The sequence below is a fragment of the Castor canadensis genome, chromosome 7 (genome assembly GCF_047511655.1).
Source record: "Castor canadensis chromosome 7, mCasCan1.hap1v2, whole genome shotgun sequence".
In the NCBI taxonomy this organism is placed as follows: domain Eukaryota; kingdom Metazoa; phylum Chordata; class Mammalia; order Rodentia; family Castoridae; genus Castor; species Castor canadensis.
Genome location: NC_133392.1, coordinates 146,557,385 through 146,701,563, shown reverse-complemented (window position 1 = coordinate 146,701,563; position 144,179 = coordinate 146,557,385). Strand labels below are relative to the sequence as shown.

Genomic DNA, 144,179 nt, shown 5'->3' with positions numbered 1-144,179 from the left:
TTTAAAATGAACTTGAATGTCAACTATAACAGTTTTCTGGCCTCCAGGGCAGTCCCTGCCCGGCCAGTCCGCTCTTTACTTCAGCCAGTCTTGTCTTCCATAGGAGGAGAAAGCTGGCACCATGGGCCTATGCTAACCCTGTACAAAAACAACGGTTACTCTCTAACTAAGCCCGCTTGCTCGTGCATCCCTCGTCCTGCCGACGGGGACAATAAAGTGGACAAGCTTGGTTTCAGCAATTAAAGATGCTTTTCCTTATTTGGGTCCCCTTGGTCTGCTGGGAGGCCATGGTCTGTCTTCAAGGCAGCCCCCTGCACTCCATCTTTCCTTCTTAAGACATTCAGGGGCTGTGTATGTGTTCTGTTGGTGGCAGGGGAACTGGCCGCTCAGCCACATGTGTCCTCCAGCCACCTCTTTGGCCTCAGGTGTCCTGACTCACTTATCTCTGAGCTTTGCCTCTGTCTTGGCAAACCCTGCAGGGGCTGGCCCAGGTTCCTCCTGGCCTGTGGGTGTCTGTCTGCCCACATCCTGTGCTGCGGACGGTGGCCTCCCTGTCCTGATCCTCTGTAACCTCAGAACCCCTCCCCGGGAGGCCCACGGGGGCTCAGGAGCCTTGTGAGCATCACTCACAGGACCCCAGGAGCAGTAGGGCTTCTGAGGCTCGCTGATCTAGACTTTGGTGTCTGTCTAACTGGCCGGCAGGAGCACAGTCACCTCCCTGGGTGTCCAAAGAGCCTCTGCCTTCCCCCCTCCCCTCAACAAGCCCAGGAGTGTCTGCACTGCTGACCTCCTCCTGTGCCTCCCTTCTCAGGGAAGGACACGGGTTCTGTCCTCCCTAGGGTGGGTACTTCTCTGGCACCCTACCTGGCCCCTCTGTCTAAGGCTCACATTAAAGCTTCTCAGGCCTGGCCAATGAATGCACTTTGGACATTAGAGGGGGAAAAAGCCAGGCATGGTGATACACTCTTTTAATCTCAGCTACTTAGGAAGGGGAGACAGGGGGATCAAGGTCTGAAGCTGGCCCTGGACAAAACCTTGAGACTCAGCCTGAAAAATAACTAAAGTAAAAAGATGGGAGAATGGCTCAAGAAATATGGCCTTCGACTACCAAGTGCAAAGCCTTGAATTCAAATCCTACTACCAATAAATAAATGAAAGAAAGTCGTCCAGTTCTCTTTGCTTTCAAGACTGCTGATCAGCTTTCTGTCACAGTGACACAATGCCTGAGAAAACCCATTTAAAGGAGGAGAGATTTATGTTGGTTCATGGTTTCCGAGGGCTCAGTCCCTGCCTGCTCCACCCTGCTGCTTCTTAGGCCTGAGGTGAGGAAGAACATCGTGGCAGAAGCATATGGCGGGGCAAAGCCGCTTACCTCCGGGTGGCCAGGAAGCAAAGAGAGACAGGGACAAAGACACCTTGTGTCTATAACAAATTTCCTCTCCAGACCCATTAAACTAGGACTCCATCAATGGATGAACCCATCCCTGAGGTCAGAGCCCTTAGATTCAATCACCTCCCCAAAGCCCCACCTCGGAACATGGCTGCCTTGGGGATGGAGCCGTCAACGAGTGAGCTTTGGGGACTTTTCAGTTCCAGAGCATAACAGAGACCTTTCTCCACACACTTAAGAAAGCCAGCTTGGCCTCCCCTGAGCAATGAGCCTCCTGGACTCTTCTAGGAGGCAGAAAGGCTGAAGGCCACATGTTTTATGGTAGGAGCAGCCTTCTCACGCTAAATATCCACTAGCTGGTGAAAGGATAACCAACCCACAGTATAGCCACACCAGGGAGTATTACTCAGCAGTGAAGAGGGAACTTGCCCTGATGCACATCACGGAAGAATCTCCAAAGCATTGTGCCAGGAGAAGGAAGCCAGGTCCAGAAAGCAGCAGGCCATGTGGGTCAGTTTATTGAAGAGTCCAGACAAATCCATGGGGTCCGAAGCTGCCCCGGGGGGATTGCCAAGGGCGCGTGAAACACGACCTCACACCCATCAAGAGCAACTGAATTGTGCATTTGAAGTTGGTGAATTTTACTAAATATAAAATATACATCTCAGGGTGAGGGGTTCCATCCCCAGCACTGCAAAAATAAAAATTAAATTAAATTATAGCTCTGTATAACTCATTTAAAAAAAAAACTAAAAATTTCCAGGTTCATATTTTAAAATAACAACCCCATTTCATGCCCGATGCCATCTTCCCCTCACCTTGGCATTGGGTCTGAAGTTGCCCTTGCTGTCTCTCTCCATCTCCTGCAAGTGCAGGTCTGTTCCTTCCCACAGCCATTCCTGACCCCCAAGGCCTGTCGTGGCCTGTGTTCTGTGGTTCCACCACAGCCTCCACCTGCTTCACATACTTGTTTAATTAATTACTTTCCATTTCCCCTAGACTGTAAATTTGGGGTCCTCTGGTCTCATCACGGTATCTAACACACAGTAGAGTGTCAAGGAGAGTTTGTTGAGTGACTATGTAGGGTCTCAGTGAATGTTTGTTGAATGAATGCATGAAAGGTCAGTGAGCAGTTTGGTGGCGCCAGGGTGTGGTTTGCATGGAAGGGAAGGGGTTGAAGGAAAACTACACAGAAATCTAGGGAAAAGACATATGAACAAAGCTGGACCGGGAGTGCAGAGGGAATTTAGAAAAAAGTAAGGAACACATCGAGATCACTAGGCCATGGGATTCACCCAGGCAGAGGCCCTGGAGTTGACACAACCCATGCCCACAGCCGTGGGGAGTTGGGAGAGGTGCAGAGTGTTCCTGCTGTGCCCCCATCCCTCTGCCCGCCCCTCAGTCCTGCCTCACAAAGATCAGTTCTGCATTGACAGTTTCTGTCTACACCCCAACAGGGAGAAAGCACCAGCTCTGCCGGGACACCTGCCAGCCGTGGGATTAACGACCGCGTCTCCAGGAACCCAAGCCGCCAAAACACCCAGGCTCCCTGAGACCCCCAGGCTCACGGCTCCTGGTCAGAAAATCACAGATGGCTCAGGCAGCTCCCAGCATCCACTAAGGCCTCCAAGGCCCCATGCCAGCCGCTGAGGACATAGTGGGGAGTGAGATGTCACCCCTTCCGTGTGCAGCCCTCAGTCCAGCCAACAAACATTACCAAATACCTTCCATGTGCGTGCAGGCGTGTTTGTTGAGTGTTTGGTATCGACCGAACCCTTGCACTGTGCTTACTGTGTGCCAGGAAATGTCTAAGTACTTCACAAAATTTAACTTAGTGAATCCTATAAACCACTGTGGAGACTGAGGCAGAGAAAGAGCCAGAAACCACCTGAGCTCACGTAGCTGCTAAGTAGCAAAGGCAGAATCCTCCAGGTTCACGCTCACACCGCACGACTGCATGACCTTATTTTGGGAGTTCTAGAGCTTTGCTGATTCACTCAACAAACATCTAGAGAGCTCCTCGGGCTGCAGAGAGAAACACGTTCTCATCACCAGCCTCAGGGACGGGCCCATGTCCTGCTCACCTCTGCCCTGGACAAAGGGTGCAACATACAGCACCCTTTGTTTGTTGAGTGACTGACCAAAGGGCCAGGATCAGAAAGAGTACTGAACTTGGAGCCTGAGAACTTGGATCCCTCCCGCTGGGAAGGAAAATGTTTTGACGTGCTCATCCGTATTCAGGTATGCGATGTGTCCCTGGGGGCTTGTATTTAAAGAGTGGAACTGAGATAAGGCAAAATATCCTCCAAAAAGAATGAAGTAGTAATGGTGGAATCCCAGGCATCTGAGGAGATAATTGGGTGGGTGGGTGGCCCCCTGATCACACCCGGTGTCCTTGATGGCCTCCTCCAAGGGCCTGGGAATGCTGCAAGCCCTGTCCACCCAGCAGTGCCAAGCATTCTGCCTGGGGCCGTGAGTCAGCAGCTGGTCAAACGGCAGCCTGGAGGGAAGGCCAAGAAGCACATCCACACTGCACACAGGAGGCCATGGGGACAAGGCAGGGTCTCATCTTGGGATGAGAGGGAAGGCCTGGGCCTCCATGCAAGCAGAGCAGGAGGCCACCAGCACCTGTCCTTGTGCCTAGGCTGGGACAGGAGTGGCTTCTCCCAGCTGGCCTAAGCTAGAAAGGAAGGCAGTTGAAGAGCCCTGAGGTCACCTGCTGGGCCACCAAATGAGTTCCCCACCCCAGCTCTGCCCCTGGCAGGACCAGGGTCTATCTCCCAGTGGCAGAGATGACCACCCTGCATGGGGTTTCTTGGGAGGCACCTGTTAGGGGCACATGTTAGTGCAGATTCCTGCCCACACCCCCTCCCCAGCCTGCCCAGGGCTGGACTCTACATCACCGATAATCTCTCTGAGAATTTGAATGCTGGTCGGAGGCTCCCACAGAGTCCAGTTTTATGGCTTTGTCCCTTGACCTCAAGGCACCATGGGACCTGGCAGTGGTAGGATCTTCCCAAGTTAAGTTGGTCTAGTCAGAGGCAGAGGAGAGCTGTCCTGGTCAAAGTGCCCATATCTGTGCCCAGGTGGATCTTATGTAATCCTTACTCCAGCTCTGTGAGGTGGGATATCCTATTTCAGCTAAGGAAATGAGGCCCAGAGAGGCAAAGCCAGCAGCCCAGGGTGCTCAGCAGCAGTGTGGGCAGACTGAAGACCTGCTTCTTCCATGCCTGCAACCCAGGAGCAGAGCCCTGGCACCTGGGGACAGAGCCCAACTTTCACTTCCTGGTGGCCCACCCTTTACCCCAAGTCTGGACCTTGGCATTAGTGACAACCATCTTCACCAACCTGTGCTTCGGTCATCACGTCTAACATGGAAAACTCGCCCAGGACCCACCTCTTAGCAGAAGTCAGTCAATCCTCCCATGTACACACTCTGCTTTCCTGGAGTCTCTCTAGCCTCCCTGAGCCACTCGTGCTCTCTTCACCTGCTCCCCTCCCTGTTTCCCAGGAATTCCCCACCAGCTGCCTGGGACAGGGCAAACAGGCCCCAACCTGCTCTAGAAGGAGAGATGGAGCTTGTGGCATGGCCTCTTCGGTTAAGTACCGCCCTCCTCTGCACTCCTGGTGTGGTACAGGGCGATGGTGTCAGACACAGAGGACAGCTTCTGCTCTGCACAGCTGAGCAGATCCTATACCAGCCAGGGAACCCGGAAAGGCCATTGCAACCAACACTTCCATTAACAGGTGAAGAACTGATGGCCCAGCCAGGGTAGGGGACTCCCCCAAGCCGCACAGTGACATCCAGCTGAGACCAGGATCCAGCTCCTTCCAACCCCAGCTGGAGCTCAGCTCCAAAGTCAAGTCTCCAGAAGCACAGACCACAGGTCTGATGTCCAGACCCCCCCACTAGCTAGGACCCCCACCCTGTGCCCAGTGGAGGGTGGCCTGGATGGGTGGTCCCTCTTCCTGCCCATCCAAGATGGCTGGTGCTCCTAAATGCCTCCCACACCCTCTTCTCAGCCCTGAAGCCACAACAAACGCTGTCCCCTGCTTCATTTCACCACCAAGCAAGACAAGCAGACTTGCCCCATGGAAGTGTCGACTGCTCTCTATCATGCAGGCCAGCTAGGCTGATGGCCAAGTCGTGCCCAGAAGGACAGGCTGGTCCTGACTGCCCAGAGCCAGGGTGCTTTAGCCTCTGTTGTGGTCAGAGGGCAGGAAAAAACCTTTTGCACTGCTTCCCCACCTGGCCAGAGCCAGCAGGCCCCATCCTGAAAGTCCCCTGGCTGGATGGCCTGTCCCAAGGCGCCAAATTAAGAAAGAAAAAACTCGAGGTTGGGGGGAGAACTTCCAGCCCACCTGCCCAGCCAGCTGATCAGCATACAGCCTCGATGGCCAGACCCCAGGGCTGGTGTCCCCCAATCTGCTGGACACTGCCAGGCTGGGCTCCCACCTCTGCCTCCAGTCTCTCTCCACATGACCCGTCCCCATCCCAGGACGCAGATCAGCACCACCTCTGACCTTCAAGCACAGTTCAGTGCCTGACTCGTCCGCACATCGTGTATGGCAGGAGGAGAAAGACGGGGCTAGCTGTCCCTTCCCTTGGGCTGAGCTGCAGCGGGGAGGCCCAGGATACAGCGCTCCTGAGGCTTTGTAGAAGTCAGCTGCCATGTAACCACAGTGTTCTGATGTGACGTGAGATGGGGTAACACAGTGGTCCTGAGCTGGATGTGCTGTCAGCCCCAGCACTTCCCTGCTGTGTGACTTAACTGGGAGTGACTTAGCCTCTCTCGTCCCCCAGTTCCTCAGGCGGTACCCTGAGGCGGTACCCGGGGGGGCGAGGATGACGCCTTCCTCCTTCAGAGAGTTGCAGCTCTAAATATGAAAGATAGAGATACACGCGGGCCCCGGTGGCTCACACCTATAATCCTAGCGACGGGAGGCTGAAATCACAAGGATCACCGTTCAAGGGCAGCCTGGGCAAAAAGTCCCTGGGACCCCATCTCAACCAATAGGTGGGTGCAGTGGCACTCACCTGTCATCCCAAACTATACAGGAGGTTGACATTGGGAGGATCGTGGTTCCGAGCCAGCCTGAGGAAAAAAAAATTTGTGAAATCCCACCTCAACGGAAAAAAGTTGGGTGTGGTGTCGTGCACCTGCCATTCCAGGGACGGTGAGGAGGGTGACATGGGAGGATCGTGGTCCAGAGCAGCCTGGGCAAAAAGCAAGACCCTATCTCCAAAATAGCCAGAGCGAAGAGGGCTGAGGGTGCGGCTCAGTGGTAGAGCATCTGCCTGGTAAGTAAAGTGTGACGCTGTGAGTTCAAACCCCAGTCCCACCAAAATAATAACAATAATAATAAGATGCTGAAGTCATCACTTAGAATGCTTAACCTGATGCCTGGCGCACAGTCAGCCAAGCCGTGAGGACTTCTGTGGTGAATGCATAAGCAGAATTTGGGAGGAGGCCCATTCACAGGGCCGGGGGCAGGCATAGCCCCCGGAGGATCAGCTGGGCTTGTGCAGAGCCATGGGCCCAGAGCAAGGCGGGAGAGCTAGAGAGGAGAGGCTGCCGGCAGCCAGGAGCGAGCTGAAGTTTGGGGAGTTAGGAAGGAGGGCTGAGCGATCAGACCCCCAGGGGTGGGGGCCAGAAGTCCAGAGAACTCACCCACGTGTGACCTCTGAGCAGAGCTATTACCTTTGGCTCTGTTTTAAGCCTCCTGGTCCAAGGGAGGTTCTTGGAGTAGGCCATGGTCATGGCTAATTTACAGTGGTCACTGTGGTTACTTCCCCTCCCCCACTACAGCTGCCCAGTGCTTTGGTGGGGCAGATCCCATGCCTGCCTCCAGGGTAAGCGATCAATGGCTGCCCATCAGAGGTGGTCTTTACAGAGCACTGCTCAGAATACCTTTTCTGTGAGTATGGGAAAAGTTGTTTCTTTCCTAAAAGGGAAAAGGAGTTGCCTCACACTGGTTTCTGCTAGCAGCCTTCCTTTTAGTGACTATGAAATAAGCCCTTTTAAAAAGACGGTAGAGACTGGGGAAAAAAGGTTGAGTCCTGATCAAACTGTGCCTGAAACCCACAGTACCTTGCTGTACACTCCAGTAAATCTCAAAGCTAGTTTGAGTTGGCCCGGTAAGCAGAGTAATGCCCCGCAAGGACATCTATGCATAGCCCTAGAAGCTGTGACTGTATTGGTTTACCGGGCAAAAGGGACTTTTTCAGACTAAGGCTGAAGATCTTGGTATGGGCAGATTAACCTGGATTATCTGGGAGGGTTCAATCTAATCAGGTAAGTTTTCATACTTGGAGAACCTTTCCAAACACTGTGAGTAGGGAAGATCAGGCAGAGAGATCCAGATCTGCTGGCTTTGCTGGCAGAAGAAGGGGACCACAAGCCAAGGACTGTGGATGCCTCTAGAAACAGACAGAGAAACGGCTTCTCTCACAGAAGCTCCAGAACGGAACACAGCTCCGCCCATGCCTGATTTTAGCCCCGTGAGGTGATGTTGGGCTTCTGCCCCACAGGACTGCAAGGTCATAAATCTGTGCCATTTGAAGTCACCCAGTTTGTACCACAGCAGCAGAAAGTTAAGGCAGGTTTCAGTTACTTGCAGCCCAAAGCATCCTGGTTGCCTCCTACCACGCTGGTCACCATAGCAACAGCCAGTGAGTTGCCCTTCTCCCTCAGACTCCGGTTAATCCTGCCGAATTTAATCGCCATGATAATTCTGTACTGTTGAAGCTATGTGTCCCGTTTCACAGATGAGGAAACTGAGGCCCAGAGAAGTGAAATCATAAACTAGTAAGTGGAGAGCCTGGATTCAAATCGAAGTCTGCTTTACTCCAAAGCCTGTGCACTTTTCTCCATACTTTGCTCTCTCAGGCCAGCCGGTGGGTGGAGGCGAGGTCTTCCGCACCCCCCCCAGGAAAGGAAGTGACCAAAGGGCAGTAGGGCACCTTAACCTTGAGGTCTGCCCTCCCCAACACTCTCCTCTTGTCCGTTACACTGGCAGTGCTGCCGTTTAAAGGCCACCTTCCTCATGGAAGAGGTTTCACCGCATTCGCAAACCCCAAAATACTCAGAGGATCCGGACGTCTGCCCTTCCGCATGTACACCCCGCCTGGGCGCTCTGTAAACCCCCACGGTACACGTGTCGCCTGGTGGGCCCGAGACCCAGCAGTTCCCACGAGACAGCATGTCACCACATCTGAGAGGCGAGTCCACCCCACGGCGCACAGGAGATGGGGGACGTGGGGATGTGGGGACAGCCAGGTGGCTGCTGGCTGAGCGCCCATCACACAGGGGTGGGCCGTGGGACACATGGATCACAGATCCGGCAGAGGACACTCACGGGCTCCCAAGGCGTGACCATTCTCTGTTCCCTTTTCCCTCACCCTGGCCCCACAGGCACTCGATCCTTCAGCACACTCACCAGCCCTGACTCCAAAATAAGTCTGTTATCTGTGCACTTCCTGACTTCTGCACGGCCACTTACGGTGCGTGAGCCACTGCCACCTCTCCCTGGCTGTCCCGCTGTCCATCTGCCACACAGCAGCCCAAAGAACGGCTTGTTGAATGGACAGGAGGTCTCTCTTGTACCCGTGCCAACTGTCGTCGGTGGCTCAAGACTCCTCTGTGATGTTGCCAGCTGTCACTTTCCCTTTTCCTTCCTGTCCCACCTTCCATGTCGACCTCTTTGCTGTTCTTCATGCTTGCCTCAGGGCCTTTGCACCTGCTACTCTCCCAGGCAGACATTCCTGGGGTGTGGATCCCTCTAAATTACCCCCTCTTCAGAAAACCCATCTCAGACCACACTGTCTAAAGTAGCACTCCCCGCCCTGCCACTGTCCCTGTCCCCAGTGAATCACTTCTCCACATTGTGTTTTACGTAATTCATGTGACTCTGCCCCCTGTAGAAAGTCAGGAGGATGAAGGCAGAGTTCCTGGGTTCTTTGCTCTCTGCGTCCATGGTGCCTGGAACAGTGCCGGCACACGCGGGGCTCAGAAGTACCCGTGGAACGAGGGAACTGGCTGTCAGCGGGCAGGTGGCCCGCCATTGAGAAAAGGCCACCGTGCTCAGGACGCCTGGAGATCAGTGCTGTGCTGTGGGCACTTGGTTCACTTTCCCACAACAACACTCAACTTCTGCTAAACACAACCTGCCTCTCAGCAAACCCAGCGTTTTCACTTGCTCACCCCACAGAGCTCCCGTTTTCCCCAGCGAGGGTTTGGCATCCTGGACAGGAGGTTGGAAGGGCAGCACCGATCGCAAACGCCCTGGCCAGGAAAGCTGGCCGACATGACCCGCAGCTGGGAGGCCACCGCAAACGTGGCAGAGGACAGACGCCCAGAGGGGTGGACCGCCTGCAGAACCGGGCAAAACAAAGCTCAGGCAAGGTCAATGCCCTCCTGCACTTAACTGAGGAGTGGAGCCTGCGACTGACCCGGAGGAAGCAATACGAATGTGGCAGAGACGCAGCCGAAACTGTTTGCCACCCCACATTGTGACAACCAAACCTGTCTCCTGACATTGAGAATGATCCCCTGGGGGGCAAAATCACCCTCAGTTAAGAACAATTATTGTTCATTCAAGATAAATAATTATTTCTGCCAAGCACAGTAGCTCACACCTGTATCCCAGCTATTCAGAAGAGATCAGGAGGATCATGGTTGGTTAGAGATCAGACTGGACAAAAAGTGAGAGAGACCCCATCTCAACCACTGAACTAGGAGGGAGAGGTGTCATCCCAGCTATGTAGGAGGCATAAATAGCAGGTGTGTGGTCTCAGGCAGCAAGGTCCTATTAAAAATGTAATTAGAGTAAAAATTCTTTTAATTTTTACTTTAAAAATAACTCAAATTAAATTCTTTTAATTTTCACTTTAAAAATTGGCTCAATTTTTAAATTGAGCACCTGCCTAGCAAATGCGAGGTCCAGAGTTCAAATCCCCAGTAATAATAACAAAAACTAATGCTTCTCGATACCTTGGGAAATGCTTATGATATTAAATGAACTGTGTTCCCAACTGCACTTATAATATAGAGAAAAGTTGAGACAGAAAGATACCAGGATGTAACAGTGATCTCTAGGCACTGCAGTTATTTCCTTAACTTCTTTATTTTTGCTTGCATGCAATCATTTATTCACTCAATGCATGCATGTCAGGCCTGGTTTAGGACACAGGGAGAGAGGCTGTGCCCAGGACAGAAATGCCACAAGAAGACAGGCATTATTCAGAGCTCTGCCCTCCCTGGGTGTAGCGATGCATGCCTGTAATCTCAGCCCTCGGAAGGCAGAGGTAGGAGGATCATGAGTTCAGCCTGGGCTGTGTAGCCAGGCCCTGTCTCAAACAAATAAACAAACAAACTCACAGATTTTATGTTCTGTGCAGGGACAGACATTAAACTCCTAGCTCAGAGATCCCGGCGGGAGCCATAAGGACCACAGGGCCAGGGGAGGAGGGAGGCCGGCTGGGCGTTCAGACGCCACTCGGTGAGTATTCCTTGAGTGAATGAAGAACCCACCGAGCGTTTTAAATGGGGGCTGAATTATCTGATTTCCATTTTAAGATGATGATCATTAAGATTTATTTTCAAAAAAAGATAGTGTGCATTTGTCATAAAAACTCAGACAGCATGAAGGGGACAATGCAAGGAGAGTGAAGAACTCCCGAGCCCCTGTCCAGTGGCCCCCGGGCCTGTCCACGCTGCCCCCTAAATCTACAAAAGCATTTTACGCAAGCGGACTCCAAGCAATCAGGCTGATTTGTAACCTGCTTTTTCCTGCCTTTGTAATTTTATGCTCCCTGTAAACTCTCCACGCTGGGCATATATTACTTTTATAATCCGCAACATAAAAAAAGCAAAGCCCACAAGAAATAAAGTGAAGCCCACGGATTCAGGAAGAGGGATCCCTGGCTGAGCAAGAAGGCTGCGAAGACAGGCTTTGGGGTTTGACCAGTGTGGACTCGGCTCGAGGTGACTGCACAGCGTGGGTTCAGATTTCTCGTCAGTGTGACCGGGATTTTCCTCGGCTCCTGGGATGGGGAGAGTGAAAGGGTCAGGCCGAGGTGACTCTGTCCGCTCAATCCCCTGCTTTCCAGCTTTTAAAGCTCCTACTAGGTGTAAAACTAGGATGACAATACCACGATAACTACTGCCTCTTGAGCCGGTGTTCTAAGAACTTTACGTGCCTTCACTCATTTAATTCTCTCAATATCCTGTGACATGGGCACATTCTTAGTCTCATTTTACAGATGAAGAAACTGAAGCCCAGAGAGGTTAAGCAACTTGCCTGAAGTCACACAGCTTATTAAAGCATCATGACAAATACTGAGAGGAGCAAGCAATACAACAATCTCACATCAATTCCTTCAACAAGAATTCACTGTGCTCAAAGTCCAATCCCCTTGTTGTGTTTGCCCTTGATCTAACGTCCACATATGAGGGAGAACATACGATTTTTGGTCTTTTGGGCCAGGCTAACCTCACTCAGAATGATGTTCTCCAATTCCATCCATTTACCAGCGAATGATAACATTTCGTTCTTCTTCATGGCTGCATAGAATTCCATTGTGTATAGATACCACATTTTCTTGATCCATTCGTCAGTGGTGGGGCATCTTGGCTGTTTCCATAAGTTTTGGCTCCCATGAGTCCATTTTCTCAGTCCAGCCTCAATAGTCACTCATTTATTCATTCATCCAACCGATTTTTATTGAGCACCAGGGAACCAGTGATGAACAAGACTAAGTCCCCACAGTTCAGATTGTGATCAAGAGGAAGAGAGAAGCACCAACAGAGCCAACCAGTGCAGAACGGCATTGAACATGGAAGTCAGGCTGTGGAGAAGGATGAAGCCGGGTGAGGCCTGGACAGACTGGATAGAGGCCTGGTGGGTCACAGGGAAGGACCTTGGAAAAGTGACCTGAGCGAAGGGAGGGAGCTAGTCTTGGGAACGGTGAGGAGTGTAAACCAGGCATGACGAATGGCAAACGCAAAGGCCCTGGAGCCTGGACACGCTGTCTGGACCTGAGTGAGGAGGCGGGAAGAGGTGGCAACACAACCAGGATTTGGGCACCAGATGCACCTGTGTGGCACAGGTGTACAGGCACTGAGAGCTTTAAGCAGAGGAGCCACAGATCCGGTGTCCACTTTTGAGAGCTCCCTGGACGGGTGGGTGGGGCAGGAGGACAGGACTTCAAGCCCTCTCAGTAACAGGGGCAGCGGCAGCCCTGGGATGCCCGGGAGTCAGGACTCATTCTTATACCCGCTGCAGGAAGTGAGGGGAAGGGGGAAGGCAGGACAGCTCCGGGGACCTGGCCTGAGCAGCCAGAGGGCAAGGGCCTGGAGGCCAAATCCAGCAGGAGCAGGGGCGGGAGCATGGTCCAGCTGGAGGAGCAACAGGGCTTTGCCAACCAGGAGAGATGTATAAGAAAGAATCCATAACTAAGGGACAGTAGTAGCCTGGGACAGACACTGGGACCACCAACTGCAGAGGATATGAACCACCCTGGAGGGAGTGCGGCAGAGCACAGGAGGCAGTGAAGAGTCTAGGATACTCTACCATTTGTCCCTTTGGAAAAGGAGACAGAATCCAAAAGGGAACCTCAAAAGAAAAGAGCCTGGTGTCCTAGCTCCATCGGAAACTGCTGCGAGGGCTGGGCGTAGTGGTGCATGCCTGTAATCCCAGCTACACAAGGAGACAGAGGTAGGAAGATCACCATCTTTGACCCTATCTATAAAACAAACTAAAGCAAAAATGGGTGTGTGGGCATGGCTCAAGGGGTGGATTACTTGTCCAGCAGCAGGAGGTCCTGGGTTCAAATCCCAGTACTTCTTTAAAAGAAAGAAAGAAAGAAAAAGTGCTGGGGGGAGGAGGGGACTGAGGAGCAGAATGTTGGGTGGTAGCCGCTTGATGGGCAGCATCGTCCCCCTCATCCCCAAGGCCACAGGCTCCCAATGCAGGCTCCTTCCACAGATCCACCAGCAGCCTCCGACCTCCCTACGTGCACCCAGGTCCCAGGATCCCCAGCCGGCACCTCCCACACCTGCCAGGCTCACCAGCCACAAGCCATCTTGGCCTGGCCAAGCTGACATGGGTTTGGGTGACTTCCCAAGGGCCCTGCTGCAATATCTCCACCATGCACTGACACCTAAGGTGACAGCTCTAGCCAGGAGTGTTAGGGCCCCGAGAAGAATCCACAGCCCCAACACATGGAGCCGGGCAAGTCAATGACCCTGGTCAGAAATGGACTCCCCCCCACCCCCCGCACCCCTCTCCGCTCCCCCACCCGCCACCTAGCCCACCTCTTTCTCAGGGACCTCTGTGTCACCGCCGTTCCCCGAGTCCAGTCACTCTCCTCACTGTGCCATCTCCCGCTCTCCCCGAGGACATGCAGGGGAAGGGTGACAAGCTGTAGTGAAAGATGACAATGATGAGGACAACGATGGCCACAACAAGTGGTGGCAATGATCATGGTGACATTGACGACGACGAAGAACGCAGAGCCTCCTGACCAGGTAAGTGTCTGTCCATGCCTCATCTAGCACAACTTTTTGGCTATTCTGGCCAGCAGCCACTGAGGCTGGTGTCACTAAGGGGTGGTGGCCGCCCAACTCAGAGGAACAGTAACCACACCTGCTATTTATCCGGCGCTTAGCCTGGGCCAGGTTTGGGGTCTCTGTACCTTCAGCTGCCCCTTTCCTTCCAGTCTGTCACCAACAGTAGGTGACAAACGCTCTTATTACATCCATGCCACTGGTGGGAAAAGGTTGAGCTTTAAACAAAAGAATAAAGCGTAGGTCGGATTCAAAACCGAGTCAGGAGGAGAAGCAAGCAAGAGTGCCACCTGTGTCCCCGGAGAAAGGCAGGTGAAGCTCGGTCCTGCACGTGCGGTGGGCCCACGGCCCCAGCTGTGTTGGCACCCGGTGTGAACTGCTGGGGACCCTGAGCATGTCCCCGCAGGAATGTGGCAGCCTTTGCATTCTTGTGGCATGGGGCGGAAATTTGAGGTAAAGAAAGAGGAGAAAAGAGACGGAAATAAGAGAGAGAAAGAAAAGGCAAGGAAACGCTAAAATGCCACCATCTCGCAGGCGCCAGGCTGGGCGATGGAACCGCGACAGAGCCCAGGGTTCCCGGAGCGCAGCGTCTAATTCAAACCAGACCAGAGCCGCGCCCGCCTGGAGCGCAGGCACCCAGAGCCCGGGCCGGGTGCTGCCCGCCGCGCGGCCCCTGGCACCCCCATTTCCCCCACTTCAGACATTTTAGCTTTTTTTATGTAAATGCACTTGTCGCTTCAATAGCCAACTCCACTTACATTTTGCTCATTATATTCTGAGTTTAACCCACTCCGAGGACTTTTATTTCCCTGTAGTTATCACAGAAGCAGGATAGTGTAGGGGTGCTGGAGTAAGGGGACCTGGGTTTGAATCCCAGCTTCATCAGTACTAGCTGTGGGATCTCAGGCAAGGAATTACCCTCTCTGTGCCTCAGTTTCCCATCCTTCCTTGAAAGTGGAGACAATAGTTTCTTTTTTGGCAGCATTGGGGTTTGAACTCAGGGCCTTGCGCTTTCTAGGCAGGGAGATAATGACGGTTTCTGAGGTTGTCGTCGGAATTAAATGAGATGATACCTATCTCCACTTGGCCCCGGGCCACCGTGTGTGACATCTCAGCTTTGACTGATTTAAAGTATTTTATTTCTTTGTTTAGCCAGGCATTAACTGAGCATCCCTGGCGGGTCAGGTGCGGGTAACAGAATGGTGCACATGACAAGCAGGTCCCTGCATTCGTGGCCCCCCGCCCCAGTTCCTGACAGGAAGGCAGCCCAGCAAGGGCGATCATGACACCATGTACTGCAGGTGAGGGAACGCAAGAGTACCAGGCCCAGTTGTAGTCAATCAGAAGGGGCGACACTCCAGTTGAGGCTTGAAGAACGAGTAGGCAGCAGGACTGGGTGTCCCGGGGAGAGGGAACAGAGTGTGCAAAGGCTCAGAGGCACTCATGGCAAGGTGCTCCCAGAGACCTGAGGACAGTGCTGAGAAGCTGAGCGAGAGCGACACAAGGCAGCTGATTGGGTCCTGGAAGGGGGCAGGAGCCAGCCATGATGGCCACCGTAGCCTCAAGTCCGGGTGCAGAACGTAGACCCTACCCCGAGGTTGCCTTGAGCTTCTATTTTCTGGTTCTTAAAAGCTGGGTATCTCACAGAGTTGTGGGTTCTACTTCCAGCACAGGTCAGCTGCCAGCCAAAGCGCCACACCACAATGTTGCTTAGTAAACGCTGGGTCTAGAAGATTCTGAGACTGAACGCATGACAGGCAAAGTTCTCCACGAGGTGGTTAAGAATTTGAGGATCTGAACACTGGTCAGGCGTGGTAGAGTATGTCTGTAATTCCAGCACCCGGGTAGGCCAAGGCAGGAGGAGTTCCAGTGAGACCCCGTCTCAAAAATATGAAAGAAAAAACCAAAACCTTTTTGCATTCTAGTGATAGTGTCTGCCTAGCACGCACAAGGCCCTGGTTCCAGCCCCAGCGACACTCACACACACTCACACTCACACCGACACTCACACACCCACACCCACACCTACACTCACACTCACACTCACAAACCCACACTCACACCCACACTCACACTCACACACCCACACTCACATTCACACACCCACACTCACACCCACACTCACACACCCACACTCACATTCACACACTCACACCCACACCCACACTCACACACCCACACCCACACTCACACCCACACTCACACTCACACACCCACACTCACAATCACACCCACACACTCACACTCACACCCACACTCATATCCACACACACCCACCCACACCCACATACTCACACTCACACCCACACACATTCACATCCACACTCACACTCACACACCCACACTCACACCCACACACTCACACCTACACTCACACTCACACACCAACACTTACACCCACACTCACACTCCCACACCCACACACCCACACTCACACCCACACACTCACACTCACACCCACACTCATACCCACACACACTCACACTCACCCACATTCACACCCACACCCACACCCACACCCACACTCACACCCACACCCACACCCACACTCACACCCACACACCCACACTCACACTCACACCCACACTCACACTCACACCCACACTCACACACCCACCCACCCACACACACCCACACTCACACCCACCCACATTCACACCCTCACACTCACACACCCACACTCACACCCACACCCACACTCACACCCACACACTTACACACCCACACCCACACTCACACCCACCCACATTCACACCCACACTCACACTCATACACCCACACCCACACCCACACTCACACTCACACCCACACCCACACACTCACACTCACACACCCACACCCACACTCACAATCACACCCACACCCACATTCACACACCCACACTCACACACCCACACCCACACTCACATTCACACACCCACACTCACACCCACACTCACACACCCACACTCTCACACCCACACTCTCACACCCACACTCACACCCACACTCTCACACCCACACTCACACCCACACTCTCACACCCACACTCACACACCCACACTCACACCCACTCACAACCTCACACTCTCACACCCACATGCACTCGTGCGTGCACACACATAGCACACACACACACACACACACACACACACACACACGACATTCTGCAGCCAGACTGCTTGAGTCACACCCAGCCCAGAGTGGATAAGTCGCCTCACACTTCTGAGCCTCAGTTTCCTAGATGGTACAATGGGGACGTGCTACATCTTGGATTTGAGATTGTCCCCAGAGACCCATGTGTTTGAAGGCCTGGTTGCCAGCCTATGGAGTATGGGGAGGTGGTTCAACCTCTAGGAGGGAGGGCCTAGTGGAAGGAAGATAGGTCACTGGGGGTGTGCCCTTGAAGAGGGTATTGGGACCCCAAACCCTTCCTTCCTCTCTTTGCTTCCTCACTGCTGTGAGATGAACAGGTGTGTTTCACTGTGCTCCCCCACCAGGATAATTGAAACATCTGAAGCTGAGAGCCAAAATAACCCTTTCCTCTTTTTAAGTTGATTAGCTCGAGTATTTTGTCACAGCAACAGGAGGCTGACCAGCACAGGACATTAATCCCACAATGTGTGAGGATAACCACACGTAAAGGGCCAGACAGCTCCTGTAGGATGAGAGGCACTCAGTGAAATAACGAAGCTGCCATTGTCAGAGCTTCCTCAAGGACTTAGCCACACCTCTAGTCCATTTTGCTCTGGTTATTTGGGAGACAGTGTCTCTTGAACTACTTGCCTGGTCTGGCCTCGAACCACAGCCCTCCCAATCAAAACCTCCCCCCCAATCAAAACCTCCCAGTAGCTAGGATTATAGGTGTGAGCCACCGGGGCCCAGCCACATTGGGTTTTTAAAATTATTTTTTAATCAGCAAACAAAACATTGTATCTATGGTATACTGAAGCTTTGATATGTGTGCACGTGGCGTGGTTACATCACGCTAACGAGCACACCTGTCACCTCACACACTTACTGTTTTTTGTGATGAGAACATTTAAAATCTCTCTTAGCAAATTCCAAATAGCCCCTCCTCTCTAACTGAACTTTGCCCTTCAGTCAACATCTCCAGCCCCAGCCCGGCTGCCACTGTCTACTCTGCTTCTATGAGTTTGATGTTTTTAGGTTCCACATGTAAGTTAGACCAGTGGCATTTGTCCTTCTGTGCCTCAGGCTGGTCCGTGTTGTCACTAAGGGTGGCGTTTCCTGCTTTTTAAAGGCTGAGAAGCATTGCGTCGCGCACATATACCGTCATGCCCTGGTGGACACACAGGTTAATCGCGAGTCTTGACCACTGTGAGTACACTGCAGTGTCCTCAGGATGGCAGAAGTCTGTGACACCCTCATTTCATTTCCTCTGGCTGTGTACCCAGCAGTGGGGTTGCTGGGTCATACGGTGGTTCTAGTTTTAATCTTTTGCGGAAACTCCACACTGATTTCCATCATGGGTGTCCTCATTCCCATTCCCATCAACAGTGCATAAATGTCCCATCTGCACCCTTGCCACCATGTGACCCAGGGGGAGAGAGGACATTGGTTAATGGGCACAAAAGTGTGGTTAGCTTGGAGGATTACATTCTGGTGTTCTGCACCACAGTACGGGGACTGTCGCTCCCAGCAATTTATTGTATAGTCAAATAGCTAGAAGAGAGGATGCCCCCCCACACAGAGAAGTGAGAAATGATCGCTTGGTGGACATGCTGGTTACTGTGACTTGATCATCACACACCCTGCTCCTATATGGAATCGTCACTATATCACATGACTGGGTACAATTATTATGTCAATCAAAAAATTTAAGAGCCGGACGTGGTGGTGTGACCCTATAATCCCAGCTACTTGGGAGTCACAGTCAGGAAGGTCACAAATTTGAGGCCAGCCCAGGCAAAGTTAAGGAGACTCTATAACAAAAGTTTTGGCTCAAGTGGTACTTGCCTAACATGGGCGAAACCCTGGGTCCAATCCCCAATATAGAAATTAAAGTTCAAAACTACAAACTTGAAAAACGGAGTGTGACGAAGGGGGTGAAGGAAAGCACTGGCCTCAGAGTCAGCTTCTTTGCAGCTGTGAGAGGTCACAGCCCCACTGGGAGCATGAGTTTCCCCATCTGGGAAACGGGGGCATCAGTGCCTGCCCTGCATGCCTGCCTGCAGGATGGCTAGGTGGACCAGGTGGGGCTACCTGCCTATCACAAACCTCAAGGCCCAATGTGCTAAGGGCTGCTGGGGAGAGAGAGAGCAATGATCAGATGGTGGGGGACAGAGGATGGAGGGAAAGACAGCGGCCAGTGAAAGCTGACAGCTAAAAGCAGAAACACGTGGAGAGAACACGGGGAGGGCAGATGGAAGGGACAGACTCATGGGGCAGAAGACTGGGAGGCCAGGAGTGGAGCGCTGGGGCTCAGGGGCGTCAGAACCCAAGTAGGACCGGGTTCAAGCACTTGGGCTGACCCTGGACAAAGGGGCTGGGGAGAAGAACGGCCATGGGCCTGGGCTTAGTGACCTCTTGGCTTCATGCTTTCTGGTTGGTGGAGGAGTCTGTGCTCTCTACAGAAGAAGACACTTTGATTGGCTCCTGGTGCCAGTGCCTCCTTCCCCTCCATGGTCCCTTACGAAAGCCCAGCGTCCTCTCCCCACTTCACACTGGCTTCTGTTCACAGGCCAGTGGTTCTAGAAGGTCACCTGTAGGTGGAAGCTCTTGGCCCAGGCTGTCAATGCTTCCTTTCCCTGCCTGTGAGGAAGGTGGGATTCGGGACTTAGAAGGTGGAGACTGTCCCGGTGACAAAGAGAAATGGTGGCTGTGAGAGTGCAGCCCCAGCCTCCTGCCACAGAGCAGAGGGACAGAGAATATAGATAGGGAGGCAGGGGGGCCTGAGGACTGGGGCAAGAGGGAGGCCTCCCTGCCACAGGTGATGTCAGTGCTGTCAGGATGACATGGCACAGGGGACAGTTTTAACAAATACGTGTTAAATATGGTAAAGGAAACTATTCAGATCCTGAGGCAAAGGAAAGCCATCTGGTAATTCTACCCTTGCCCAGAGTGGGCTACCAGCTGGCTCTGGGCCTCAGAGGAGAGCTGGGTTGAGATGGGCACAGGTGTGACAGAGCTGAGAGCAGGATCCGGGTCTGGGTTGGGGATGACTTTCAGTGCTGCAGCTACCGTGGATTGAGCTGAGGGTCTGGCAGGGCTGAAGCTGAGATGAACTTGGAATTGAGCTGCCATGGACAGGGCTGGGTTAGGGCAGTTGCACACTGGTACCAAGGGCCAGCCGGGGTGAGGTCCAGGAAGGCTGGGCTGGTTGCCAATGGCCACCCTGACTCAAAGCTGGTTTGGGAATGGGCTTGGGATTTGGGCAAAGGCTGGCTGAGGGCTATTGAGCCCCATGCCCTCTGGATGGAGATGCTCCATCGACCCTGCACGTAGGTCCCTCCCAGAGTCCTTCCTGCAGCCCAGAAGACCCCAGGTAAACCCAGCTGACCTGGAGCCACAGCCCGCAACACAGAGACAGGTGGGACCTACAGAGGCAGGTGGGGACCCAGAACCAGCTCACAGGTCTGCCAGCCTGGCCAGGAGAGATGGGCCTGTCATTCAGTGCCCTCTCACAAATGAAATCGATCAAGGCCTTTTTTTTTTTTTTGAGGCAGAGCCATGCTCTGGCTTCATGGGCTCCTGATTTCTGGGGACCTGGGTTGGGGGCAGGATTTCTCCTCCCAGTGCTACTGTAGCCCTAAGCTGTCATGTTAATGGAGAAAGTCAGATCTCCACCCCTTGTGGGTAGGAAGGGAGGCGCTGATGGAGCCAAGACCAGGGTCAGAATTTCTGGCCACTGGGAAGAGGGGACTCCCCATCCAGCTCTCTGTGCCAGCTGTGTACAGTGGGCGTGGATTCTGAGTCAGGTGACCCTGTTCCCACATCCTGCTGAACTTCAGTTCTGACAGCTGTGACACAGGGACAACTGCCTGAATTCAGCTGTCCAGAGGAGACGCCCAGGCACCCCGTTGCTTTCTGGCACCTATAGGGCGACTGGCTCTTTTGTCTCTGTAGAGGATGAGAGGTGGGGCTCTGGAGTCACACTGGAGTCTTGGCTTTGCCTTTATCTGTGGGGTCATGAGAAGTCTGTCCTTCTAAGCCTCAGTTCCCCCATCTATAAAGTGGGCAAATAAGATACTTCCTGTCCCATACGAATGCAGGGGTCAGAGCAGCAGCACCTGACCCCACCTAGCAAGATGACAGTAGCGAATTTACAAGAAGGATATTGGGAGCTCATAGGATCTACAGGAAACCAGAAGACCAGGCCAGCAAGTGGATAGCACACAAGGCATGATGGGGCAGGGCGGCAGTGTCCAGTGGAAGCCGCCCAGGGCACAGGTGAGTGTGGTCACAGTGATGGCCAGGGCCCTAGAGGTCCCCAAGCCTTCATGTCACTTCTCGGTGCTTAAGGTCCAATTCTGTGCCTGCCCTGCCTGTTCCTTTGGAGCGTGTGAGCGTGTGCGTGTGTGCGCGTGTGCTCGTGTGCGTGTGCGTGTGTGCGTGTGCGCGTGTGCGTGTGTAGGGGTAACATGGCCTCCCCCCGACTCTGTGCCCCCTGGGGACCCCTGGGAAGAGGCGTGGGGCCGTCACTAACGTTCATGTCGGGGTCTTGGAGAAGGATGTGAGACAACACTGACCAATGCCCCCTCCCCAGGCCTGGCATCGAGCGCCAACTCTTCAATGGCAGCCATTAGCCATGGTTGTGGCCTTGTCCAGCACCCACTCAGTCTGCAGGGAACTTGGGCTGCAGGTGGCAGATGGGGACAGAGCTGGGATCAACTCAGGAGGTACCATCTGCTTTCCAGGCAACCCAACATGAAACAAAGAGCACTGGGCCAGAGGCTGACACCCCCCTTCTTGTCCCATCTCCCCACTAACCAGCAGGGCCATCCTGACAGTGCCCAGAATGCTGAGCAAGGGCGTGAATAAATAACACACGGGAATATTATTTTCTAATCTGTAATGTGTTCTAATAAATTTCAAGTCATTTAAAAATAACTCACGTACCATAAAATTCACCCCATCTGAGTACACAGTCCAGTGGTTTTTATTTTATTCCAAGGTGTGCAACCATTCACCATCTAATTCCAGAACATCCTATCCCCTACTGTCACTCCTCATTCTTTCCATCCTTGGCCCTGGCAACTAGGAGTATCCTTTTTGTCCCTATGAATTTGCTTATTCTTGCATCTCATGTACCTGGAATCACGCAATATGTGGTCTTTTGCATGTAACCTTTACACTTAGCACAGTGTTGGCAAGTTTTGTACATATGGCAGCATACATGAATACTCTGTTCCTTTTCCTGGTCATATAATACTCCATCATGGTTGTATCACAGTTTGTTTATCCATTTACATAGGATAAACAAACTGTCTTGAGTTTACACAGGCCCAGGGCTGGCACCTCAGGTGTTCTCAGAGTCTAGAACAGAACAGGAAAAGGAGCTGCATCTGGACAGGGGAGGTGTGAACAGACTGAGGGGATCAGTCTCTGCCCCTTTTCACTCTCAAAGTGCCTGAAAATATCTCCTGGATTCTGATCATTGAGAATGATTGCTACCTACTTTTGTAATTGTCCATCTCTTCTGATTCAAACCTTAGTTACTGTGCACCCTGAGGGACTTCTGGTGATGGGCCAATGGACGGTGTTGGGCCAGGCATGGCAGAAGTGCTCTACAAATACTTGCATGAATAAGTAGATAGAGATAATGGATGGTTGGATGGGGGTGTGGGTGGATAGAAAGATGAATGGGAGGGTGGAAGCATGGATAGACTAATGGACAGATGGGAAGAAGGAAGGAAGAAAGGTGGGTGAAAAGGTGGATGGATGGGTGGATGGATGGATGGATGGATGGATGGGCGGATGGATGGATGGGTGGATGGATGGATGGATAGATGGTTGGGCAGGTGTAGGGATGGGTGGGTGGGTGGATGAATGGATGGGTAGGTGGGTGGGTAGATGGATGGGTGGATGGGTGGATGGGTGGGTGGATGGATGGATGGACGGATGGATGGGGGATGGATAGATGGATGAGTGGGCAGGTAGGTGAGTGGATAAGTGGGTGGTGTTTGGGTGTTTGGATGGGAAGATGAATGGATACATGGATGACTGAACTGATGAGTGGTGGATGGAGTTGGTGCTGCACTCTCGCCAAGGTCCTCTTCATGCATGGGAGAAAAGAAAAACTGTACTAGAGAGAAATCCTAGCATGAGGAACAAGGGCCAAACCACCTATCATTTGTGTGCTAACTCCCAAACTAAGTGGGAAGGACTGGATCTGAAATCTTTGGGATTCAGAGTTAAATGGTCTGCCTGTACTTAACATAGTAAGTGCTTACCACACATGGTTTTCCTTACTTTTCTTTTTTAACTGCAGTCCTGGAGTTTGAACGCCCCCAGCCCTTTGTGCTTTTTTAGGTTATTTTTCAGATAGTGTTGCTTTTTGCCAGGGCTAGCCTGGGACTACTCTCCTCCTACATATGCCTCCCAAGCAACTGGGATCACAGGCACATGACATCATGCTTGGCTTGTTGGTTGAGATGGGGATCTAGAACTTTTTGCCCAGGCTGACTTCAAACCGCAATCTTCCCTTTCTCTCCTCTCAAATAGCTGGGATTACAGGTGTGCACTACTGTGCTTGGCTTTAACCACACAGTTTTGAGTGGATGGTGAGTGAATGAGTAGCTTAAACAAGTGAGCAAGCCTATTCTCCACCCAATGTAAGAATTTGGGAAGTGACACCCATTTGTAAATAAGCAAAGTGACACCTGAAGTCACCCAGCTGCCCCAGGGCACAGGGTGGTGTGGAATCTCAGCCAACTGGAAATCCAGCATTCTTTGTCCCACACCAGGAACTGCTGACCTCAATGAAGAGGAGAATCTGTGCAAAGCAGATGAGTCATTTCCAGCCCTTGAGTTTTGTGTTCTCCCATTGAGGACATGGAGGTCACCATGTGTGTGCTTGGTGTTTGTTTGAAAGTGGTGTGTGTGTGCGTGTGTGTGTGTGTGTGAGAGAGAGAGAGAGAGAGAGAGAGAGAGAGAGAGACCACACAGTCTCACGAATAAAAAAGACGATATGTCTTGTCAGCCTCTTCCCCTTCCCTTGGTCCAGCTGTAACATGTCAGGTGTGCGGGCACCAGAGATAAGCTGGTTTTGACATGTCGCAGATGCCTTCCTACCTCCCAGGAAGGTTGTGACTGCCCTGTGTGACAAAGACAATGACATTCACCATCTGGGTAGCAGCTCACATTCGGGAACAACTCTGCCTGGCACACAGAGGTGCTCCACAATTGGCGGCCACTTTCATTAAACAACAGCAACCCCCACCTCCAGTCCAGGCATCCTTACCAGCTTCCAGACTTCTCAGCACTACTGGATGGGGAGTCAGGAGGTCTGTGCTCACCCCACCCCTGCCATGCCTTTCTTGTGCCACCCTGGACCTCAGTCTCCTTATCTGCAGAATGGAGATAATCCACCCTCTTCAACAGGCTGCTGGACGACAGCAAGAGGGAGAGGCTGTGAGGGTCTTGGCATGCTATAGACTAAGCAAAGGCTTGCAAACCACTGTGGGCCACTTTGTAAATAAAGTTTTATTGGAACACAGCCACATTCTCTCATGAATGTGTTATCTGGAGCTGCTTTTGTGGAATAGTTGCAACAGAAGTGATAAGGCCTGCACAGCCTGAGTTATTTACTAGACAGCTAGCTCCTGGCGTGGATCAGTTTCTCCCAGGTCTTGGCAGCACGTCTCCTTCCTCTTCCTTGAGAGCCACTCCCAGGCCTCCACAGAGGGTCTGATTCCACAGATCTGGGGTGAGGCCTGGACATCTCCTTTTCAACAAAGGGATTCTGAAGCAGGAACGTCCCTAGACCAGACTTTGAAACCAACCAGAGTAGTAGACTCAGACAGACCTGGGATCGAATACCTGCTCCACCACTTCCCATGTGTGACTGTGGGCAAGTTGCTAGAACTCTCTGAGCCTTAGAGTCCTCATCTACAACATGCGCAGGCGCAGGCATACTGATGCCCGAGAGCTACAGGGCAGATAGGATGAGATAGTTGCCACTACTAAGTGCTCAGTGGGGCCAGGTATGGAATGGGTGTCGGAAATGGACAGCCGTCTTTCCTTCCTGCACCCTAGACATTCTTCTCCAGCTCCTGGGCATGCTAGGCCTCCCCAGTCCTCCCAGAACCCTTCTAGCTTCCCCCACCCTTCAGCCCCATTGCAGACTCTGGGAGACACTGTCCCCATCTGTGCCAGAGCCCAGCTCCCCAGCAGGGAGGGGTGCCTAGCCAAGAGGCTGCATGGACAGGTCTGGCAGAGCCTGGAACTCTGCTGCTTGGACACTGCAGCCCCAACGTGGTGTTTACACATTTGCTGTCCTAATATTTGCTTTCTGTGGCCACTATTTGCCTAGGGGCTGACGTCAGATGAGGACAATCAACTCCCCACTAGTGCTTTCAAAGAGCAAGGTCAGCCCTCCCTGTCCCCTCCACGGTCCCCTCCCCTCCCTTGTGCCTGGTCTGAGTTTTCTAAACTAACCACACTCCAGGCAGCAGTGGGTGACTTAGCAAAACGTGCTGGCGGGAGACCAGGACGAAGGCGGGTTCTGGTTCCAGCCTGTCATTAACTTGGCTGGCTGACCTTGGGTCGATCAGGTCCTCTCCTGGGGCCTCAGTTGCTTCCTTTCTGCCCTGGAGCGTGGAGTACCCGATTTCTGAAGCCCCCATCCCAAACCACGACTCCATGCCTCTGAGACCACCCCAAAAAAGCCCCAGGCTGTGGGACTTCAGAGTGTACCTGGCTGTCACTCCGTCACTTCCATCCATCTCAAGTTCCGGAAGGATAGGGGAAGGCAAACAAAAAGTTCAGAAGCTAAGCCACCTTTCCCTCCTTGAGATAGAAAACAAACATGGAGAGACATTGCAAGTCCTTCACTCCAAGTGCATCTTGCATGGATGCGTTCCTCTGCCACAGCAAATAGTCTGCACCCCAAAAGGCTGTGGAGGGACCCACATCTGAGCTTCTTTCACCGGCTGCCATTGACTCCTGTGAAAGCTCGGCCAAGTGACATCAGAAGCCACTTCTGCCTAGGGTCAGCTCTGCTTCCCAGGGAAGAGGAAGGTCATGTCCAAGTCCAAGGCCAGAGAACACTGCACAATCTCAGGAAGCACTGGCCTGTGGACAGGTGCGTTGGGCACGAAGCCCACACTTCCACAGGACCCAGTGAAGGGCATACCTGAAACCTGGGCCCCAGAGGTTTGGGTCAGGTGTGCTGACCCTTCCTGCCTTGGCACAAGGTAGTGGGGCAGTGACATGGTTCAGGGCAAGTTTGTGGAGCTGGACAGAGGGGGTTCGATTCCTGTAAGACCACACAGTGGCTGGGGGACAAGGAAGTCAGGCACATCTCCGAGCCTGGGTTTTCTCAGCTGTGGGGTAGGGATGTAACACTGGGTCGTATGGGACGACGTATGGAGACGGTCTCCTGCCTAAAGTGGTCCTAAGGTCCTGGAGTCCCTTACCAAATGTTAGTCTCCTCCTTGGAAAAGGGTCATTAGAGTATCCGTCCCGGATAACAACACTAAGTACTTACTCTGGCTTAGAGATCTGAGTTCCTCAGAGCACTCGTTTCTAGTGTTCTGACATTTATGGTGCTTCTGACAGCCCCACGGGCAGACACCACTGTCTCCATTTTACAGAGATGAGGCTTAAAGAGGTGAAATGACTTGCCCGAGCTCACGATGAGCCCACACCTTGAACCCCAGGGCTTCCTTCCACTCCTGGCTGAGGCTCTGACACATCTTTTCACGGTGCAGATCCTACTTGCTCCACATGGTCCAGAGGTGCATGATCCTACTTGCTCCAGAGGGTCCAGCTGCGTCCAGAGGCGTCCCAGGTACTGACTCTAGGCCTCCCAAGTGCTCTGCAGCCCCAGTGGGAGACCAAACTGGCCCAGGCAAAGTCAGCCAGAACTGTGAACAGATGGCGCCCCCCAGTGGCCTCTGCACAGCAGCAAGGGGCACGGGCTGAACCAGGAGAAAGGGACACAGACCAGGTGCACATTCCACTCCCGCCACCTCTCATGGGTCACTGGCTTCTTGACACCTCAGATTGTCCCCTTTCCCAGGACTCTTGGATAATTACATCATTTCAGTTTGGAGAGAAACTGAAGCACCATTTAACAAACATTCTCACTACACAGACTTGACATCTCTGAACCTGTTTGTCAAGTGAATATGAGGATGGGGTGTTCAGAGTCATTGAGTCTGGAATGAAGTGAGTTCCTGGCATGTGACTTGCTTATTGAACATCAAGTTCCAAAAAAAAATCCTTTTCCTCTCTCTCTCTCTCTGATTCCCTGGCCTGTTAAGGTGGCACCATCCACGGGGCCATCCAAATTGGAGGTGGCTCAGCTCTCCCTCTTCTGTCAACTCAGCCAGCAAGGAGGTCAATCCTGACACACTGGCCCTGCCAGGCTGCTCTTCTCCATCCTCTTCATCCATTGCTCTCGGCCTAGGACGAGGTTTCAGCAAATTCCCCTCCTTGCTTCCTCCTTCCAGCCCCCACACTGCTGCTAGGGTGGTCGCCTCACCCCCTCTGCACACTTCCCTCTGAAATGTGCACCCCACAGCATGGGGTTGAAACAGCTCCACAGTGCCAGGACACCAAGATCCCCCTGACCTGGGCTCCCTCCCAGCATCCACTGTCCCACCCTCCCTTCCCCCACCAGCCCTGCTAATGCACCTGGTATCTGCCTGCCTCCCTCAGGCCTGCAGGACAGTCCCTCCCACCTGTGCCTGCCATGCTACCTGGCCAGCAGATCCAGGAGACAGGACAGAGCAACGGTTGAGAGCAAGGCCTCTGGGACCATTTTCCAAGAACTGTGGAAAATCAGCATAGCCTCTGCTGCAGCTCAATCCATGGAAGTGGTTTTTTTTTTTGGGTTTTTTTTGGTGGTATGGGGGTTTGAACTCAGAACCTCCTGCTTTCAGGGCAGGCACTCTACTACTTGAGCCACATCTCCAACCCTTTTTACTTTGGTTATTTTTGAGATAGGATTTTACATTTTTGTCCAGATTAGCCTAAACCACAATTCTCTTGCTTATGCTTGCTGGTAGCTGGGATGAAAGGGCATGCCACCACACTCAGCTACTGGTTGAGATGGGGTCTCACTAACTTGTTTTACCTGGGCTGACCTTGAACCATGATTCTCCCAATCTCCACCTCCCAAGTAGCTTGGATTACAGGCAAGAGCTGGGATTACAGGATAACCTGGCCCTGTAAATGATTCTTTTTATTATTATTCCTACAAGACTGAAAATTCCCAGAGTGAGACTCATGTCTTATTTATCATCGCATCCTCAGCAGCGAGGCTGGTAGCAGCTTACTAGAAGCTTTGAAATGGATGGTTGGGTAGATGGATGGATGGATGGATGATGTGGCTAGAGAGGAGGAAGGAAGATGTAAGAACCGCCATTTATTCAGTAATTAAGTAGTGACAGAAACATACAGAGCACTTTATAAAGTGATGTCATCTAACCTCAAGCAGGAAGATGATTCTATTTTTATTTCATGGAGGGAAGTGCCTAAGAGACATGAAGACACCTGCCAAAGTCCCATGGCGATGGCATCAGTGACAGAGCTGATCTTCAAAGTAGCTTCCGTCTGCCTGAAAACCCCAGGCAGTTCCATTTCTCCTCGTGCTGCTCCCTAAAAGGAAGAGGTCAGAGTAACAGCCGACGCCCGAAGGAACTAAAAACCAGAATTCAGGTAGCATCTGCCCAGGTTGTCAGCCGCTTCACACTTATTTAATTCTCACAAGTAGGGAGGCTATTGTCTATCATCTCCATTAAATAGATGAGGAAACTGAGGCCCGGGGAGTTTGGGGAAGTGCAGGTAGATTCAGGGCCCAGCCTGTGCGTGGGCCATTCTGCCGCACAGAGGCTACAAGTTTCTAACGAGGTCCAGAGGGCAGGCCTGGAGGGAGGAGATTTGGATCTGAATGTTCCAGGCACACAGGAGGGCAGGGAGGAGGAGGCATTGCCAGGTGTTCATTGGTAACAGCTGGGTCCTGGGTAGCCAGGGAAGGTCACCACTGTCACTCTTGATTATGGCTGCGTGACGGTACGCTATACGATTAGAATGCTTGTGGGGCATTCCAGTTTTTGGAGCACTTTCACACATATGCCTCATGTTTTCCTCCCCAAAGTCCGTGAAGCTATCAAGGTAGAGGTGACTACCATCTTGGGACGCAAATAGCCTCAAGGAATTCCCCCAATTCTCTCAGGGCAAGTTAGTAAGTGGCCTGGTACTGATTCTCACACACCCAAGGCCTATCTGAACCCACTGTGGTGTGGTACTGCGTTGTTTGGCGATTTGGTGATGGCAGAGATGGGAAAAGAAAAAGCAGAGTGCCTGGGGACAAGGGAGGAAGCACTTTGGTGGCCAGGGGAGACCCGCTGAATCCCAACCTGTGCTAGAGCCACACGCACAGCTGACAAGCCTGATGTTGCCACAAGGTGGCGCCCTTGGCTGGAAAACTGACTGCCACAAACCTGGAAGGGAACTGAGTGACCTTGGGGCTTGGGGATGGGTTGTCCCTGGACAGCAGGTGCACCTGCACTCATGGGGTTGGGTATCAGAATGATCCTTTTGAGACTCTTCAGTTAAAATCCTGGGTTTGTCCACTTAAATCCACAGACCACACAGTTGCAGGATGACTCAGGGCTCACAGTCACCCATATGCAAGTTGAGTCCTTATGAATGAATTCGCCGTGGTCCATGCTCCTGTGTGAGTTCAGGGATGTACAAGGTGTGAGGCTCAGAGCGGATCTTTCTAAAGTTCCTGATTACTTTCCAAGGACATATGCCTTCCACAGCACGTCCTCTGCATGCAAGGCTGTCCCACCAAACACAGGACACCCTGTTAAATTTGAATTCCAGATCAACAATTTACTAGCATAAGTACATTCCAAATATTACATGGAACATACTCATACCATGAAGTTATTCCTTGTTGATCTGGAATCCAAACTGATTCTGACTTGCTAAATCTGGTGGCCACTAAGGTGAGAGTCTACATCCCCACGTTATGGGAGAGGTGAAGGGTGTATCTACCCTGTTCAGCAGGGGAGCAATGGGCCTGTGATTCCAACCCAGGTCTGCCCAGCACCTCAGCCTGTACCCGAGCCTGTACCCTTACCAGACCCCTCTCCAACCAACATGACCGGCGGAGGGAAAAGGCTGAATTCCTCTGCCTTTTGGAGAGGTGGCCAGTTGGAAACTGATTCTGAGGGCATCCAATGGATACACCCTCTGTATGAGAATGCTGGAGCTGGGGCGGGGTGGGGGGAGGGCGGGTAGGTCAGTGGTAAGGCACTTGCTTGGTATGCAGGAGTCCTGGGTTCCATCCCCAGCACAACAACAAAAAAATCAATATGCTAGCTGGGCGTGGTGGCACACAGCTGTCATCCCAGTTACTCAGGAGGCTGCTAAGTCATCCAGCCAAGAAGCATCCAGCTCAGGGCTTAAGAGGTGGGCTCTGAGAACAGATTTCTGGGTAAAAGTCCCAGCTCTCTGCATGAGTAGCTCTGCGATTTTGAGTGGGTTAGTCAAGCCTTCTGTTCCTCCACTAAGAATCCCTTTAAGAATATGGGTGGATGTTTATTGCGGCACTATTCACAATAGCCAAGTTATGGAAACAGCCAAGATGCCCCAGCACTGACGAATGGATTAAGAAAATGTGGTATCTATACACAATGGAATTCTATGCAGCCATGAAGAAGAACGAAATGTTATCATTCGCTGGTAAATGGATGGAATTGGAGAACATCATTCTGAGTGAGGTTAGCCTGGCCCAAAAGACCAAAAATCGTATGTTCTCCCTCATATGTGGACATTAGATCAAGGGCAAACACAACAAGGGGATTGGACTTTGAGCACATGATAAAAGCGAGAGCACACAAGGGAGGGGTGAGGATAGGTAAGACACCTAAAAAACTAGCTAGCATTGGTTGCCCTTAACGCAGAGAAACTAAAGCAGATACCTTAAAGCAACTGAGGCCAATAGGAAAAGGGGACCAGGAACTAGAGAAAAGGTTAGATTAAAAAGAATTAACCTAGAAGGTAACACCCACACACAGGAAATCAATGTGAGTCAATGCCCTGTATAGCTATCCTTACCTCAACCAGCAAAACCCCTTGTTCCTTCCTATTATTGCTTATACTCTCTCTACAACAAAATTAGAAATAAGGGCAAAATAGTTTCTGCTGGGTATTGAGGGGGTGTGGGGAGAGGGAGGGGGTGGAGTGGGTGGTAAGGGAGGGGGTGGGGGCAGGGGGGAGAAATGACCCAAGCCTTGTATGCACATATGAATAATAAAAGAAAAAAAAAAGAATATGGGTGGAGCTGGGCCTGTAATCCTAGCTACTTGGGAGGCTGAAACTGGGAGGATCGTGGTTTGAGGCTAGCCCAAGCAAATAGTTCCCAAGAACCCCATCTCCAAAATAGCCAGAGCAAAAGTGAACTGGAGGTGCAGCTCAAGTGATAGAGCACCTGCTTTGCAAGCATGAAGCTCTGAGTTTGAACCCCTGTCCCATCAAAAAAGAAAAAAAAGAATCTGGGTGTAGTAATATCACCAAGGTCTTGGGGCTGTGAGGGTGAGTGAGGAAATACAGATAAAGCATTTGGAAAAGTGCCTTACCGGTTCTAAGTATGTAGCCTAACCCTGTACCCCAAAGGACAACACTGGAACCCAGAGGAGGACAGCCCTTGCTCGGGACCACACAGTAGACAGCGGGGCAGGTGTGGGGGGAGCTGAGCAGTCTTAATTCCAGGTCTCCCAGCTGAATTTCCAAAGAGAGAAGCCAGCATTGAATAGCAACACAGCCTGATTTCTGGTTTCCCTCATCCAGATTTGTCCCGCACCGGCAGGCGAAGGAGTCCTTCCCTCTGAGACCGCTTACAGGTCGTAAACCCTCCAGTTCTCTTTCACCAATACAATACTGAAAGTTAATTCCGCTTCTCCATAAACCTTGACTGAGGGCTTGCCACAAGCCGTGTTAGGCACGCCGGGTATGGAAGAAGATTGGCACACTGTCCCTGCCGTCACTTGGGACACCAGTATGGTTAGCACTAGGAGTGGGGGGGTTGGAGCCTAGGGAGCCTGGGAAAAGCCTTCTAGGCTAAAGGAACAGCATATGCCAAAGCCTGGAGGCCAGGCCGGGCCACAGCAAGGTGAACCCAATGCTCCCTGGGACACACCTGACCCGTGTGGGGCCGCAAGTCCCCTCCAGTGGGAAGGCCACCCCTGTGGTTAAGGAGCAGTCGGGCCAAGGGAGTTTGCATGTCACCACTGCTCACCAACACCGCTCAGCAAAACTCAGATCCATGGCACCTCCTGGGGGACTCTGTGTCAGAGTCCAGCTTGGGCTGTCCTGTGGCTGTGAATTCATCATCCACCGGGGACCTGAGCCTGGAATGGAAGCCAGGTGTCATACTGTGTCCTGAAAGTCACTAGCATAAAAGGTGGGTGCCTCCAGGACAGCGCACTATTTCATCTCAGTGCATTTGATGCAGAAGAAGAATTCTAAATGCTACCAAGCCAAAGAGCCAGGCAGCTGTGCCCTGTGAAGTCCCTGGGGCTACCACTCCTGGAGTGGAGGACTTTGCCCATCTGGTTCTGTGCTCGCTTGGATTTTCCTCTGAAGGTCATTAAAACCAAGGTCATTAGCAACACTGCATCTCTGGAAGGCCAGAGATACTTGCTGGTTATTGGCTGATATTCCTTCCAGGGTCCTAAGGGATGCTGACTTGCGAGCTGCCAGGAAGTCTGGAATGCCTGCATCCCCGAACCGCTGATGTAGCTGCTACAGTGGCCCCTCCACACCAGCACTCCCTCCTTTGACTGGGAGTCATCCCTGCACTCCCCAGGAAAGGTGGAGGTGGGTTGGAAGGGGCCCTGGGCCTTTGGTTAGTGTTTTCTAGAGTCACCTGGGTAGTTCCCACATCATCCTCACCTGCTGGACACAAATTGCAGCCACAAGCTTAAATGGTATGGGAACCATTACTTCCTGGCTCCCACCTGACCCCCAGGTCCCTGGCCTTCCAGTTCTGCAGCTATTACCTTACAAGTCTCTCTCCATCTTCCTTCTTTTCCTTTTCCTTTTTAGAAAGGATCTGACTATGTAGCCCAGACTGGCCTCAAAACTCACGATCCTTCTCCTTCAGCCTCCCGAGTGCCAGGATTACAGGCATGTGTCACCCCACCAGGCTTTTTCTGTCTACTTTCTCCACCACCCCTCTCCCACCCTGCTCTGAATCTGTATACCAGGTTGTCCTCCCAGCAGCCTCCCTATTATTGCCTGCCAGCCTGCCATTCTGTTGTAATTTGTTGTCCATCCTACAACTAGAGCAATCATGGTGTTATTAGAATATAACCAGTTTCACCGTGCAAAACCCGCCGTTCACTCATTCAGTCATTCACTTCTTCAGTGCTCCCCAATTATTTATTTAATAATGATTCATCAGTTATTTATTGGGTGCTCCCCATGTCCCAATCATTATTATAACACTAGGAATACATCAGGAACGGGTACCTGCCCTCATGCCTTTCCCTTCTAGTGCATGTATATGGAGAAATATACAAATAAGCATATGCTGTGTGTCAGGTAGTGATAAGTGCTAGGGAAGAAAATGAAGTAGTCATGGAGCTGGATAGTGACGGAGGGGACGGCCCGTCTCCACACGGTGCTGAGGTGCTGGCCTTTCTGAGGAAAACAGAGTGGGATCCCGAATGAAGGAAAAGACACAGAGTCTCACAAAAGAACGAGGTGGAAACACTTGCTTCCCCGCACATCCACACTTGTTATGAAGTTCCAGAAACAGAGAGTGAAGCGTGGACAGAAGGGTGGACAGAGGGAAACCTAGAATGCGGACAGCTCAGAAACAGACCCTTGCCCGGGTGGAGATGAGATTGTGATAACGCAGGATGGTCTTTTTTATAAATGGTGTCAGAAAATCCATCGTCTACAGGGAGCACGGTGCGTCTGCTACCGTGCCTTTCAACACACTCACAGCATCGCGTCCAAGTGGATTGCATGTCCTGATGTGAGAGGCAGAGCGATAACTCTTTTAGGAGATGACGTAGGAGGTGGTCTCACGCTGTAGTGACAGAGAAGACCTCCAGTCAGTAGCCTGCCTCCTGTGAGGTGTTGTTTTGCATCAACTCAAGTTGCCACACTCATGAACTGGGCCTTACCCAGCACACGTCCGGTGTAGCTTGGGTCTCTCTTGGGCTGTCCTGTGTCACTGCTGCCTGGGTAGGTTTTTCAAAAGTGGGTCTGGGGCCTCCCCATGGGATCACCTCTGAAATGAGTCAGGGTCTCTGGGGTGTGTGTGTGTATGTGTTTCACAAACAGAGGGCGAAGAGGTCAGTCTATGAGATCGCACTGCCTGCTCCCTGGGCAGGGAAGCCTTCACAGAAAGGATGTGTGGATGAAAGGGGAGGCACAGAGCTACTGTCATCTGCCACATGTCAACCTCTGGGCTACACACTGTCTTGGCTGTTTTGTCTAACCTGCACAACCTGGGGACTTGGTGGAGGTGTCAAGGGGGAGTAATGTCCTGCCGCTCAGTGAATGACAGCAGAGGTTTGGGAGACAGGTCTGGGTCTGAACCTTTCCATTGTCAACTTCTCTGTCTCTAACATGATGCAAAGATTCCAAGTCCTTGTGACGCCCCAGCTCTGAGCCGTTGTGGGAGGTGATTGTACGTACACCTTTGGTGTCTGTGCTGGAGAGAGGTCCTGAGTGCAGAGATGGCACAGCCTGTGAGGGTGGAGGGGACAGGTGGTGAGAGGAGCGCAGGGACTCTGCACCTGTCACCTGTGGCTGTACCCTCTGTGCCATTATAGCAGCATGTATTCGTACTTGACCAGTCACTGGCTGTGCGTTACAAGATAATCCTGTTGTCTATTTATTGCCAACAAACTGCATACTTACAGGAAAGAAATTCTGAGACACTCTCACAATACCAACTTGCTAGGACTGTTTGAGGACTGAAACATGGATGGAAGGAGATAGACTCTGTGCTTGGCACAGACTGAGCTTTTAATAAGTGTAGGCCAATTTCAGAAAGCTGAGGTCACAGTCATCACTGAACCAAAACGAAAAGTAATCAGGTATGCTCTGCCTCACTGGCTCCCAGCAGGTAGCACAGTACCTGGCCCACGGTAGGGGCTTGATAAATATTGGATGAATAAATGAACAGGCCAGGTGGAAAGATGAACAGCAAAGGAGGAAAATGCATATTAGGTTGACTATAAGAAATCGCGTGGCTCAAGTGGTAGAGTACCTGTCTACCAAGCGCGAGGCTCTGAGTTCAAACCCTGGTACCACAAGAAAAGAAAAAAATATATAGTGAGCAGAAGAAATGGAGAGGTTTTCACAGAACTCTCCAGGAAATGTCACTTACGTGCTTGGCAGGTGCTCAGTGGATGCCTCTGTGCCTCTGTGCCCACGTGGGGACAGAGAAGCGAACAGAGTGGACTTCTCACGAAGCTTATGTCCTAGTGTGAGGACACGGGTCATAAACCAGTCATCATATAAAATGATATAACGAGCGCCAGGAAGAAAAGTACAGCAGGGTCGTGGAGACGCCATTGTCAAGGGTTAAAAGCCTCTCAGAAAGATGACTTTGGGGTTGGGGCTGTCGCTCAGTGGTAGAGCACTCGCCCAGCACATGCAAGGCACTGGGCTCCATCCCCAGCACCCACCCCTCCAAAAAAAGATGACATTGCACAGAGACATGAAGGAAGCCATGTGGATATCTGAGGCGAGAGATTTGCACACTTGAAAGGAGACCAAATGCATTTCATCCCGGTACGCAGGCCTTGGTTTCAATCGACTGAAACAAAATAAAGACCCTTTGTAGCACAGACTGGAAAGTGGAACAGAAATACACTCCACATGAAAGGCCAACCTTTGCTTAATCTGGTTGTGATGTTATTGAAATTGTAAGTGCCTCCTTTATCGCAGATGGTTCAAAACCTGTCGGGAAAGAGCTGCTTTAGAAATACAATTCCAAATGAAAAACAACAAAACAAGCAAAACACCAGCAACGTTAATGGCCTCGAAAGACACAACGTGAAACTGGGAGTGCTCTGTTTGAGGAGATTGAACAGAGGCAAATGATGCGAGTGCCAAAGAGGAAAATATTCGGAAAAATCACTGCACAAACCCCATGTTCTAGTTCATGCTTCAGACTCAGTGACACTCTGCTTGGGGAACAGTCATCCATTCGTTCAAGAAATACTAGCTGACCTGGGTGTGATGGTGCACACCTGTAACCCCAGCACTCAGGAGGCCGAGGTGGGAGAATCAAGAGCTCAAGGCCCATCTGGGATGCATAAGGAGGCCCTGTAATGCCTCAAAAAATAATAAATAAGTATCATTGAGGAACCAATTATATGTAATGCTGGGGGTTTGGTGACTTGAAATATCAATCTCAGATCTATATTTAATGGGTTTAGATCTGATCCCACATGTGCTATTTGGTTTCTTATTTACTATTTTATTTATTTTAATTTCTCACTGGTGCTAGGGTTGGAACTCAGGGGCTCATGCTTGTTAGACAGGGCCTCTACCACTTGAGCCATGCCCCTATCCCTTTTTTGCTTTGGTCATTTTTGAGCTGGGGTCTCACTTTATGCTGGGGACCGGCCTGGACACGATCCTCCTATTTGTGCTTCCCTGCATAGCTGGGATGACAGGCGTGCACCACTGTGTCCAGACATTAGTTGAGATGGAGTTCAAGAGTTTTTTTCCGGGGCTGTCCTGGAACCGCAATCCTCCTGACCTCTGCCTCCTGAGTGACTAGGATAACAGGTGGGAGCCACTACTAAGCCCCGCTATTGTTTCCCTTTTTAATGTCATTTTTTCTGTTCATCTTCTATTTTCAGTCCTATTTTCCTTCACGGTGGGGATGGCTCTCAGGTACTCTGTGCACTTTACACACTCTTATGAATGCATTTACATTTTAAATGCATGTGTTTGCATTTATATAAACGACTTGTGGTGTTGGTGTCTATGTATGTTTAAGGACATAAGTGATAATGTTGCTACTCGAATCTTCTATTTAAGATCTGTTGGTGTTGATTCGTGTGGATCTAGTCCTCTTTGACTGTTGCATTGTACTCCGTCAATTACATATACTTTATTTAATAAGTTCCCTATTGAAGAACTTTAAGTTACTTTCATCTCGGTTATTGTAAACAATAAAACATCTTGAACATATCTCTTTGTGTACTTCAGCAAGAATTTCTCTGAAGTTTTTATACAAGTTGAGATTTGCAGTATAAAGTGACATGCAGCTGGGTGTGGTGGCTCACGCCTGTAATCCTAGCTACTTGGGAAGCTGAGATCGGGAAGATCACAGGCAAATAGTTCTTGAGAACCTGTCTCCAAAATAGCCAGAGCAAAATGGACTGGAGATGTGGCTCAAGTGTTAGAGCACCTGCTTTGCAAGACTGAAGCCCTGAGTTCAAACCCCAGTCCCACCAGAAAACAAAAAGTGATATGCACTTTGTCCATGTCACTAAACACCATGTCACTGAACACTGTGTCACTAAATTGCTCTCAAGTGGCTGCACCAATTTTTACTGCCCCTGCCGGTGCCTAGGGTTACATCTCCAACACATACTTGGCAGTTAGATATTATCTGTATTTTTATCTTTGGGTGTGAAGTAGTATCCACTTCTCACGTTATTCTGCATTAATCACTTCTCTGATTATTAATAAGGTGAAGCATCTCCTTATGTGTGTATTAGCCATTATGGTCTCTTCATCTGGGAATTGCTTGCTCACAGTCTTTCCACATTTTTATGTGAGCTCCCTTCCTTGATTTTTTTCCTTTTTCTGATTTGCTGTGCATTTCAGTTACTAATGTCAGTCACACATATTGAAAATAGATCCTCCCACTCTGTCAATTAACTCTCCCTATGGTGTCTCTTTGATGTATTGCTCTAGCTAGCCCCAACAACTGCTCACCTGTTCTTAGTTACAACACACACACACACACACACACACACTGATTTGTAACTGGACACAGGCTTCCCAGCATAAAGACTACATTTCTCGGTATACTTTCCATGTGTGGTCATGTGACTACATTCTGGCCAATGGGATGTAAGAAAAAGTATATGAGAAATTTGCAATCTGTGTGTGTTTGTGTACGTGTATGTGTGCACACAGGGAACTGAATCCAGAGCGCCATGTATTATAAGCATGCACTCTACCACCAAACTGTATCTCCAGCTCCTGCAGAAGATATGCTTTTATTTATTTATTTATTTATTTACTTATTTTTGGTGAAACTGGGGTTTGAATTCAGGACCCTCACCTTGAGCCACTCCACCAACCCTTTTTTATGATAGGTATTTTCAGGACAGTGTCTCTCAAACTATTTGCCCTGGCTGGCTTTGAACCACAATCCTCCTGATCTCAGCCTCCGGAGTAGCTAGGATTACAGGCGTAAGCCACCTGGCTCAGGAGATATTCCTAAAGAGAAAGAGCTCCCTCCGTTCCTCTTTCTTCCTCCTCACTTGCTGGAGCACTGGATCAAGAGGCAGGAACCATGTGCCGATGCTCAACCTGGACTGTGTCGTTTCCTCCAGCTAAGCCTACATCTAACTCACCCAAGCAAAAGCCTTTCACTTGGAAGCACTCAGATTCATCTATTTTCTTTAAGAAATTCTTAGTGATCCCAAAGTCACAGTGACCTTTTCCTACATTTTTCTTCTAATAGTTTAATAGCTTTGCTTTTTCTCATTGGGTTTTTGATCTTTCTAGAGGTGTTTTGATTTTTCTAACATGTCATGGAGGCTTCCGCTTTCACTTTCTCTACACCAGTTTCTTTCCAATTCTCCCACCGCCATTCAAAAAGAATTCATTCTTTCCTTCCTGAATTTTGAATGTCATCTTTCTTTTACAGAAGGTTCCAGTACTACACTGAACACTGGTGGGATTGAAAATAGACTCTGTGCTTTCCCTATTAATGGGAAATTACATTTTTTTTTCATTTAGAATGATGTCTTCCATAGGTTTTTCATAGAGAAATTTTATCAGGTTAAGAAACCTACTTTAATCACAAATGTTTGTCTATATCTATTGAAATCTTACACCTTTTTTCCCTTAATCTGAAACAGATTTATCTGATTTAAAATCAAATGTCTATCCCTAAAATAAGATGGGAGGTTTGCATCTGCAGTAGTAAGTAAAACTGGCCTGTGTATATAATGACCTTTCCTTATGCCATCCATATCCGGTTACAACATCAGCGTTTAACTTTATTCATGAGTTGTTTGGGATTATTTCCCTCTTCTCTTCTCTGGAACAATTTCTTAAGAGGCAGGAGCTAGCCATTCTCTTAAAGTTTGGCAGAATTTACCTCCCAAACCAACCTGGCCTGGTGAGTTTTGGTTGGTGGTGGGGATGGGAGGGAGTGGTTGGTTATCAGTCATGTTTTCACTAGTGCCTACTGCTTAATAGACACTCAACAGTTCATTACTGAATGAACTATATTCTTATAGTAATTTTGGCATTTCCTATTTTCCCAGGAAATTTATCCATTTTCTTAGATTTCCACAAAATTTTGGCATAGTTTTTATAACAATAGGAGACACTGTCAACTACCTCTCCAAAGTCATTTCTCTAGGACTCCATTTTTCTTCACTCAGCATGCTTCAGGGGAGAGTAGGGCCCGCCCAGCCTTGGAAAGCAATCAGACTCTTGAGTAGCTGGCCATAGGTGGAGCTGGTTGTTTTTGAGATAGAGTCTCATGCTTTATGCTGGGGCATGACCCACCTACTTGTGCTTCCCTACTTAGTTGGGATGACAGGCACACACCACCGTGCCCAGCCATTGGTCAAGATGGGGGTCTTTTTTTTCCCCTAGGCTGGCCTTAAACTGCAATCCTTCTGATCTCCACCTCCCAAGTAGCCAGGATTACAGGCATGAACCACTGCACTTGGCTCATCTTATTTTTAAAGTGTTGAGTAAGTAATATGCTTGCATGACTGTACTCAAAATAACAGGGGTAAACTAGGATGGGAGGAATACTTCCAGTGTTCTATAGCACAATCAGAGAACTAGGGCTGATAACAGTTAATTGAATATTTCCAGATAGTTAATAGAGAATGAATGCTCCCAATACAAAGAAATGACATGTGTTGGAGGTGACAAACATGCCAATTACCTGGTTCTAATCATTACACATTGTTTACACATACTGAAATACAAGAAAGAGAAAGCAAAATAATATTAAAACTTATGTGGGTAAGACTTTTCTCCCACCCAGGTTCCATCCACACTGTGCCATTTATTGATTTATTGCCTCTGGGCTCCAAATTCACTCTTCTTCGTGTTGCCCCATGACGCTGGAGCTGGACTACGCCTTTCTCCTCTGGCAAATGGTGTGATGCTCCTTTGTCCATAGAGGGTGCTGAGGGGAAAGGTGTCAGGTCCTGTCCTCTGGTTTCCACAGTGCAGCTGCTTCTCTGGGTACAGGAAACCCAGGGGTACACGCACTGCACACCCAGGGCTATGGCCACAGGTCTTCAACCAGCTGTGTACCACAGCCTTGGGGGAGGAGGGGGTGGCTGCTCTCAGCCTCAGAGCGGGGAGCTACTCCCACGTCTACCATCCTTCAAGTGACTCTGTCTAATGTGGCAGCCACTAGCTAGATGTGCTACTTTGATTTCATTATTAATCAAATGAAATTAAAGCTTTGATTTCTCGGTCACACTAGCTACATTTCGAGTGTCCTATGGCCTCATGGGCTAACGCCCACTGCACTGGGCAGTGCAGCTGTGGACACGCCCATCATGGCGTGTCCCTCCATCTGTTGCCTTGGAGGTCCCTCTGCTCCTCTGAGTCCAGGCACACCTCATCTTTTTGCAACTCATGGTCACTGCACGTCACGGACACTGCCTTCTTCACAAATCAAATGCTTTGCCTGGAGCAAATCATGCACCCTCTTGGTGTCTCTGTGCCACATTTGGTTATTCTCAAAATACTCCAAACTTTTCCATCATTATTGGATGTGGCATGGTGACCTGTGACCAGTGATCTTCAATATTACTATTGTGATTGCTGTTGTTCTGAACCACACCCAAAAAACACAACGCACTCAATCCGTGTGTGTGTGTGTGTGTGTGTGTGTGTGTGTGTGTGTGTGTGTGTGTGTGTTCCAACCGCTCCACTGTCCTGCCTGTCCCCATCTCTCCCCTCCTCTTCAGCCCTCCCTATTTCTTGGGACAATAATATTGAAACCAGGCCACTTAATAACCCTACAAGGGGAAGGGAAGAGCCACACACATCTCTCATGTTGAATTGCAAGCTGAAAGTGATGGAGGTTAGTGAGGAAGGCATATGGAAAGCTGACATAGCCCAAAAACAAGGCCTCTTGCACCAGCTAGACCATTTGTGATGCAAAGGAGAAATCTTGGAAACATGTTACTCCTGCAAACACACGAACGATAAGAAAGTGAAACAACCTTATTGCTGATGGAGAGAAATTTTAGTGGTCTGGATGGAGCCAACCATCCCCAACCTTCCCTAAAGTCAAAGCCTAATCCAGAGCAAGGCCCTAACTGTCTTCAGTTCTCTGAAGGCTGAGAGGGGGAGTTACAGGAGAAAATGTGAAGCTTGCAGGGTTGGTTCATGATGTTTTAGGAGAGAGGCCATCTCTCTAACACACAAGTGCAAGGTCAAGCAGCAAGTGCCCAGACAGGATTTGCAGCAGAAACCAATGAACGAGGAGACACCAAAGAGTGGACTTCTGTGTCAGCAACGCAGACTTAGACCAGGAGGAGATGCTACCTAGGACTTTCATACCTAGAGAGAAGTCAACGCCTGCCTTCAAAGCTGTGACGCACAGGCTGACTCCTCAGGGGTTAATGTGGCCAGTGACCTGAAGTTGACCCCAAGGCTCGACTACCATTCTGCAGATCCTAGGACCCTGAAGGTTCACACTGAACCTCCCCTGCCTGTGCTCTGTGAGCGGACAGCCAAGCCTGGCTGCCAGCACAGCTGCTTCCAGCATGGCTTACCAAACAAATATTGTCAGCCCACCATTGAGATCCACTGCCCAGAAAGAGATTCCTTCCCAAGTACTACTCCCCACGGACGGTGCACCTGGTCACCCAAGGGCCCTGCGGGAGATGTGCAATGAGATGAATGTTGTTTTCAGCCCTATGACACAGCATCCATTCTGCAGCTCAGGACTCAAGTCTAATGACAAAATTCAGTTTTTAAGACTATAGCTGCTGGGGGATAGTGAGTCTGTTGGTAGATCTGGGCAGAATTAAATTGAAAACCTTTGGAAAGGCTTCGCGATTCGAATGCCATAAAGACAGGCAGGATTCAGGCAAGGAGGTCAAGAACATCAACATTTTGATGTTTGGAAGAAGTGGATTCCAAACCTTGTGGGTGACGCTGAGGAACTGCCTCAGTGGAGGAGAAACTACAGATGGCATGGGAACAGCCAGCCGAGAGGAAGCTGTGCCTGACGCTGTCACTGAATTACTTCGACCTTTAATGGATGAGGAGTTAGTTGCCTCTTAGGGATGAGTAAAGTAAGTGGTTTCTGCAGATGGAATCCACTCCAGTAAAGATGCTGTGAAATGACATCAAAGGATATAAAATATGACATAAACTTGATTGATAAAGCAGCAGCAGGATTTGAGCGGATTGACTCTTATTTATTTATTTATTTATTTTGGTGGGACTGGCATTTGAACTCAGAGCTTTGTGCTTGCAAAGCAGGGGCTCTACCTCTACCACTCGAGTCACATCTTCAGTCCATTTAGCTCTGGTTATTTTCGTTATAAGGGTCTCTCACAGTATTTGCCTGGGCTGACCTGGAACCACGATCCTCCTGATCTCAGCCTCCCAAGTAGCTAGGATTATAGACATGAGACACCAGCACCTGGCTGGGCTTTTACTCTCATTTTGGAAGAAGTTTTGTTGTGGGTAAAATGCTCTCAGCCAGCATCACATGCTGCAGAGCAACCTTTTGGGAAACAAAGAGTCAATCAACGCAGCAGACATCATTGTTGTCTTATCATGAAAAACTGTAGCAGCCCACAGCCTGATGGATCAGCAGCCACCTGCACTGAAGGAGAATCTAAAAGCTCATCCTCTGGGGTGGGGTTGAGCTTGCCTAACATTGTGAGGCGTTGGGTTTGATCCTCAGCACTGCATCACTATTTTGACATAACCCTCTTGCACTCTCACTACAACACAGTAGAGTGTAAACACGACTTTTCTGTGCACTGATTTTTTTTAAGTTGTATGATTTGTTTTATTGTGATATTCCCTTTACTCTTTGGGCTGGAACTGACCTGCAGTATCTCTGAGCAATGCCTGTGGCTAATCTCCTTTATTAAGTGATAATTCTTTACACTGTACTCCTTGATGTTATACTAGCTTTATTACTGGTTAATTATTATTTGCATTCAAGTTTCCCTGTTCAGATTTCCCTGGTATCTGCTTCTTGGCTGATACACATTCAATTTATTCATGTGGATCTTTCTTTTGGGGGGAGGAGGTACTGGGGTTTGAACCTAGGGCCTCACGCTTGCTAGGGACTCACTCTACCACTTGAGCCACACTCCCAGTTCTTTTGCTTTCAGTTTGTTTTTCAGATAGGATCTCCTCCTAACTTTGCCTGGGCTGGCCTCACATGGTGATCCTCCTGCCTCTGCCTCCTGAGTATCTGGGACCACAGGTGTGTGTCACACTTTGATCCTTATACAAATATAAGTATACTTATATGTATCATGTAACTTATGTAAGTACATATTCTTATTCCTCCAACATATACTTTTTTTTTTTTTACAAAACAATAGCAAGCCACAGCCTCAGTGCAGAAGTCTGACAAACTCCTGCCACCAGGCCAAATCCAGCCAATTGTGGCCACACCCACTTGGATATTGTCTAGGTGCATTCACACTACAGCGTAAGGCAAGTTGTATGATTCCAACAGAGACTGCATGGTGGGCAAAGCTGAAAATATTTATTATCTGGCCCTTTGCAGAGAAACTTTGATTCTTGCCATTCTATATCTTGTGCTTTTAAGTTAGCATTATGCATTGAAGTGACTTCTCTATAAGAATGTTTAGAGCTTCCTCACTCCTTTTTAAAGCTATATAGTATTCCAATGTACCGATCAATCACAATCTACTTAAGCTAGTCTTTTGGTTTAAATTCCTTTTTCCCTATTTCAAGACTAATTTCAGGGAATAATCTTATCTATGGATTATTTTGCACACATGCAGTTATGAATAAAACAAATTCCCAGATGTAGAATTATTGGGTCACAGGGAGAATGAATTTTTAAGTTTTGGCATTGTTAATTTGCACAAGAGTTGTACTCATTTACCCCACCGACCAGCAATGTATGAGGTCGCCTGATTCCCATCACGCTGTCAGACTTCCAGAATTATTCCCAATTTGATAGGTGAAAAAAAGACATTTCAGGATTCTTCAAGTCTTTGTCCATTTTTCTAACTTTCAAGAGATATTTCATCTTTTTGTGACTTTCTAAAGCCCTTTATGCTTCAGTGAAAGCAATCCTTTGTAATTTGAGTTTCAAGTATATTTTCTGAGGTTGTCATTTATAGTTAGACTTTATGGTTTTTTGTTAAATTTGGTAGAATTTATCAATCCTTCCTTTTATAGTTTTTGGGATTTTGAGTCAATTAGAAAGGCCCCCACCAACTCAAGGTTATAAATAAATCTGCCCATTTTTTTCTTAGTACTTGAACACTTCTAATTTTTAACTGTAAATCTTTGATCTATTTTAGCACATCCTAGCATTAAATGTGAAGTATACATAGAATTCGTTCTTCAAATAATTACCCAGTGATCCCTAAACCATTACTTACAAAGTTTATTTTCACTCTCACACCTTTAGTGTATACTAGGAAGATCATTACAGAATGAATAAGAGAAACAAAATAAAAACTTTCATTTTTCTTATTCTTAGTTGGTCTAGACAGCAAGATGATAATATCAACAATGTATTCAATTATCTATGTTTACACCTAATACAGATGTAATACAGAATGTATTATGCGTGTATATATTATGTACGCTGGATAATGCTGAAATTAATGGCATTACTGATACAAGGGATACCAGAGATGGACTACAATTATTTTATCATTTTAAAGATACTTGTACTACCTGTGAAGCAGTTTTATTTGAAAGTGAATTTGAATCATTTATAAATGTCTATTTCAAACTCTAGGGCAACCGCCAGAAAAGCAAAGAACTATAATTGTTCTGTTTTAAAAAAAATGAGAAAGTAGAATCCTATGAAATGGTCAGGTAAAACCATGAAAGGCAGAAAGTGTGCAAGACTAAAATAAGAACAAAAGACAAGGGCTACAAACAGAAGACAGTGGCAAATATGGTAGATATCAATCCAGTTACATCAATAATTACTTTAAATGTTAATAGTCTAAAAGACACCAATTTAAAGGCAGGGATTGTCAGAGTAGGTCAAAATTGATGCCTAAATATATGCTGTCTATGTTCTTCCTCCCTTTAAATATAAAGAAAAATAGTAATTAAAAATAAAGTGTGGGCAGGTGATATAGCTCAGTGGTTAAGAGTTTGCCTAACATGCATGAGCCCCTGGGTTCAATCTCCAGTATCCCCCCCCACAAAAAGGGATGGGGCTGAAGGTACAGCTCATTTGACAGTGTGCTTGCCCAGAATGCATAAGGTCCTAAGTTTGATCCCCATCATTGCAATAAATTGAAGATAGATAGATAGATAGATAATAAAAATGAGTAAGTCCCACCATGCTAAGATGCACCAAAAGAAAACAAGAGCAGATTTTAATTACAGACAAAGCATACTGCAAAGCAAGAAAACCCAGGCATTCTGAGAGGCCAATACATAACTATAAAAGGGTTCATCCTCGCCAGGCACTGGTGGCGCACACCTGTAATCCCAGCTGCTCAGGAGGCAGAGATCAGGAGGATCAAGGTTCAAAGCCAGTCCAGGCAAACAGTTCTCAAGACCCTATCTCAAAAAAAAAAAAAAAAAAAGGCCATGGGTTCAAACCTCAGTGCTGCCAAAAAAAAAAAAAAGGCTAATTCTCCAAGAAGACATAACAATGCTCACCCTGCATGTGCTTAACAACAAATCACCAAAACTGTGTAACTACAAGGAGAAATAAATGAATCCGCTATTATAATTGGAGGCTTCAATACCTTCTATCGAAAACAGTTCCAGTAGGCAGAAAAGCAACTCAATTACCCCAACAAGCAACTGATAGAAAGAACATGTACACACATGCTTCATCCAATGACACACGGGCTTCTCAAGCTCCCACAGAGCACTCACCAAGACAGACCACATTCTGGGTCATACACACATTAACAAACTTCAAAGAACAGAAACCATACAATGCCACTCTCAGACCACAGTGGAGTTAAACTAGAGACCAATAACACAGACATAGCTGGGAAATCCCAAAATATTTATGTTATTAAGGAACACACTTCTAAATAGCACTTGGGCCAATGAAGAAATGTCAAGACAAATTTAACAATATTTTGAACTTAATGAAAATGAAAACACAGCTTATCAAAACCTGTGAAAGGTGGCAGAAGCAGTGCTCAGAAGGAAATTTATAGCACTGAAAGCATAGATTAGAAAGGGAAAAAAAAATCACCAGGCACAAGTGGCTCACACATTTAATCCTAGCTACTCAGGAGGCAGAGATCAGGAGGATCAAGGTTCAAGGCCAGTATGGGGGAAAAAGTGAGACCCTATCTTGAAAATGCTCAACACAAAAGAGAGCCGGCAGAGTGGCTCAAGTAGTACAGCACCTGCCTACCAAGAGTGAGGCCCTGAGTTCAAACCCCAGTACTGCCAAAAAAAAAAAAAAAAGGAAAGGAAAAAGATCTAATATCTATAATCTAAGCTTCTATCTTGGAAAACAACCAAAAGAAAAGCAGACTAAATTCAAGTAAGCAGAAGAAAATAAATAATAAAATCAGATCATAAGTCAATGCAATTGAGAACAGGAAGTTAAAGAAGAAATCAGTGAAACCAAACAATGTTCTTTAAAAAGAACATCTATCATCTATCTAAGCTTATTAGATAAAAAGAGAAGACAGCAACTAGAGATCCAGAAAGGTAAGAAAATGGTCATCAGGACAAATATCAAAAAATAAAGCTAGGCATATCATATTCAAACTTTAGAGAATCAAACACAGCTAAGGTTTCAAATAAACAAAAAAGTGACAGCAATAATGATACAAATATCAGAAATGAGAGAGGGGACATCACTACAGCTTCAATGGACATTAAAATGATAATGATGGAATACTATGAACAACTCTATACCCCAAATACAACCTAGATGAAACGATCAAATTTCTTGAATGATGGGCTGTCAAAACTCAGAAAAAATAGAGAATCTGAATGTCTATATCTACTAAAGACACTGAATCAAAAAAGACTCTCCAAGGTGAAGCAATGGGTCCAGATGAGCAGACTGTGAATTTTATCAAACATTTGAGGAAGAAATTATGCTAATTCTCTACAATTCCTCCAGATGAAAGAAGTAGAAGAAGACTTCCTTTTTCTTCTCAAGTTCCCATAGAACATTCACCAAGATCGATCACATTCTGGGCCATAAACACACACACATTAACAAATTTGAAAGAATAAAAACCATATGCCTGCTCTCAGGCCACAGTGATATTAAACTAGACATCAGTGACAGCCAGGCACAGTGGCTCACACCTGTGACCCCAGCTACTCCAGAGGCGGATATCAGAAGATCATGATTCAAGGCCAACCAGGCAAAAAGTTAACGAGACCTCCATCTCAACCAACAAAAATCTGGGCACGGTGGTGTGCGCCTATGGTCCCAGCTAGGCAGAAAAAAGTAAATAGAAGGATCACGGTCCAGACATAAATAAGAGACTCTATCTCAAAAATAACCAAAGCAAAAAGGACTAGAGGCAGCGTGCAGGAAGGCTCTGAGCTCAAGCCCCAGTACTATCAAAAAAAGAAAAAGTCAGTAACAAAGACAGCTGGAAAATTCTCAAACAGTTGTGATATTAAAGAACATATTCCTAAATATCACATGCATCAAAGAAGTAATTAAAAGGAAAACTTTTAAAAGACTTTGAACTGGATGAAAATGGAAACGATATATCAAAATTTGTGGGATGCATCAAAAGCAGTGTTTACGGGAAAATTTATCTCACTTAAAGCATGTATTAGAAAGGAAAAACTCTAAAATCCATAATCTAAGCTTCCACCTTGGGAAAATAAAGTAAAATAGCACTTATCCAGGTTAAGACAAAAAAAAAAAAGACACAAGGGACCAACATCAGAAATGAGAAAGGGGGCATCACTACAGATCCCATGGTCATTAAATGGACCATAAAAGAATTTGATGAACAACTCTATGCACACAAATATAATAATGTAGATGAAATGATCCAATTCCTTGGACAATGGAATCTGTCAAAACTCACACAAGAAGAAATAAATAATCTGAATAGGATGGTATCTATTAAAGAAATTGAATCAAAATCCTTTGGAGGATTCTCCAAGGTAGAAACAACTGGTTCAGATGAGTGCAATGGTGTATTCGACCAAGTATTTAAGAAAGAAATTATGCAGGTTCTTTACAATCTCTTCCAGAAGATAGAACACAAGAAATACTTCCCAATTTATTCTTTGAGGCCATCATTACCCTAATACTAAAACAGACAAAGGCATTAGAAGAAAAAGAAAACTACAGCCCAATATCTTTCATGAACATAGATGCAAACATCATCAGTGAAATCTTAGCAAGTTGAATCCAATAGCATATGAAAAGAATTATGCACCATGACCAAGTGAGATTCATCCTAGGTCTTTAAGGCTGGTTCAACACTCAAGAATCAACTAATACAATCAATCCAACATCAAAAAGTGAAAGAAAAAAAATCTTATCAATAGATGCAGAAAAAGCATTCGATGAAATTCAACCTCCATTCATGGTAGAAAAAAACCCAGCAAGATAGAAATAGAAAGGCACTTTCTCATCTTGATAGCTAACATTTTTAAGGGTAAGAAACTTGAAGCTTTTCTGCTAAGATGAAGAACAAAGCAAGGATGTTCCCTCTCATCACTGCTTTTCAGCATTGTGCTGGAAATCCTAGCCAATGCAAGTAAACAAGAAAAGGATGGGGGAACCAAATACAGACTGGGAAGAAATTTCCAAATCTGTGTTATGATCATCTGCATAAAATTATGAAAGAATTGAAAAAAAAAACCCTGCTGGACTTAACAAGTGATTATAGCAAGGTTTTACAAGACAAAGTTAATTAACTAAAGGCAATCACTTTCTTCTACTCCAGCAGTGAACAGGTAGAGTTTGAAATTATAAACACATTAACATTTATCTTAGCACATTTTCCACATTCAACAAAGTATGCCACTTTTTTTTTCAGTGTTTGCGGTTCAACCCAGAGCCCCATACATGCTAGGCAAGCATTCTACCACTGAGCTACATTCCAAGAGCTCCATTAGTTGGGAACCCATCCTTTAATACATGAGCCTTCAGGGACATTTCAGATTCAAACATAACATATACAAATAATTACCTAACTGATAAAGAAATCAAGAAGTCAGGTGCAGTGGCTCAAGTCTGTAATCCTAGCTACTTAGGAGGTGGAGATTACGGGTTGGAGGCCAGTCTGGGCAAAAAGTTCTTGATTCTTCCCTCTCAACCAATGACTGGGTGCAGTGGCACATGCCTGGCATCCCAGCTATGCAGGGAAGCACAAATAGGATCATGGTTCAGGACGGCCTGGGCATAAAGTGAGACTTTATCTCAAAAATGACTGACACAAAATGGGCTGGGGACATGGCTCAAGAATTAGAGAGAGACTGGGTGTTGGTGGCTCATACCTATAATCCTAGCTGCTCAGGAGGTAGAGATCAGGAGGATTGCAGCTCAAAGCTAGCCCAGGCAAATAGTTCACAAGACCCTATCTCAAAAATACCAATCACAAAAAGGGCTCATGCTGTAGGCCCTGAGTTCAAACCCCAATGCCACACACACACACACACACACACAAAGAGGTAAAGAGACTGCCTACCAAGCACAAGGCCCTGAGTTCAAACCACAGCACCACCCAAAACAACAACAAAATCCCATTTATGATGGGAAGAAAAATTCCTGGAATAAATTTAACTAAGGAGATGAAAGATTTGTACTGAAAACTATAAAACATTAGTGAAAGAAACTGAAGACATTTCATTATATATTTGTCTTACATGTCAAAGGACAAAATTATAACAATTAAGGCTCTTAATTGGTTTTATTTATTTGTTTGTTTATTTATTTATTTAGGCAGCACTGGGGTTTGAACTCAGGGCCTCATGCTTGCTAGGCAGGCGCTCTTACTGCTTGAGCCACTCCCTACCAGCTGTTTATTTCTGATTCTAGAATAATTGTTCCAATGGGCAAAACAGAGGAAGTTGGTTTTGTAGACAGAAAAGGACCAAAAAAAGCAGAAACAAAAAACCAAAAAGTGGATTGTTTATATAAAAGTTACTTTTCCAACTGGTTGTGTTGGTACACACCTATAATTCCAACTACTTGAGAGGCAGAGATAGGAAGATCTCAGGTTGAGGGAACCCCAGGAAAAAGTTAGCAAGAACTTACCTCACAAATGAGCTGGGCTGGTGGAACATAGCTGTGGTCCTGGCAACTTGGGAGGAAGCAGAAGGTAGGAAGATTGAAGTCTGAGGCTGGCCCAGGCAAAAGTGTTAAGACCCTATCTAAAAATCTAATAGCAAAAAGAGGGCTAGGGCTCAACTGGTCAAGTATTTTGCCTAGCAATTGTGATACCCTGAGTTCAATCCCTAGTACATCAATGAAAAAGTTACTCTCCCCAGAACCTCCTGGTCCACCTGGGACTGATGGCCACTCTTGTTAATTACTATGGCCAAGGATGATTGTTTCAAAATATCTGACGTTAAGTTTCCTCGATTTTGTCCTTAAAAACTTTGTATTGCCTTCAATCTGTTCGAATATACCCATGGTTTAGTATGGCAGGCATTTTCTACAGGGGTTCTGGCTAGTCACATGGCAATACTGTTCTCAAATAAATGCCAGTATTCTTTGGAGAATGTCCTTTTGACTTTTTTTTTTATTAAGTTGACATGGGACATGTACCATTGTGGTGTGAGGTGTTGATGGGGCAGGCTATGTATGCATATGGAAATCTCTGCATCTTCCACTCAAAATTGAATGAGTCTAAAACTGCTCTAAAAATAATCTATTAAAACTTTCTAGCTGGGAGTGGTGGTTCACCCCTGTAGTCCCAGATACTTGTAGATCCTCTAGGAGGATCACTGGAGCCCACAGCATTGGAGGCCACCTTGGGCAACATAAGACCCTGTCTCAAAAAAAGTTCTGTATCTTGATATGGTAGTGGTTACCAGGTATATTTGCTGAAACTTTGCCTCTAAGGAGTACATTTTATGGTTTGTAAATTATACCTTAATCAAGTTGATTCTGATGGAAATGAAAGACCAGGTTATATAGCTGTCTGCAGAACAGAGTAAGGAATACGAAAGGAGGCTGCAGCAGAAGGAGATGGCAGTAGTCAAGAGTAAAGGTCACAGGTCACATGGACTTGGCCGTGGAAATGGACAGTGTACACTTGGTGAGGGCAAGAGAGAGAAACGTCAAAGACAACTCCCAGGTACCTGACCTGGACAGAAGGGTGGAGAACGTGGGTAAGGCGTCTTCTCTGAGCCAAAGGCCCAAGGGGTGAATCGGACGTGACTGGAAAAGTAATGCTTTGATTTGGGAACAGATGACTACAAGGGCCTGTGAGCCATCTCAGAGGAGGAGCTGGTTCCAGCATTCTGAACATGAGTACGCCTTTGACCTTGGGGGCAGCTGAGGCAAGGGATTCATTCCCAGTTATGTCAGCAGACATGGCTCCACAGTGGACTACAGACCCCCACTGGCTCGGCCAGCACCGTTTGGCCTTTTGGCCTCCTTCCTCGAGTCTTTTGTCATCTGGGATGCATGAGCAGGCAGCTGACCTTTTGGAGGCATTTGGCAAATTCCAACAGTATCCTCATCCAAGCCCGCTATCCACTGGGCAAGAGCTGAAGCCCAAGCTTCACTTGAAATGGAGGAAAGGACAGTGAAATTCTCACACTGACAAGGCCAGAAAAGAGAAGGCCAGGGCTCAAACACCTCGCTAACAAATAAAAGGCACATGTGGAGCCTGCAGCAGACTTCACTTCCACAAATAACACCAACGCCTTGGGGAGCAGCAGAGCCATCTGACTGGGCAGCAGCTGTGCTAAAGGTGCTATTTAAAGACTCGGTTTTTGCAGACCCAGGACTCTGGGCTTAGGATTTGATTGTAAGGCAGAGAAAAGATAGCAAAACCAAACAAGGAACCAGATTTGGGGAAAAACATCAGCAGGTGGTTGGCTGTGCTGATGTGAACCCTGAGTATGTTAAATGAGCTCATTTTAATAAAATTGTGTCTATCCATCTCTCTTCAAGTAAAATTAAGTGTGTTAGTTCATGCCAAGTGCTTATAACATGCTCTCCATCTACCTACTTAGATAAACGTGAACAGAGATGGAGAAATGCCCACCTGTACCGACAGGCTGCTGCTAAGTGGTAGGATTTATAATGATTTGGTTTTCTTCTCTTCTTTGCATTTTTCTGTAATCCTTGAATTATTTACAATGAACACACTTAATTTGTAAAAAAAAAAAAAAAGGTTTAAATGGTAGACAGGCTCTGACATCAGACCTCCTGGTTTAAACCCTTAACTCCACTGTTGAGTAGCTGTGTTACTTTAAGCAAATTATTTCCGTTTTCTGAGTTTGTGTATGCTCATATAAATTGGGATAAAAATGTTACCTGCTTTGTTGAGAATTTAGTGCAATAATCTAGATGCAGAGCTAGGCATGGCACGTGGCAGAGAGCTAGGGTGAGTAACAGATGGCTTTTCTTCTTAGCAGCCAAAGTGCTGGTGCTGAGCTTTCCCCACTGCAGCCCAGGATATCTTCTGCTCACCTCGGTGTCCTTGGCATGCAGCAGTCACTCTGGAAACAGTGCACAGGGGTTGTTGGTGGTGGTAGTGGTGGTGGTGCTTAGGGTCAAATCCAGGATCTTTCACTCGTGAGGCACATGCTCTGCCACTGTCCTGCACTGGGGAGTTTAAAACTGGAGCCACCTAAGGCACCTTCCATCAGGTAGTGGTCTGAGAACATTCTTTGTTAAGGAGGAAAAGAGTGGAAAAGTCCTCAAGGTCAACTTGCTGGCAGTTGGGAAGGACATGTTACACACATGGTATTTTCCAAGCTATTGAGGCTTTCATTGGAAGAGAAGCCATGAAAAGGTCCACCCGCTGTGTCCTTAATTCTTCATGTGGTAGCCAGTCCAAAGTCAGGGCTGTTGCTTTCCATGGTCTATGCTAGTTATTTGTTTGATTTTTTGAGTCAGGGTCTTACTCTGTTACCTGTACTGTCTCAAACTTGTGGGCTCAAGCAATCCTCTTGGCTCAGCCTTCAGTGTAGCTGGAACTACAGGCAGGTACTGCAGGGCCCAGCCAAATATTTTTCCTTAACTATTTATTTGTTTTGTGATGCTGGGGCTTTCATGCTAGGCAAGTGCTCCACCACTGAGCTCCACACAACCCCCATTCCTCCTCTGCTGTTTTTTGTGAACTGTAAGCAAGTCAGTCCCACTGGAGTGTCCACTCTACGTTGAACATCCTGCATCTGAAATGCCTGGAACATTTCAGAGTGTTTTGGATTTCAGATTTTGGAATATTTTCATACACATAATGAGGTATCTTGGAGAAGGGACCCAAGTCTTAACACAAAATTCATGAATGCTTCACCGATACCTTATATAAACTGAATTTTATACAATATTTTTAGTACACCTGTGTTTGAACTGCAATCTGTCACATGAGATGTGGTATGGAATTTTCCACTGTGGCATCAGAAAGTTTCTGATCTTGGAGCGGTTTGGATTTTGAATTTTTGAATTAGTGATGCTCAATCTGTGATTTGAAACCTTAAGTAAATGACTATGGGAAATCTGCAGATATTGACCCATTGACCGTGTGAGTGTGTTGATGTGCTGGGGGTGGCATTCTCTGTTATGTCTAAAATCAGTCCTTCTGAGGACTGTTTCCTTTTCTTTTCTTTTTAAAATCAGAGTCTCACTATATAGTTTGAGGCTGGCCTCAAACTCAAGATCCTCATGCCTCAGGCTCCCAAGTGCTGGGATTTCAAGCATGCACTGTCATGCCCAGCCTTCCCCACATTTTCTAAATGTTTTATAATAAACATGTATGTCTTTTAAAATAGAAAAAAAAATTTAAGTTCTATTCTTGGGGTTAGGGTGTGGCTTGATGGTAAAGCCTTTGCCTAGCATTCATAATGCCCTGGGTTTGATCCTCAGCACTGAAAGCAATCCTATTTTTTGTCACCATGGTCCCAGGAACTCTGCATACTTGGCACTTTTCTTGTGCTTCCTCCTTTAATCCCTATAGAACGTAGAGTCTGGTTATGTTGGGGAGCTTGACACTCCTATTGAGACTCTTGAGCCTCAAGCCACCCGTATTTCCATACAGCACACTAGTAAGACTGTTTTTTTAAAAAAAATCCATTAATTCAGGGCTGGTTCCATGGCTTAAGTGGTAGAGTGCTTGTGTAACAAATGTGAGACCCTGAGCTCAATCCCCAGTGCCACCAAAAAAAAAAAATCCATTAACTGGATAAGTAATTCCAAAGCACCTACTATATGCCAAGGACTGTTGTAGGTGTTTGCTAAGTCTGGAAATCCTACACGGTGGGGCTATCACCACAGAAAAACGTGGGGATGAAGGAAGTGGGGAACAGCCATAGGTACAGCTCCAGTGACTACAAAAGTGACTGGATGTCAGCTACAGTGTCTCTGACCCGAATGTGATGGTGACCTGTGAGCATAAAGGTGAAAAATACTAACTGAGCAATAACAAGTACACTAACTGTATACCTGGTAGAATCCTCTTAATATTGGCTTGACTGTGGCAGTGAAAGCAGCTGAGTGACAATGACAGTGAAAACAATCGAAAGGCGGACAGCTGGGCACAAAGAGTGCTATACTTAACAGAATCGTTTGAAGTTTATGGTCTCTGGCAATAGTGGCATGTCCAACGGTGACAGTATGATAGGCCAGGTGACAGCAACAATGCGAGTGACAGCAATGCCAGTATTGAATTTGTGATTAAAAACGGTGATGCAGTGAGTCAGCCTGACAGTGACAGCTCTCGGAATACTGACATTGTTGATGTATTGGCCCTTTACCCCAGAGGGAGCCCGGGATTGTACTGAGATAGGGTTCTGGCGTCTGACTGGCGGTGACAGCAAAAGGCTGCCTGTGTTCACCGGCCCAGCGCCTATGGGACTTACTTTGTCTGATCTCACTTAAATCCGATGTATGAGGGTGATTTCAACGAAGAGCGCGCACAGTGTAACTAAGTCATCGAGGCTGAAAATGAGCAAAAGAAAATGCCAACAACTCTCGCTCCGGTCTCTAAATCCTAAACCACAATGCCTTCGGGCCACCATGATTAGTTGACACCCGGACTGTTAGCCTATCGCGTCCCGGCGGTGTAAGCTTCTTTACCAATGAGAGCGCGTCTTAGGGCAAATCCCCGCCTCTCACGTGAATGTGTTGTTTTGGAAAAATTAAAAGAAACATTTTGGGACTACTTCGCTGCCATTCTTCGAAACAAGCCCCTAACCCTTGAGCTGCTTCAGCACAGGGTGGCGGAACTCCAGAGGGAGGTGGGACCAAGGTCAGGGGTCAAGGACAGGCTAGCCATCCATTTGGCCCGGCGTCCCAGCCTTGCGGGAGAACCGGAATCTAACGCAGGCCACGCCCCCTCGCGAGACCACTCCCCCAGCACGTGACTGTGGCGCGCGGACTTCCGGGCCTCCGCCCTCGGTTCGTACGCCTTCCGCGCCGGCCTCAAGATGGCCGCCTTCTGGCGTCTCCGGCGCTGTTGAATGGTGAAAGCTTTATTGTTCCCTTCGGGCAGGAGTGTTCGTGTCCTCTATGACGCTGTCAATAAAGAACGGCAGTTTGAATCGGTGCTGAGCAGGTAACCATAGAAACGGGGCCGGGACTCTGCGTGGAGACCCCCTTTTGCAGATGAGGCCCGAGGGGCGTCCTAGATGCGTGGCGAGCTCCGCGGGGTTGGCCACTGCCTTCGCCTCGGGATGTGGGCCTCCTAGGGCGGCCCACGCCTGGGGTGCAGGCTCGGGCAGGAGAGGCCGCGGGGACCCGGCCTGGTTCCCCCGGGGCTGGACCAGAGGCCAGGTCTCGCTCCCTTACCCTCACGTCCCTACGCCGGTGTCGGCCAGCTACGCCCGCGGGCCAAACCCGCCCCTCCTCATCCCCCGGCCCTCTTGTTTTGTGTGCTGGGAGCTAAGAGTGGCTGTTAGGTTTTGAAATGGTTAGAGGCAGGGTGGTAAATCCTGAAGTCAAACTTGAGTGGCCCTGAGTGAAGGTGCACTGGGACTCGGCCATGTTCTTTGTTTATGTCTTGTCCGGCTGCAGGCTTGAGTAGCTGTGTGGTGGCTGCTGCATGCCTTGATGGCAAGGCCCCCAAAGCCAGAAACATGTTTTTCTAGCCCTTTACAGAAAAAGCGTGTCCACACCTGCTCTAGACCCGAGTAGACTGGGTCACTGTTGTCCCTCAGCGATTCCGCAAAGAGTGGAAAACTTAATCCTCTTGGTCTTAACCATTGCTCAAAGAAGAAGTTGGTTCTACGTTGTTGTTTTTTGTTGTTTTGTTTTGTTTTGTTTTTGAGGCCGTGGGGTTTGAAGTCAGGGCCAGGCGCTCGCTAGGCACCACCACTTGAACCAGCCCCTCCCGCCCCTAACCCTGTCTCTCCAACTTTGTGTTCCTACTTTTTTTTTTTTTTTTGTATTCCAACTTTGTAAATCTGATGTTTCAGTTTTACGAGAGAGGAAGTGAAGAGGGATTAAATTATGTAAGGGTATACTAGATTACAGATTAGCAAATTGAGCCCATGCTTGAGAAACCCCTGCTTGGTGGCGTGCATCAAATTGCTTCAGAGTTTATTCATTCAAGTTTTCACCATCTGGGAGCATTCGTTCTTTCCCTGACATTGTATCCAGATCTTGGTATGCCTTATAGAGGTTTCGTTACAGAGGTTTGACAGTGTCAAAGTGAAAATTTTCTGTCCTTGGCTTAAATCATGAAACTTTGCCCGCACCCCCTTCCTAATGTAGTAATTCTCACAGGTAGCTTCTTCACTGACTTAACAAATGATGTAAAACACCTGTGCTTACATGAATGCGTTCATTTGATATTAAATGAACACCCACTATGTGCCAGGAATGATTTAAATTCCTGGAAACATAGTGGTGTACAAGACAATGTGATTTCTGCCCTTTTTCGGAGTTTAAATTCTTCAGGGGGGTTGGACAGATGATGTAAAGGTACACAAAGATAAATTTTTTTTTTTTCTTTTTGAGACAGGCTCTTGCCATGTAACCCAGGCTGGCCTTAAACTTGAGATCCTCCTGCCTCAACCTCCTGAGTACTGGGATTACAGATTGGTGCAGCCATGCCTAGCTCACAAAGATAATTTCAAACACAGGTGTCATGGTGTCATAGTATCATAACAATAAAATTGGTAATTTGAATTTGTTGTGGAATTCATTTGTGACAGGTACTGGTGTTAAGTGCTTTCCGTGGACTATCAGTCCTCACACCAACAATATGACATGGATAGTATTACTATTACCGTTTTACAAAGAAGGAAACAGGCTCACAAAAGACTGATGTCCAAGATTACACAGTTTATGCATAAGGGAGCTGGGAGCTGAGGCTAAATGGATCACAACGTGCTGTATTATTCCATGTGTTGTCTTTCCTGCTAGCGGGAAGTCCTCAAGAGCAAAAACCACACCTTAATTTTTGTGTCCTCAGCTGCTGTGTACTTCACTGCTGTGGTAGGTTCTTTGATTACCAGGTGATTAGGAGGGCCCTGAGGCTCTGTGTTGTGGATGCTAAAACCTACTGTCAAGAGAGTTAAAAAATAATAGCTACTCAAAATTGTGGCAGCTGCTTTAAGGGAAACAAATCACTCAGCTGAGACAGACAGCTGAGTGGTCAGGGAAGACTCATCTTGAGAGGTATTTTAATTTGAAATGTGTCAAGTAACAAGGAGTCAGTCCAGCAGGAAGGGAAAAGGGAGAGAAGCCAGGAGGAGGCACTTTTCAGGAGGCTCAGAAACCATAAGGTGGGCAGGAACTTGGGGCACCAGAGGAGAAAGGAGCCAGAAGTTGTCCTGTGGTTAACAGTGCTGTGCCCAGTGCATGGCCCTGAACCAGCTTCACTATTGGTAGACCTGCTCAGTACAGTGTGGAATAGCACTTCTTGAAAGATTTGTGTTGCCCTTCAATTAAGATAAAATGCATTAATAGTTGAACTGGTGCACTGAAGCTGCCTTCCCACCTCAGCCTTGGGAGTACTGGGACTACAGGCATGACTGTGTGTACACATATTAGTACACATATTGCTGAATTCCAACTTGGAAGCTAACTACATGTGACCCCCATGCAAACTATATTTAAAGTATTAACAGAAATCTAGACGTGTGTTACAGACAAAATTGGGGATGGCATGGGTGGGTGTTTTTTCTATCTTTAGGGAGAGGGGAACAGATTTTTCTTAGTGTTTAGAGCACAACTTTTCCAACTGGAATTTAGTTTTTAAATCAAATTATACAATTGTCTCTATAGAGCATTTTCCAGCATTTTAGTGTTTTAAGCTTGAAATGGTTTGTGTTCCTCCATCAAAGGTATTTACATTTTGGTAGGAAGGGTCCTGGGGATGGAACCCAGGGTCTATAGCATGCAAAGCACGCTCTACCTCTGACTTACACTCTCAGTACCCGTGTCTGCATTTTCTTAAGGCATTCTAAGAAAATGTTGGGCCCCTAGTTAGTAGTAATTTCATGTGTTTGTGGATGATTTTGGATTTCCTCCAAAGTTTTCAAGATAACATTGCATACTTTAACAGAGTGCTGAGTGCTTTGAAAAAAGGCTTTTTGAATAGGTAAAACATCAGGTGATGTTTGGTCTGATGAGCATAAATTAGAGGCAGGGATAAATAAGGGAACGATATAGGAGCAGCAATGTCGTTTTCCTTTCAACTGTATCCAAAAACCATATTGCACATGTCATCAGAAGATACAACCCAGTCCAGCAAATGGAGCAGGGAACTGGACAAAGAGTGGCATGTTAATGCAGTGTTAAACAACAGCCTCGAATTAAATTGCTATTTTAGGTTGGGGTGGGACCTTCACATCTGAGTATTGTAGTTTTACTCTGTGATTTGGGTCTGTTGGGTTCCAGTAAAGAGTAGGTGGAAATGGTAGCTTTGAAGGATAATATGAAACTGCGGGAAGAGCCAGGGCATACCAATTTGTTTTTCAATCTATTTTATTTCAGTTCAAAGCATCAGTGCAGACAGCAGCCCAGAAAAACAAGCCGCACTTTGGCAATACTCAACTGCTTTTGGAGATTGAGGAAAACTGAGTGTAACCAAAGTGTGGATTGTTTTCTTGGACTGTGTCTGCAATGAGGCTTTGAACCAAAATAAAATAAATTGAAAAACAAATTGGTATGCCCTGTTGCCTCATACTGAGTATTTACATTACCCTTCCAGAGTACTGGCTGTGCTGGCACCCTGGGGGAAGGTGCTGACCCCTCAGCCTCTTTTAACTCTTCCACAGAGTGAGCTCTTTGATTTTCACAAGGAAATTGAATCTGGGTATTTGGTTTTCTGGATCTCCAATAGGTTGCCTTCTAAAGGCATCATCTTGATAATGTGGAGAAGCAAGCTACTAACCACACAGATGAGAGAATTAAATATTAAGGGCATTTAAATTCAGCAATGAGGTCAATTTGTGTGAACAAAGGGTACAGAATTTCATTTGCAAAGAGCATGCAGTTATGAGACTCTGACAGCCCTCACAAGGGAAAAGCAAGGAAAGAAAGTCGGCCTTCCTTGCATTTCTCTAGTATTACTTCATTCCAAGTGCTCAGGATTGTGATGCCAAGCATTTCATTTCCTTACATAAAGTAAATACCACACAGCTGAAGCACATAAACCAGGTATTGTAATCTTGGGTAAATTGTTGAATTGCAAGGGGCCCATGAATCCTTTGAAGATGCCTGCACATTTGTGTGAATGTCATTCTTCTTGGAAGAGAGCCTATCACTTTAATCATATCTCAGAGGGGTCCTTGGCCCCCTCAAAAGGTGCAGAGCCAACTTCACAGCTAACACCACCAAGCTAAGGTCATGAAACCAGTTATTTTCCACTGCTCTGTTGCCCTGACTTCAAAGTTTTGAGAGAGTCTTTTCAGGCTTTGTTTCCTGTCTAAAGTGGTCAAGCATAATTGAACATTTGCATAATACAGATGCCTACTCAGTGATGTGCTGCAGAAATGCCTTACAGAGATGATTGTCCTCACTCTACACAAGTCTGGTAAGATGTGCACGTGTTGTCTCAGCAACCTTGTTAGCAGATGCCATGTTTGTTCCTTCTTTTTAAAAATTTTGATGTATGTATTTTTGGTGTGAGGGATCAAACCTAGGGCCTTACACAGACTAAGCACCTGCTGCACCTGCTGTACCTGCATTGAGCTATATCTCCTCCACATAATGTTTTTAGTTTTTAAATTGACAAGTAGCAGTGTGTGAATTTTTAAATATGTACAGCATGATGTTTTGAATATGTATACATTGTGGAATGGTAAAACTTAATCAAATATTTAAAAAGAAGATGAAAAGCTAGTGTTTGTTTTATAGGCATCAACTTCTTGGAGATGGAGTCATTTCCTCAGATTTAGCAGTTTTGTTAAAAGGGAAAGAAGAAGGAGGAGACATATTTGAGGAAGAATAAAGAAAGATAGGATGTCTCCCATGTGTTTTCCAGAAGAGTCCTCTATGTGTGTGTAAAAGTCATGAGCTTCTATTTTGAGGCAATCTTACCTCAGAACCTAACTAATACTAGAACCTCTGAAAAAGTCAGTTTACAAATGTAATTCTGTGCCAGTCTGGAATGGGATAAAGCAATGCAGCGTGCTTTATGAAGGAAAAGGAGGCCCCAGAATGGGAGATTAGAAACAAAGAATTGTAAATGTAAGTAATAGCTTTTGAGGTTCTAAACATTGGTTATTTTAATAGGTTTATTTATTTATTTATTTATTTGGCAATACGGGGGGATTGATCCCAGGGCCTTCCACTTCTACATGCTAGGCAAGCACTCTACCATAAACTCTTAGTAATTCTCGTCATTGATCCGAAGTTTATTTTAGGTCTATGTACACAATCATGCTACCTATGAAAAATAAGTTTTGTCTCTACCTTTCCAGGAATCTTTTCCACCTTTTTTCTTTTTCTTACCTTATTGAACTGGCTATGGCTGCTACTACAGTGCAGGGCAGAAGAGGTAAGAGGAGAAATCCTTGCTTTGCTTCTAATTTCAGGAGTCATTTCCACCTTTTATTTCTTTTTTTAAAAAATAATTAATTATTTTTGGGCAGTACTGGCGTTTGGATTCAGTCTCGCACTTGCTAGGTAGGCACTCTACCACTTGAGCCACTCCTCCAGTCCTTAATAGTGTTTTTTGTTTGTTTGTGTGGTGATACAGGGGTTTGAACTCAAGGCCTCATGCTTGCTAGGCAGACAGTATACTGCTTGAGCTACTCTGCCAGCCCCTTTATAGTGTTTCGTGTTTTGCTTTAGGAAATGTAAAACAAAACAAAACAAAAAGAGCTGTATGGCTGTATGTGATCCTTTTCTGGCTTTGAGAAAATTTTGCAAAGTGTAACCTAATCCACTGGTTTTGTCTTTTTCTTGGACTTCTAAAACTTTGGCTTGACCTTGGGTCATCTTTCTTAACTGCTTTGGCTCCTTGTCTCAGTAGCTCCAGAAGACGGTGGGATCAGTGAACTTGCCATCTTTTGAATGCTCTTTGTTGGCACATATTTAGTTATGCTATAAGTCTGTTGATTTCTCCTCTCCTTTCTCTTCTTTGGTTAAAGCAACTATAATTACTTGTCCTGGATTACTGAAACAGCCTTCTACCATGTGACATCAGGTGGTTCATAGACACCCTCCAAAGTTCATCTTGTTGCATGGCCCCTCCAAAGTCCCTGTTGTTTCTCATTCTCAGCACTGCTGTGCATGCAGTTGGCAGTAAGTGCATACCTGTTGAATGGATGAACAGAGGAAGGTGAAAGTGGATGTCAGAGTGAGGGGCCTCTAAGACCTGTACTTGGAAAGGGCGGTCCTTGTCATGTACATATCATTAATTGATTAGTTCAAAGTAGTTCATTGTTCTTACCCATCCCAGAAATACCATGTTAGTAATTAAAATGATCATTTATTAAACACATGGCAAGTTCCAGGTGCCATACTAGGTGCTTTACACAATTATGTCATGTAATCCTCATAGCAACTAAGCAGTAGATACTATTACATTCCCCCCCCCCCCCCCCGCCCTTTAAAATATTTTTGCTACTTTTGCAGGCTTGGGATGGAACCAGGGCCTCATGCATGCTAGGCAAGTTCTCTAACACTGAGCACCATCCTCCAGCCATACCCCAGCCCCTATTTTAAAAATTATTAAGAAAAATTTCAAACATATTAAACTGAGAAGAGCACAATGGGCTCCCATACACATTAACTCCTTTTTACACTTAGGAAAGTATAGTGATAACAGTAAAGTCAGGTTCAGACCCCAACTCTATGTAACCCCTTTACTCATATTGTTCTTAATTTTAAGTTCCAGTTGGCCTGTGAAAAGCAGAAGCAGGGGAGACAGTGGTGAGCCCTCTTCTCACTCCAGTCATATGTTGTCCCCCTCCCTTGCCTCGTTCACTCCCAAATGCTTCCTGGCTCCTGTTTGCATACAGCCAGCCCTCTGTCTCCCTGCTTCACTGCTTCTCTATGGGCTGTGCTTGCTCTCTCTCTGGTTTTTTTGGTGCCATCAGTATTAGCTGCTTTTCAAAGGACTGCTCCCATTTTGAATACCCAGCTCCTAGCATGATGTGGTGAACATAGCAGGAGCTAATATATTTAAAGTGAGTGACAGTGAACTTGCTGCCCGTTTAGCCTGTAGGTTTGGCATGGCACTATGACTTTTAGATGTTGGTCTGAAGGCCTGGCAGTCATTAAATTTGACCATCCTAGACACAAGCTGCTCATTCAGCTCTGTTGTCAGCCGCCCTCAGTTCTAGTCAGGTTAAAACCAGAGGGAGACTTTTGAAGGTCAAAGTCCAAGACAGTAGAATAATTGGCCCCTAGAGTTCTGGGTTTTTTTTTCCTGGGCAGCAAAATGTTGAGGATGAAATTTTCCATGTCTTCCTTTGAACATTTTTGAGCAAATAATGATGGACTCCCACAGGCTGTTTCCCAGAGTTAAAGGCAGCAGAGAACTACCCTCTCTTTTGCTTTTTTTTTTTTTTTTTTGGTTGTTGTTAGCTCCTTAAGATAGTCCTTTTGTTATACTCCCTGGCAATTGATGAGGGAAAGCTAGAGATGAAAGCAATTCCTACTTGTTCAAAGACAGAGCAGGAAGCTTACAGGAGGAGGAGAGAAGGAAGCTGCTCTATGCAATATACATAGAGGAGACTGAGGCTGAGTGATCTGATTAGTACAGGAAGACGTGCTGCAAGAGGATGGGGTCTGCAGTCTTGGTGCTTCTGCTGCTTAACTACAAAGGTGTGAGAAAAGGTAGACTTCTGTGTGTTGCCAGCAACCCAAGAACAGAGTGTGCAGAGCATGTTCCCTACGTAGTGCCAGGCTGCAGGAAAGGGCATTTGGCTGAGCTCACAAAGACCTGCCGGATGCACAAGCACATTCTGTTCACTAGCAAGGCTGGGAAACTGGGCTGGGGGCATGGGTTCCCACAGCTCTTAACTCACTGTTCTCAGCTTCATGGTCTTGGAGAAGTGGGGATGGAGAAGTAGGTGCATGGTGCCTGTGTTAGTCAGCTTTCCATTACTGTAGCAAATGTCTGAGATAAATCAGTCTGTAAATAGAATATGGTTATTTTGGCTTACAGTTTCGGCGCTTTCAGCCATGATTGACCCTCTTGCTTTTGGGCCTGTGGGGAGGCAGCACATCATGGCCAGGAGCATTGGAGGAGCAAAATCAGTCACCTCATGATGGGGAGTGAGAAAGCACACACCCCTGGTCACCAGATCGCCTCCCACTAGGCCTCACCTCTTAGTTTCCACCCCCTCCCATGGGTCCATTGTGAGGAACAAGCCTTCAACACGTTGGCCTTTGGGGGCATTTGAGGATCCAAACTATAGCAGTACTTCAGATAGCAAAGGCTATCTTCCTTTCCCTTCTTCCCTCCTTCTCCTTTCTTTCCAGTGCTGTGAATTGAACCCAGGGCCTTGTGTGTGCTGAGCAAGCACTCTACCACTGAGCTACATCCCCCCACCCCAGTGCTGTGCTCTTAAAACCACTTTGCTGACTATGTATCTTTACTTTGCCTCTGACCAGAGAAAATTAAAATTATCCAGAATTTTAGTAGAGGAAAGACTGTAGTATTAAGAGCTTTACTGTATTTAAAATTGTCAGGCTTGGTCAATATGATTTAGTGGTAAAAGCTCTAGCTCTGGAGTCAGATAGTGTGAGTCTATTCATTCACTCTGCCACTCACTGACTTTGTGATTTGGGCAAGTCGTTTCCTCTCTCTAGGCTTCTACTTCCTTAGTGGAAGTTGGGACTGATAATAGTAACTATTTCACTGGTTTTGCAAATATTCTATGAGGCCACCCATGTAAACATCATGCCTAGGATGTAATAAATGCTAGATAAATAATTGCTACTATTGTTAGGTCCACGCTGGAACCCCCCAAATTGTGTTGTCTTTTCCTTTCCAGATTATCTTCTTCATTGCTTCCTACTCAGAACATACAGTTGGCATCTGTGGGTTGCTTATCTGTGGATTCAGCCAACCTTGAATTGAATATATTTGGAAAAAAAATTGCACCTTACTGAACAGGTAGAGACTTTTCCCTTGTCATTATTTTCTGAACATTACAGTATAATTGCTTTTATATTGCATTTGCCTTGTATTCGGTGTTTTAAGTAATCTAGAGATGATGTAAAGTATTTGTAAGGATACACTTAGGTTTTATACAAGTTCTTCACTGTGTTACATGAGACTTGTGTATCTGAAGACTTTGGTATCCACAGGGGTCCTGAAACCAATCTTATGTGGATGCTGAGATTAGTTGTTATGAATTTAATAAGTAAGGGACTTACTTGGTGGCAGAGCACATACACTCTGGGTTCAGTCCCTAGAAAGAATTAAGTAAATATTATAAATAAATAAATGTATCTATCTCAGGTTTCTGGTATTTCAGGGTGTTCCTGGAACCAAACAGATAACAATTTATCTAAGATTTAGGAAACAGGAAAGCCTGTTTTCTGTCATTAGTGAACTAAAAGATCTTGAAACACTTTTCCTTATCTAAGAAATCTAGAAATTGGACCAAGTATTTTAGAATTTCTTTGTGTCTCCTAATTTTCAGTGTATGAAAGGTTTTGTATGAAATCTCTCAGATTATAGCCCAGTGTTATGAGAGGCCTCATTCCCTCTACTTTCTCTCTCTTTCTTAGCTGATTTTTCAGCCAATACCAGCCATATGAAGCTAGCAGTGTGATTGTCTATGAAGTCTTCGCTTTTAAAGCCAATTATGTAACATTTGACATACATAAAGATACATATATAACTTAAAAGTGATGAAATGGAGTGAAAGAAGAATTTTGGCAGGTCTTTTGTTTGTTTTCTTGTTTTTGTTTTGGTTTGTTGAGGCAAGGTCTTGCAGTGTAGCGCAAGACTTTGAGTTTGTTCCATAGTCCAGGCTGGCCTGGAACACACGATCCTCCTACCTCAGCCTAGTGCTGAGGCTTACAGACGTGTGCCAGCACATCCAGCTTTGGATCTTTAAAATACTATAGGAACCATTCTTTATGTATATTGACTCACAATATTAAGAGTAGCTTATTATTTCTTAAAACTACCTCATATGATAAATGTTAATATTATTCCTGTTTTACATATCAGGAAACTGAGGCTCATCAAATTAAGCAGCTTGCCTTGAGTATACAGCTAGTAAGTGAGGCCAAGCTGAGATCCACACTTGGGGCTGTCTGTCTCCAACCTTTGCTGTTGAGCACACAGCCTCTGGCTCACAGAGCCTGGTGTGATGGCCTTTCATTGCCAGGACCTATTTTTACATTAGATGCAGAGCTTTGAATTTGGGATTTGGTACTATGGACTGTGTGCAGGCCAGATTTTTCCCTACTGAAGAAAAATGTGTTCTGATAATCAAGTTAGGAAAACTCGGAAGTCATCCACATTTTCAGGTCAGCGCAGAAGGCCTGTATCAGCACCAGTGGCAAAGCCAGAGGTCTTTTGTACACCTAAGATACTGGATTTGAAAGCATTGAAGTGGTGATTGCTTGTCAAGACTCTTGACTGCAGGGTGAAAAGTTGGCATTAAGGATAACACAGTCACAATCCCTCACCACTCATTAGACCAGAGTGTTGCTCAAGGGATTTTGCAGTTGAATCTATGGAGAGCAGTCTTGGTGAACTGCTGGATCAGAGCAACGTGTCCAGAAGGCACCTGAATCTTGCAGCGCCTCCTTCTTTTGTAATGGCCTGGAAAAATCGCTTGTTTCTGTGAACTAGTCAGAAGATAAGAGGACATAAGCAGTTTGTTATGCTATTTGGGTATTTTTCCCCTTCTTGTATTTTGTAGAATGCCTTAAAAGGAGAGTTTATTAAAAATTGAGAGACTCTTGAAAATTAGGTGACTAGAGTGGTTGGTACAGGCTCATCAAGAATTAGTTGCTCACTACCAGTTGGAGATTTGGAAATGAGCCTTCCCAGTGGTCTTTAGTCTTCCCTGCATCTCTGCCTTCTTGAGAGTCTGGTTGTGAGGTGTCGATGTTGATGATGGTGACTAATGGCTTTTCATTTACTTCCTGTGTGCCTGACGTGAGTTCCTGTATTCATTTGATCTTCCAGCAACCAAGTAAGAGCGGTATCAAGACTACTCCTATTTTGTAGATGAGGAAACTGAGCCTCATTATAGGTTAGATAGTTTCCCCAAGGTCATAACAGTTTGTAATTACACATTCAGGATTCACCCATGTAGTCTGATTTCAACTTCAGCCTTTAGCCACAAGACCACACTGCTGCTAGTGAAAGCTTGGGCCCCCTCTCCACAGAAATTGTGCAGTTGTATAGCACTGCATATAAACTAAAGAGCACGCAGATTCCTTGTCCTCTACCTAGTGTGTACACTGAGGTTTGAATGCCCCCCCCCATTACACTTCTAATTCCTCTCTTGTAAAGAGTGTGTATTTTACTGTGCTTGGTACATAGTAGCAGCTTAAATGTTTAGCAAGTGAACTTGTGATAGAAATGACTCTAGTTTTGAAGCCAGACAGATCTACCTAGGTTTCTATTCTTAAGTTTTCCCGTTGCAAAAATTGCGCATGTTCCAGCTGGGAGTATAACTCAGTGGTAGAGTTCTTGCCTATCATGCACAAAACCCTGAGTTCAGCCCCCAGCACTGCAAAAACAAAACAAAACATAAACAAAATAGTGCATGTTTATTACAGGAAAATTTGAAACGTGAAGAAGAAAATAAGTCCACCATAACAACAATATCTAGGGATAACCTCTGCTAGCATTGAGATACTTTTATGCAAATGTGTGTGGGCATACACACACATTTTTACATTTGATTTATGTATATATGTAGCCGCCTGTTGGTTGTTTTCCTTTTAGTATATTGACAGCGTTTTCCCCAAATTATTAAAAAAATCTTCAAATGGCTAATTTTTTTTTTTCATTCCTGGTAGTTTCTTTCCTTTTTTGGGCAGTACTAGGGTTTGAACTCAGGGCTCTTTGCTTGTTAGGCAGGTGCTTTATTGCTTGAGTCATGCCTCCAGCCCTTTCTTTTTTTCTTAAGCCCAAAACCCGAGAATTTTTTTCCAAAAATTATACAATTCACATACTATATAGTTTACTATTTTAAAGTATACAGTTAAATGACTGTAACCATCACTTCTTTCTAATTCCACAATTCCAGAACATTTTTATCACTCAAAAAAAAAGCCTGCATCTATTAGCAGGATATTTCCTCCTATATCTGTTTTCTCCTGTGGTAACGACTAATCCACTTTCCATCTCCATGGGTTTGCCTGTCTTGGACATTTCATAGAAATGGGCTCGTAGCATGTGGCCGTTTGTGTGTGTTGGTTTTCACGGACTGGTGTGTTTTGAAAGCCATCCTGTTGTGGCATGTGTAAGTGCTTACTCCTTTTAACGGCTGAGCATTATTCTACATGGATATGCATTTTTGTGCATTTATCATTTGATGGGTGTTTAGGTTGTTTCTACTTTTTGTTATGTTCAATGCCCTAGTGAGCATACTGCACGAGATTTTGTGTAGATGCACGTTTTCATTTCGAGGACTAGTATACTAAGACTGAAATTACTGGGTCATATGGGATCTGTCCTTTTATTTGTCTGGGGGGGGAGGGGTTACTGGGTTTTTGAGCTCAGGGTGTCATACTAGCTAGGTAAGTACTTTACCACTTGAGCCAGGCTTCTATGCCTTTTTACTTCAGTTATGTTTTGAATGGGGTCTCATGGCTTTGTCTGGGGCGGGCTTAGCCTGGACCTCAGTCCTCCTATTTATCCCTCCTGGGATGCCAGGCACATAACCACCATGCCCAGTTTATTTGTTGAGATGCCATGATCCTCCTGATCTCTATCTCCCAAGTAGCTGGGATTGCAGGCATGAACCACCAGTGCCTGGTTTTTGTTTTTTTTTCTTTTATCTTTTGGTATTTTGAAATAGGGTTTCACTATATAGCCTAGGCTGGCCTCAAACTCGCCATCCTTCTACCTCTGCCTCTAAGTGCTGGGATTACAGGTGGGTACCACCACAACCAGTTCTACAAATCTCATTTTTAATGACTGAGCACCCATAATTCTGTATGGCTGTAAATCACTTAAAAATTTCTTATATTCTAAGTTTTCAGGGTGTTTTTTGTTTGTTTTTTGGCAGTACTGGGGTTTGAACTCAGGGCTTCATGCTCACTAGGCAGACTCTCTGCCGCTTGAGTCACTCCTCCAGCCCTTCAGGGTTTTTGCAATACCATTAATACTTTTGTTCTGAATGCAGCGTAAGTATGCTACTACATCTCTGTATCAATAAAGTCTTAGAATGGGTCTGAAGGATGTAAACATTAAAATATTTTTATTGTCATGGGTTTCCTATTTTTATCCAATGATAATTATATAACTGATATGTAAATTTATTCTGGTTAAATAGTCACACGGTACAAGTAAAAACATATTCCTTCCTATACTCCACATTCTCATGTCTCTTCAAGCACATTTCTCTAGTTCAAGATGAGCAGACAGTGTCCAGACTATTCATCAGTTTATACTTCCGTGAGAATTATGTCCCAATGGTGTTGCTCATTCTGAATTATTAATGCAAGTAGGGGTTTTAATAATAGCACCTAACACTTTAGCATTTACTATGGACAGTCACTTTGCTAAAGCAGTTCAGATGCATTATCTTATTTCATCTTCACATCAAAACTGTTAATGATGCCGAAGTTCAGTGATTGCAGTGATTTGTCCAGGTCCCTGAATAAGCATTCAGGTTAGTCTGCTAGATGAGGAGTCCATGATCAAAAAACACTGCTTTTCAGTGAAATACTATCATGAAAAACCTTGCAGATTGAATTGCTCCAAATTGTGTAAATTTGCATTTCTTTAATTATTCATGAAGACCAACTTTTTTCTTTTATCATCTTGTTAACTTCTATTTCTTTTGTGAATTATCTGGTTTTTCTTTGTCCATTAAAAAAAATTTAAATGTCAGTGCTTTCCTTATTGATTTTTATAATCATTTTAATAGAAAGACCTCCATTGAACTTCAGTTTTCATTAGTATATTACCTTTTAAATACTATAAATGATTCCTTAAATTTTTTTCCCATTGTTGCTGAGTCACAAATCCACCTTATAGTTGCTAATTAAAGTTTCAACTACTGATAGATAGATCTTTAAATGAGAAAATATCCTCAAGCAATAAAACTGCTTTAAAATGTCTCAGGGAACATGTGATTGCAGGCTTCCCAGTCTACTGTACTTACAATTAACATTCAAAGAAAAACTGATAATATGCTGTGTGCATGCCTGTGTTCCTCCAGGCTGAAATTAAAGCCCTCCCCGCTGAGGGCATATGATGTGTAGTTAGGAGTTTGGTATTTTGGTTCAAGTACTTACTTAATGCCCAGAAACTGGGATCCTTGTTCTGCCTTGTCATTGATTAGATACCTGACTTGGGCAGGTCACTTAATTTCTTCTTTTTTAAAATGATAGGACTGACTTAAGTAGTCTGTAACAATAATTCTAGTTGCATAGTTCTCTCATTTTTATTGTCTTTTTTTTTTGAGACAGGGTCTCTCTATGCAACCTAGCCTCACCTTGAACTCTCAGTTCTCCCACCTCAGCCTCTTCAGTGCTGGGATTATAGGTGTGCACCACCACACCCAGCTTTTATTGTTCTTCTGATAAGGAATCATTTCATGTATGCTTGGTATTAATAATTTTCTCTAAATTTTAATTCAGTGACAAGTGGCCAGAAGTCAAACAGAGTAGAAAGTGAATGAAGTTCATGGGAGAAAGCATTGGGTGAGGGAACAGAGAGAAAGAGAATGAGGGTTGAGTCTGTGGCAGCCAGTGTATGGTAGATGGTGCAAAAGGAAGCTAGTTGAGAGGTGAGTTTGAAGTGAGTTGGGAGCTTTCTTGCAGTTGGGCTCCTTGAAAGAGGATCTGCTATAGATAGATGTCCTGAGCACCAAAAGAGAAGCTTATGGTTAGAGGCAACAAGATAGCACACCTCTTGTGACAAAAACTGAAAAATTAGCACATAATTAATGCTTTCAGATACCGCCTATAATTCTAGCTATTTGGGAAGTGGAGGTAGGAGGATTGCAGTGTAAGGATGGCCCTGGGCAAAAGTAAGACCTTACTTAAAAAATAAACTAAATCTAGAAAGACCTAGGGGGGCATGGCTGAAGTGGCAAAGTGTCTTCCTAGCAAGTGTGAGACCCTAAGTTCAAATCCCAGTTAATTCCCTGACCCCTGCCAAAAAAAAAGGGTAAAGTCTAGTAATGCACCTATGTCACAGGAGAGACCAGAGCCACCAAAGAATCCAGGAACTCGGTTATGGAAGAAGACAGAACATCATTGTCTGTATACATTGACCCTCAAACTACCTGCTCAGTTTGGGGGCCAGATATTTGCTTTCATGGCAGAGGTAAATATATTAGGCCTCCACTGAATGCTGGCTACATACAGAGAACTTCCTTTGTTCTTCTATGATTTCTAAAAGACTTACTGATGATAGTTGACTTTGCCACTTGAATTTTTTCACAGATAACTGCAAAAACAGGGATATTTCACATTATGAATTAATGCATTGATTTTCTGATTTGTATTTCTTCTGAGTCTAGTTAACTGTGAGACATTGAGAGGCTAGGGCCTCTATCTGCAAGGATGACAACCAGGGTAACCCAAACCAACTGGGGAAGTCTTTTGGCAGCCAGCAAGCCTGTGCCCACACAGTTCTTTCCCAGGGACCATCTCCACCCAGCTTTTAGCAGAGACCAGTAGAAGCGTGAGGTACCTCAGGCTCAGGTTTCCCTGTCAGGTCATCCAGCAGTGCATCTCCTCTGTGAAAGGAATTGGGGAACAATGGTAGTAAGCCCAGAAGTCCAATTTAGTAACTAAGAATGGGGAGACAGGCACATCTGCATTTGAGCTCTCCTCAGACTTACTGACTGTGTGTTCTTCAGCTAAATACTAGTTTCCTCTTCTGTAAAGCAGGAATAATAGAGTGTCTAGTGATGGAGATGGGAATTAAATGGGAAAGTATGTGAAATTAAATGGGAAAGGCAATTGAGAGAGTCCAATTTTTTTTGGACTGGGCCAAAAAAAAAAAAAAGTTGTTTTAATCATCCTCTGTTCACCCCTTGATGAGGGAGAGATTCCTGCCCCATTGTTTTGGGAGTGGCCAAACACATGCAACCTGCCTGCCCGTGGACAGATGAAACCAACGCAGTTTATTAGTCACCTGTCCTCATAGACTGGAGGAGGATGGTGCCACAGCAGATAGGGCCACGGAGGATTGCACTTAGGAGTGGAGTGAACAGCAAGGGGCTGTGAGGTAGCCTTAGTAGTATGAAGAGGATGAGGTGCCCCTGGTTCCTGCCAGAGGATGTGATTGGCTTGTTTAACTAATTTGGGAGGCTGGCAGGGAGCTGAAACCCACTACTCAGGGATAAGCAGGCAGGAGCTGCCCCTATCCCTTTGATAGGAAGATTGTTTGGCTTGGGGACAGTGAGCAGAGTGGGAAGGGATATTTGTGGCAGGTCCTTAAAGGCCCTCCCAATTCTATCAGAAGATGTCAAGGCAGCAAGTAATTTTGAGCTTTACATTTCAACTTGACACTGCAAAAGAGAATAATAGCCTTGCATGCTGTGTTTAATACAGCTTTCAGGGAATCTAGGTAGGAAGTTATTGAAAAGGCATAGTGTCTAGAAAGGAAACGTCACAGTAGGTCATATATACAGGCAAGAGCAAAGGTCTTTTTGTTGTTTACAGTTCCACATATGTTTATTGATTCCATACTATTCTAGGCTCTTCAAACTCTTAACCTGGTCCCAGTGGCTGCTTTCCTCTAGGTCAGGAGCAGCTTGGGATAGGGGCCTCTTGGGTCTAGTTAAATTGGCAGCTGTCAGGAAAGCCAGTCTGGCCCCAGAAGACCAGGAGGTTGCAGAGCTTTTTGCTTAAAGCCTGGCTGTAGAATCCTCCATGGTTTGTAGATTTATTCCCAGAGCCACTCTAGAGTTTGTTTTTTTTACTGGAGCCAAGGGCGGGTGCAGAAGAGAGGAGTGTGAAGATAACTTGTGACTTTTTAGAGATGAAGTTTGCTTCAAACATATTTGATAATAGTTAGATGTGAAAAATTGTGATTTGGGGATAGGCAGTGAAAGGTAGTTCTTGGCTACTTGGCAGCATTGTGTCACCTGCAGCCCATTAGAAGTGTAGAACCTCAGGCCCCACATCAGAACTTCTGGATGGGAATCTTTGACAGAGTCTCATGTGGTTCTTGTGCGCACTGAAGTTTGAAAAGCTGTTGTAGTGGAGAAAAGGGCATGAACTTGAGAGTCAGGTGGATGAGAGGATCATTTCCATTCCTCTACTGCTTTGTTATGTGCCCTTGGGTGTGTTACATAACCACTCCACTGTTGGGCCTTACTTATAAATTGGATTTAACTGTTTTGCACGGTTCTTAGTAATAACATAAGTAAAAAAGTGCTTAGAAACATGGTAAAGTACTTAATTATCAGTAACTGTTACTGGTAAGTTGATGGTAGTATTCCGGTATCGTTCAGTAGAATATGAAAAGAAAGAGTAGGGTATCATTAGGGCTAACTCTGACCTGAGGCATGAATTGTCAGTTAAGAAAAATATGGTCACTGAGTGTAGTGATACATGCCAGTCACCCAGCACTCAGGAGGTTGAGGCAGGAGGACAAGTTCAAGCGCAGTGTGGGCTACGTATGTCTTAAAAAACCAAGGACTTGAGATGTAGCTCAGTGGTAAAGTGGTGCTTGCCTAACATGGGCCAGGCCCAGGCCCAGGGTCCCTAGTACCTCAAGAGGGAAAGGGAGAAAGAAAGAAAAAGAGGAAAAATATGGTCTCCTGAGTTGATGGGACAGTGGATGTGGTTGGCTCTGTGACCAGTTCCTTCAGGGTGAGAACAGAGGTGCTTCTGGTAATAGCTGTGCTTCCTAATGACTGCTGATATCTTGGAAGGGAGAATTACTGCAAAAGTGGTAGTTGGCTAAGTCTTAGTCCAGTGAGGCCCTCTCATCATAGAGGAAAGAGCCATGGTGTGGGGATTGAGACCTAGACTTAAGTACAGACTCTGCCCTTTATTTGCCTGTGACTCTTAACTGGCACTAGCCTTATTCCTCCCCTGCAAAGAGGAGGATAAATGGGCTTATGAGCTGTAAATCCTAGTACCTAAGCAAGGTATTATTATCTTGGTATCATCCCTATGTGGTATCTATGACAGAGCTCACAGATAGCCTTCCAAATCCCCAAAGGTGCATATTATGCTTGTTTCAGCTATTTAGAATCTTCTGAGCTGGAGTTCAGCAGAGCTGTTCTGACTCCCTGGATCTCCCATTGACCATGCACTTGAGAGCATATTGCCTATTCAAGTGTTGCTCTAAATTTGGGGGATCAGAACTAAAGTAGACGAGTATTTTGGATGGAATGATATTGGCATGATGGTAACATTAGAAAGGATGACAATACATAGTATGAAAGAGACTACCGTGAACCTAAGTGCAACAGATATAAAAATCTGCATTCTTAACTCTATACATTGCTGCCTGTCAGGCACTCAGTGTAAGAAAAGATACCAAATGACAGCTGCTTTTGAACCTGAGGAATCTAGGCCTGCTGAAAGCTACAGTCACCCTTTTCTAACCTCACCAATTCTCTTTGCATTCTCAGAAATAATTGCTAGGGGTTCTCTTTTAACTTAGCTGAGTCCTTTAGATACCGTACATTTTTAAATCATCTTTTTGTGTGTAGCAAATCCTCCATTTCTTGTCTCTGAACGTGTGATCTTTTCTCTAATTATGTTGATAGTGCCTGTTACTTCAGTTGTTTGTGAGATACTGTATAGCCATGGGGTTAAGGCAGACCAGGATCATATAGCCACTCAGGACCTCAGTTTCCTCTCTTAAAAAGGAGGTTGAACTGAGGTCACTTGGTCATGAGACAAGAGTATGTAATAGACAAACTAATAAATTCCTGCTCTGTGAAAGCAGTGGAAAGGCTCTCCAAGGGTTCTTCCTTCTCTCTGGCTCTAGCAAAGCCCAGACATAGGCATACGGGTTAAGATTTTGTTCAGGAAATAGGGATTATCCCTGGTGACAATGAAGAAATACTTTAAGCAGTAAGATCTCATCCAGCCAAACCAAAAGAGAGATGCCTCAGACCATGAGGGATTCCTGTGCTCAAAAGAGAGAGGTAGAATTATTACAGAAACCAAAATTGAGGAATTGATCAAGAATTAAAATGGTCTTCACTCTTGGATATAGAAATACAGAATCCATGCAGAGGTGGGTCCTGCTTTGCTCTGCCAACCTCCAACTGGTTACTGGTAGACAGTGTGCTTAGGAGGCCTCTTCCTTCCTGGTGCTAGTCTCTTTCCTGATTTGTGTATCAGGCCCATCGCTGGTAATGCTCTGCTTAATTGTCCAGTTCCTATTTCAGAAGTTCCTTCCTCAAAAAGCAGGTGTATTTCTTCTGCTCGGTATCTTGCCTCACCCCATGCTTCATCGTACAGGGTAGCTCAGTGTCTGTCAGTACCCATGACAGCTACTTTTTGGGTGTCTTTTAACTGCCACGTGCAGTGCCACTGTGCTCCTCTGGAACTGGATTTGTGCTTTTCCCTCTGTTCGGAGTTCCTTACCTTTTCACCCTTGCCCATTGGAATCCTGTCTAATTTGCAGTTACCAGCTCCAGCCCATTCTCTTTCCTTGCCACTCACTGGGAAACATTTGTTTTTTCCCTTTTCTCCTCTCCTTCCTTTCTTCCTTCTTGTCTCTTATAGATGGGGTCCTTTTAAGAGCTCTGTTTCCAATCATACCCATGTTGGATAACTTTTAATACCAGCTCCCTGTGGGCAAGGATCTTGTTTTATGTTCCACTTGGCTACCACACAGCACCTAGCAGTGTGCTGAGGAAATGGTGGGCAATTGACCCATAAATAGTTACTGGTTGACATGTGTGTATTGCTGTCTGAAGACTTACGGGAAAATAAGTGCAGTAAGTTGGAGCATAGCAGGCCCAGTTCCCTGAGGCACAGAAAAGAGCCCCTTGCCCTCTAATGGTGGCCTTTGTTTGAGTGCCTTGCTAGGGAACTTGGCAGCAATTGTGGATTTCAGGGTATCTGTCTACTTTTTCAAAAATTCAGCAGTGCATATTGATGCTGTGAATCTTTCATGTTATTTTTTTCCCTGTTCACTTAAAGGGACTTCATGTTTCCTACCAACTGTGACTACCACTTGCTTTTTCTCTTGTGTTTCTTTGTAACTTAAAGAACCTCCAAACTTCCAAATCCTTTTTGGAAGTAGACGGGATAAAAATTTAAATAATAAATATTCTTTGTGCTCCTTTTAGAAAGCTGGCCTATTTTTCTACTTTGTGTTGAATTCCCATTTGTATTTGGGGTCATTATACAGCACTTGGTTCAACCAATTAAGTTTCTTCTAAGTATCTTTATTCTGTGTCAGTATAGTGTTTTCTTGAGGCTTTAATATTGTTCCTTTGAGGAGTATCCATCTTTCTGGTGCTTTCTTGTTGCTTAAGCATTTTTCCCATGAGACCTTTGACAATTTTCCCAAGCCTAGCAATTTCAGTAAGTGCTTAATGACATAATTTAGGTGGCTTGTGTATGTCAATCCATAGGACTTAGAGATGCAGTGTTCCGCTGTGGCATCTTACCTCTGAAAAGCACACTTTCACTGCATTCCACATAGTGCTCCATTTTCTCTTCATTTAACTTCCTTGCAAAGGGAGGGAGCGGGGCAGAAACACATAAATGTATGCTAGAGGCATTTGTGTTTCACTTGTGAGATCAGCAAAGTGTAGTTTAACTTCTGTAGTATATTTCAGTAGCTGTCAAATTACTAGTTTATTCCTTATGATTACATATATTTATAATAGAATTCTGTGATATGAAATATCTACAAAGATTATACAGTTTATTTATAGATACTTAAGTCAGATGGCTAGTTTCAAAACTGTTTAACGAAGATGATTTCACAGGTTCTCTTGGTGACAGTAACAGTAGCAAACACATATAGTGCTTACTATTGGCACTATTTTAAGTGTAAACACTCCTAACCCCTATTAGAAAACATATAGTGTGGTTTTTTAAAATTCCAAAGAGAATCTCTCTGACTTTTAACAAGAAAGTTTTATCTTTTTTTTTTAACTGTGAATACTTTTAGACTCTTTCTTTTTTTCTTTTTCTTTTCTTTTTTTTTTTTTTTTTTTTTGGTGAGACTGAGGTTTGAAAGCTTGAGTCATACCTGCAGTTCGTTTTGTTTTGGTGTTTTGGAAATAGGGTCTTACCTACTATTTGCCCAAGCTGGCCTTAATCTGCAATCCTCTCCGTCTCAGCCTCCCAAGTAGATAGGATGATAGCATGAGCCACCAGCACCCAGCATTCCCAGCCCATTTTTAAATAGTCCATGCATTTTACATATACCAGCACAATTAAAAATTATGACATAACATAGTGCAGTGATCTTTTTTTCATTCTCTTTCTTTTTGGCTTTTTTTGAGACAGTGTCTCCATAGCCTCAACTCATAATCTTCCTGCCTTGGCCTGCCTAGTGCTGGAATTACAGATGTATACTACCACGCCTGACTTTACAGTGATCTTGTGTGTTTTATTTGAAGAGTTTTGATAGATATCTATTCTTATAACCACCACCTATCACTAATGGGTGGGGAAGAACAGAGCTAGCCAAGTGATAGAGGAGAAGAGCAGGGGAGAGAGGGAGGAAGATGAGGAGTTACTATTCCCATCCAAAATAAGATGTAGAACATTTCTGTTCTCCCAGAATAATAGTTGCCTTTCACACCCACCCCTACCATTTTTTATCACAGTAAATTTTTATGACAGTAAAATTAGATTTTTATCACAGTAAATTAGATTTGTCTGTATTTGTTTCCCATAAATAAGACCACGTGGTAGGTTCTGTTTTGTGTCTGATTTCTTTCATGTAACACAATATATTTAAGATTCATTCATGTTGTTATATGTATAGTATTTTTCATTAGAAGAAAGTGCACATAGTTGCCTAAGCAGTTACACTATTTTATACTTCCAACTATATATGAAAGTCTCGTTACTCAATAGTCTCACCAACATTTGGTATTATCAGTCTTGCCAATTTTAACAAATGTGGTGTTCAGCAGTTGCTTTGCTTGCTGCTTGCTATTTTTTTCTTATGCATTATCCCTTCCTCTTGTTCATTTTCCCTCTTATAGTGATTCTCTCAGTAACAGTCTCTGAGTCTCTTAATTTAAAACTAAATCTCCCAATCTTTTATCCTCTTAAAGATACTTGGTTGATTGGCATTTCACTTAATGTTTGAAAACTGTTACAACATTTCCTCTGGCATCAGTTGTTATTAATGAGAAGAGAAGCTCCTATCAGTATACTTGTCATTCTCTTGTAAGTAATACCTTTTCTCTTGGTTTGTTTAGATTCTCGTTTTTTGTTGTTGTTTTGAAGTTTTCATTTTAAAGACTCATGTCCGTCTTTAATTTTAGAAACTTCTCAGAAATTTTGTCTTCAGATTGCTTCTCACAAATGTTGTCTCCCCTTGAGTGCCTACTAGGTAGGTTTTCAGCCTTCTCATTCTGTCTCCATGTCCCTTAACTTTGCTGTCATACTTTGTCTTTTTAACTCTCTGCTACCTTCTCTTCATAGTCACTAATTTTCTTTTTACCTGTGTCTACACTATTTAATTCATCAGTAGATGCATTTCTGTCACTACTTTTTTTAGTCCTAGAAGTTTTAAAATTCTTTTTCACATCTGCCTATACTTTTTGTATTGTTCTTTATTTAATTTACCTATTTATTAGAATGAAGCACAATTCGTGGGCAGCATTTTTATAGTAGTCTGTAATTATGGTTTTCAATTTGAGGGGTGGTATCTCTCCTGTCTCTCATGTAGTGACTTTTCTTCATGGTGACGCTACATGAGTTACTGTCTCATGTGACTTTCTGTTTTTATGGGTCTTTTTTGGGGGGAGAAGAGGGAGTAGACGCCTCCTCACTGGTGTCACTCTAGCATTTATCTACCTGAACAGGGCCCCTCTTGTTGTGTTTTTATCCCTCACATCCAATTCCTCTTCTCTTTTCCCCTATAGGCTCTGGTGGCTCTCATAACATATTAGTAAACATATTTGATGAAATGTCTGTGACTGCACGTGGAGCCTTAGTGAATGCAAAGTGTGGCTGATTATGTTTGAGTTTTTGTAAGTGGTATTATGTCTAGGTTTGTCTTGTTTGCCATTCTACTCAGTACTGAGAATTTGGTTCTATCCCTGTTTCTGCTAGAACAATAAGTTGCATCTCTTGTCTAATATGTGATATTCCATAGTGTACATCCTCCATTTCTGTTTATCTGTTCTTTTAGTGCCTCTCACCACCTTGCTATCACAAACAATGCTCCAGTGATGTTTCTGGCTATATTTCCTAATGGACCTGTGTGAGAATTTTTCTATGTTACGCACACAGGAGGATACTTCCTAGGTTACAAGGCATATATGTCCTATACATCTTACTAAATATTATCAGAGTACTTTTCTAAAACAACTATATCAATTTATATACCACCATTGATCACCTAGATTCAGATTCAGGTTCTACCACATGTTACTGTTTGACTTTGGAAAAATTATTCAACCTCTCTGGGCCTTCGTCTCCCCATTAGTAAATGGGATGATAACATTATCTGCCTCATCAGAGGAGAAAATGAGTTGACATATACAAAGTATATGAGTATACTAAGCACCAAATAAATATAACTGTTATTATTGTTGTAACAATTACCATTGTTACTTGTTACCCAGTTTTTCTGAGTTTCTCCTCTTCTCCCCATCCATCAGCCCCAATTTTTCTGAGATTTATAGGAATTTCTAGATATTAATTCCTCGATGACTTTAAACTTTGCAAATATTATCTCCCACTTGTGAATCTGTGTAAAGAGTTCTTTTTACATATATAGTCCACCCTTTCATTTTGGCGGTGTTGTTTAAGAAGTCTTTTCCTACCCTGCTTCAAAGGTCCCCTGATACTTCCTTCTGTTACCTTTTATGGATTTGCCTCTGCATTCGGGTCTTCTGCATATGGTTTGATAGTGACCCTCTTTCCTGTGTTTTTTCTTTTTCTCTGTGTAAGTCTCCTCCTTCGGATTATGACAGTATTCCAGTTTCTTCTGCTGCATACCAGAGACTAGCCCTTTGTGTTGATTTCTCAGCTTAGGACTCCTTTATGATATAGAATACAACTTTGGTTCTTACACCTCTCTGTGGCATAGGCCTACATTTTGGATTTCTTGTGGGTGCCATTTTGCCTAGTCACAGTCTAGATAATTAGCAGCTGTTGTTGTAGACCATTGAGCAGAGATGTTTTAGACTGTGTGTCATGAAGGGAAACATCAGAGGCTCTGGGCTTTCTGTAAGGATCTCAGTTCTAACCCCTCACCCTCTCTATGTGCTTGAAGCCATATTTCCAGTCTCCATGTGAGCATAATGCATCCTCCTGCAGGCCACCATGGTCTCAACTGCCACTTAACTGTTCAACCTTTGATTTTGATGTCTCTTTCACTTCAGGTATTTGGGAAGGGGGAGTTCCTTTTTTTTTTTTTTTAACTTGATTGTATATATTTTAAGGTTTTTTTGTTGTTCATCTAGAATATCTGTATGTCTGTTGTAGAAGAAAAGATCCATTTACATTAGCTTATTGTGCCATTTTGCAAAATGTTCTTTAATTAGTATTCCTATTAATTAATCTTAGCAAATTTTGAACTTTTAACATTGTCAGTTTATATTCATTGAGTAGCTCTTGCCCACCCTTGAATGCTCTTGGCCTTATATTCTCCTTTTACTTATAAATCTCCTTTTACTTATTTATTTATCATTTATCATTATTATTTATTTATCATCCCCCTTTTATTTACCGTGTTGTTAATATCTGTATACTGGTAAGACACATAATTTGGTTTGATTTTGTTTTAAACCTTGCCCTGTTGCTTATTCTTCAAAAATTATTCTATTTTCTCTTATAATTTAGTTAATAAAAATATTAAATATCTGGCCATAGAGTTCTGTAGCTAATGCTCAAAATACCTCCTTTTGCATATTGGTGGATTAATAAGAGGAAAGATGTGGATACCTCCCCCAGAAAAATTACCATAATTAAGATTTAGTTTGTTTTGAAAATGTAATTCCAGTCACTTATTCTTTAATCATAAGAATGCTTTAAAAGATCCAGTTGGGATCGAGGGGGTTTCACTCAGTGGTGGAGCACTTGCCTAGCATATACAAGACCCTGAATTCAGTCCCCAGTACTGCAAAACAGCAGTACTGATGTGCTGGTGATGGTGCTGTCTGATGTATGTCCAGGGAAGTCTTGATTGACTGCAAGTCCATAAGGCAGACCTATGAAAAAATCACATTTGAATATAATTTGGTTGTATCAGCATCTTTTCAGTAGTTTATACTGTTTGTTATTTGCAAATTGAATGCTTGTTCTGATTTTTCTCAGATATTAAGTCAATTTAATACTTTCCCGTTGCGCTTTCCTTTTTTCTAAAGATCTCGTGATAGCTTGTTTTAAAATTTCTAGATTTTTTTTTCTCTTTCCATAGCATGAGATACAAATTCAAATCCTACTGCTACTCTTACAGCAGGTCACTTAGCTTCTGGGACTGTTCATCTTTTTTTTTTAATCTTTATTTGTTTATTTTTTTTAATTTTTGTGAGGCTACTGGGGATTGAACCAGGGCCTTGTTCTTAGTAGGCAAGTGCTCTATTTGAGCCATGCCCCTGTTTATTTTATTTATTTATTTTTTCTATTTATTTATTTATTTTTAATTTTATTATTCATATGTGCATACAAGGCTTGGGTCATTTCTCCCCCCTGCCCCCACCCCCTTCCTTACCACCCACTCCACCCCCTCCCTCTCCCCCCCACCCCCTCAATACCCAGCAGAAACTATTTTGCCCTTATCTCTAATTTTGTTGTAGAGAGAGTATAAGCAATAATAGGAAGGGACAAGGGTTTTTGCTGGTTGAGATAAGGATAGCTATACAGGGCATTGACTCACATTGATTTCCTGTGCGTGGGTGTTACCTTCTAGGTTAATTCTTTTTGATCTAACCTTTTCTCTAGTTCCTGGTCCCCTTTTTCTATTGGCCTCCGTTGCTTTTAAGGTATCTGCTTTAGTTTCTCTGCGTTAAGGGCAACAAATGCTAGCTAGATTTTTAGGTGTCTTACCTATCCTCACCCCTCCCTTGTGTGCTCTCGCTTTTATCATGTCATGCCCCTGTTTACATTTTTGTAATACAGATATTAAAACAGACTGTACCCAAATAGTAGGGTTAGGTGTACTAAAATCCTCTTTGAGCAAGCTGAAAAAATTACAGACCAGCAATATCAGCTGTCACGGTGTAGGTGGAATTTGGAGTGGCTAGAACTGAAAAACATCTATATTGCTCTTTGGAAATTTTTATTTTAATTAATGAGCAGTTTCATGTACATGACAAAATTGAGCTGAAAATACAGAGTTCCCATGTTCTCTCCGATCCCCACAGTGTGCACAGATGCGCCACTGACATGCCCTCGCATTAGTACGTTTTTTACCTTACTACCTGAAGCCCATAGTTTACATCAGGGCTTGCTCTTGGCATTTTGCCCCTGTGGGTGTGACAAACGTTTAATATCATGTATCTACCCTTGTAGATGCATGCACAGTAATTTCACGTCCCTAGAAAGACACTACGCTTTGCTGTGAACTTCACCAGTACTTCTCAGACGTTTTTTGCCCTCTAAGTAAAACAGGATGACTAGAGATCTGGACTTGGATTGTAGGCCCCATACCTGCAGTCGTGTGGTTCCAAGGTGACAGCTGGATGCTTGGGATGTAGAGAACTCAGTACTGTATTGCAGAGGCTTGATCCATTTTTCCCATAGCACTGCCCAGTATCCACTGAAGACTCCCAACAGATCTAAGATTTTCACTTGATCACTTCAATTTAGCATGTTCACTTTTACTTTGCTTTTTGAGTACCGTTTGCTTTTGGGGAATCATACTGTATTTCACAAAATTCAGTACAGGGCAACGCTCAGCAGATCGCACAGTGATTTAGATGCAGCTGACAATGTGGACCAACCGAGAGCTTCTCATCAACTGAGCAGCATAAATGCATGCGGAAACTGAAATTTTTGTTTTTGAAATTTCTTTTGATATTTTTTATTTATTTTTTTTTACTGTACTTAGTCAAAATCACATGTAATAAATCCACATATAAGGCAGGCTTACTGTATTTCCTTTTCCCAGATAGGGATTCTGGTGAAATCCCAGTAGGTTAGGCTCTGATAAAATGGTTTCTCTTGAGGCTGGGCCTTGTTAAGAATAGAGTGCTCTGGTATATTTTAGAATGGCTCCTTTCCTCCTCCCCTACTGGACACACAGGAAGGAAACAAAAGGGGACATCTTCAGACAGCCACTGTGAGGACCTGTAGAGCTCTATAAGGAAAAACTCAAGAGAGTGTGGGGGCACCCCGTGATTGGATCTCCCTAGAGTTTTTACCTTGCAGAATTGGGGACACTCAGCCTCCCGCAGTTCATCAAATGCAGCTCAGGTTTTCCTAGCCTGGCCCTTGTTCATACAGAGGCTTTTACTCTGGGTTTCTGGTCATTAAGTTGTGATTCTCCATTTCTGCCTGTCACCAATTTTAGGGAGACAGACTTCCAAGCCCCTAACATGCAGGCTGGAATCCAGGTCTTGGAAATGTTTTTATTTATATTTTCATGTGTCAGTCTCAGATGTGAGAAATGTAGAAATAGTGGTGGGTGGAAAGGAAATCAGCCATAATCTCTAACAAAGCCAAGTGCTTTTATTTTTTTTAATTATGTCTTTCTACCCTTACTATGTGTTTTTCTTCATACAAGTGAGATTATACAATTTTGTCATCACCCAAACCCAAAACTGAACTAGAATTCTCCTCCCCCAAGCTCTCTTTTCTAACTTCTGGATCATCTTATTTCTTCTGGATCATCCCATCACCTACCGTACTGACTAGACCAGGAATCTGAGGGAGTTGTTTCTCTCCTTCCTTCATTTATTCAGTTCATAAATCATAACAGTTACACTTTCTAAATGGTTTTTGGCTCTTCTTGCTGATCTGTTACCACAGCTGATTGAAGCCTTCACTGATTTTCCCTGTTCCTCTGCAGTAACACTGCCTGTCTTTAGCATTATCCTCCTCAAATTTGGTAGAAATGCCACTTTTGAGTGACTTATGTTTAAAATGCATGTCTGAAAAGGTGGTTTTCCTGTGTAAAAATCTTTCAATGGCTTCTCATTGCCTTTAGAAGAAAATCCAGCCTCAAGCATGGCCTGTTTTCCTCTGTGCCCAGAACCTCTGGCTGCCTCTCTGGATTCATCTCTGACTCTCCCAATCTCCTGCTTTATATTCCAGCATCACTACACTCTTTGTAATCTCACCTCTAATCCTCTTCTCCACCACTACAGGATGCTTTCTTATCTGTGTGACTCATGCAGCCTTCCCTGACAGGAATGCCTTTTCCTCCCACCCCTTTTACCTCATCAGTGTCTGTGCATCTTTTAAGATACAGGTCAACTGTTAACCCTTACTGTAACTCCTGGACTTCCCATCCCCCAAACTAAGTGCAAATTCCTGTCATTTTTCCCTCTGGTTACTGATTCATTCTACCAGCTAACCAAAACTATTGTGTTAGGCAGAATTTTGAGTGCTGGGATACAGCAGATGGTAAAGAGCCTACCCTAGTGGAGCTTACATTTTAGTGAAGGGAGGTAGATAACAGACAGCTGAAAACACAGTATATCAGTAGGTGGTAAGTGCTGTAATGAGAAACAGAGTAAATGGTGGGTGTTTTGAGGTTCTCTAGTCTCTCTAGGAGAATGCTTTTTGGAGAAATGATCAGATTGAGTATTGATGATACAAATTGAATTGAATGTTCCTCACTCAGAAGTGCTTGGAAACCAGAAATGTTTTGGATTTTTTTTTTTTTTTGGATTTTCAAATACTCGCATATATATAATGAAAAATGTTAGAGATGTGACCCAAGTTTAAACATGAAATTCATTTGATTCATATATGCTTGACACTTCTTGACCTTTTGGCTAAGACCATCTGTAGCATCCTATATACCTATACACATAGACTGAAGGTAATTTTACAAGTATTTTTAGTGCCCTTGAGTATTGACTATCATCTGTCACATGAAGTCATATATGGAATTTTTCACTGGTGCTACCCTGTTGATGCTCAAAAACTTTTTGATTTGATTGTGGAGCCTTTGAGGTTTTGGATTTTTCACATTGGGTATGTCCAACCTGTATGGCCTTTGAGCAGAGTCCTGGCAGAAGTGAGAGAGCCAGCCAGGCAGGTACGTGAGGAAACCTTTTGGCCAAAATGTGCTTAGTACATTCCAAGTCAGAAAGGAAAGCAGTGTGCTTAGAACCGTGGGTGAGAAGCAGAGTGGTAGATGATGAGATTAGAGAGCTAATGCTAGTTGGGTCATCAAGGGCTGTGTAAGCCATTTTAAACTTTGACTTTTACTCCAGTGCTAGAAGCCAGTGGGGTTTTTGTGCAGAGGCAGAAAGCTCTGGTTGTGTGCTAAATAGATCTTTCTGTTGGGTTAAAGATAGGGTGAGATAAGGGTAGCACTAGGCAAGCGCAGCAGCATTGAGGTTAATTAGGAGATTATTGAAATAACCCAGGTAAGAGTGGGTCAGTGAAGGTAATGAGAAGTGACTGAAGTTTGAAGGTAGAGCCAACAGGATTTATGAAGGGTTGGATCTATGAGAAAAGAACAGGAGTCACAGATAATTTCCAGGGTTTTAGTTTGAACAACTAAAAGGATGAATTGCTGTGAAGTGGGAAAGATGACAGGAGAGTTTTAGAGACACAAGTTTCGGAAACCTATTAAGTTTCCAGTTGGAGATGTGGAGAGGGTGGCTGGAAGTGTACATCGAGTTCACAGAAGAGTCCTGAGCTGGAGAGGTGATGAAAAGGGCCAACAAAGGAAACTGAGGGGCATGCCAGTAAGTTGGTAGGAGAATTGGAGAACCAAGGGAAAAATTCATGATAGACAGAGGGAATTATGTCCCCTGCCCAGTGCTGTGGACAGCTTAAATTTGCTGAGGACATTGTATTTTAAGTCTGTGTTTGTATATTTGTCTCTTCCTGTTGGTTGACAACTTCTTGGGGACAAGAATGACATTTAGTAGTATAGTTACAGCTTTGAAGACAGTGAGATATAGAAGGCCATTTCATGGCTGCCTTTTCTTAGGCTGCTTCTCCCTCTAAGCTTCCGTCTGGTCTGTGAGATGGGGAGGGAACAGTGTCTTCCTCTGAGCCATTGTGAGGATCAACTGAGATCATACAAATCACTAAGCATAGTCTCTTTCCTACAGTTAAGCACATGATAATTACCATAAATATTATTATGTATACTTGAATCACTGCCCCACCCCACCCCAAATATTATGTATACTTGAATCACTCAATACACTTGCTGAGTGAACAAGTGCGTTGCCTTTTGGTGTGGTCAGCATTCATGTAGGGCCTTCATGTGTGCCTGCAAGGTTTTAACATGGTGTTGTGTGGGTCTCTCAAGGACTGATCCTCACTGGGTAGACTCTGGAAGGAGAGAGGAAGAGAAGTCCTAGGGGCAGAGTTGACTCCATGGAGCTCCCCAACTACAGCCGGCAGCTGCTGCAGCAGCTTTACACACTGTGCAAGGAGCAGCAGTTCTGTGACTGCACCATCTCCATTGGAACCATCTACTTCAGGGCTCATAAGCTTGTCCTTGCTGCCGCCAGCCTGCTTTTCAAAACCCTGCTGGACAACACGGACACCATCTCCATTGATGCCTCTGTGGTGAGCCCTGAGGAGTTTGCTCTCTTGCTAGAAATGATGTACACTGGCAAACTACCAGTGGGCAAGCACAACTTCTCCAAAATTATCTCTTTAGCTGATAGCCTGCAGATGTTTGATGTGGCTGTTAGCTGTAAAAATCTTCTGACCAGCCTTGTAAACTGCTCTGTCCAAGGGCAGGTGGTAAGAGATGTCTTGCCATCATCCTCAGAGCCAGGCAAGAAGGAATCAGAGATACCTCAAGTAGAAGTCCTTTCTTCTGAAGGTGCTGAGGAGCCCCCTTCTTCCTTGGAGGTGTCTGCCACTCCAGGGGTCCCTGAGAAGGCCAAGACTCAGGAAGCAATCCATGTGGTACCACAAGAGATGAGTGCAGCTCCTTCCACAGCCCAGGAGATTGAAGGAGGTGCTGAGACCCTAGTGGAGACTTCTTACCCAACTGAAGTTTATTCCCCCTCCCTTGCAGGACAAAGCCATAGTGAAGCAAAGGGGGCAAGCACAGAACCAGGTAACACTCACTTCATTCTATGTTTAATTTCATTTAAATTTATATTTGTCACTTACTAGGTTCAATGATCCTTATTAAATTTTTTGTTTTATTGATAAATTTATCAAAGATCACCATTAGGTAGGAAACCAAAATCTAGTGCAATACATCACTGGGGCATTCTTCTTTTAAGCTGTCTGTTTTTTTAGTGTTGAAAGTCTAGAAATGAGCTACAGAGCAGAACAGTATTGAAATAACAATATTTCACTTCTAATAATTACCCCTTATTTCCACCAGGCAGAGGGATGCATGAGAGAGAAAACTGTTCAGGAAGCTCCTGTCTTGTTCAGCACTGATATGCTAGATGGGCAGTCTGAAAGTTCTTAGACAGCTGAAACCTTGAGTCATTTCAAGTAACAAATCGCTGTTTTGTTTTATTTTGTTCTACATTCAGAGTGTGAGAAGAAACAATACCAAATGAATTTTCTTCTAGAAAATGAGAGCGTCTTCTCAGATGCACTCTTGGTTACCCAGGAGATTTTAAAGAGACTGGAGGGATGCTCAGAAATTAAAGGCCCACAGAAGGAGGTAGGTACCTCTGAGTTTCATTTGTTTCTAGCATAGTATTCTCAGGACACTATGTCAACTCCCTTATGGGGTAAAATATAAAAATGCAGACTATCTCAGGGTTTCATGTTTATCAAACTTTTTTTGTCATTTATTCCTTAAAGGACAGTTTTGCAAAAGTATTGGCAAGGTACTTTCAGAAGGAATTTATATTTTAATCACCACAAGCATTCCAGCTTCTTACCAGTTTTGATCCAGGACACTTCATCTGTTACACCCTTCCTTCCTTATTAATCAAGAATAAAAGAGGCAGAAGGTAGTCATGGATAACCCCAAATCTGAGATTTGTAACCAAAGTTACAGGTACTCAAAATGTGTGCAGAAAGGATTTAACATAAACTTAACATAGTAAACTGCATCCAGTATTTAGAAATACAGTGGCCACTTTCAGATGTAAAAACATAACGGTGTAAAAAATTTAAAAAAGAAAAAATAAATAAAATATAATATTGAATACTTATTTAGCACTCACTAAGATACGTTTAATACATTTTTATCTCAGTCCTCACAAAAATCATAGGTACTATTTTTTAGTGATGTTTTATGGGTGAGAAAATTGTGTCAAAGAGATGGTGTAATTGGCAAAGGCACAGAGCTTGTAAGACTGCAAGGCAGAATTCAAACTCAAGTATTCTGACTATTTTTTGTGTGTGGTGCTGGAGATGCAACCTAGGGCCTCACATGTGCCAGGCAAGCAAGCCTTCAACCAGTGAACATCCTCCCAGCCCCCATTCTGACCTTAGCGCTATCCCCTTACACACTGAGTTATCCTGCCTCCCAACGGGGTGAAAAATGATACATATCTCTTAAAATGTTTAGGAATCGCCTAACAAGAAATGGCCATTGGTTATCCTGCTCTGTTTCTTAGCTGACCTTTTCTGTTTTGCAGTAATGCAGTTGAGACACATACCCACCTGTGTGCTTCTGCCACCTGGTCCTGCAGGATTCTACTCCATAAACACTTTAGAGCTCCACCAGTGTCTTCTGTCTCCCAACCTGCTCTTAGTAGAGGCTTCAACAGAGTGAGGGGCGCCCCCGAGCAGGCTTGCTACCTGACTAGGGGTGGTTCTCATGTTGCTGTAAGCAATCTAGTGTTTGTGAGGGATTATTAATTTATTGAATAAATGCCTTCCACTTTGTGAGGGGTTTCCTGATTCCTAGCAGGTTACTTTTTTAAAAAAATTAAATCCAAGGTCTAGTGTTCATTTTTGCCTTCTTAACTGACAGTTGGCTACAACTGTAAATTTTTGTCTTGGGAGACAAGCTATTTATAAGGCTGGGTTAATCCTGATGATCTCTTTGGGAGGTTGGTATCTCTTGTACCAGTTATGTTGAAGGATATTATGGTTTTATGTTTTTACATTTGCGTGCTCTCTAAACTGCTCAGTGCATCATTTATATCATTTTACTCAATACCTTGATGACTTCTAGATGCATCTCTTAATTTTCTCTCTCAACGTGTCCTCTCCATTGCCTTTGGCTACAAAAAAGCAACATTATTCCTCCAATCAGCACAACACAGGCTGTTAGTAATCACCTCTGTATTTGCTTGGATTTTGTCTTATGTCTTTTTACAACACTGATGCCTAAAAGCATCTGGCACATAGCAGATGTTCAATAAATGCCCCCGCTTCGTATTCTTATTGATAGCACTTTCGAAGAGCCCTGGTTCACTGCTGGTGATCATTATTTGATAGTCTTACGTTGTTTCTTCCTTGGTTTTAGAGTAAGAGCTCTACAGATCACTTGGTGGCTGTAGTTAAAACCAATTCTGTTCTGGCCCATAATAAATATTTCAACTTCAGAAAGAAAAAGGGAAAGAATACTTTAAGAGTATAAGATTAAATTAAATATAAGGGCTGAGAATGTAGCTCAGTGGTGGAGCTCTTGCTTAGGAAGCATGAGGTCCTGGGTTTGATCCCAGCCCTACAAAAAGTTAATTAGTTATAAAGTATGTCCTCCACTTCTCTCTGTACTTTCTGTTAGATAGCTTTATAGAGGTATAGAGGACATATAGTAAACAGTACATCTTAAAGTGTACAGTCTGATAAATTTTGATATATGCCTGAAACTGTCACCATAATCAAGATGGTAAGCATATGCATTGCCCCCAAAAGTTTCTTTATGTCTTTCTGCAATCCATCCCACCTGTCCCCTTCCACTCACCCATCCCCTAGGTAATTACTGACTGGCTTTCTGTCAATTTTCTAGAGTATTATATAAAGGGAGTCAAATAGTATTCATTCTTTTTGCCTAGCTTTTATTTGTATAATTTGTTGAGATTCATCCATGTGTGTGTTCACTCCTTCTCAGCACTGAGTAGTATTCTGTTGTATGGATATATGGTTTTATTTAACCAGCTTTACCATTTACTAGCATTGTGACCTTGAACAACTTAGTCTTTATAAGTTTTAGTTTCTTCTTTTGTAAAATGGGGATGTTATCAGTATATCATAGGGTCATCATGAATTAATTAGGATTATTTGTATAAAGCTCATAGTAAGGGGATAAAGGAGGATGATAGAGGGGTGAATTCAATTATATATTGTAAGAATTTTTGTTAATGTCACAATGTACCCCCAGTGCAATAATAATATGATAATTAAAAAAAAAAAAACCTCATAGTAAAAGCCCAGACACATAGTGGGGTTCAGTAGGTAGCCAAAGCTCTCATATTAACTCAGTATTTGCAAACTCACTAGACCTCTAAACTCCTTTTCACTTAATACCTTGCCGTATCCTTCTAGTATGTGGTTGTTTACTCTGACACATGAGGTGGTTTGCTGTTACTTGAAGCTAAATGTGTATGACATGCTTTTAAATCAGTACCACCTTCGACTTGGAAGTAGCTTCCAAAACTGCAGGGGTGGTGTCTAGTATGAGGCCCTCAGTTTCTAGAACAATGTGCAATGTGTATAAAAATCACTTGGTGTGCTTGCTAAAATACATACCTCCAGAGAGTTGGATTTTGGGTTGTGGAAGAGCTTGGGAGTCTGTGTCTTTAACAAGATCCTTGTGTGTTGCTGTCTTTAGCCGGGGACCACATTTTGACAAGCACTGCTGGAGAAGTTAATGACCCACAAAACGCTTAGCTGATAGTGGCAGATGTCATAATGTCTGTGCCAGCACCTTTCAGTGTAGTGAGAGGCCATGGAAAATGAACTTAAGATTCAGTTCTTACCCTTACAGGGTCCTGACAGCGAAGTCATCCTGCCACACATGTGATAATTTCCTGGTAGGAATTGCCATAAGGCTTCAGTGAGGAGCACATTCAAGAACTACTGGCTAGGAGCAACATTATTTTAAGTTTTAGTACAACCTTAAAGATTGCGGGTTTTTTTGTTTGCTCTTCTTTTTATACATTTTTAACTATCAAGGAGCTTTGAATGTTTTTGTTGATCATCCTAACATGATTACTTATATTTAAAGTAATTGACCACTGGATGTAGGATTTTGAGGCTTGTTGCAGCTGGTGAGTGGTGTGGTGTTCTGGTTGAGACAGACTGATGTGGGATGTGCAGCTGGCCTCGACTGTGTGTAGTGAGGACATCATGAACCAGTGTCCTGGTGGCTTTGTTTCCTGAGATTCACGTTGAAGGGCAGCAAAGCCACTCTCTGAGCAATGATTGCAGCAGCATAAGAAGAGGCCCAGCTGCTTGAATTGTGTGAACAAAGCCAGAACTGATTATGGAGAGAGATCTCTGGTGCCTGGGAGAGAGAGGGTATGTCTTCTGCCACCTTGTTCTCAGCAGAACATTCCCTCCCCATTAGAAATGAGTTGTGACCCAAGAAACTTTCTGACTAAGCTCAGTACAACCTTTAGTTAAAGCCAAGCTCAGACCTATTTTTTAGTTTTTGTGCTAGAACTTTAATTGTTTTCCTTCTTTATTCCTAGCCATGTCTCTGCTTTCAATTAACTGTATATAGCAAAATGGTCTTTGCCAGAATAAGAAGTGAACTTTTTCTACTATTGATTTCTTTGCTGTTTGATTCACTTTTCACCTAAGTTCTAGAAATGTTCCCAAAGCTGAGGACCTGATAACATTTTTTTCTCCTTCAACTGTATTTCAAAGGTGAATAGGTTTCTTCTCCTGTGTGAAGGTGCTGTTATCCACTGTGTCATGACTTAAAGGCTTAGCCAGTGGTGCAGGTCTGTGTTACAGCATTGTGCTCACTGATGTGTGTGGTCACCTCAAGGGCAAATTAAGGGATTCATCTTGCAAGGCTGTGAGAGGTGAAAATCAGTCGTTCCAAATCTCTTTTCTGTTACAAAGTCTGGAAAATGTAGCCATAGATGCAAGGGCTAGAGTTGTAGGGAAAGGGAATTTCATTTGGTTGGGCAAACATTTATTGGCTACCTACTATGTAAGTCTCTGTACTAATCATCGAGACCAAGAAGAATGGTACAGACTGCCTGCACACTACCCAGTGTTCAGTGATGTTGATTCTGTTAAGTTCAGTAGAATCTTGTGTATGTGAATTCAGTTTATCCATTATTGTATCTGGGCTACTCTGCTTACTAACCCTGGGACCTTAGGAGGTTCCTTAACCTCTGCAGTGCTGCGTTAGCAGCAGTAGGAATGCTAGGACTGGTGTGAGGAGGGAAGTAGATGGCAAGCCTACACAAGATCCAGGTTGGTGTTGAGCAATTGTGGTCTGTATCAGTTTTTTTAATTTATTTTTGTTGTTGGAGATTGAATCCAGAACCTTGTGTGTGCTAAGCAGCTACACTACCCCTGAGCTACACCTCAGCCCCTATCATTATTGCCATTGCCTGGCCCTTAGCATTTAAGGGAGGGCAAATCTGAAGACAGGAGACAAAAAGAGTTAGAGAGTGTATAAATTCATTTAAAACCTGAGTTAAGGGAAAGATTAAATGGGTTTTCCCTTAACAGATGGAAAGGAAGCAATCTCATCTTTAAGTTCATTTGCCTGTATTTGACTCAGAGGTCAAGTACTTTGATTACTTGTGTGACCATGTGTTGACATGAATTTATTGAGATACCTTTAATTCCATAAAAATCAAAGGAGTTGGCCTTTTGACAAAATTTATTTTGGTTCAGCTCTTAGAGTTCTGTTGCATGGTAGCAAAATGTCATAATATGTAATACCCTTCTGTTTAGGCAGAGACACTGTTTCAAAAAAAGGACTTACTCCACTGCAGAGCCCCAGTGAGCTTGGAGTAACAACTATAGTACTGGCTCTGGTGTGGATCCCTAGTAGGTTCTGGAAGAAAAAGCAAGGCTGTCCAGGCAGCTGACTATTCCTTCTGGCCCTTTCTTCAGTCCACCCCTGCTTATCTTCCCAGATGGTCACCTTAGCATCACTGCTGAGCAGTGAAGTTAACAAATGTTTTAATTTCACTGCTGAGTAGTTCTGCAGAGGGAGAGACAGCAGAGAAGATAATGAGAAGTGCGTCTGAAGCCACGGTGGTGAAAGCTTCTCTTACCCTGGCTCAGACAATCGTGCCAGACACACTGGACACAGAAAAGGTGGGATTGGGATAGTCAAGAGAGCTTTAGGTGAAAAATAAAAGAGAACAACCTGGCCCAGGATAGAATAAGGCGCTGTATCAGTTAAGATACACAAAAAAAAGGAAGGAAGGAAAGGTAAAACAGAAAGAAATAGGTTTACTAAGGGTATTAGCAGTGAGTGGGTCTGTATTGGTTATCTGTTGTTGTGTAATACATTACTTTGAGATTCAGCTTAAAGTCATAACATTTACTGCTTCATGGTTTCTGTGGGTCAGAAAGGCAGACGGAGTTTGGCTAAGCCTCTGACTTGAGTCTTATAAGGCTGCAGTCAGGATGTCACCCATGGCTCGGCCATACAAGACTCTTTGGGGGATATGTTCTAAGCTCACTCTCATGGCTATTGGCAGTTTCCAAAAGGTCCATTTTCAGCATGCTCACTAAGTGTGGATTGAAGATACCCGTTCCTTGCCACGTGATCCTCTCCTTAGGGCAGCTTGTAGCATGACAGCTTGCATCTCCCAGAGCAAGCACAGAGAAAGAGAAAGAAACACGTATGCATCCTCGCTCACACTCATGTGCACGTACACTAGGCAGAAGTCATAGTAACCTAGTCTCAAAAGGAACATCCAATTACTTTTGCCATATTCTCCTTCTTAGAAAAAAGTCATGAATTTCAGCCCACGGGTATGGATACCTGGAAGCAGGAAGCATTGGGAGCCATTTTGCAGACTGTCTACCTCTGGGTCCCTAGTGTTGACAGTGAAAGGTGTTCTGAGGCACTGAAAGGCCAGCCAACAAAAGCATGGAAAGTTGAATTAGTTTGACCAAAGGGGATTAAGCATTCAACTGGTATCATTATTTTTAAAATAAAAGATGAGTTACCTTAGGTTCAGGGAAGTGATTTATGCCAGTGAAATCTTAGTGTAGATTATTAAACTGTGTTTTATCCAGGCTTACTTTTAGAGGTGACCAAAAATCATAGGAAACTTTTTTTGAAAGGTTAACATAAAAAACACACCCAGAACCACCAAATAAACAACCACATTTATAACTATAAACACAAAATTCAGTTTTGGTTATCTGTTTTTTTCCAAATAAATTAATTTGCTAAAATAGAAATATTAAAACTACCTTCCTGTTGGCCTTTCTCTCATTTATGGAGATGTCCTATCCAACCAAAGAAAGGAATGCTAGTTCTGTTTATTTTACCACTAGGCTAGTTGATATTTTACTGCAGGTCTGGAATACTCAAGATGCTGAGTTTGGTTTTCTGTATGGCCTGAGACATCTGGAGTCTCAGGCATATCTAGCAGAAACTATGGCTCTAGACTGAAACAGAGAGCTTGGGATGAGAGCCCATTTGCAGGTTACCTGCCCAGTGGCAACAGTTAAAGCTGGTATAAGAGAGCTTTCAGATGAAGGAAGACAACAGAGGATTAACAGGAGACTGAGGGAGAAGAGTGGTGGGTTTGAGGCCAGCCTGTGCTGCACAGGGAGACCCTGTCTCCCAAAATAAAATAGTAAGGGTTTAGACTAGTCTTGGGTCATGATTGTGGTTATGGATTTGGAAGAATAATCAGTGAGGAGCACTGGAAAGTGGAGTCAGAAAGGCTAGTTCTCACCCATAGTATTTCAGTGTCACTTAAGTCAGGGGAAAACTGGGACAGAGGCAGTAGTAATGCCAGAAGCCTCCAGAAGGTCAGGTGACAAGGCCAGAGGCAAGGCTAGCTGTGGGAGTGCTGGTTGTGGAAGAAACTGAAGCCCCTTCAGATTGGAAGCAGCCATTAACATGGGATAATTAATATGTGAATCATGTTCTTCTGACAGCTGGCACCTATAAGCCAACACGTTGTTATCCTTATTACCAAATATATCTAAAAGTAATAAGGCTCGTGTTTTTCTAAATGGTCCATCATTCATGATGTGAATGACTTAAAGCATTTTTTTTCCTAACTTGTGAGGTTTTAATTGCATTCTCAAATAATGAAATGACAGTTCATTCAATTTGAAATTCAGATATCCTTGCCTAAGAAATATTCAGAATGTCATAAGATTCGGAAAGGTATTAGGTAGAAGTGCAGTGAATTTGTTAAAATTCACTGAACACCTACTATGTGCTAGGCCATGCTAGTTGCTAAGGGGTCAGAGCCCTAGAAAACTTGATCCCTGACTTCAGGAAGTCTAGTGTGAGAAATAGATAAACCAGAATTAGAGTGTAGTGTGACAGGACAGAAGTAAGAGCCCCAGAGAGGAAGTAGGGCCTGTCCTGAGCCTGTCCTGAGCCAGGCTAGAGGGAGGAATCAGGTCCTCCACAGGTTGGGCTTGGGGCTCACTAGACACAGGGTTTGCTGCTGTGCAAGTGCAGTGAGGAAGGGGCTACTGCTTGCCACATGTGGTCAGGTGGCCGGCTAACCTCTGGGCACTTTTGTTGCACAGATCATCTTGGAATGTCTCAAGGGTGATGGAGGGCATTCAGCATTCCAGAGGCTCCTGAATAAAGTACGAGATGAGAGCCTGGATGTGCAGGCTGCTGTGTCCCTACTGAGGCTGTGCCAGAATTCTCCTACAGCAAAAGTGTCTCTATTCACCCAAGAGCAGGAGGGCATGGCACCTGTACAGCCAAAAGGTAGGTGGGGATGGGCACCCTGGTCATCTGAAGGAGCAAGTTTTGACGTCCCATCCAATGATCTTTGGTGGCTTTCACACAGATTCTACATGTCGTTCCAGAAGCTGCGTGTTAAACATACACAAGCTGAACAGGAGGCTACATTTCTGTCCCTAGTTAACTAAGCTGGTACCCTGACAGATTGGAGATTACCACCAGTGTCCTCCTGCCTTTCAAAAAGCTGCATGTCCAAAGCAGTGCTGCAAGTGCCCAGGGTGACTGGTTTGCTGACAGCACTTAAAGTCTGAAGCTTCTCTCATTTGGATTAGGTAGAAAGCAATGGCCTTGCCAACCGGAAGTTAACCTCTGGCTGGCTCTGAAGCTTTGTGTTTCAACAGATAAATGAAACATTTTTCCTTTCATAGAGTTTAAACAGAATAATAAAGTATTTTTCTCTGTAAAAGTGATTCTGCATTCAGGTGCACAGAATAAGCTGAGAATCACTTTACTATTCTGTTAGATCTCTCTCTACAAACCATGCTGTCATTTTCTTCAAATTGACTAGCTTCTCTTGTGTGTCTCTAATTCTTTCTCCCCCAGGGAGCACAGAGGAGGGAAAGACCTTGTCTGTTCTGTTACTGGAACACAAAGAGGACCTGATACAGTGTGTAACACAGCTGAGACCTATTGTGGAGTTCCTGGAAACAGCCAAGGAGGAATTCCTGCCTGGCTCTGAGAAAAGGGTAACTGTGTCAAGAATCTCCTCCCTCTGCTGAATTGCTGTAGCACTTGTTTAAAAAACCTCTTCTGTGGCACATAGCAGGTTTTGCCTTACAGTATTTTTATACCTACTGCATAGTAATCACTCCAAGTTCAGATTCTTGTTTCATGCCCCTTTGTATTTCGTGTTGCAGCTTAGTGAAGGCTGTGCACATTGTAGCCGTACAGCCAGTGTTTGGATAGGTAGATGGATAATAAACACATGCCATTCCTGCCCTGACTCAGTGGCTTTTACTACAAACAGCTGTATGAAGGGTTAAAATGTTAAGACACATTTGTAATTATGATTACACTTTTCTTTTTGCAGATATGGTACTTATTTAATATGAAGAAGATAAGCAAAAAGGAAAAAAATCAGTGTCACCACTCAGAGAACCCTTGCTAACCATTTAGAACATGTTCTTTCATTTTCATTTGAGTCATCCTTGAGTGGGTTATATGCAATACATGGCATTCTAATTCAGTTGTTTATTTAACATGTTAATAAGTTTCTATACCTATTATGTGGATTTTGGAAGCTGAATTACATTCTAATGGACATGCCATAATTTATTAATTCTTTATTCTTGGGCATTTGTTCCCAATTTTTTGCTGTTACAAATGATGTTGCAAAGGAGATCCCTGCAGGCAAAGCTTTTTATTCTTGTGAATATTATTTCCTTAGAGTCATTTCTAAGAAGTAGAATTTGGGAAGAAAGACTGTAAAATGTTCAAGTGTTTAGTGTATGTTACCAAATTACCCTTCCTTCAGTAAGGTCATACCAATTTACTCTCCCACCAGCCAGCTGCTAAAATCCTCATAAAACTGCTGGTATGACTTCTCAGGGCATCTAGATAACTGTATTTGTTGGTGTTATTGATTTCAGCTTTGTGCTAAAAATACGTCTATATCTATAAGGAGGGAAGAACTGGGATGGAAAACTTCTGTGGCATCAGTTCGTAAAACTGTGGGAAGTGTCTTAAATGTCCATGGAAGAAGAAATGTAGAAACCACTAGTGTAATGCTGAGCACCGGATTCACAGTGAGGACTAGATCCTAGATTTTATTTTTCTCAGAGATCTTATATTGCACAGACAGGCAGGCAGATAGATAAATGGGAACAACCCTTTAATCTCAAAATTATATTTTACTTATTAATTATGTTTTAAATTTTTTTAAGCTCTTTGAATTTCTTAGGGAAAGATAATATTAACAAAAAGAATAACCCTATTTTTCTTCTGAGATTTCAGATTAAGTATAATTTCAGGCACTGATTTTAAGTAAGTTTCTTATAACTCTAGAAGTATTTGATTCCCTTTTCAGTGATTTCATTCGATTACTTATCCCAAGCTTTTCCTTATTAGATAGACTGAATGTGTTGTTTGAACTGTTCGATTATCTTGGTAAAATGGCACTTGGAGATAGAGCCCAAACCCAGACTCATTCTCTGCCACAAGATGGACCGCACTGTCATTTTCTTCTGTCACTTTCGGTTTACTTGACAGATAAGACTGGATCAGAAGAACCTAAATTAGTTATAAGTCACAAACACACTTCTTAAGCTTGGGGTTCTACCAGAGCTGTGCTAAGCAGTGTAGAAGTGAATACTGATGGACCAGCCTCAGTGTTGTGATACCATGTGGAATGTCTGCACAGACCTTTTGAGAACTTTGTTCTTTTATGAAATTATGCCTGTCGTGGATATTGTGGCCTTATCCATAAATACCTTTGGGTTCTTTTCATAACTGAAGAGGAATGTCTTTACTTCAGGACATAAGAATAGTAACTATTACAGGTGCCATTTTATTTATCATTTACTGTGTGCCAAGCAATGTGCTGAAGACCTTTTAAATACTACTGAAGTTTACCCTCCCAGCAGCTGTATGAGGCTAGGGATAGACACCATCTTCCTTTTAAAAGAGGAGCTAGGGAAGGTAAGCAGCTCACACAAAAAGCGCTGTTGCAGCTAGTAATGGGACCCTGGCTTCTCTCAAGCACATTCTCTTCACCACTGTGCATGCTGCTCCCCACTGATAGCAACACACTGTGGTTGCTTAAAGAGGACATGAGTCCTGTCCTAGGAGTGATAAACGCTCTATAAACAGTAGTCTCCTTTTATAGAATCCTAGCAACTGTGCTAGAGTTGGTATGGTTATCTTTCTGCAAATGAGGAGAAGAAGGGTCAAAGAATTAAGTAACTTGCCTAAAGTCACAACCAATAAATTTTAGGGCTGGGATACAAACTAGAGCTGCCCATACCTACTCTTAATAGTGTGTGGCTGCCTCATTATGTATTAGATTATTGCTTAGGAAATAAGATTATTTTTTTGAGATCGGGTCTCACTCTGTAGCCCAGACTCTCTTTGAACTCTTGATCTTCCTGCCTCAGCCTCCTGAGTATTACACCTATAGTACATCTGGGATTACAGGTGTGTACCACCATGCCTGACCCAAGCTCTTAAATATTAAATTATGATTTATTTAGTAGAAATTTACTGCATATTAGACCTTAAACCAAAAGAATGACTATGTTGTATACTGACAAAGAATATGACAACTTGATTTATTCAGATATATATATTTTTATATAAAAGCTAAATTTAAATTTATTTAAAGCTAAATTCATTAATTTAAAATGGAAGTTAATTTGATAATGGCAGACTTTGACTTATCTGCTTGACTTTCTCCTGAGAACTGGATTTTCCCAAAGAAAAGTTCACATGTCAGTTACAGTTATTGTGACTCATGGATTACATATATTTAAATAATCCCCTGCTTTATCAGTTCTGTAAGAGTCATGTTATGCATATTGTGTGGTGGTCTATTAAGAAATAGCTCTATTATAACAGGAAATCTCTGTCACCCTCTTTTACTTTTCAGTTGTCTTTTTTTTGGTGGGGGGTGGGACTGGGTTTGAACTCAGGGCTTAGCACTTGCAAAGCAGACACTCTACTGCTTGAGTCATGCCATCAGTCCCCTGTGACCTTTTGACTCAGAAAATTCTTCCACACAGCAAAGGAGAACAAGGGAGTGAAATTGTTGAGTTGTGACTGGAACTGATGTGTGACTATTGAGAGTGAGATGAATGGATAATAAAGACTTCAGAAGACTAATCCAGAAAAATACTTTTATTTTGGAGTTAACAGACAGTAAATTATTTGAGTATTCAAATTACTATGTAAATAAAAGGAATAAAATAATAGGATTTCTCTGAAAATTATAACCTGTACCAATATAATGAATTTTACCAAGCAGATCAAAAACAATTTAATTGTGTAAATTAATTGCCAGTCTCTATTTCTCAGTCTTACTGTTGGAACAAGCTAAATCTAAAGAATCAGGTTAGATACAAGCTATTTGCTCTGTCATATAGGCCAGGTGTAAGAAGGTTTTCCAAAAAAATACATGTTATTGGAAGCAAAGACTATACATAGGGTTGCAGTTAAGAAAGATTTTTGTAGAGCTATTTGTTTGAAGAATGTTTTGGATTTTTACTGAAACAGTAAGAAAGGGACTATGACAAAAGTAGTGCTAGAGACCAACTGGGGAGGACTTGGAGATAGGAAATTTTGTAATGCCATCTTGTTGGGGTTTCCAGTGGTGTGTCAGATAAACTTTAACTGCCAGTAACTGGTGTCTGGTTGATTGCATGCCCTTACAGGTGATTCTGAATTGCTGTGAGTGTGGAACACCCAAGGAGACAATAGAAAATTTGTTGCATAAGATAACTGAAGAGAAGACCCTGACAGCTAAGAGCTTGGTAAAACTCCTCCAGGGTGTGAAAACAACATTTCCAAACTTGGGCCTTCTGCTGGAGAATTTGCAGAAATTAGCTGATTGGTCCAGTGCCACAGGTATTGATTTATTGTTGATTCTGGACTGGAACTACTCCTTAGTAGTTCCAGGGTATAAAATACCCTTTTGGCTCCATATTGGGGAGATAAGATAATTTTTTAAATGCCCTTGCAAAACAGTGACAGTTATCACAAATCAATGATCTCAAAATTTCTCGAGTAAAAATCTGAAATCTAATGACTCTAAACTATTAAGCTCCTTTCTAGGGTTCCCATAGTCTAAGATTTATTTAATTGATGATTCTCCCAAGGTTATCCAGGATCACCCATGGAACGAAGCACTCCCACAGCTCAGCATTCTGATGAGCTGTGTGAACGAATGTGAGGAGCAAAAGTCAAATCTTGATTGCCTACTCCCACCCAACTGCTGTTTGCTTCCATCAGTCCCCAGGTCACCTTTGGTGATCCTCAACTGGGGGAAATGAGCCCATAGCCATTCCTTAAAAACTCAACTGGAGCCAATTTTCCCCTCTCCCAGAGCATGGGGGACTGAGGTGGCTTTTAGAAACAGGATGTTTGGGAAATGGAGGAACATAACAAAAATAAAGAGGAAAACAGTCCAAAGCATTATCACTCAAGTATACTTTGATGTATTTTATCATTTTATGACCTCCCCCATTTAGCAGTATAACAACAGTCTTCCCCATATTTCAGAAAACCTCCCCATAATCTTGTTTTTTGAAGCTTGAGTAGTTTTCCATCAAAGGATATATACAATGTTACTTAAGCTCTTATTTCAGGGTAGATGTGAAGACTGTTTGCTTTAGTATCACAGTGACCTAGCTTCACAGCCTGATTTTACCATTTTGTAGCTGTGTGACACTGAACAAGCAACCTACCCTTTCTGAACCTCGTTTTCTCTATTGAATGGTATAAGAATGGTGCGTATGACATTTTTGTCACTATTATAAATAATACTTACAAAACATTTAATACATAACCTAACACATACATAACAGGCATCCAGTAAATGTTAGTTATTATCTTATTCATCATCACAGATTACATGGTGGCGGTGGTCTTTGTACTTAGTTCTTTTGCCTTCAGGTAATTATTTAGGGTTAGGTTTTCAGAAATGGATTTATTAGGTCAACAAAGGAGAATAAAAAATTTAAATATCCGCAAAGCCAAGGGAAATGCCTGATTATTTGAGTTTTTTTTAATTTTCAAGGAAATATGTTTTCTTAAAGAGAGTACCTAACAGATGGGCTCTGGGGGCATCTAAGCTAGTTCTTGGTCAGCTTCACGGGGGCATTTTGACTCGTGGCTGCTTGTATTTTGGATTACTACATGGATCCTTTGCCTCCGGCTTCACAAGTAACACCCCTTGAATCTGTACATCTGAATTTCTTGCAAGTACAGCCTTCTCATTACCCCCCTGTTGAGCAGCCGCTAGTTTCTACCACCAGGCACTGACTTTCATTGTGTTAGTGGTTTTATGACCCCAAAGCACCAAGTGATTAAGTGTAAACCAGAGGAGATCTGAACACGTGTGAGGCTCCAGGCAGGCAGCCCTTGTTCTGATTTCCCTCCCTCTCTCACCTGTATGTCCCTGGCTGTCTAAGGAGAAGCCTGGGGAAAGGGGTGTTGCAGCAAACATTATTGTTGTGCTCATATCCTTACAGTGCAACCAAGCCCTGAGGATTATGGGACTGAGCTGTTGCGGCGGTATCATGAAAACCTGTCAGAGATTTTCACAGACAATCAGGTGTTACTAAAGGTGATCTCACATGTGAAGAGTTTAGCCCCTGGAGAAAAAGAGGTAAGAGTGGGAGGCAGAGAGGACAATAAGGAGAAATGTGGACACATACACACATACATGTATACATTTACATTTTCTGTAAATATAGACTGCTGTGTTGAGAAATGCTAGTAGAAAAGGAGAAATAGAAGATAAGTCATTTTCTAAGGCAGAGTACCAAGTAGAATAGTCGTAATTTCTATGGTAAGAAGTAAAAGGCATTCAACAGGAGAAATGAAGGATTTTATCATGTGTAAGAATTCTCTCAATAGCTGGTCATGGTGAAATCTCAGCACTTAGGAGGCTAAGGCAGGAGGATCATGAGTTCTAGGCCAGCCTGGGCTACATAGAGAGAACCTGTCTCAAGTGAACAAATTGATTAATTTTACATGTATGTATGCTGGAGGTCAAACCCAGGGCCTCATGTATGCTAACCAACCATACCACTGAGCTCCATCTTCCGTCCCCACAAAATAGATTTGAAAATAAAAAAGAGGGTTGAGAGGCATGGCTCAAGTGGTAGAGGGCCTGCCTAGCAAGTGCAAGGCCCCGAGTTCAAACCCCAGAACTGCCACGAAAATATCAAAAAAAGAAAAAAGAAAGAAATCTTCTAGGATGAGAGAGGTGAAGCATGTTGAAAAAACTCCCCAGAAAACAAGAACAAGCAAATCCCAAAACAAATAGAAGGAGAGAAATAATAAAAATAAGAGCTGAAATCAACGAAATAGAAACCAAAAAAACCATACAAAGAATTAATGAAACAAAAAGTTGGTTCTTTGAAAAAATAAACAAGATCAATAGACCCCTGGCAAACCTGACTAAAATGAGGAGAGAAAAAACCCAAATTAGTAGAATTAGGAATGAAAAAGGGGAGATAACAACAAACACCATGGAAGTCCAGGAAATCATCAGAGACTACTTTGAGAACCTATATTCAAATAAATTTGAAAATCTAAAAGAAATGGACAGATTTCTAGATACATATGATCATCCAAAACTGAACCAAGAGGAAAGTAATCACCTGAATAGACCTATAACACAAAATGAAATTGAAGCAGCAATCAAGAGTCTCCCCAAAAAGAAAAGTCCAGGACCTGATGGATTCTCTGCTGAATTCTATCAGACCTTTAAAGAAGAACTGATACCAACCCTCCTTAAACTGTTCCATGAAATAGAAAGGGAAGGAAAACTGCCAAACACATTTTATGAAGCCAGTATTACACTTATCCCAAAACCAGGCAAAGACACCTCCAAAAAGGAGAACTATAGGCCAATCTCCTTAATGAACATTGATGCAAAAATCCTCAACAAAATAGTGGCAAATCGAATTCAGCAACACATCAAAAAGATTATTCACCACGACCAGGTAGGCTTCATCCCAGGGATGCAGGGGTGGTTCAACATACGAAAATCAATAAACGTAATAAACCACATTAACAGAAGCAAAGACAAAAACCACTTGATCATCTCAATAGATGCAGAAAAAGCCTTTGATAAGATCCAACATCATTTCATGATAAAAGCTCTAAGAAAACTAGGAATAGAAGGAAAGTTCCTCAACATTATAAAAGCTATATATGACAAACCTACAGCCGGCATTATACTTAACGGAGAAAAATTAAAACCATTCCCTCTAAAATCAGGAACCAGACAAGGATGCCCACTATCTCCACTCCTATTCAACATAGTACTGGAATTCCTAGCCAGAGCAATTAGGCAAGAAGAAGGAATAAAAGGAATACAAATAGGTAAAGAAACTGTCAAAATATCCCTATTTGTAGACGACATGATCCTATACCTTAAAGACCCAAAAAACTCTACTCAGAAGCTTCTAGACATCATCAATAGCTATAGCAAGGTAGCAGGATATAAAATCAACATAGAAAAATCATTAGCATTTCTATACACTAACAATGAGCAAACGGAAAAAGAATGTATGAAAACAATTCCATTTACAATAGCCTCAAAAAAAATCAAATACCTAGGTGTAAACCTAACAAAAGATGTGAAAGACCTCTACAAGGAAAACTATACACTTCTGAAGAAAGAGATTGAGGAAGACTATAGAAAGTGGAGAGATCTCCCATGCTCATGGATTGGTAGAATCAACATAGTAAAAATGTCGATACTCCCCAAAGTAATCTACATGTTTAATGCAATTCCCATCAAAATTCCAATGACATTCATTAAAGAGATTGAAAAATCTACTGTGAAATTTATATGGAAACACAAGAGGCCACGAATAGCCAAGGCAATACTCAGTCAAAAGAACAATGCAGGAGGTATCACAATACCTGACTTCAAACTATATTACAAAGCAATAACAATAAAAACAGCATGGTACTGGCACAAAAACAGACATGAAGACCAATGGAACAGAATAGAGGATCCAGATATGAAGCCACACAACTATGAGCAACTTATCTTTGACAAAGGAGCTAAAAATATACGATGGAGAAATAGCAGCCTCTTCAACAAAAACTGCTGGGAAAACTGGTTAGCAGTCTGCAAAAAACTGAAACTAGATCCATGTATATCACCCTATACCAAGATTAACTCAAAATGGATCAAGGATCTTAATATCAGACCCCAAACTCTTAAGTTGATACAAGAAAGAATAGGAAATACTCTGGAGTTAGTAGGTATAGGTAAGAACTTTCTCAATGAAACCCCAGCAGCACAGCAACTAAGAGATAGCATAGATAAATGGGACCTCATAAAACTAAAAAGCTTCTGTTCATCAAAAGAAATGGTCTCTAAACTGAAGAGAACACCCACAGAGTGGGAGAAAATATTTGCCAATTATACATCAGACAAAGGACTGATAACCAGAATATACAGGGAACTTAAAAAACTAAATTCTCCCAAAACTAATGAACCAATAAAGAAATGGGCATGTGAACTAAACAGAACTTTCTCAAAAGAAGAAATTCAAATGGCCAGAAAACACATGAAAAAATGCTCACCATCTCTAGCAATAAAGGAAATGCAAATTAAAACCACACTAAGATTCCACCTCACCCCTGTTAGAATAGCCATCATCAGCAACACCACCACCAACAGGTGTTGGCGAGGATGCGGGGAAAAAGGAACCCTCTTACACTGTTGGTGGGAATGTAGACTAGTACAACCACTCTGGAAAAAAATTTGGAGGCTACTTAAAAAGCTGGACATCGATCTACCATTTGATCCAGCAATACCACTCTTGGGGATATACCCAAAAGACTGTTACTCCAGAGGCACCTGCACATCCATGTTTATTGCGGCACTATTCACAATAGCCAAGTTATGGAAACAGCCAAGATGCCCCAGCACAGACGAATGGATTAAGAAAATGTGGTATCTATACACAATGGAATTCTATGCAGCCATGAAGAAGAACGAAATGTTATCATTCGCTGGTAAATGAATGGAACTGGAGAACATCATTCTGAGTGAGGTTAGCCTGGCCCAAAAGACCAAAAATCGTATGTTCTCCCTCATATGTGGACATTAGATCAAGAGCAAACACAACAAGGGGATTGGACTATGAGCACATGATAAACACGAGAGCACACAAGGGAGGGGTGAGGATAGGTAAGACACCTAAAAAACTAGCTAGCATTTGTTGCCCTTAATGCAGAGAAACTAAAGCAGATACCTTAAAAGCAACTGAGGCCAATAGGAAAAGGGGACCAGGTACTAGAGAAAAGGTTAGATCAAAAAGAATTAACCTAGAAGGTAACACCCACGCACAGGAAATCAATGTGAGTCAATGCCCTGTATAGCTATCCTTATCTCAACCAGCAAAACCCCTTGTTCCTTCCTATTAATGCTTATACTCTCTCTACAACAAAATTAGAGATAAGGGCAAAATAGTTTCTGCTGGGTATTGAGGGGGGGGAGCGGGAGGGGGTGGAGTGGGTGGTAAGGGAGGGGGTGGGGGCAGGGGGGAGAAATGAACCAAGCCTTGTATGCACATATGAATAATAAAAGAAAAAAAAAAAAAAAAAAAAAACTCCCCAGAAATACATTCACTCTGCAGCTAATCTGGGGAGAGAGTGTCTCTTACGTGCCATGTATGTGCTGCACCTTGAAGGTTATGGAGAAGCTTGTCAAACAAGACTCTGGCTCCAGTGGTTTTACTGCCCTGATGTCAGCAGTTCTAGAAAAGCAGACTCTCTCTGCAACAGCCATTTGGCAGCTGCTCCTGGCAGCTCAGGAAACGAAGACCTGCCCATTGAACCTGCTTCTGGAAGAAATAGGAAGGGAGCCCAGCACCAGTGCTTTCTTCCGGGCAGGTAAGTTGCTTGCCCTCTGCGGTGTTTTTGCACCACTAGAAACAACTGTTGACCCTCCCAGGAAGTAGAAGGAGCTCTCTTACAGTAGCATCCACGTCCCTACCCTTAGGAATGAGGACAGGTAAATTCTCCTGTTCTCCTGAGCAGTAGGGTGACCATAGATAGCTCTAACACACTGTGCTTCAGAAAGGCTGGAAGAAAGAATTTTGAGTGTGTTTAGAGAGTTGGTAAATGTTTGAGGAGATGGATGTGCTTATTCTGACTTGAACATTGCACACATGTGCACCTGGTACCCCATAAATATATACAATTTTTAGTCTTAATTTTAAAAAAGCAAGGACTGACAATTTTGTTCAGGGACATAGGTGTTTGTAAATCTTTTTGAAACACAAAATATGCAGTAATTATTCTGAGCTTATATTTGTTATTATACTCTGACTACAGTGCTGTTTGCCATTTTCTTCACTCCTGGCCCTGGAGGAGACATATGAAATGTGTTCTCTTTATGAAGAGTTTTGAGTTGAGAGGTGAAGGGGAAAATGGTACTTACAGTTTGAGTTTACAGTCTCCCTCTCTTTCAGTGTCTGCCCCAGAAAGCACTGTCCTAGAAGCAGTCCTGAAACACAGCACGTTGATCACAGAGGCCATCCAGCAGAAGATTGTGCTCCAACACTTCTCGGACGAGGAAGAGCATGTGGCCAAGACTGTGAAAGAGGTGCGGGGCAATAAAAGCAATCAAATGGGGAGAATTTGGCAGGGTGATGCCTAGGACTATCTTCTTTCCTCAAGGAGGAGCCTCCTCTGCAGGGTCCCTGCTCTGCCTCACACTAGGCTGAGCTCTTCATACCACCTTTGCTCTTTTACTCCTCCCAACTCCAGGCAGCAGGTGATGCTATCACATTGTACAGAGAAAGGAGCTTAAGCTCCACACCGTTAAGTTACACACCTAGGATGCTCCAACAAGTAAGGGGTGAAGCCAGATGCACAACTCAACCCTGCGCTGACTCCGGTTGTGTAAGCCTAGAAACATCTCAAGGGAAACCACAATTATCTCTAATGTGTTCTAAGAAACAAATTCTCTCAAATGAAGGAAAGTTGATCTTACTACATTTTCTATTCTGGCTTCTTGAAAGAGCCAAGACAAACACAGAACGAACAAAGCTCTTGCCCATATAGGGTAGCAAGTATTGCCAACTCATTTTCTGTGAAGCTTCTCACAGTGTGGCCAGAAGAGCCAGGTGTGGATTTGGATGGGATTTGTAGCTGTTCAGCCCAGGATCATGTTCATCTTGAGCAGGGAAGAATAATAAAGGAACATTAAAATACAGATACACCTGTAATGTCCTTTTGATCCAGATGGACAGAAGGACAGGTGTCTGACTGTCCACACTGGTGACAGCCTGACCTCAGTCTGTCTCTCAGACAGGTGTTTCCAGAGGCAAGACTCATATGCCCGCCTCTCTCTAGTGTACCACATATTTCAGAGCTGGACCTTCTACAGTTGCTCATTTTAGCCTCACTAATTGTCTCATGCCTGCCTCCAGGGACATCAAGTTTATTTAAATAGACTTGAAAAGAGCAGAAATAAAATATCTTCCCAAATGAAAGTCCATGTGGCCATCTGTTGATAGTTTTGCTTTATTTTCTGTGTGCTGAGACTCTGCCAGAGCTCTAACATTCTGAAAAAGGATGGCTTTGAAATAATTTTCTTGGTCTCTTTAAAGCCCCTATTTGAACCTGCTTTAAAACGCTGAGTCTCTTTATGAAAGAAAACGATGTTTAAAAGGGTGCATCTAAGTTTCTAAAAATAAGAAGCCACTGATCATGCAGAATTATTCCCAGACCTTGAGACAATTATATATTATGAAAAATTACCCAGATTTTATTGACAGAAACACTAGCCACCAAATCCTATAGCTCTTCAGGTTTTTTGTGTTAGGATATAGAAAATCTCTTTGGTAGATGCATGGTTGCGAGAAGGTAATTCTTACAGAAAACAAAGATGTACCACCATCTCTGTACTTGCACATTTATCTTGATAAGTGCTCCTTTTTTTTTTTTTTTTTTTTTTGGTTAATTTTTCTGTCCTTTGGCAGATAGGACTCCACGTGTATCATGAGGAAGAAAATAAAGTACTTATAGATGGAGCTAGGGCTCCTGGAATTCACTTGTTTTTTAGCTAGAAAAGCGTGGACAAAATCTGCTGATACTGACCCTGCCCCTTTGTCTTATGCTGTTCATTTAGATTCTGAGCATTTCCTCTGAGACAGCCAGCCCTGAAGCTTCCCTGAGAGCAATGCTGAGCAGAGCTATGGAAAAGTCAGTCTCTGCCATTGAAATCTGTCGCCTCCTGTGCAGTATCCACAGATCTTTCCCCAGCCTGCAACCAGTCATGCAGGAGTTGGCATACATTGGTAAGCAATGTTGGGCCCAGGATCTTTCTTTATTGAGGAAAAGTAATAGTGGTTCATATAAGAGGGTACTGTACCTCAAGCTATTTGTTCCTTGAGTGTAATTTCAATACCTAATACAGCCAGAGGACACAGATGTGACATGATGCCATCTGTGTCTAGTGGGAGTAAAAATGGCACTGTTACTACTTCAGAGTTCTTTGAGAATCCCTGGTGGTTTTCAGCCTTCTTTAAGAGTGTGTTAGAAAAGTTATACAGCAAAGTAGAAACAGACTTCTTCAGAGCCATGCGTTTCTCTCCTATGCAGGTTTCCTTACTAAGGAGAATGGAGACAAGGAAAAGTGGAAGATGAGTGATAAATTTCACCTTGAAGCCAACAACAAAGAAAATGAGAAGGCAGCCAAGGCAGCTGGAGAAGACTGCCAGCCTATAGAACCAAACGAGCAGGGAGAGACTGGTTCCCTGCCAGAGCAAAAAGAGAAAGACCCTTCTGCCTCCCCAGACTCTGCCAAGAAGAGCTTCATCTGTAAGGCCTGTGACAAGAGCTTCCATTTCTACTGTCGCCTAAAGGTGCACATGAAGCGCTGCCGGGTGGCCAAGAGCAAACAGGTGCAGTGTAAGGACTGCAATGAGACCAAGGACTCTAAGAAGGATCTGGAGAAGCATCAACTGGAGGCCCACGGTGCAGGGGGAGAGCCTGATGTCCCCAAGAAGAAGAAGAAGAGGCTTCCAGTGACATGCGACCTCTGTGGAAGAGAGTTTGCCCATGCCTCAGGTACATTCAAGAAGTGAAGTCATGTAGGATAATCATTGCAGATATTATAGCTTGGGTTCCAGCCTGGTTGTTTGCCATGAGGGGTGTGACTGGGCCTAGAAGATAGAGCAGGTCCTTACAGAGGCAGATGATATTTTGAGAAGAGCATGGACTCTATGAAATTGGTCCCCTGATACCGCTTACTCTTTTGCATTGTTAGGAAATTTGAAGATAGCAGAGCTGAACACCTAGCACAGTGCCTATAATAGAATTAGCACACAGTAATATACAGCTGTAATTCATAACAACAACCAGTTATTTAACACTTGGTTCATAGGTTTCCATGTACCACTTCTTGATAACAAACAAGAGTCATGGAAACCATGGGATATATAGTCCCAAGTTGTTTTCCTTTGTCCCCGTGTTGGGTAAATCTAGTGAAGCATAAAAGCAAACTTTGTTTCCCTTTTCTGAGTGGCTTGTCCTATTTAAGAGAGAGAAAGGGGATGAGGAAAGATCACTTTATGCCTGCTTCAGCTAGGAGTGAGCCGAGGTGACTTTGGACATGCAGGTTAGTGGGCACATGAATGCGGTGACATGCAAGGCATAAGCAAGCATGGCTGGCCTCATGTAGTTCACACGTTGCCTCCTCTTGAACCTGGCCTGAGACTGCACTTAGGCATCCCTTACTGGACTCCTAAAGCTGACTGCCATGTCTCTTCTGGTCCTGGGCACACTTACAGGCATGCAGTATCACAAGCTGACGGAGCACTTTGATGAGAAGCCTTTCTCCTGTGAGGAATGTGGGGCAAAGTTTGCAGCCAACTCTACTCTGAAGAACCACCTCCGCCTACATACTGGGGACCGCCCATTCATGTGCAAGCACTGCCTCATGACCTTCACACAGGCCTCAGCCCTGGCCTACCACACCAAGAAGAAGCACTCTGAAGGTGAGGTGGACTCTGTGTTCTGTCTCCTGCAGACTTTCCTAGGGGAGCTGCCTCAACCCATTCCACATCAGACATGATAGATCTCTCGGGAAATTCCAGCACATGAAGGACCAAGGACCCATCTGCAGAGGCATGTCAGAGGCTGGCTGGCATGGTGTTAGCACTTTGTACTACAGAATTTCCATAAGGCCAGGAATTGCTTGAGCTTCGATGTGTAGTTTAAGCATGAAGCCATCAGAGAGTTTTGAGCAGCAGGGTGATACGGGCTCTGACTCATGCTCTAAAAATGTACTCTGGACGATGTGCTGTTCTGGGGCAAAAGCATAGACAGCCATGGTGGGAGGCCGTTGTAGTCCTTCAGTGAAGAGGCAGTGAGTTTTCAACTAGAGTTAGGTTAGTGGGGAATAGAAAAATGTCCATGTTTGCAGATAAAATTTTGAAAGTGGAGGTAACAGAACTCCTACTGAATTAAATGTGGAATGTGAGGGAGAAGGGAATTCTGGATGGCTTTGGGGTTTGGGATGTGAGAACTGCGGGAGTAATGCTGCCATGTTCTAGGTTTGGGGACAGTAGTGTGTCAGGGCCAGAGCATCAGGAGTGCTGTTTTGGATGGATGTGGTCAGTTTGAGGCACCCAGTGCAGCTCTGAGTGGAGCTGTACAAAGAACAGGAGGGAGTTGGGCATGAAGTCGAGTTCAGGGGAAAGCCAGAAGTAGCACTTAGCAGGTGGTGCTGAGATAAGATCCTCTAGAAGGTAACATAGAGAAGGTCAGGAACCAAGCCCCCCAATCTCAGTCATTGAGGGAAGAAACTTTTTTCCTAACAAAATCTTATTTTAAAGTCCAATAAGTAAAAAATGAAAACCAGATTGCCTGCTCTAATTGTAGTGGCCTAGGGTCAGGGAGGGTGACCTTCCTGATGGCTACTTGCTCTCCCAGCCCTCAAGGAAGCTGGGAGTCTCAGCTAAGCTGGTCTAGCTTTTCTTACAAATGCCAGTGCTCCAGGCTTGCTCTTTACCCGTCTTCCTAACAGTCTCTTCGTTAAGTTCTTGTTTGCATGAGAAAATGAAGAAACCAAGGTATGGGTAGTGACTTTATAGCAAGTCACTGGAAGAAGGTTTTCACTCTTTCCTGAAAGCACATGCTTTGTGTGTGGTTGGAAACCCACACTGTTTTTTAAAAAGATCTGTTTTTTAAAAAGATCTAAACACACACATTTCTGGGTAGGAGGATGTATGTGCTCTCTAGAAGTGCAATGAGCTCTTTCTCCTGTGGGAGTCTGATAAACAGGTGGATTCTCTTGCATAATGAGAACTCTGTCCCTATTCCTCTGTCCAACCGTCCTTGCCCAGTATGTTACAGATTGCCTGAGGTTTTAATGTCATCTCCCAAATGACATTTCCTTGGTGCCTTAGAATTTGATTTTGTCTGTAAAAATGAGGTAAATGCTTAGGGCTCGGTCTCACAAGCTCATGTGTGTGCAGGGAAGATGTACGCGTGCCAGTACTGTGATGCTGTGTTTGCCCAGTCCATTGAACTGTCCCGCCACGTGAGGACCCACACTGGGGACAAGCCATACGTCTGCAGGGACTGTGGCAAGGGCTTCCGGCAAGCCAATGGCCTCTCCATTCACCTGCACACCTTTCACAGTACGTACTGGGATCGTGGATGTCAGACACTTCAGGCCAGGCTTGGCACTGAAGGTGCAAATTAACAGTCACTTCACGAGAGCTGGGCCCATTCAATACCTACCCTCCATCCCCTGCTCTTCTGCAAAACCCACAGTCCCTCCTTCCTGTTTCAAGAAGAATCCCATTCTAGCATATCATTTCTCTCTATCCGGGCTTTTCTTTTTCTTTTCTTTAGCCAACATCACACTATTTGGCTAGCACAAACATATTATGTTTGAAGAAGTCTCTCACTAGCGGACTCACAGAGCACAGTGATGATTCCATTAATCCACTGAGCTTCCATTCCACCTCCTCCTCCACACTCAACTAATAATTCAAGTCAGCCTTTCCCAGAGGAGCAAGACTGACCCTTCCTGAGTTAGTAGCATCTATGCTATAGGTGAGCCTAGCATGTTCCCTTCAAAACCTTCTTCCCATGTGCCATTGTATTTCACTCAGTTATTAAGGTCTGACCCCACCTTCCTCTCTTTCCACTAGAACCGATACAAACAAATATACACACTTTTATTCAACACACACACAAAGCAAAAAGAAATGCTGTATCATTTGACTGGTTGCATTTCCTTCAGCCTTCCTTGTTGCAGCTAGAGTGTAGTTAACACAGCATGGCAAGAGAGTGAGAGCTTGGACTTGAATCTTGACCCTGACACTTTTCTAGAGACCTTAAATTTCTTTACCTTGCTAAGTCTCTTAAGCCCCTTCCAAACTAGTGCAAATAATAATGCCACCACCTTGGATTGTTGTAAGAATTAAATGAGACATCACATGTAAAGCATGAAGTTCCATGCCTGACACATAGAAATGCTCCATAAATGCCAGATAATGCTATTATTGCTGATAAGCACACCCCTGTCAGGCACCATCTGTCACCATCAGAGTGTCTCTTTTGTGTACCAGGCACTTTACATACCCTTCTTCCCCTCTCCTCTCCCCACCCTTCTTCCCTTGTACCAGTTTCTGGCTATTGGCAAATAGCATCTCACTACATGTGGCCTTGTAAACATATCCACATTTGTGTCCATCAGGGACTTTACCAGAGCTCCTAGTGCCCAACATGTGGCTGGATACTGGGCATGCAGGAGGAATACAAAGTGTGGTCCTTTTCCCCCAAGGAGTTGTAAAATTATCCAAAAAAAAACATTTAAAGTAGACTTCTGGATGAGTGGAATTTGGCTTGGATCCAGTGCCACAATTTTAATGTCTTCTTGACCTCTTGAAATGACATTCTGCTTTAGTCTTCTTTTCCCAGTTGTATTACACAAGAATCAGGAAAGGGGAAGACTTAAATTTGAGAACCCAAAATATGCCCTAGAGGACATCACCCATGCAGCTGCAGCATCCTGTCCCACTCCAGGCTGTGTGCTCGTCTGCTTCTTAGGGCCATATCATTGTTCATGGAGACCTCACTGGGGTGTTCTAAAAGACTGTGAACCTGGGAGTTCAAGAGCTAGTGATACCTAAGGCTGCTGCAGGTCTGAGTCAGTGCACACCTAACATTGGCTTGGGGGCAAAGGAGTTTACTGTTAAAACCTTTTGCTTTCTGTTTTATTAAGAAAAAGCAAGTTTTCTGCCATCCGGATGGGAGATGTGTTCTTCATCGGTGCTAGTTGTTATTTTTGAGATCCCACTAAGGAATTGGCATGTCCAATTAAGGATGTGGCTCTGAGCTTGGGCTCAGATACGCCCTTGGGTAAGGTACTAATTTAGTTCCCGAAACCTTGACTTTCCTAATCTGTAAAATAAGAATGGCAGTAGAACCAACAAACAGGACCGTTGGAGGGATTAAGGGAGTGTACATAGAGCGCTTCACACATGCCTGCCATAGAGCATTCATTAAGCATCAACTGTACAAAGGTTTCACTGTTGAATCTCAAGGGGAGATCAAGGAAGCACTCCTACTGCTGATGACAAAAGAAACAGTGATGCTCTGGGGAGTGTATTAGAAATCTACGAGGAAGTAGAAAACGCAAACACCTCTGTATACCGGCAAAGTGAGCAAGAGTAATTCTGGAAAGTAGAATAGAATTTAACATTAAGACATGAAATGAGAAACTGAGATGAGCCATTTGATGCTGCAGAGTTGGTTAATCCAGAAAGCTCAGAGGTAAAGGTAGGAGTGAGCAGGGGATTGCTGCACTGACTGACCATGCACAAAATCTAAATGAAGTCTTAATCTTGCTGTAACAGCAACCAGCATTTCACTGACTGCTTGCCTGTGGTGTTTTTTCTCTCTGCCTATTCCTCCCATGGATGCCCCCTCCTGGAACCAGACATAGAAGATCCTTATGATTGCAAGAAATGTAGGATGAGTTTCCCTACTCTACAGGATCACCGGAAGCACATTCATGAGGTGCATTCCAAGGAGTATCACCCGTGCCCGACCTGCGGGAAGATCTTCAGTGCCCCCTCCATGCTGGAGCGGCACATGGTGACACACGTTGGAGGGAAGCCCTTCAGCTGTGGGATCTGCAACAAGGCCTACCAGGTGACTTCAGGGGCCACTGGGAGCTTTTCCCTTACCTTTGCCTCATTCTGCATTTGGCTTCCCTCGTTCTATGTTTGTGACTTTCAGATTGTCCCAGCTCATCTCCAGGATGTGACAGTTTGACTCAGTCTCATGAAGAATGTGATGTGGGTGTAGCTCATTGGAAGAGCATGTACTTAGCATGTATGAGGCCCTAGGTCCCTTCCCCAGCACTGTAAAGAAAAGGGGGAAAAAAAAAATATATATATATATACACACACACACACACACACTATATATATATATAAAATATGGACAGAGCTTGTAATTGGGTTTCTTTGCAAAGATCTGGTCAGAGTGATGCAGTGGAAGAGCTCTACTTAAAGCATGAAGTTCTTACACCTTTTAAATTTCAGTCTTGTCATGAACAACTGATGCTCTTTTCTTCTTGGATGCTCCCATTCTGTAAAACCTACTTACCCCATGTATTGAGGGACATGAGAATGACCCAGAATTACTTAGTTGAGCACAATTCTCATTTAGTTGGTTTTTAAGTTCCAGAGAAGGGCTCTGTGCTTTCAAGATAGAATTTGGTGTGCAATCAAAGTGAAACCCCATATAGGTCTAAAAAGAAACCACATCTGTCAGAAACTGGTCTCAGAGAAAAGAATCGTCCTTGCTCACATCTGTAAGGCAGAAGTTTAGACAGAGCAGCAGAGCACATTAGACATGGAGGGCTGACTTTGTGCCAGGCCTCATGCTGTGACATTAGTATGACAACTGAGTAAGCCTGGGCATGAACCCTGGGAGACCAAGGAAAGCTAAAGAATGTTCCTGTACTCTCTGTATCCAGGGAAAGAGGGATACTTGCTCCAGTAGCCCAAGGGCTCCTACTTCAGCAGGTACTGCACCACACCCCTGGGCTCTGGGAAGCAATGAGATATGGCTCAGTGTGAAGATTAGCTGTGCATCAGGAGGCCAGGGTGTCATTGGTCCCACTATTTACTCATCATATGACCCTGGGAAAGTCAGTTAGCCCCTCTGGGCCTCAGCCTCTGCCTCTTTGGGAAGATCCTAACACCCCTTTGTGAGATTGTTGTGAAGAGTGAGAACTTACGGAGGACCAGCTGAACCCTGCTATAATAGCCCCTCTATGAATTCACAGTTGCCTGTTCTCACTAACACCAGTCTCTCATGTCCACACTCAGGTGACAGGCTCTCAAGGTGTGATTCTAGATCCATGAGCTTGTCACAGAACATTCTCTGTCTTTCATGAGAATCTCATGAGTCCTCTAGCTTGCTGGAACTTTCTAAGATTTAACACTTGCTAAATTGCTTGCAGCAATTATCTGGTTTGTGGTACCACAATCGAACCCACCACCCAGACGTGTTTGCAGCTCAGAACCATCGATCATCCAAGTTCTCATCCCTCCAGTGCAGCTCCTGTGACAAAACCTTTTCCAGTACCATCGAACACAAGGCACACATCAAAGCAGAGCATGCAGGTGAAGTTGGTGCCCAGAGGGTGAGCTGGCACATGGGATAGGCTTAATGGTCTAGCACCTGGCTTCTGTCCAGAGATGGTGGCTCCCAGTGCTTCAGCGTAATGTGCTGTGGTGGCCACCTCTGCTGTGCGCAGCACACCTGAAGGACTCCATTCCCACACTTCAGTAGCTTGAGTGGCAGCAATTCTCAAACCTGGAAGCCTACAGCATTGTAAGCTCCTACATCTCCCAAGCGAGACTCAGTTTCAGCACATGGGAAGGGTGTCAGTGGATGTCAGTAGGACCCAGGTAGAAATTCTGACTTCAGCATTTACCAGCTAAGTCTTGGTGTGTGACGTCTCTTTTCTGAATCTGTTTTTTTCTCTTGAGAATGGGAATTATTAACACCTACCTTGCAGGTAAATTGAGAATAATCACAACTGTCAGTTGCAAAGCACTTCCTGTATGCAGGGCACCAGCCACACACACTGTATAGTTTGCCATTTAATTCTGACAACCCTCTTTGTGTCCAGACAGTCTGGACCAAGTCCATGCTCTTTATCACTAGCGTGCACGAGTCTCCCCAGGTACAAGCACTTGGTGGATATGTTGTGGAGTATGAGTCCTTACACATCCCAGCTCCCTCACCCTCCAGCCTCAGAAGAGCCATCCTTTTTCCTTTCTCACTACATTTTTCCTTTTACACTTACAGATCTGAAGTTCCATGAGTGTGACCAGTGTAAAGAGCTTTTCCCCACGCCAGCTCTGCTACAGGTTCACATCAAATGTCAGCATTCAGGTCAGAGCCCCTTCTGCACACCCCTGAGCACAACTGCCTGAGTGTGAGTCTTGTCCCCACCACTCACAGCTACTCATCCCAGGCTAAGTCCCTTAACTGACTTGTACCTCAGTTTCTTTATCTGAAAGAGGAGAGCAATTGTAGTACCCAACTTCATGAGATGTCACCTGTGAGCATCCCTCAAGTGTTAACCGTGATTGTCAATGTTATTTCATCAAATTAAAAATGCCACTTATATGATGTACCATTTTAAATGAACCATTTAGAAAGGAAAGTACTACCAATTAGACAATGTTTCTTATCAGAGTTTATAGGTTATTCTCAGTGCTATTTTAGTCTTAATTTGACTTAGATTTTCATCATGTCACGTACTCTTCTGTGCATACACAAGAAAGAAAACATCAGGAATAAATCAAGGAAGGGAAGAATTTGGCCTCATGGGACCTTTCAAGCCCAACTGTCTATGGGCTTGTTTTCCCACAGCTTACTCTGCCATGGCCTCATGAACATTATGTAAAACTAGGCTTCCTTTAGGGATTGGAGTATGGGTTAAGTGGTAGAGTGCCTGCCTAGCAAGCATAGAGTCCTGGGTTCAAATCCAAGTACCACACACACACACACACACACACACCCACACACACCACACCACTATATTTCCTTTGATTCCTGGTTTGTGACTGCAGCTAACCCTTCAGCATTTACCTCCTCCCTCCAGGATTATTTGGTCCCTGTGAGTTAAAGGTGTGTACCATGCTGTCTTAGGGCTATTCTTCCAAGCTGTGGGTTCATGTTCTACAAGCCTTGATTTCTTGCATGGCCATTGAAAATTGTGTCTGACTGCCATCTGGTCCACAGCAGTCAGAGGGAGGCACCATTGATCCTATTCAGAGATCTTAAAATGTACTCCTTAAAATTCTTAAAACTGACGAAATATAGTATTGTCAGCATCATTGTCTACTATTGAAGAATGATGGACTTCAGCAGAAGCAGATTCAGTCTAAATTGAATGCTAATGAAACTATAGTTTGAGGGTCCTTCACTTGTAGGGGACCCTTCCAAGGCTCTGCATCTGCTTCTGCATTTGCTGTTTTATAAGGAGATCCTTTCAAATCCTACAAGCTTCAGGCCCCATGAAACCTGGCTTTGCCTCTTCACCTCAGTCCTCACTGTTCCTCTCACCTCCCCTGCTCTGGTGAGCAACTCAGCCCATCTATTCTGCCTCCCCCTCCTACAGGGTCGCAGCCATTCAGGTGCTTGTACTGTGCAGCTACTTTCCGTTTTCCTGGAGCCCTGCAGCACCACGTCACCACAGAGCACTTCAAGCAGTCAGAGAGCACCTTCCCCTGTGAGCTCTGTGGGGAGCTCTTCACCTCCCAGGTTCAGCTTGACAGCCACTTGGAGTCTGAGCACCCAAAGTTGACGGGCACTGAGGCCCAGACAGCTGCTTCACAGGTGGTACAGGTGATTCTGGGGCCATTAAGTACATAGAGTGCAAACACAGGGTTCCTGGAGCCTCTTTGGAGGCACTTGTGTCCCACCAGCCAGTCTTGCTCTATGGGACTCTTAAAGGGACCATTAAGTGACGTCTTAATGGTCTTAGGGTCTCTGGGCCTCTGACCAAACAGATCAGAAAGTTCTAATCTTCTGGTGGTACCTAGATAAGAGGGAGCTTGAAACAAGAATTTCCAAAAGTGGAATGGCCTTGGTTTATCTTCCCAATTCACACATTTCCCACCTCTGAGAAGCACTGTGGGGTGTGATAAGAGTCACAGGAAACCTTGGAGAAGGGCTGAGCTCTGTTGCACAGAGACCACCGGCAGGTGAAGCCTGTGGACAGCTCCTTTGTGCCACGTGCAGCACATGCTTGCCTATGCCTGGGTCTCTAACCTCACCTGGTGAAAAGTCCACCTCCTCTTGATGTTTGAAGGCCAACCTTGGGCCGGTGAAGTGGCTCAAGTGGTAAGAGCACCTGCTTAGCAAGCTTGAGGTCCTAAGTTCAAACCCAGTGCCGCCAAAAAACAAAGTGAAATGAAGGCCAACCTTGATCCTACCTCTTTGTTTCCCTGGTCCTTCAGAGAGGGTGGGCAGAAAAGGAAAAGAAACTGAGTTCTACTGCTGTTAGTGATTTATGAAAATGCTAAAGAGGAGCTATAAATTGATGGAGGCTTCATCTGCTAGACTGGTCCACTGTCCAGTCTTGTAGCTGAGTCAGTTGTAAGCCACTCATGTTTTGTGGCCTCTGGGGAACAGAGGGCAGGTCAGGTGGGCAGGACTCCAGATGCTCCTGGTGGAACACCAGCCAGAGTCATACTCTGCTGTCTAAAGATTTTTAGAAATTAGGGTTCTTGGTAAGGTCACCTTTGTGGGGGATGAAACAGCTTAATTCTAAGAAAGGAAAAGAGTTTGGAAACTATCAAGCTAGACCACTGTTGATTGAAAGCCAAAGTCGATCTCACTGTGGAGCACAGAGCAGTGCTGAGCTTGGCCTCCTCATCTGTGCCTGCTCTCCGCTCTTGACTGGTTCTCAGGAGCCAGGTGGCTATGCCCTTTGGGGCATACTGGTTTAGAGATACCAAGGGCATCAAGCTGTCCTGGGGTCCACAGGTCAGAAGCCTCCACTTGGAGGCTCAGCAGGAACCTCTCTGGTCTAGGTGTGCCTAGCCACAAAATAGTACTTGGAGCTGAGAAGGCCATCTTGGGCAGATGATGCAAGCATGGGAGGGGTATTTGTGGCCTGTAGAGGAGACAAGCCACTAACCAGCCTGCCCCTCCAGCCACTGAGCCGAATGGATGAGGTGGTAGAAACCACGGTCCTGTCACTTTCTTCCAACTGAATTCTGCAGTCATGCAACCTCCAAGGAGGCTTTCAGCCCCAGAAAGGTCCACAGATACCACCTTGGCAGCCCTAGGCTTCTTGTAAGTCATTCTTATTTCTATATCTCAGGCTGAGACCCACCATCTCTAGTGGGTTTTCTCTCAAATGGCTCTCACTTCTGCAGTGTCATCCTGGAGATAAGAAATCCCAGTGTGAGAAACTGAGCCCATGTTCACTGGTGTGTAATCATAGAGTCTGTGTGCCCTGAGATGACGCACTGTGTGAAATTATAGCAATTTAGTTCACAGAGTTATTTAAATTGTTCACCTGCCTTCTCTTTTGCATCACTGGTGTGTTAGACTTGCCTCTTCCCATTAGGCACAAGTAATTGCTCTCCTCAGGTGAAAACATAAATATCATCATTATAGCATGAGGTAGAAGACATGTAAATTCTGGGGAGTTCATTGTGGACACTGCCCAAAGCAGCTTCTGGTCTTTCCCTTTCAGGTAATCCAGACTCCAGAGCCAGCGGCCCCCACTGAGCAGGTGATCACTTTGGAGGAGTCCCAGCTTGCTAACTCACAGGTCTTTGTGACATTGCCAGATTCTCAAACATCTCAAACCAGCTCTGAGCTTGTAGCAGTGACTGTGGAGGATTTGCTGGATGGCACCGTCACCCTGATCTGTGGTGAGGCCAAGTGAATGGCTGCTCATCTGGTTGGGCACCTGCATTGCACCAGAGAGAAATCTCAGCACCAATCCCAGCGGTCTCACTTGGAAAACAGACAGAAAGACAGCGAGACTCTATTGTTATAGAACCCATAGTGTCTGAGTCATTGTCAACACCATCGTCCCTCCCACAGGCTGGGCTCAGGCCCGGGACACTGCCCCACCCCAGGGAAGTCTAGTTCTGAAAGAGCAGTGGGATGGAGGCTGGTGAACAGGCTGGCCAGGAAGGTGTAAGGTGCCAGCAGTTCTTAGCAGGCAGGAAGGCAGTTAGCTGTGCATCTGGGCCTGCAGAGGGGGGCTACAAATACTGTCAGTGCCTCAGCCATTGCAAAATGAGAGACAAGCACAGCAGAGCCTCTGGGTACCCCAGCCTTGAACACATTCTTCTTCTTTACTTCTATAATCACCCCAAACCCCACCCTGCCACCTCAGGTCCCCTTGCATCCAGTGGCAGTGCCCACTAGTGCGGCAGTAGGAAGGTAGCAGTATTAATAATGCAGGAAGCCCTCATTTTCATTCCTGGTCCCACCTGATCGATAGAGTCAACCCTCCCCAAATTACAGCCTTTGGAGTGTTTCTGACAGGGGGAAGCATTTCATGTGGGGCTGTCAGCTGCGAAGACACACTCTGCTTTCCTAGGGTGTTCTTCATGGCACTTCTTTCTTGACAGTTGAAAGCTGGTTCCCATAGCTCCTTCCCATGTTCTCCTCATCCCCTTTCGTTAATCAAAGGCTAAACCTTCTCCCAAACCTAGAGGCCTCTCTCTGGCTTCCTCTTGAGTGTGTGATGTTGCTAATGAACCAGCATGGGCAGGTTCTTCTTGGGAGATGGCCCCTGGCTCTGCTCCTGCCACCAGCCCATGTTTTTTGTGCTTGGCCTACTGTCAGCATTCCCAGACTGCATACTCACTGCAGGTCAGGGAGCTTTCTGAGTCTGAATTTCACAGGCTTTTTATCTTTAGTTCCTAAAATATAATCTGGTAATTAATGGCTTGTGGAATCCATATGAAGTGCAATTAGATGGCTGTAGGTTCCTGCTGCTTAAAGAGAATGAGTAGCGTTTATCTTCTTTCCTGGGTGCCCAAAGGTTGAAGTGGGCCAGTGCAGTGTTTACACAATAGGCAGGGCTCCCTGCCACTGCAGGCGACTTAATTCCCTACCAGATTTGGTTGCTCAATCTCGTGCCACCCAAAGATAAGCCTACCTTTCTTTCTAAGCACATCTCCCAGGACCATGTACAGAGGTGGCGTCAAATCTGGTCTGCTGCCAGCCAGGCAAATGGTGCCCCTGCTAAAAGAGCAGAGGGCAGAACCCCAACACTGACCAGTTGGTTTAAGGGCTAGCCATTGACATTGACTTTGTGCAGGCAGCCCTGTGACCGTTTCCACAGGTGGATTCTGGCTCTGGCCAGCCCACTCTAAACATGTAACCCTAAGCCCCTGGTCCTATCTTCATTTTGATAGGTAAATCACATGAGCTTGTCAGCTCAGGGAACTTCCCATCCTGGTGGTCTTGGTTTGGTTTTGTTTTGCTTTTTGCTGTGTTTCCCAGGTTGCCCTAAAATTTGTGATTCTCCTGCCTTAGCCTCCCAGGTGCTGGGGTTATAGGCATGCACCATCACACCCAACCAGAATGGTCTTCCCATTCTGAAGTAAATTAAGTTTTTAAAGGCAAGTCAGCCTCAGAAGCCACTGACCAGAAGATGGTGCTCAAACCTTAAGACTTCGCCTCCCTGGGAAGACCTCACTGTTTATACCACAGTTGTTCTTATCTTAAGATTTCTCAGTCTGTGGCTGGCAGAGACTAAAGGGAGATCTTAGCCTGAAAGTGGCAAATGGCCTGACTCTCTTTAGCACCAGATAAAACCCACTGAAAGACAGTGGAGTGGCAGTGCTTCCAGGCCTCGCTGCCAAGACCAGCAGGCAAGAATGGGTTGCCTCAAACTCATGGGGTAGAGTTAGTAACTGCAGTGTCACAAAAACTTCTTCCTGCCAAAAAAAAACGCTGAAGAGAAAATGCCTTTTAAAGTTTCCTGAATTAAAAACTCTTGAGTTTTAAACCCAAGTATCAGCACTAAAAAACCCTGAATTAGGTTTTCTTCTTCAGAGTCACTAGACCGAAGCTAGCTGTGCTGAGATCAGTGGTGAAGACAGACTTGTTTCCAGGCCTGTCAGATGCGTTCCTCCCAAGCATACTGTCAGGAGGACAAACCCAGGGCTGGTTCTCATCAGAAGCACAGGGAGGCCATCCTAAATCTGGTGTCTGCTCTGAGCTGACTGAGATCTTAGCTACTTTCTAGAGAACATTTTATTGTAGAAAAATTTCAGTTCTACCACTTCTGCCCACAAGGCCTGAACCACTTCATGAAGGGCATTCTTAACCGGTCTCCTTACCTCATGGCCCTGGGCAGAACTCTGGGGCTTTCACAGTGGAATACACGATGTACTTAGTGGGGTGCCAGGTCTTCTCTGTTCCTAGAGCTTATAATCAGCTGGTAAGGAGGGAAAGACAGATTCTTAACAGTGTCTGATTCTACCAGGATGACGGGGTCAGTTAGGGAGCAAGATTGGCCCATTGCAGGTAAGTAGGCAGCAAGTCGATTGAAGAACATGGATTACTTAAGTAGAGGAGACTCTTACTGTCTGAATGCATGAGTGGAACCTGGACCAGAGGGGTCACAGTGTGGCAGAGACAGATTTTTTTTTTTTTTTTTTTTGTCTTGCTTAGTTTATAAAGCTTGTCTTACTCTCCAAAGCCCTGTGTTTGAGAAACTTGGGGCCTAGCAAGTACCGAATCTGTGTTGTGACCACTGGGCCTGCCTGGGGTACAGGTACCTCTGAGGTAGTCTCTGGCTCACTCCTGCCCACGGGAAACCCTGTAGCCTCATCCTCAGGCTAGAGCCCTGGTAATCAGGCCTGAAGGATGAAGAGGAACAGATAAATGGTGAGTGAGGAGACCGGGTCTCCTCTCTATTTGTGAGCCCAATCAGAATAGAGGGGAAAGGTGAGAGGGGACCCTGAGAAGATCCTCTCTCATCCCTGGAGCTGATGATATATGGTGAGAAGTATATGCCTTTGAATTTCATGTGCCTGAGAACCTGTATTGACTAAGAGACGAAAGAAACCACCGGTCTTATGTAGAGTGAACAGGTAGTCTTAGGGAAACGAGCACTATTTCTAGCCCCATCTTAAATTGGGGCTAAGAATGGAGAAGATGCTTTAATTAGCCCTTAGTCCCAAAGGAGGGACTCAGCAACTGAGCTGTGTTCTGCTTGGCCCAGTGGATTCCAAGGATATTTGGGAGGTGTGAAGAAAACAGGAATAAAAGACTTGGTGTTGAAGGGAGTATTGGGCAGGCTCACTGTTTTGTTGCCATGGAAACAAATGTTGGGGCTTGTAGGACTTAGGCCAAAAACTCAGAAGCACAGCTGAAACTCAGAAACTTGCTACACTCTTGGCCTGGTCTATAAGGAAGAGAGTAGCTGTCCATTCTTTGGGGACTACATTGTGAGGAATCATTTCCTAAGTTAACTGTAGATTGCTCCAAATTGTGGAGGTGTCTGTGGTTTCTCTTAGCAAGGCCTGTCACACCCAGGGTCGGGACAGGCAGACCCATGTGATGCTGTATAAATGGGATTGTAAGCTGTTAACGTCCAGTACACACTAATGTGTGTGAATAAATACACACTTGAAAAGATTGTGCTCTGTGACTTTTAGCTGGACTGTGGTGTTGCAGACCCATGTTTTCCTTGGCACCAGGAGCTGTCAGTGCTACCAGAGTATAGGTCCCTTGTCCACTGAGACATTTGGATTTCTGTCCACTTTGCTCTGGACAGTGAACTCAGTGGGTGCTTAGTAAATCTTACCTGCTGCTGGAGACAGGAGGATTCGCTGTTCTAAGGGGAAGAGGAGCCGCACCCTGTATTCTTGAACACACTTCCCCAACAGTGGCACCCTCATCCCATCCACACCTCTCTGTCCCTTGCATGTCTGCAGCCTTGCCCACTGTGCTGACATTTGGACAGGTTTCCCAGGGTGGCTGGAGTCCTGAGCCATGGAAGTCTTACTTGCCCAGCATTCCTGTTCCCCTACACTCTGAGGCTACCCCAGCCACCCGCTGCACAGTTGAAACCATGGGGAGGCAGTGGTGTAGTCTGTACCTTTTTCCTTCCTCAACTTCAAAAGTTTGGATTCTGAGTGCCTTGAGGACAGGGGAATCACTTTGCTGTCTTGGTTTCCCTGGCAGTAGGGAGTACCGTGTTGGACATGTAGAAGGACCAGCAGTTGGGGTCAAGCAGCAGTCCTTGTTTGTCCTTTCTCCACTCCAGAAGAGCCTGCTTCCTCAGTTACCTGCTAGACTAGCAGAACATCCTCTTTTCTTTGTCCTTTGAGGAGAGATTATCAGAAGACCCAGAGCAGCTAGTGGCTGGAGCTCCCCAGCCACTCTGATCAAACACCATTCCTGCCGCTCCTCTTGCTCAGGGCCCCCAGCACAGGCCAGAGACAGCTGATCAAACACATCCAGACAAGGTCGGCCAAGGGACTCACGGTCCCTTCCAGCAGGCATATCATAGCCCTGCCAGCAGGAGGGTCTGATTAAAAAAAATGGGGAGGGGCCTACAGGACCAAGCAGCCTTTCCCTCCATTGAAGGTGGAAGTCCCTGTTCTGCACAGGGTCCAGACGGAGCTGGCTTTCCAGAAGGACAGCACGAGAGCTGCTTCAGCGACCAGGGGCTGCCGCTGAGGAGAAGGGTGTCTGTGTGCTGCTGTGACATGTGGGGGAGAGAGTTGTCACATAAGGTGCTGGTGGGTTTGGAAACATGGAATCATTAGATTGTCACAGAGTGACTTAAGATCCTTTATCAGTAACTGTGACCCTGTCAAGGACAAAGACTGCTTTGTTCTTGTAAGCATACACACGCTCATGCATGCATACATGCACCCAGGCAGTAGCCTGGCACATCAGACATCCAGCTGCACAGGTCTGTCAGTCCTGGTGTCCTGGGAGTCCAAAGGCCCCTGTTATGTGCTTAGTTCCCTGCCAGATGAAGTGGTGGGTGGAGGATCAGGTTCCCACGCCTGGGGACTTAATCGTAGTAAGCTGGGCAAGCACTATATACAAGAAACAAATTCCAGAGCCCCAAGCCACTCTGGACTGAAGACCAGAGGCTCATGGCATCTACAAATGTCTTTGGGGAAGTGATTGCTGTTTTTTACCTTGATGTTCTGGCAGTTGACAGTTGCTGTTGGCTAGTGCTTACCACACATTGGACCCTGTACTAAGACCTTTATGAAGTCCTTATTCCATAAAATCATGGCATCAATGCTGAAATGGCAATAATTGTTAGAATCCCTGGAAGGCTGGTGAGGAAACCAGCGTCAGAGCGGTGAAATCACCATGGTTCTTGAGAGCGCTGCTGGGACAGGAGCCAGATCTTAAACACTGTGCTGTATGAAGCATTTCTTTCTTAGCACCTAATCAGCTGGGAAAAGTCACTTATTCATGCTTCCATTCCCTGAACAGCTTTGTCACACCTGGCCTGCTGTCACAGCTCCAGGCCAGTCTCCCTACCTGCTCGCTCCGTTTCTCCCCCGCCCTGACTCCCCACCCCCATGCCGTCCACCCCGCCTGAGACAGCTAGTGAGACCTAACACTGCTTTCATCGGCTGGAAAGGTGACCTCCTGGCCTTGCCTTGTTCTGGAACTAGTGGTCCAGGGACCTGTCGCTGTTTTGGAGCACTGATCCCCCTTGCAGCTTCACCAGGCCTCAGTCAACACCTGCCAGCATGGTCAAGGCTCCCTTGGAATGCAAAACAGCCACAGGTCCCACCAGGACTCCATATGATCCTAGCATAGCATATGGCACGCACTCCCTGCCCCGGAAGTTCCAGGACACATCATAGCTTCTCAGACTTCCCCATCTTTCCCATCCTGAGCTCCTAAAGGAGAAAAAGGTTTTCCAGAATAGCAACCATTTTACTGAAGAGCATCATGTCAGAAGGCAATGTAAAACGCAGTGGATCAGAGCCCAGCTATGGAGTTGCTCCCACCCAGGTTCAGATTCCTGCTCTGTCCCCTATCGGATGTGTCACTTTGGGCCTGTTAACTCTTCTTTATTTTGATGGCTTTGTCTGCATAACAGAGGTGATGCAAACTCTTAAGGCAATCACAGAGATGAAAAGTAACTCTTAGAAGGCCCTGGCATGTGGAAAGTGCTCAGGGACAGTGATACTATCATGTTCCAGGAGACCCAAGGCTCCAGGTGGACCCTTCTCCACTGCAGAACCCCCTCCCCAACAGATGCTTCTGATGCTTGGGTGAGGTGGGCTTCTGTGAGGAAGAAGATGAAAAACAGGCTGGACTGTGAGTGTCTGGAAGGCAGGACTGGTCCCAGCCATCTGTCTCTCCGCACCTCCCTAGTGCCAGGCACATGGCTGGTGCCCAGGAGAGGTCTGTCATAGACATAGGGAGCAGCAGAACCAGTAGCAGAGGTATTGGACAAACACCTCAGGCCAGTGCTCTTGGTGCTGCCCCCCCTAGATACAGCAGAGCCTACTTGTTGCTGCCCAGGCTCCTGCCACAGCAGAACAGTTTGACCTATCCCCATGGTGTTCCTGTGACTGTCCCAAACAGGAGAAGCCTCTTCCAGGGAAGCAGGGTACCAGGCAGGTGGGGCACAGAAAGAAAAGGTGGCTGCCTTCACTTTTGAGTGGATGGGACATTGTGCCTCACTCTCCAGCAGCACTCAGCCATTTTCATGTTTGGTTTTTGGTTTGGGGTTTTTTTTTGTTGGTTTTTTTGTTGTTGTTGTTGGTACTGGGGTTTGAACTCAGGGCCTCACACTTGTTAGGCAGGTGCCCTACCACTTGAGCTATGCCTCCATCCCTTTTTTGCTTTAGTTATTTTTCAGGTGGGGTCTTGCATTTTTGCCTGAGGCTGGCCTTGGACCGCAATCCTACCTATAGCCTCCATGTAGCTGGGATGACAGGTGTGTGCCACCATGCTAGCTTATTGATTGAGATGGGGGGGTCTCTCTTAACGTTTTGCTCAGTCTGGCCTTGAACTCTGGTCCTACCAATGTTTGCCTCTGAGTTTCTGGGATGAGTTACTGTGCCTGGCTGATTATTTCTTTTGATCCTTATAATAGCATGAAAGTTAGGGGAGGTATCTATTTCATCCCCTTTTACAGTAAACGGATTCAGACAGGGCAAGATCTCAGCCTTGCAGGTCCTCAGCTAGTAAGGGGTGGACTTGGAGTTCACCTTCCCTGACAGCAGATATAGGCTCTCCCTACCCCACCATGCTGTCCCTCATGCCCTGCTCCCCAGAACAGACTTGTGACCACTGCTGATTCTGCAGCCAGGCTCTGAGCTGGAAGACTTGCCTTATTACACCAATGAGGAGAATGGGGTTTCAGGGAAGTTCCTCATTCAGGCAGCCAAGAGCAGTCAGAAGAACGAAGAACTGGGCCCAGCGTTACACCCACTTCAAGGAGCAGTTCATCTCAGGCCAGGTGAGGGAGGGCACACAGCATGGCCCTAGAGCAGCAGCAGGGATAGCATGGGACATGGAAGCTGCCATTTGTTTGCCTCTGCCCTGGGTCAAGCCACCTGCACCATCCCTAGCACAGTCCCCCATCCAAGGTTCAGGTCACCAGATCAGCAGTGTCCAGTAGGACTGTGGTGATAGACACAGTTTGCTTTGTCATCCAGTGTTTGGGAGACACTAGTCACACCTGGCTGTTGAACACCTGTGTAACGGAGGAACCGAAACTTTGACTTTCACGTCAATGGCCTCATGCAGGTGTGGCTGTCATTAGACGCCAGAGAACTGGATGAGGGGAGCACCCAGCTCTTCAGGTTCTAAACCCTGTGAGGTTTCCTTTGGTGCTGAGGCTTGAGAAGCAAGGCACTTGAACGAGGCCAACATGGGCTGTAAGGTTCAGAAGACTCCATGCCATTCAGTAAGGGCTCCTACAGTCAGTCCATCTCCACTCTGCCCTCCCCATCTTTGTCCTTGTCATTGTGCACACTGCTCATTGAGCACCTGTTACCCACAGACAGTGTGTCAGGGCTCTCCCTCCATCTTGGCTGTTCCTGACACTGCCTATGCATATGCAGTGGTGACACTCTTGTTCCCACCACAGAGAGCAAGTGGACACTCAGAAAGGAAGGTGGTGAGATTTGCTCAAGGTCACTCAGCTTTTGCTTGAGAGGTCACAGTGGCATGAATACAAAATGTCCTATTCTTGCTCCTGTTTCTCACTGGCTTCAGGCCTGAACTAAAAGGAAATGAGAAGTTTCCTCAGTGGCAGCCAGGAGGTCCTCATTGCCTTCAAGAAAGTGCCATGCCACCGAGCCTGCTGTCTGCACACAAGCTGTGTCCACACACAGCGCCAGCCGGTCAAGCTCGCAGCCCTCAGGATGCAGCCTCACCTGCTTATCTGTGGCTTCCTGACAACTGTTGTAGAAAGGTCTTGCCTCAGGTAAACACACTTTTAAAGAATATCATAACCTTTTTCTGTTTCGGTTTGTTTTTTTGTTTTTTTTTTTTTTGAAGTGAGGTCTCACTGTGTTGCCCAGGCTATCCCTGAATTCCTGGGCTCAAATAATTCTCTTCCCTCAGCCTCCCGAGAAGCTGGGATGACAGCGCTGGCATATGCTATAATCTTAAATGCAATTTTTGTCTCATCTTGGAACTAACAAGATTTGTGGCAATATGCCAGCACATGTATAATGGAAGTCATGGGAAAACTAAATTCACTGTCACTCATAAGCTGTGTGACCTTGGACATTTTCCCAATTCCACCCCTGCTCCCTGCAAGTGGACTGGAAAACCTGGAAGAGCCCTTCTCCAATATGGCACAGCGGTGAATTCAGAATTCTGGGTCTGACACTGCCACTTTGACGTCAGCGTGTGACTTGTCTCTGGGCTGCTCATCTGTAATGGGGCCTCGGGCACAGTGCTGTGAGGACTCAGAGAGATCTAGCAGAAGAAGAGTCCAGCTCAGGGCTGTCTGTCCTGTGGCACGTGCATAGTGAAGGCCCCAGTATGTTTTTTGCTGCATGAGGGTGGCTCAGCAACCCCGAGGCCCAACTGGAAAGATGGTGGAGCAACTCCCTGTCCTGGTGGATAACATGCCTTCCTTGGGCTGAGGCGTGGGCACGGGGATGGAGAGCGGCTCCAGAGAGGGTCTCAGTGACAGCCTGGCCCTCCCCTTTACTGGGAGAAGGGCCTTGAGTCGAGGCTGTGCTTCTGGCACAGCTGGGAGGAGCTAACAGGTACAAGCACCTAGCATCTAGGCCTGGAAGGGGAAGCTTCCCAGAGCTGGGAAGGGCCTGGCCCAGGAGAGTGAGGTATGAGGACAGTGACTCTGCCCAGCTGCTGCAGGAGGAGGCTGTGATTCATAGTCTGGACTCTGGTGCCTAAGGGTAGAGTCTACAGGCCCTGGTTCAAGGGCTGAGAGTTCCAACGGCCAAATGACGACCCTATTACTGCCTGGTCCCGGGCTCTCAGCAAGCTTCCAGTCTCCCAGAGTCTTATTTCCTTATCTGTGAAACAGGAGGATGGGGTACTTGGAGCATAAGGCAAGACCCTTGCAGCCTGTCGTGTGGTTCTGCAGAGAGGGACTTGGTGGTGCTTGCCATTGACTCCCCACTGCAGAAAGGCCAGCCATTGCATGACAAGGCTGTGCTTCGTGGACTGCACTCTGGCACCCATGGGGAGACAGAGAGGAAGGGTCTGTGAGTAGCTCCTCTAAACACCTTCCAAGGCTGTGTGGCCTCAGCACCAGTGCAACAGGCAGCCTGGAGACAGTCTGGACACCGAGTCTTTTCCAAGTCACTCCTGACTAGGTGACCTGGGCTCGGGGGTGGCTTGCTCAGCCCATCACTCAGGAGGACTCAGGTAGAGTCCTCTGGATCCCATACTCACATCTCCTGATCAGAACCTTTCCTACAGCCTTTCTAGGGACTCAGACCTACGTGGCCAGAGGGGTGGGAGTCAATGCTTCAGGCTTCCCCAGCCAAGTGCACACTCCCAGGTTCCCCCCTGCCTCCTGGCCACAGCCACCATCCCCCACCAACCTTTCCCACCCAGCTTCTCCCTGCCCTCCAAAGTCCAGCCCAGTGCCTAACCTCCAGACAGCCACCTGTCACTTAGCCAATGGTAGCGTCCTCCCAACTCTATAACACCTCAAACAACCCATAGACAGTATTGAGCACGTGTTCACTTATGCCTGTGCTTTGCTTTGTTTTTTACCTTTTTTGTGGTAAAATATACATAGCACAAAATCTACCAAGCCATTTTAAGTGTAAAGTTCAGTGATCTTAAGTGCACTCACATGGTTGGGCAACCGTCACCACCATCCATCTCTGGAGCCCTTTCACCATCCCACATTGAAGCTCATGCCCCTTCAACATTTTCCTCACCCCCCAAAAGAAGCCTCATATCTGTCCCCCACTGGCCTTCCACTGCCCCTCGCCCAGGCCCTGACAACCGCTTTTCTACTCTGTCTCTGTGAACTTGCCAATCTAGTATCTTTTATAAGAGGAGTTATGTAGTATTTAAGGTGGGCAAGTGAAGGGGCAAAAGAACAAAACCTAAGACTTCCTAAGACAGGCACTATTCCCTGCCACATCCCTCTTACACATCCCCAAACTAGAATTCATTCCACAAGGATTTGTGGAGCACTTGATGGCTAGACAGTGTTCTTGCCACTGGAGACACCACAATGAACAGAACACATGACAGCCTCTGCTCTCAGGTTAGTAGAGGAGATAAAGAAAGTAAGGTCCTAGTGTGCTAGATAATGGTGAGTACCAGAGAGAGAAATTTAAAAAGGGACTCACATAAGAAATGTCAGGCAATATTGCCATTTTAGATAGTGTCTCAATCTGTTTTCTACTGTTACAACAGAATACCTGAGCCTGGGTTCTTTATAAAGAAATGAGATTTATTTAACATGCAGTTTTCAGGCAGCCTCATCTGTGTGGCCTCTGGTAAGGGCCCCCATGGTGGATATGCAGAAAGGGAACCAGCCACATGCAGAAAGGGACAAGCCCACAGAGTGGCCTCCGTTTATGAAAACTGGCTCTCTTGAGTACTGACTCTCTCCATGAGATCAGTATTAATCCCTTCCAAAGACCTAATTCTCTTCCATTACACCCCACCTCATGGGATGCCCTCCCTCCATCCTGCCACACTGGGGATGAAGCTTCCAGCACGTGATCATTTAGAAGACACTCCAAACCATGGCAGACAGTGTAGCCAGGAAAGACCTCACTGATTAAATGACATGGGGAAAGACCTGATAGCTTTGAGGGAGAGACCACAGGAATGTTTCGGGAGACCAGCAACAACAGCCAGCGCAAGAGTCCTGAGGCAGAAACATGTGGGCTGTTTGAGAGATACCGCAGTGACCAGTGTGTCTAGAACAGTGTGGGGAAGGGGGAGGCTCACAGAAGATGAAGCTAGAGAAGTAAGCAGGGCTCAGATTATGAAGGACTTTCTGGGTCATTTTACAGATGAGGCCAGTGGAGGATTTTTGAGCACAGGTGCTGAGGCTGCTGTGCAGAGAATAAAGATAAAGGAACTGGCTGGGTGCTGGGGAGTTCCTTAAGGGGCAACTGCAGTATCTCATGGCAGCAGAGTTTCATAAAAATGAAAATGAGGCTGCAACCAAAAGGAATTGGAGTGACTTGTTTGTTGGCAAGTGAAGAAAATGAGGGCTTGGCCCAGTGTGGCGATGAATGGGGAGAGAGCCAGTGGGATTCACTGACCATCTGACATGGGATTTGAGGGAAAAGAGAGAGGATCCAAGGGTGGCTCCCCAGGGTTTGGCACTGCGGTGGGAGAGACTTGAGAAGGCAGGTTCTAGGGGGAAGATAAGGAGTGCAGTGGGTGTGGTGTGTGGACTTTGAGATGTGTCTGTCAAGTGCCTACGTAGGGACCATGTGCCTGGAGTCCAGTGTAAAAGCCCAGCCTGGCCAGTGTTCCCCTTCTGTCTCCTGAGTCCCAGATGACACCTGGCATCCCAGAACCTCCCCACAGAGACCCCAGATGCAGCTCAGAGTTCACCCCTCAGCATGGGGAAGAGGCTAGATGATGTCTGCCTGCCACATGACTGTCTATCCATCCAACATGTCCTGAACATCTAACTGCCTCGGATAGCCACTGGGATTCAGGAGCGAGTAAGGCTTGGCCTGACCTCTTCCCTCCGTAGGGTCTCATTCTGGTCACAGATTCTCTAACCTCTTCCTCTGACTTCTGTCCACCCCCCCACCCCAATAATCCCATCTCCTCTGACCTCAGTTTCCCCATCGGTGAACGACTTTGGAGCAGGAAATGGTTTTTTTCTTAATTTTTTAATTTTTTTATTATTCATATGTGCATACAAGGCTTGGGTCATTTCTCCCCCCTGCCCCCACTCCCTCCCTTACCACCCACTCCACCCCCTCCCTCTCTCCCCCACCCCCTCGATACCCGGCAGAAACTATTTTTCCCTTATTTCTAATTTTGTTATAGAGAGAGTATAAGCCATAATAGGAAGGAACAAGGGTTTTTGCTGGTTGAGATAAGGATAGCTATACAGGGCATTGACTCACATTGATTTCCTGTGCGTGTGTGTTACCTTCTAGGTTAATTCTTTTTGATCTAACCTTTTCTCTAGTTCCTGGTCCCCTTTTCCTATTGGCCTCCGTTGCTTTTAAGGTACCTGCTTTAGTTTCTCTGTGTTGAGGGCAACAAATGCTAGCTAATTTTTTAAGTGTCTTACCTATCTTCATATCTCCCTTGTGTGCTCTCGCTTTTATCTTGTGATCAAAGTTCAATCCCCTTGTTGTGTTTGCCCTTGATCTAATGTCCGCATATGAGGGAGAACATACAATTTTTGGTCTTTTGGGCCAGGCTAACCTCACTCAGAATGATGTTCTCCAATCCCATCCATTTACCAGCGAATGATAACTTTTCGTTCTTCTTCATGGCTGCATAAAATTCCATTGTCTATAGATACCACATTTTCTCGATCCATTCGTCAGTAGTGGGGCATCTTGGCTGTTTCCATAACTTGGCTATTGTGAATAGTGCCGCAATAAACATGGATGTGCAGGTGCCTCTGGAGTAACCTGTGTCACAGTCTTTTGGGTATATCCCCAGGAGTGGTATTGGAGCAGGAAGTCTTTAAATGCCCCTCTAACTCAGCCCTCCCACAACCTCCTGAGGCCACCTTGCCCACCTTCATCCTCCTCTGAGCAGGGGAGGATTCTGTGTCAGCTCCCTGCTCCCAGAACACCTGTCTGACCAGCAAATATGCCCTGACACCAATTTTGCCATCTGCATGTTCCATGGAGAAGTGATTAACTGTGGGGAAGCAATTAAGCCAGCCTAGCTTGTGCAGTTTGCAGTGCACAGGACTCGAGTGGCTTGGCTTAAGGCATGCATCCTCACGGGGGCAATGGTTAGCTATTGGGGGTGAAAAATCTTGCTCTTTTTTACTTATAACGCACAGTACATCCATAGCTATGCAGTCTATCTGTAGTATTTTCATAAGGAGAGAAAGTGTCTTGGGGACTAATACCAAAGAAAAGGGTGAGAAAACCCAGGGCAAGGGAAGGAAGACAGGGTCAGGCTTGAGACCACACACAGTAACAAGGCACAGTCCTGGTGCTGGGGGCAAAGGTGACCAAGCACAGAAACACTGCCCTTAAGAATCCCACAGTCTAGTGAGAGACACCCAATGGCCAGGGACAGGGGAGAGGAACAGTGGAGCAAGGGTAGCATCAGGAAGGCTCCAGAGTCAGTGGGCTGCAACAGGTGAACCGAGAGCTGGGGGGAGTGAAGGAGGGGAAGGGCATAGGCTGTTTCATTCAGGTGGGTGGGGTACAGAGTGGGGAGAGGCTCGCCCCAACTCTGGATAACGCCTTGCCAGTATAGCATGCTGGGACCCCCACCCCATCAGAGCTCCATCCTTCCGTGGATGGTGTGCCGTCGGTGCAGCCTGATTAAATGAAGAAATTCTAGACCAGGTGCCAAAGTAACTGAGTGTGAGTCCTGCTGTGTCCCTGGTGTGCTGAGTGTGCTTGGACAGGCACCTCTATTTCTTTACCTGGCTGGGGAGGCACACGAAAGCCATATGTCACAGCCTATCAGTACACAAGCTCACTCACTCACCCTGCGATGAGGGGATTCTACCTCATTTTATAAGGGGTGTGGGGAGACTGAGACCCAGAGAAGTCAGTCATTTGGCCAATGTCACACAGGAAGTAAGTGGGGAGGCAGGATTTGAGGCCAAAGTCTGGAAGCAGAAACAGAATGAGAAGATCGGCAGGGGTGGGTTTAGAGAACCCAGAGCACACAGGCCCAAAACACTCAGCTTTTCCTGGGTGGCCTGGGCTGTCTGCCTGACAGCCACAATGTCTTGCTCTCTGGGGCTGTTTATAAGCCAATCACGTGCTAAGAGATGGGCTCGAGCAGCTAGGGGCCCTGGAGACCCAAGGTGGAAAGGGAAGACCCAGGGGGCCTCGAGCTGTCTTCACAGGCGATCACCTGTCAGAGGGGTCTGCTTAGAGTACAGGTCTGATGGCACCCTGGGCTGCTCCAGCTCCTGCTACACGGGTGAAGTCCTGGAGGCTTAGTGGGCCAGCTCAGCACTCTGAGCCTTGACCTCTGCCAGCCTCCCAGCCACATGGCTCCATCACCACCTCACCCTTAGCTCAGTTTATCACAACACTGGCACCTCCCCCTCCCCCTGTCTCCCAGCACTGCATCCCGCTTCTGTAGCCTCTGCCAGTGCTCCACATGAGGAAGGTCACCCACATCCTTCCCAAACGCTTCTGGCCTCAGTGCCCCTTTTCCAGAAAGGCCTCCTCTGTGTTCTCTCCTGGGCTGTGGGCTACGCTTTCTCTCCCACTCCCTTCTCACCTGGCCAAGTGACAGTCTGCCCAGAAGACTTAGAGCCTATGACACCAAGATCTCAGCTCCCAGCCTGGTGGAGTCCTGTGTAGCCTTGAAGTTATGTTCAGCCAAGAAGTCTTCCCGCCGCCCAGCCTGGGAGGAGAAGGCAGGAGGGAGACAGGTGCTGTCCTCTTAGAACCTGGTTCCATTTGGGAGGGGAAAATACAGATTTGACTCGGAGTTAACTGCACTGGGTGCTGGGCTAAGTGGTTTTACATGCATCTTCTCATTTTACCCTCCCAAGAGTCCTGGGAAATGTGTGACATTCTTACCTTGATTTTTACAGAGGAGGAAATTGAGGCTCGGGGATGGAAGTAACTTTTTTTTCTTGCTTCTAGATCCCTCCTCTTTCATTTGGCCTTCCTTTCCTGTGCATGTGTGTGCACATGCATGTGAGAGTGTATGTTTGTGCAAGTGTGTGTGTATGTGTGTGTGTGTAGAGTGGAGCTCACATCAGTCTTGGCAATGGGCATTACAGCTGCTGCAAAGCTGCCTGGTTTGTGAGTCGGGGCAGCAAGTCAGGACCAGTTTGGGGCAGGACTGCCGTACTGGGAGACACAGGAACTTCACCCTTCACCTTGGTAGCAGTTGTAGGTCAGGGTAGGAAGGGAGGAGGCTGGGAGGCAGAGCTTTCTTCCCCTCAGCCCACCCAGTGCCCTGAGCCTGGGCCACTCCAGGCCCTCTGGATCTGGCCACTCTTGGGCCCTCTGGGGCCCAGATCCTACCCCCTTGGGCCTGGCACTGAGCAGGAGTGCCTTACTTCTCCTTTGCGCCCTGCTGTCCCTTGTCCCCCTCTGCCTGCACCCCTGGCCTTGGGCTCTCAGTACTTCCCTGTCTAACTGGGTCTCTATTCTCCCTCAGTCTAGTTTGTGCTCTCTCTCTCTCTCTCTCTCCCCCTCCTTCTCGCTCTCTCTCTCTCTCTCTCTCTCTCTCTCTCTCTCTCCTCTACTTTCTCCTCTAGATCTTCTTACCCCCGCCCCTTTCTCTGCTGCTCTCTGTTTTTCTGTCCCCCCGAGGCCCCCTAGTCTCTCTCTCTCTCTCTGTCTCTGCTCCCAAGTCCCCTCCCTCCCCTCCTGCAGCCATTCCTCCCTGTCTCTTGTTTATCCCTCTCCTTCCCAAGCTTCAATGGAGCTGGGCCCCTCTCTTCCTTGGGAAGGTGGGCGGCAGCAGCCAGCAAGAAGCCCTCTGGATGACAGCCGAGCCCAAGCATCCCTTGGAGCTGTCACTGAGGAAATCACACACCAGCGCCTGAAATTCAAAGTAGAGTTTTGCTGAAGCCACTGAACTCGTGGAATACTATCTTTGAAGTGGCTAGAAAGCTGCTCATTGCTCTCAACCAAGCCCCTGGGAGCAGAAGCTCCAGACAGGGTCACATCCTAGGACCAGGTGGGGGCCCTCCCCCTGACCACAGCCACCCGGGTCACCACTGGGGGCTCTGGCAAAGCAGGCTCCTGGGCCAGCCACCAGCCTTATTATGGCACAGTCTGATTGCCCCTCAGGCCCCACACCTCTCCCCAGAGGATCACAAACCTCCCACTTGGAAGGAAAGCAATGAGAGACAGGAAGGCACCCTCATCTGACAGCCTCTGGCCCTGGGATTGAGAACTGAGTGAGGGTTCTGAGGACAGATCTGGGCTTCTGAGACCTTGTTCCTCTGCTGCTATGTGATGAGGACCCCTGACCTTACCTCTGTAGGCTTCCTCTGCAGACCAGGATAGCAGTGTTTACTTATAGACTGTGGCGAGAGTCCAATGAATTATTCCAGAAACATCACCTGAACCACTGTTCAGTTAACACAGGATCACAATCACAAAACTGCATCCAGTCTCCAGTCACAATGATCGTAGCTGATCCTTCTGCACCAGACATTGTCTTAAGGGCTGTGTTTATCCTCAGAACAGCCCTAAGAGGAGACTACTCTTATTATCCCCATTTTATGGATGAGTAAAATGGGGCTGAAAAGTTAAGACCCTTGTTCACACTCCTCCCCCACCATCTGTCTGCACCACCATCATCTCCAGACACTCCACCAGGGTCCCCAGACCCAGGCATGGCATTGAGTTCTGTCCTGAGCCTGTGATTTGCCATTTGTGCCCTTTAATTTCCACCGGCAAAATCCACTGAGCCTCTTTCTGGGCTCCTGACCCTATGCCAGTCCCTTCTAACTGAGCCGTTTTCTGCACAGGCTGTCATCATGCACCTGTCCCTTCCAGCCAGGTATACCTGCTTGTCCCCCATTACCTGTCTTCCCACCTGACTGACTTTGTCTGATTTGGAAAGTCCTCTGGGATTTGGTCTCATTACAGCTACCACCAAGCCCAGATAAAGGGACAGTTTTCTGTTCAGGAACTTCAAAATAAAAGTCTTTGACATCTTGCTTCCCATCATCTGTGACAGATGACCCCTGGAAAGGGCAAATGTAACCAGCCCAAAATGGAAAGGCTGAGCCCTGTGGCCCTTGCTGCATGTTCAGAAAAGGCACCCAGCAGGGAATGGTGGGCACATGCCTGCCATTAAAGGGATGTCCCCAGATAAGCTTGTGACTCCGTTGGTGATACCCACTGGGACCGGGCCATTTTCACTGGGCTCTCCAGGACAGGGAGCCCCACAGAGAGGCCATGGCCCTAGAAATAGCCACACATGGCAGCCAGGAGGACACCAGAGTCCAGAGGTAGGGACTTTGTGGGAAGCAGGGATACAAGCCAGAAGCTGCCAACCTTGAGCTGCCCTTGGGTCAGTCACTCAGCAGGCCATCTGAATCCTCACCGCTGGTCAGACAGAGCCTCAGGGAAGATACCACCCAGCCTTGTCAAGCTCCCATGTGTCTGTCTCCAGGAGAAAGATGCAGCACCCAGCACGGTCAGGCCACTAGGCTCAATTCTGTGGTGATAGCCATTTAGGAGGCTGGGATAGCCCTGAGGACATACCTGACTCAGGTGGCAAAGCAGGGAAGGTTTTTTGGGTTTTGTTTTTTTGAGACAGGGCTTTGCTAAGTAGCCCAGGCTGGCCTTGTTCACAAGATCCTCCTATCACCACCTCCCAAATGCTGGGTTACAAGTGTGGCCAACTCACCAGGCTCTAGGAGGCTTCTAGGGACCCGAGGCACAAGTGTTTGGAAGCTGAGTTCAGCAGGCAGGGGTCAAGGCGAGGAGAGGAGAGGAGAGCAACAGCGGAGGGAGCCAGAGAGGCCACAGCAGGGTTGGCCATGCTGAACATGGGGTAGGAGTGGTGGGAGCCTCAGCTGGAGGAAGCAGAGTGTCAGAGCCAGGGCTGTCCTGGCAGGGAACAGCACCTGTGAGGGGCTCCTGAGTGCATCCTGAAGCTTATAACAGGGTTTTCCTATGATCCTTGTGCCTGGTACTTTGTGCTCAGAAATGATGGTCATGGGGAAGCACCCTGAGTGCCCCACAGGGACCATTCACATCCCTAGACAGGTTTCAGAGGCCACTGGATTTCAGACAAACCCACAGAATGCCCAAGGCAGGCAGGACAGAGCCTTTTCAGAAAGGGAAACTGATGCCAAGGGAGGGCACGCCCGTGTGCCTTGGCCACACAGGAGTCAAAGGCAAGCCAAGAACTCAGAGCCTGGATCCCTTATTTAGGGCTTGAGACAACCAGTGGGAACTTAGATGAGCCATGAGGGTCTCAGGAATTTTTCTTGATGATCAGTGCACCTGATTGTGTTTAGCCAGTACGTCTCTTCTGGTGCCTGAGTGCGGGGCACTGGGCTGCGTGTTCTGAGGCTGGGCTGGGGGATGGGATATTAAACAGTGTGTGATCCACATCAAAGCCTTTCAGAAGGATCCCAGGGGCAATCGGGATGGACAAGGACTACATAAATACAGAATGTGATCTGGAAGAGGGAGAGCCACAAGGGACACAGAGTGTGGAAAAGGGTCTGGGTCCTCTCTCCAGACACCCATTCTTTAAGGTATGACCCCTACCCGTCTGCACAGCCCACTGAGCCTGTGTGAGTGTGCATGTGTGCACAGCCTGGATGTGCACATGTGTCAAGCAGGCACGGCTACAAATGCCCCAGGTGTATTTCTGGGCCGTTAAAGCTCCATGTTTAATGGCTGGAGCCACAGCGGTCACGGCTGTCACTGGGGATTTCACGGGCTCGTTTACATCTTTAGCATCCTCCTTCCCTGACAACTTTATCATCACTAGCCCCCGGCCCCTCAGCCTGGTGGGGAGGAGGTGGGGCCAGAGCACTGAGGTCCCAATGGAGTTTCCAAGCTTGAGTGGGGGGACAGCAGTCAGAGCCAGCCAAGCCCAGGCTGAAGGCCAGTGTGGGGCCTCAGCTGGCTCCAGGGTCAGGGACATTTTTCCGCAGGCCACTGTGACACAGAGTCAGTGAGCTGCAGGCTGGGTGGGGCCAAGAGGCTGGAGAAGCAAGGAGATGAGGATTCAGGACAAGATCCAGAGCCAGTAGGTCACAGTTGGGCAGTCAGGGGTTACATGAGTCAGCTGGGGACCCAGGAGTGAGGTCAGAACACCAGAGAGGAGGGGCTGTGGGTTCCTGGCTGCATAGGGCAGAATACAGCCCTGCTAAGTCCCAGGAAACTACTCAGACTGTCAGGGGCAGTGGAGTGGGGGTCTTCTGGGGAGGCTGCTCTCAGGCTGATCTCACTGAACAGGGCTGGCATCCAGACAAACCGGGAATGGCCTTCAGGAAGCTAGGGGATGAGGGTGTGATATGTGGAGAGAATGCTGGGTAAACTAGGATCCTTGAGTTCCCTGCTCACATGATTCATCACTCCCATCTTCAGCCCCCAGCCCCCAGCCCCCATTCCCTCCTTTATTTAGGGGGCAACTGTGGTTTGGTGGGTGAGATAGACGAGCAGGTATTACCACCCTGGGCAGAATTCGAAAACGTGGGCAAAGCATATGGCCATTGGGAGGCATTCAAGTTACTGGAGCACCCAACCTGACTGTTCAGGGAAGGACGTGATGTCCAAGCTGAGACCTGTGGTCCATAGGAGGTGGCAGGGTGAGAAGAGGTAGCAAGAAGGAGCAGTAGCAGGTGAAGGGAGGGAGTCCAGCAAAAGCAGCCACACAGGCTGGCTCAGAGCCGAACCTAGAGGCGTGAGATGCACTGCCACAGATGCCTAGGCTCCTTGCCCCAGCCAGGCTGCAGGCAAGTGGCATTGCTGCAGTGATAAGCAGGGTCCTGCTTTAAGAAAGTCACCATAGATGAGGACAGAAGGACTGTAGGTGGGGTTCCAAGGCAGGGAGGCCACCCAGACTGTGGTCAGGAGAGAGGGAGGGATGGATCTGATAGGTGGCTCTGAGCTGGGAGAAGCCTGGTGAGAGGTGAGACCTAGTGCTCATGAGAGGAGGCATCAGGGGATCAGCCCCTGCCCAGAGGCCACAAGTTGGCAGGTAAGCCCTGCTGTCTCCATCTCACACCCCTCCACAGCCTGAAGTGGGGGCTGTCATTGGCAGCCCCAGGAAGCATCCCTGTCAAGATGTGCCAATGGACCTGTCACCACAGTGCCATCCCCCCAGCCAGCTCTTCCCCAGGTAATCTGCTTTCACCAGGACACTTTCACTGTCCTCCAGCCCCGCCCCAGTCCCCAGCTCCAGATTCAGCCAGGGAGGGTGGTACAGGGGCAGAGCTGCCTTTCATCAAATCAAATGACCTTGGGCCAGCCAGGAACAGCTTGGCTGGCATTCGGCCAGCCCAGGCACAGGGGCTCTGGCTGGGCCCCCAGCACTGGGCACTGAGCACTGGGCTCTGCAGTGGAGGTGGGCTGGTCTCTCACCCCTCCTCCACTCACATCCCAGGGAGTAAATCTGTGTCTGGGACAAATCCAAATTAAACTGGACTCTCAGAACTCCATCTAGGGGACCCCTGCGCCGCTAATACTTCTTTATCTTACAAATTTCACTCTGTCTCACCCAAGAAAGCTACCCCAGTGAGTCCTCTGGCCCAGGGGACATACATAAGTCAGAGAGTCACATCTCAGGGCATCCATTTCCGGGCTGGGTGATCTTAGGTTGCTCTGCCCCTCTGAGCCTCTAAGGACCCTAACATAAACAGAATGAGACCCCTGAGGTCAGTGCTGAGGGGCACTGAACAGTGCTCAGCCACAGTGAGCACTCTCAAATGACATCCCCTCCAGTCGTGTACCTCCACGTGCCCTGCTGGGGGTCAGGATAATGCATGGCCACCAGCATGGTCTGGCATGGGGGCCACAGCTTCCTCCAAGCCACACTGCTGTGGCACTGGCCTGGGTAGCAGGGGCCTGGGAGGGCAGCAACAGAGGGCGGGAGTGGGGTCTCGGCACTGGCCATGACTCTGGTTCTGCAATGAAAGGTGAGTGCAGGTCTTCCGAGCTGCCTAGCTTTCTGTTCCATTCGATTGTAGGCATTACCAGAGCCCCTCCTTAACTGAGCCTTGCTCTAGAGAGGTTTTACCACACCCAACTCATACCCACACCCCACAGCCCCCACAGCAAGTCACCAGGCACTCGCTTGCTGGCCCTCTCTCTCTTTGTCTCACACACACACACACACACACACAGAGACAGAGTCTCTCTCTCACACACACACATACACAGTCTCTCTCTCTCTCTCTCTCTCCCATTCTCTATCTCTGGAAACCACCGAAAACTCAGAGCTACCTCCGCTGTCAGATGTGGGGTGGGATCATCTCCCAACAAGGCAGGATGATGGGGAGGTTATTTTTTAATAAGAGAGATTAATGCTCCTCTTTCTGATAATGAGCGGTGGCCAGCTTCTTCTTGCTGCCAGAGGGAGGTTTGGGGCTAGGCGGGGGAGGTGTGCAGAGGACAGTGACACACTGCCAGGCATCCAGCTAATCTTCACAGGCCTAAAGGGCAGGTGGCAGTGTCCCCGCTTTACAGATGGGGCTGAGACTCAGAGAGATGAAGTGATCCCCCAAAGCCTCACAGTACACAGTAAGGGCCAGGTCTAGGATTTGAACCGGGTTTGACTCCAGAGCACATGCTCTTTGCTGCCTCCCAAAAAATCTGGAGCCTCTCTCTACTGCTGCCACTCTCTACTGCTTCGCTCAGCCAGGGCCCTGCTCTGCGCCACACCCAGCTAGGAAGTCAAGCGCAGCTCTGGCCCTTGCAGTTGGCACAGCCTCCTGGCCCTGTTCCCTGGGGTTGCCTGGCAGGCAGTGGCATCTCCTCAGGGCCATGAGCCCCTCTTGTCCCCGCCCGTAAAGAAGGTTAAAGGCTGGGGATAGTTAGCAATTCCCCCCCCTCACTTTGTAACCCACAAATCCATCACCTGGGACCAATGTGGCGTCAGGGCTCTCTTCCCTCCCTGGCCAACCCCACCCCTGGTCTGGGACTTGTGAACTTCTCAGTGCTTCCTCCCTCTGTCTATTCCCAGCAGTCTCCTGGCTAAGTGCTCAGGCTTTGAAGCCAGGCAGATCTGTGTCTGCCATTTAACAGCTGTGACATCTTGGACAAGTCATGTCACCCCTCCCCCACCTGATTCTCATTTATAGAGATAATGTAGATAAGAATAGAAGTCACTTCAAAGGGTTGTTATTAAGATTAATAAGAAGAGTGCCTGTTCTGTCATGTCATCCTGGATGTGGAAAGTCCTCAGTGGCTTCCCCCCGGGTTGAGCATCACCCTGAGAGGGAGCGTGGTTTCTGTGAAGTCACTTGGTGGTTTCTGTGAAGGGCACTTGGTGGCAAAGAGAACCCAGCTGCAGTTGCATGTGTGGGCCAGGCCTCAGAGGGAGCCACAGCCAAAGCAGCCAGTACTTACAGGGGGGTGGCCCCATGCCCTGTGTTGAGGATCTGGGGACCGGCCAGATCAGAGGCAGTGCCTGCCCAGGTGCAGGTGGTGTTGGACAAGACTCCAGTAGAAAGCTGCAGCTGGGTAGTCTGCCTGTGGATTCCCCTCAGCCCCCGCCCCATGCAGAGGTTGGATCCAGGCTGATGGGGAGGGGCTGCTTGAGAAAGTACAGCAAGGGAGAGGCAGGGTCCAGGCCACTGGACAGGGCCAGCAGGTGGGGTTGAGGATATGGGTCAAGAGCAGCTGCAGCACTGGAAGGATCTCATCAAGAGGGGAGGGGAAGAGACCCATGACCTCAGGCACTCAGTGATGGCCCTTCTGGCTGCAGGGTAGAGAGTGGCTGCAGAGGCCCACAGAGTATATCCAGAGGCCAATGATGAGACACTGAAGTTGCCCCCAGGGCAGGGGTGAGAGATGATGGGGACTGGTGGCAGCAGAGATGGAG

At 45.9% G+C, this 144,179-nt stretch overlaps 1 protein-coding gene across 8 annotated transcripts; it reads left to right on the top strand.

The window, feature by feature from the left end:
- Positions 1-56,091: 56,091 nt before the first annotated feature.
- Zbtb40 (zinc finger and BTB domain containing 40) lies at positions 56,092-124,692 on the top strand. Of its 8 annotated transcripts, XM_074081047.1 has the most exons (21): positions 56,092-56,246; positions 60,607-60,674; positions 61,564-61,640; positions 65,092-65,213; positions 86,820-87,584; positions 88,018-88,151; positions 96,101-96,290; positions 96,870-97,012; positions 100,691-100,883; positions 102,509-102,645; positions 106,649-106,904; positions 107,486-107,619; positions 109,150-109,318; positions 109,623-110,090; positions 110,813-111,019; positions 112,502-112,666; positions 114,979-115,193; positions 116,515-116,677; positions 117,369-117,455; positions 118,690-118,916; positions 120,778-124,692. In XM_074081047.1, the coding sequence occupies exons 5-21, from the start codon at positions 86,888-86,890 to the stop codon at positions 120,970-120,972; spliced, it is 3,780 nt and encodes a 1,259-aa protein (XP_073937148.1). In that variant the 5' UTR covers positions 56,092-56,246; positions 60,607-60,674; positions 61,564-61,640; positions 65,092-65,213; positions 86,820-86,887; the 3' UTR covers positions 120,973-124,692. The 8 variants fall into 8 exon arrangements, with proteins under 8 accessions (XP_073937148.1, XP_073937151.1, XP_073937150.1 ...); XM_074081050.1 differs by lacking the exons at positions 60,607-60,674; positions 61,564-61,640 and having other exon boundaries at positions 106,703-106,904; XM_074081049.1 differs by lacking the exons at positions 60,607-60,674; positions 61,564-61,640 and having other exon boundaries at positions 118,690-118,907.
- Positions 124,693-144,179: the final 19,487 nt, after the last annotated feature.

Coding starts and splice junctions, on each gene's coding strand:
- Zbtb40 (XM_074081048.1), top strand. CDS start 86,888: ATGGAGCTCCCCAACTACAGCCGGCAGCTGCTGCAGCAGCTTTACACA. Junction 87,585..88,017: donor GGGGGCAAGCACAGAACCAG/GTAACACTCACT, acceptor TTCTACATTCAG/AGTGTGAGAAGAAACAATAC. Junction 112,667..114,978: donor TCACCTGCACACCTTTCACA/GTACGTACTGGG, acceptor TCCTGGAACCAG/ACATAGAAGATCCTTATGAT.